General features: G+C 44.9%; 1 protein-coding gene across 4 annotated transcripts; it reads left to right on the top strand.

Annotated features, from left to right (window-relative positions):
• The first annotated feature begins 70,201 nt into the window (after window positions 1-70,201).
• LOC106610817 (runt-related transcription factor 3-like) lies at window positions 70,202-140,840 on the top strand. 4 transcript variants are annotated; one of them, XM_014210425.2, is made up of 8 exons: window positions 70,206-70,888; window positions 71,752-71,873; window positions 100,215-100,456; window positions 101,478-101,634; window positions 102,868-102,987; window positions 119,946-120,110; window positions 129,812-129,883; window positions 136,887-140,840. In XM_014210425.2, exons 2-8 carry the CDS (start codon window positions 71,816-71,818, stop codon window positions 137,390-137,392), a joined length of 1,320 nt encoding a protein of 439 aa, XP_014065900.1. In that variant the 5' UTR covers window positions 70,206-70,888; window positions 71,752-71,815; the 3' UTR covers window positions 137,393-140,840. The 4 variants fall into 4 exon arrangements, with proteins under 4 accessions (XP_014065904.1, XP_014065900.1, XP_045579388.1 ...); XM_014210427.2 differs by having other exon boundaries at window positions 70,210-70,888; window positions 102,868-102,972; XM_014210429.2 differs by lacking the exon at window positions 129,812-129,883 and having other exon boundaries at window positions 70,202-70,888.
• The last annotated feature ends 3,339 nt before the right edge of the window (window positions 140,841-144,179 follow it).

Here is a 144,179-nt window from a genome sequence, read left to right as displayed (position 1 = left end):
GACTTTAGGGTTTTGTGTGTAGGCCAGTGACACACAATCTCAATGTAATCAATTTTAAATGCAGGCTGTAACACAACAAAATGTAGAAAAACTCAAGTGGTGTGAAAACTTTCTGAAGGCACTGTATGTACATATAATTTAAAAGCTTTACTTTTTAGAAAACATCCTTTTGCAATCTTACGTGAAGTGTTTTTTTCTCCCTCTTTTTGCGCATGGCCTATTATGGCATTTCACTTTTAATAGAAAGTCATAGAGTGCAACATGTTCCCAATAGGCAGCTGCACGCTACAACTAACGTGTCAAAATCAGTTCCAGACCCCTCCGAGACGGATCAAGGGGAAGGGGAGAGAGGCACAGCGAGAGGAAACAAAAGCAAAATAAATTAATTGCAAATGTATCTGAAGGGGGGAGAGAGGGGGTGTCAGAGGCAGAGATGTAAGTAGGAGAGAAAGAGAGAAAGAGAGAAAGAGAGTAGGGCCATGTATGTGAGAGGGGTGAGATGCAGAGGTATCCAAGGGAGAGACAGTGGTATGAACCAAAGACAGCTTGTGTGAACACAGCGTAGGGTGGGTCTGTTCCTCCTTATGCGTGTTAGGCCTATGAAGCTGGAGGCAGGGGGGAGGCCACGGGTGGACCAGGCCATGACAATGATTAACGGTCTGGGGAAATAGGCTGTGGAGATCACTCAAACACCTGCCCTACTCTACTCTACCCTGCTCTGCCCAGCCCGGCGTTCTGCTCATCTCAAGCAAGATGAATGAGAAAGGAACCAATGGCTTCCATCTTAGCATTGCACTCGAATGGGTACAGGCTGGGCCAGCTCAGAAAAGAGGAGATCGTCCCATTACTGTACAGTATGTGTTTTACTGTTGTTCTAAGAGGCCGTGGATAGATGCATAGATTAGCAGCAGAAGACCGCCACACAGAGAGAACAGGATGTGCTGTAACTCAGAGTAAACAAACAAACTGATCAAACTACAGCTGCATAGCTAAAATAGAATACAGTGTGCACTGTAGCTGGCTGAGTATGTTAGCTCTATGGAACTGTACCACACTGTGCATTCTTATGGACATCACTCTCTGTGTTTTGTATTTTGTGTAGATGCTGTAGTTGATATTGTGAAGGGAGGCAGTACTGTATGTTCTGTATTAGTTCGTAAGTGAAGCGTGTACCAGTCGCTGGTCAGAATGGCCTGTGCAGCCCTCTCCACTCTTCCACTGCACTGACATAATCTGATAAACGTTGACAGCAAATATTTTTCTGTGTTAGAGAATGTTTTATAGAGTTGAAATTGAATCAAGCCCGAACCTGCCGCACAGTAGCCCTCTCATGGGAGGAGATGGAGAGGGGGAAAGTGAAAGAGGAAGAGAGACAGTGTGTGCAGTTCTGTCTGCTTAGAAATGCATTTTGCTCTGACATCAGGTTGTGGGTCAGACTAAACTTGGCCATCTCTATATTAAGATAAATAAATAGTAAATGTTACCACTCCTAATCCAAGCATAGTTTTACTGCATCTCTCTAAGCATCATCATTCCTCCTCATATTCCTTCCTTCATGCAACTCCACCTCTCCAACAACCCTCCTACTATACCTAGCAAAGTGGATTTACCTAGCAAAGTGGATTACAGGGTGATAAATGATACTTTACCAGAAAGGTCTGAACTGCTGAGAGAAGCTAAAGGTAATGTGATTTGTCAGTGAGTTTATAAGGCGTAAGTGCTGGGATGAAATGACTGGCCCCATTGGAGGAGATAAACACAGGGCAAATTATTTGTTATGCAGTTTAAATGTTGAAATGACCACTGGGAGAGAACAGGAGGAGAAGTGTTTAACACAGAGCCTGTTACTATGACGGCATGGTTATTACAGCTGTAGAGAACAGTGAGACCTGACTGTCTCAGACAGGAAGAACAAAAACAATCTGAACTGGCCAGTTAAAGGACAGTGGTGTGTCTGTGTCCATCTTGTAACGCTCAAAGTAACTCACTGTATGTTTTGTTTTGACTAAAGAGGACTTTTACACTGACAATGGTCTGATGTGATTCCGTTGCTTATGCATAAACATTATCTGGTAAATCTCACCGGCAACGTCCTCCGTTTTCATAAAGGGAGGTCTCTATCTAAGGAAACAGAATCATAAAAATACCTCACCAGTTCAACAAAAACACTCCCTCCCTTAACCACCCCTTTACCCATACCCCACCTCGGACCTACACCAGCTCCTGTCTGTTTGCTGCTGTAGCAGGCTGGGATGTGGATCACTGGGGGCTGCTGTGCTGTGCTATGTAGGCTGTGCTGTGGAGGGCTGGATGCTGAAGTGGCCTTTGTGGGTTCAGCTGAGCAGTTCGTCCACTCTGGCACAGCCTCAGAGCGCTGCCTCAGCCTGGGCATGGGTTGGCTGCTGGCCGGTCGCCCTCCGGAACCCTTGCCAATGTCCTGACGCCACCCTGGGTGGTCCCACCTCATGCGGTTCTGGCAGCTCTGCTCCAAACCCCCCCAGCCACCCCCACCCTTCCCCTTCTCGGGCCGGCCGCAAACAACCTTGCTGTGTTTCCAGCGTACAGCTCCACTCAGAATCAGCAATGTTGCATGTTTTATTTTGATCTTTGGGGAGGATGTGGATGTATCTTTGGGTTTTTATGGAAGTGAAAAGAGCATACTGGATGCAGGAGGATTGGGAGTATTTTTACATCATACAGTGGTTGGTCTGCTCTATGGGGCAAGGTGTTGATGATGGGTCTGGGACACACAATTCAGTGAACTGAGGTTGTCATCCTCGCAAGTCATTCAGCTCTACCGCCATCGAGTCTACATACCTCTCTCTCTCTCTCTCTCTCTCTCTCTCTCTCTCTCTCTCTCTCTCTCTCTCTCTCTCTCTCTCTCTCTCTCTCTCTCTCTCTCTCTCTCTCTCTCTCTCTCTCTCTCTCTCTCTCTCTCTCTCTCTCTCTGACAAAATCAGAGTGAATTACACTGGAAGATTTCAGACTCCCCTCTTACAGTTATCACAGTCAGCCAACAAATCAGCCCATCAACCCTGTAGGCCAGAGCAGCGCTCCTCTGAACTGTTCCTCTCTGCATGGCTTTGAGGAGGAGTCATGTTCCCTGGCTGAGAATGTAATTGTGCCAGGCTCCTATGGTATATGAACAGCCCACCGCCCGCTGCCCCCGTCAAGCCAAAGAAAACCCTGTCTCGCTCCCTTCGCCCAGAGACTCATGACTCCTCATCTGATTGCAGATGATTAACATCATTACAGGTCGTTAGCAGGAGTCACTAACTGCTGAGCTGGCCCTGGCCTGGAGGGTGGGGTCTGGGATGGGGAAAGGGGAGCGGGGTCAGAGTAGAGACAAGCACCACTCTCTCATCCCATCCCTGCTGCTTAAATGAAAGCATTATGATCTACGAACGGCCAATCCGCCCACCCACCCCCACACACCCCCACCCACCCACCCACCCACCCAAACACACACCCAAACATACAAACGCACACGGTTCGCTGTAGCTAGTTGATACCATCAGAGAAAGTCTCCAAAGCAAACCCTCAATGTGTGTATTAGCAGGGCCTATGATCACAGGGCCTTTGGGTACTGTAATGGATTAGCACACTAACACACTGAACTCTGAGCCAAGCTGGGCCCACTCTCAGAGAGAACCCCACAGTGAAATTATAACACACACAGTAGGAAAACAACTGATGATTTATATTTCAATAAATGATTCATTTTCTTTTACTGTGTTTAGAGTCCGTTGACTGGGACTGGCTAGGGTTGGGGTTAGGGTTAGGGTTAACCCTACCCTCAGTCAAACAGGTACGCATCATAAAGCCTCAACACACAGGTGCACTAACTCATGCATGAGCCTTTCCACCTGGGTTATGGCTGCCATGTGACAGCTGTAATGTCAGAGGATTTTCTCTCCAAGGCTCTGGACTGTGCTGAATAGCATGCTTTGACAGCCGCTGTAGCTGGTGCAGGAGAGCGGATCTCTTTGCTGTAAGCCATGAATAATAGATGCTGTTTATGAGTGTATGTTTTCAATCTGACCCCTGGGTCTACTGTGAAAACTGCAGCAGGCCTCTTAAGGGGGGCAGAGTGACGAATGACGTCCGCCCGGGGAGGTGACAGGTCGTTTGCTACCCAGGGACCCCCCCCCATCAGCCATCAGTGACATGTTCAATCACAGCTGCTAATGTTACACACATAAAAACACCCCGTGCTGCTGGTAGAGCATGCTCTTAGTGCTGCTTTTACACACACTGACAGACAGACAGACAGACAGACAGACAGACAGACAGACAGACAGACAGACTGACTGACTGACTGACTGACTGACTGACTGACTGACTGACTGACTGACTGACTGACTGACTGACTGACTGACTGACTGACTGACTGACTGACTGACTGACTGACTGACTGACTGACTGACTCACAACATACTGCTGATAGAAAATGCCATCAGGGCTGCTTTGACAGACCTACTGTAAAAACATGACACACACACTAAAACAAGCTCTGAATGCTGGTACTAAACCCTGATATTAGAACATGCTATCGATGGTGCTCTATATCACACAATCCAATTGAAACAACACTGCTGATGAGAGCGGTTGGTTTGGAGTGTATCGTGTCTATGGAAACCCAGGCAAAGTAAGAGAGAGAAGACCGGCGTCGTTGCCTCATAAACACAACGTCGCCATCATTAAAAGCCACAGTGGTCCCCTCCAGTGAGTATCCGGCTGCATTAAGGCCTGGGTGAGAGGCTGCTGCGGTCACTCTAATGATGTTCATAGTCCTGCTGCAGGTTCTGAGGCCCATGCCTGCCCGGTTAACCTGCCTTCCAGACAGAATTAGCCAGCACTGGTTAAGAGACTGCAGGCCCGCAGTACAGGCCCACAGCTAGCTGCATTCAGGGCTCTGGGTCTGGGCCTGGGCCTAGGGTTGGGTCTGGGCCTAGGGTTGGGTCTGGGCCTAGGGTTGGGGCTGGGGCTGGGGGAGGAGAGGCGCGGAGGATGCTTCGCACAGTGTTGTGTTTAATGAAAGCGCCAGAGTACTGTAGGAGTGCATGTGTTTTATGAGGGTGGTCACGGTCTTTGAATCCTGACAGGATTTTCAGATGCCGTTCTGGGGTTTGCGTTCGTGATCAGAGCAGAGTAAGGGATGGAAACAGAGGGGTCGTCATGGGCCTGGTTCACGGAGGAAAGAGGGTTTAACTCATGGTGCTCCACACCCTTATCATTTAGACTTCTATGTCACAACTGAATTCAAAATGTTAACCATTTTAAAAAATGAAGTCATTGTCTTGTCACTGAATGTGATTCTCTAGGTCAGACAATAGAACTAGATGCCAGCTGATAACAAAAGAAACAGCTCAAATACACCTAGAAGAGGTTCTCTTGTTGCTCTGTCTACCACCAGGTGGCGTGGTCACAGGGTAAAACACACACACGCACGCACACACGCACGCACGCACGCACACACGCACGCACACACGCACGCACACACGCACACACACGGTAAATCACTCAGTTGCAGTGAAGCATCAGAAGGCAACCACAGTAGAATGTTCCATATGAGATGCAGCATTTAGATGGATTATCTTCATACACACATACGCTCACTGAGTAAGCAATTCTGATATGATGGGTATTTTCCTGAACCATGACAAGATAAACAAAACTGATAAGCTTCTTTGAGTCAAACTCAGCACATGAACAAAAAGTCAAGGACATTATGTAAGTGCTTAGCCACATTTGATTGCAAAGCTCAGTAATGAAACATGAATTTCAGGGATTTTTTTCCACTTGTTTTGCGCAATCAACATAATTTGCCCATGTCATATAACGATATGAAAGGACGTGGCATATCCATGCAAAATCCCACTGTCAACAACTCTGGGCCAGTGGCATGTAAAGCTGGGCAGTTTGTCAGTGTGCTGTCTCAATGGTGTTTTTATCAGTGCCTTTTGAGAAGTGTAACTCAGTCAAAAAAATACGCTTGATTTCAACTCATTTTAACACTAGCAAAGATATAAATGATATAGCTGTCGGCTATATTAGCCACGCCTTCTAGTTCTTTGTGCAGCTTCAAATGTCGAACAAAGTTCGAAATTGTTGCGCCTCCGTCTGTAATTTTCTTCCCGCATGTTTTGCAAGTTGCAATCAGTTTTTTGTTGATACAGCGTAGTCTTTATATCCGTAAATAATAATTTGGGGTATCATCTTTCCAAGGGCTCCATCTGAATTCACCCGCCGACGTTCCTCTGCACTGCCACGCGCAACTTTTTCTCAGCTGGCACAATTTAATTGGCTGCTGTCCTATTCAAACTGTAATCTCTTAATTGAAGAGTTGATGCGCTGCACACTTTTTTAATAGCATCATTTTTAATATCTGGGCTTGGGGAGGGTATCAAGTCAGTTCGAGTCAAAAGGCTCAAGTCCAAGTTAAGTCACGAGTCATTGGTGTTAAAGTCAAAGTCGAGTTGCAAGTCATCATATTTGTGACTCGAGTCTGACTCACCGCAGCTGTTCACCCCATGTTAGTAGGCAAATGGGCGTCGTTAAATAAAAACCCAACCTTCAGTTAGCTATTGTGAAGCACGGACGTTCCAAACTCCGTTTAAGACGAGACTGACTTTATGACCAAAATTATCCTATGTACACTTTAGAGTCCATTTTGACACTAGAATAACTGTTTCTGACTCATATCGATGCAACATAGGCCGTTTTCAAAGGCATTTGTTGCTTTTTAAAGGCAGTCGCTCTTTAAAATGAGGGACAGACGTAAATGAATCACTTATATCATGAAATAAATGACATTTTGTGATTAAGTTGGTTAAAATCTGTCAAAATGCAGAATTTTGGCACTTCAGCAAGCCTTTATTCATATTAAAAACTCAGATTTATTGAATTCTCTATGTGGTTTATAATAAAGGGCACTTCATGTTCCAATGGTGGAACAAGCTCCCTCACGACCCCAGGACAGCGGAGTCAATCACCACCTTCCATAGACACCTGAAACCCCACCTCTTTAAGGAATACCTGGGATAGGATAAAGTAATCCTTCTAACCCCCCCCCAAAAAAAGATATAGATGTACTATTGTAAGTGGTTGTTCCACTGGATATCATAAGGTGAATGCACCAATTTGTAAGTCGCTCTGGATAAGAGCGTCTGCTAAATGACGTAAATGTAAATGTAAATGTAATATAACAGGCTTTTAAAATTCAATATTGGTGCACAATTTCTACTTAAAATGTCAAAGGGATGCAAAAGGCCCTCTTTTCGTGGAACGACCCAAATGGTATTGAGTGAGAGAAAAGGGCAAAGGTTAAAAGAGAAAGGGAAATTGAGCAGATAGAGAGAGGGGCCACTCAAAGGTCAAAGGCTAAAAGAGAAAGGGAGATTGAGCGTGATAGAGAGAGGGTCACTGAAAGGTCAGGCTCACAGTGTGTGGAGTGTGTGTGATCACAGTTTTAAGTTTGTGAATAATTCAGTGTGTTTTGGACGGTCCCCCTGTGCTAACAATAACACTAACACTAACGGAGAGGGCCATTAAAAATCCATGTGGAGATCATTACAGGCACCCCCGTGCCCCTCACCTCCCCGCTGAAAACTGCACTTCCCTGGGGCAACAGCAGCCCCCTCACCCCCTCTCGGAACACAGCAGGCCGCACCATGATCTCACTGCCACGGCCCATGCTCAGATTGGACTAAGGGTCAGAGGTTAGCCAAGCAAAGACTTGACCCACAGCACTAATGCACTTGTAACACTTTAAAACACATTGGAGAGAGTTAAACAGAACAAGCTCTCAAGGATTACACAGAGGGGCTGCCGTCTAGTTCTCTCTCCTTTTCTCTTCCCCTCTTCTGAACTGCTCCTCAGACCAAGGCCGTTTTATTTCAAATCAAATCAAACTGAAACTCACTTTCTCTCTCTTCAGCATGCCAAGACATAGTCAAATCCTCCCTCAATCTTTACTATAGATTATGGTCACTGTTTTTGATTGTTTGTGAACTGGTATGTACGGTATACTGTACACAATACTTTTCCCACTCAAATGCATGTTTACAGTAAATAACAGAACTGACCCAGTGAGCAACATTTCACATGTCCATTCCCTTCCCTGACCCTCATTCTATCTGAGGACCCCAAGTGTTTCCGTGTCATCTGAAACCACTGGAGTGGACCGGGGCTGGGGCGCCTAACACACTGCTAGTCAGCAATTACCTCACATTTAAGGTCCCCCTGAGCAGCAAATCGAATCACCTCAGGCTATCACTGGCTGTCTTGTCTCACTGCAGCATCGCTCAGTGGAGTAGTGTTCCACAGTTCCCCTTATAAAACACATCTACGACAGATCCAATTTAGATCAGCTGTAATCGGGTTGGGCTCAGAAACTCACTTTTCCATATATTTGTTTGGTAATACAGAGCTCTCTGCTCTCTTTAATGTGTATTGAGATGTGGAGCTGGAAGGAATAGGGAAGGAGAAAACAAAGGGTGTTTCTCAATGTGCATACTACTGTGCTCCACACTCCCATGCTCCAAGTGCATTCTCCGAGGACGTTTTCTTGAGTACGTTCTTGTGAGGATGAGAGCGTGGAGAACGCATAAAACATTACATTTGAGAAGCCCTCACACTCCCCCTACTGTATTACCTCACGCTGCATCTCCCCATTCACTGAACCGTATTCCAGCCACGACAATGGCAACAATAGAGACTAAACAAGATATACACAAAGCAAAAGTTTTACTTCATAACTATCAGCTAGCTACTGTATTTGTGAATAGTAATAATGCTAACCAGATAGTATAACAGGCAAAAATGACCTAAAACCAATGTTATCCAAGGTATACGTCCATTCTTCGTGGGTAGCTAACTAACAATTCTTTGTGGCAAAATGGCTAGCTAACAGTAGTAGCTAGCCAGTTAGCTCTATTGATTTACTATGGGCGTGCAATCTACGCACACTACCGTGGGAATTAAGGGCAGGTAACCATGCCAAAATTAACACAGCATGTATTTATTAACGTATCAGGTTAAAATGTTGTAGTTAGGCAACATATGAGAAGTGAATGGGCATCATTGAATTCATGATTGATACATCATTGAGTGTATTTTCTCTCGCTTCTGCTCAGCCATTGATTTCAAGAAAATGTGTGTAATTTTTGACGTGGCTGCGTCATATTTTTTTGCATACTTTACGTTGAAGCATGGTTCGATATATGCTTCAAATATGTACAAATGGGGACCGCATTCGAGAAGTGCCTTCCGTGCTCCGTTTCGCATACTTGCATAGATTTGGACTTATACTCAGACCCTCCCGTGCTCGGAGCATGGTAGTATGCATTTTAAGAAACACCCAAAGGATGGCCTTTGGTATTTAGACTAGAGTGCCATTGTGACTGACTATGTGAGCAATGTTTCCTTAAATGGCATTCAATGGCATTCTATATGAGTAGGTGCCCTTACAAAAAAACAACATGAAAAAAATCACGAACACTTGTGAACAATTCAAGTGAGGTGAAACATGTTATTCTCCTCACATGTGAAAAGGTGGTGTTAACATATGAACTGAAAATGTAATACATGAGAAAATATGATTTCACGTGAAATTTAAGCTCAACATGTGAAAATAGCTATTTCACATGTGAAACTGCAAATTTGCACATGTTTTTTTTGTAAGGGTGGATTGCAGTTCAGTGAGATATCGAATCAACTCCACAGTCAACGTATATTAGTAGTTCCGTCAACTTGGCCTGAATGCAAGATGATGAGTGGAAGATTGCTGTTCTCCCTGTTCCTCATGTGGAAGTCCTCCAATGGAGGTCAGCGACATTTCCTGTTGGAGATGGGGTTTGGGGTCAGTTCTAGAGTGGCAGCTGTCATCTACGCTGATGATTGATGTCCCTTTTACTATCTGAGTTGCCAGGACAACGGTCATATTTGTGTGTTGGGGGGTGCTGGTAGTGTGGAGTGTGTGGTTTGTGAAAAGGTCATTGGTGGAGTAGTGATCTGGAGCCAGCCACCACGGGGCTCTCAGCCTCATCTCAGCCTCCATGGACAGTCCAACAGCACTGATAGATAGTGGGCATTATAATATGTTAAGTGCCCCCTTTGCCTCTGGTCAGGAACACTTAACATGGCCTGTGGTCACTAAACGGCGGGTGTATTGCCGGTAGCAAGGTAAAATATTCATTGTTGAGGAGTGGTGGTTTTCCTCTGCAGTAACCCTAAAAGCCTGGCCTGGTTTTTGGTGTTTTTAATCAGGCCCTAAAACCAGACCGCATAGGGACTCCATTTTATTGGGCTGGACAGTAATGCATCTCTACAGTATGGGTTTAGTAACCTTATCACCATACCACTGGAACTCACTGACCATATCACCCACAATGCAGATGCAACTACCAAAGCACTAAGTGATAACAAATTCAACAGTATCTATTTATTTTATGTAATTTAATTGAGTATTTTACAGTATTTCACAACATATTTAGAGGAAGTATGTATTTTTATTTTAGAATATGGTCTAGGCAAACATTGTTGTTTATGACATACTTCATTGTGTCAAATTGGAATAGTAAGAAATAAAAGGTCCCAAACAGTCATTTTGATTCCCATGTAAAATAGCCTTTTGAGTGACTAAAACATCACCCATAATATTTTCCCAACATTATCTCGTATAAAACTAGCAGGAAGTCTGAAAAGGCAGGGAGCTCACCTTGATTGGCGGCTCTTTGAAAACACCTATTTCAAGCAACATGGACGCAGTGAGCAGTGTTGCAGTGAGATCACCTCAAGTAAATTTGCTGATCAACAAAGCAACTCAAACATTGAAATTGCATGCACAGGGGGACAAAGATCGTACTTTTTGGAGAAATGTCCTCTGTTCTGATGAAACAAAAATAGAACTGTTTGGCCATAATGACCATCGTTATGTTTGGAGGAAAAAGGGGGAGGCTTGCAAGCCGAAGAACACCATCCCAACCGTGAAACATGGGGGTGGCAGCATCATGTTGTGGGGGTGCTTTGCTGCAGGAGGGACTGATGTACTTCACAAAATAGATGGCATCATGAGGGAGGAAAATTATGTGGATATATTGAAGCAACATCTCAAGACATCAGTCAGGAAGTTAAAGCTTGGTCGCAAATGGGTCTTCCAAATGGAAAATGACCCCAAGCATACTTCCAATGTTGTGTAAAAATGGCTTAAGGACAACAAAGTCAAGGTATTGGAGTGGCCATCACAAAGCCCTGACCTCAATCCTATAGAAAATTTGTGGGCAGAACTGAAAAAGCGTGTGCGAGAAAGGAGGCCTACAAACCTGACTCTGTTACACCAGCTCTGTCAGGAGGAATGGGCCAAAATTCACCCAACTTATTGTGGGAAGCTACCCGAAACATTTGACCCAAGTTAAACAATTTAAAGACAATGCTACCAAATACTAATTGAGTGTATGTAAACTTCTGACCCACTGGATGAAAGAAATAAAAGGCTGAAATAAATAATTATCTCTACTATTATTCTGGCATTTCACATTCTTAAAATAAAATGGTGATCCTAACTGACCTAAGACAGGGAATTTTTACTAGGATTAAATGTCAGGAATTGTGAAACTGAGTTTAAATGTATTTGGCTAAGGTGTATGTAAACTTACGACTTCAACTGTATGTATATATATGTATATATATATATATATATATATATATATATATATATATATATATACATATATATATATATATATACACTACTGTTCAAAAGTTTGTGGTCACTTAGAAATGTCCTTGTTTTTGAAACTAAAGCAAATTTCTTGTCCATTAAAATAACAGCAAATTGATCAGAAATACAGTGTAGACATTGTTAATGTTGTAAATGAAATAAAAATAATCCGTTTCCAGCTAAAATAGTAATTTACAACATTAACAATGTCTACACTGTATTTCTGATCAATTTGATGTTATTTTAATTGACAAAAATGTGCTTTTCTTTCCACAACAAAGACATTTCTAAGTGACCCCACATTTTTTGAATGGTAGTGTTTATGATTACAGATTTGCACACTCTTGGCATTCTCTCAACCAGCTTCATGAGTTAGTCACTTGGAATACATTTTAATTAACAGGTGTGCCTTCTTAAAAGTTAATTTGTGGAATTTCTTTCCTTCTTAATGTGTTTGAGCCAATCAGTTGTGTTGTGACAAGTTAGGGTGGTATACAGAAGAAAGCCCTATTTGGTAAAAGACCAAGTCCATATTATGGCAAGAACAGCTCAAATAATTAAAGAGAAACGACAGTCCATCATTACTTTAAGACATGAAGGTCAGTCAATACGAAACATTTCAAGAACTTTGAAAGTTTCTTCAAGTGCAGTCGCAAAAACCATCAAGCACGTGGCGGTGCTTTGCTAGTGACACTGTCTGTGATTTATTTAGAATTCAAGGCACACTTAACCAGCATGGCTACCACAGCATTCTGCAGCGATATGCAATCCCATCTGGTTTGCGCTGCGATACGCCATCCCATCTGGTTTGCGCTTAGTGGGACTATAATTTGTTTTTCTATAGGACAACGACCCAACACACCTCCAAGCTGTATAAGGGCTATTTTACCAAGAAGGAGAGTGATGGAGTGCTGCATCAGATGATCTGGCCTCCACAATCCCCCAACCTCAACCAAATTGAGATGGTTTGGGATGAGTCGGACGGCAGAGGGAACGAAAAGCAGCCAACAAGTGCTCAGCGTATGTGGGAACTCCGTTAAGACTGTTGAAAAAGCATTCCAGATGAAGCTGGTTGAGAGAATGCCAAGAATGTGCAAAGCTCTCATCAAGGCAAAGGGTGGCTATTTGAAGAATCATAAATAAGTTTAGGAATAAAAATACGAGTCACATAATAAGTTACATGGACTCACTCTGTGCAATAATAGTGTTTAACATTATTTTTTAATGACTTCCTCATCTCTGTACCCAACATATACAATTATCTGTACTTTTGTTTATCCCACCGGTAACTCTGTGTTGTTGTTTTTTGTCGCACTGCTTTTCTTTATCTCGGCCAGGTTGCAGTTGTAAATGTTCTCAACTGGCATACCTGTTAAATAAAGGTAATTTGTTTTTTAAAAATATTTATTTTTTAAATTATAATAATAATACAAATCTGTAAGGTCCCTCAGTCGAGCAGTGAATGTCAAACATAGATTCAACCACAAAGACCAGCGAGGTGTTCCAATGCCTAGCAAAAAAGGGCACCTATTGGTAGATGGGTAAAAAAAGGAAGAATACTTTGAATATCCCTTTATTATTAATTACACATTGGATGGTGTATGGGGCGGCAGGTAGCCTAGTGGTTAGAGCGTTGGACTAGTAACTGAAAGATTGCAAGATCAAATCCCTGAGCTGACAAGGTAAAAATCTGTTGTTCTGCCCCTAAACAAGGCAGTTAACCCACTATTCCTAGGCTGTCATTGAAAATAAGAATTTGTTCTTAACTGACTTGCCTAATTAAATAAAGGTAAAATAAATTAAGAAATAATAAAATCAATACAGGCATCCTTCCTAACTCATTTCCTGGAGAGGAAGGAAATTGCTCAAGGATTTCACCATGAGGCCAATGGTGACTTTAAAACAGTTTGAGTTTAATGGCTGTGATAGGAGAAAACTGAGGATGAATCAACAATGTTGTAGTTACTCCACATTACCAACCTAAATGACAGAGTGAAAGAAGGAAGCCTGTACAGAATAACAATATTCTAAAACATGCATCCTGTTTGCACTAAAGGTAAAACTGCAAAATAATGTTGCAAAAAAATGAACTTTATGTCCTGAAACACAGCACATTATTGAGTACCACTCTTCATATTTCTAAGCATGTTGGTGGCTGCATCATGTTATGGGTATGCTTGTCATTGGCAAAGACTAGGGAGTGTTTTTTAAATAAAAATACATGGAATAGAGCTAAGCACAGGCAAAATCATAGAGGAAAACCTGGTTCAGTCTGTTTTCCAAAAGTCACTGGGATACAAATGTACCTTTCAGCATGACAGTAACCTAAAACGCAGGGCCAAAAATACACTGGAGTTGTTTACCAAGATGACATTTCATGTTCCTGAGTGGCCTCGTTACAGTTTTAACTTAAATCGGCTTGAAAATCTATAGTAAGACTTCAAAATGGCTATCTAGCAATGATCAACAACCAACTTGACAGAGCTTGAAGAATTTTTTAAAGAATAATTAGCAAATATTGTACAATCCAGCTGTGCAAAGCTCTTAGAGACTTACCCAGAAAGACCCACAGCTGAGAAAGACCCCTCACTGCCAAATGTGATTCTAACATGACTCAGGGGTGTGAATGCTTATTTAAATGAGATATTTCTGTATTTCATTTCCAATAAATTTGAGGATTTTTTTAAAAAACGTTTCCACTTTCACATTATGGGGTATCATGTATAGATAGATGGGTGAGAAAAAAATATATTTAATCCATTTTGAATTCAGGCAGTAACACAACAACATGTGGAATAAGTCAAGTCATATGAATACTTTCTGAAGGGACTGCAACTAGCCAGTTACCAGCTAACACCAGACACAGATGAAAGCGGAAACCTTTAAGTATGTCTGCCTTAGCTGAATAGAGGAACACTCAAACTATATTTGCTGACATGCTGCAGTCAAATTTTGGCACCACTTTGGTAGTTCTACTTTCATCTGTTTTCATTAAAATATCATCAAATTGAATGAAAAACATGATTGTGAATGTTCTGTTTTTTTCACTTTTCTAAAGAAGCCTACATTTGATCTAGAAATCTAGACAATCAGATTTACAAAATCAATTACTCGGAGGGTTGCATGACCATTTTGGGGGAAATTCCTTAGAGCAAGAAAAAAGTCCTGGGAAAACCACTGAATGACTCATCCTCACCTATGGTGCATTCAGTTTGGGAGATGTTGTGCTGCAACCAGTAACCTTTATGGTGATGGTCACATGACAATGGGGGGCTTTCCACAAGACTTAACACCAAACCTGTCACCAAACCACAGGACATCAAAATGAACCTGAATGCTCTGCATGATTTTCAAGCAGAATGCATAGTATTGTCCCGATTAGGGCAGTGAGTGTCTATCATTAAATTGCTGGGTTATGACTGAATCAAACTGGAGTCATACATCAATAATTCATTTCAGTTGTGCCAGAACATCCGGAGCTGTGGTTCCTCGCACTCAGTGTGTTAGCCAGAAGCCTTGCAGCTTCTGCCTAGCTTCTGTTGGAACTTTAAAGATCTATAAATGACAAAGAAATCAAACAAAGACTGGTCCTCCATTTTCTTTTTTATGGGGTCAACAGAGGAGCTCCCACCTGTGGTTAGTCTGGTATTTAGCACATAAACGAAGAGACCTTTTCTCTGTTTCCTCTCTCTCTTCTCTCTTTTGCAAGCACATGCACATACACACTTCTCGCTCTTTATAATCCTGTATTAATGTGTTTGTTTCTGCGTCACCCCTGTTTTGGCTTAATCCGAGAATGGCTGGGCTGTGGGTCTACACCCAGCTAGCACATAACATTCTGAGAACCGTATGTTTCTTAGAGCTTTTGGAGAGTGTGGTTGTCCTATGGTTATTTTGCATATGAATCTTCCCACAAGGTTCTGGGAATGGTCCAGGATACCCAGCTAGCACATAACGTTCTGAGGACCATATGTTTCTTAGGTGGGAATGTCAGTACTTAGCATAACGTTTCCTTATGGTTCTATTAAAAGGCATGTTCTCAGAACATTAAGAAAACCTTCCATGAAACCACAAGAAAACATTAGCACGAGTAAGAATGTTATTTAAAAACATATACATTCCGTTCTCAGCGTCAACAAAAGTCTCTCTATCCTCTATCTTGTTAAGTGTGTTCAGGTGTGTTGGCTGCGACCACTAATTGGCCACACCTGATCTTAATGAGTGCCTGTTTCCTTTGAAATGGGGTCTGTTTGAATAAACTAAAATGAACAGCTTTGTATGAGTTGAAAAAACATGGCATGCTAGCCCCATCCTGGTGGTGCAGTGGACTAATTCCATGGATAGAGAACACAAGATTATAGGTTTGAATCTCACTGATGCTGTACCACAATAAAAAATAAATGTGTTTGCATGATTAATTAATGCATAAATAAATGTCCATGTGTCCTATATGTGCTTGGAGTTCAAAACAGTTAACCTAAGCTAACAGTGTTATTAAAAGTATTTTGACGGGTAAATTCTATATATTAATAATGGCCCTTACAGCATGAGTTCTTTTTGCATGCGGTACCAGAATTCCATGCTGCTGTTCTAGAATTTGATTGTTGCATTTTGCAGCTATTCTCTGCATCAAGACCGCATTGTCTGCTAGGCTAGGCAGTAGGCGTGTATATGAGGTGATAATCTATGAGGTGATAACATTTTATTTGCTTTGTGAATTGTCAAAAACTGTAAACTACATTTTAAGTCATCTGCTCCGGTTCTTGTATACACAGTAACAAGCACATCGAAGATTTGTAATATGCTGAAAAGTGGCAAAACTAAGTTGATTTTATTTGGGCAATGGGCACAGCCATCTTTGACTTTGTTTATTTGCATTTTATAGTGAATGCCATTCTGGGATTAGGGAGTTTTTCCTTGTCAAACATAAACAAACATGGCTGCCATCATAAAGAATTTACCCGCTCATAACTTAGCTGACACGTATCTCTTTTCTGAACAATGTTACATTTCTCCCTTCTGCTCACCAGAGATGTGGTACGTTGTAAACAAGTCTAGCTGTTAGGTCGCTTATTTATGTTTCATTTTTTTGTCAGCGAAACCTGTTATTTGGACTGGTTTATGGAATGAGTTTGGCTGTGGATGTGTTCCATGTGATGCTCGGATGATGAAGTTCGCATTTATCTTTCACAATAAAAGGAGAAATTGAGGAATACAATTGTGATGACCTTATAGTCGTTTAGATGCTTTTCAGACAACACTGCTATTTAGATGCGTTTGTTGCGTCATATGTAGACGTTCTGTTTCTACCGTTCCAATCACCTCATTTTTGATGGTACGCTGCAGGGACCACTCAACAATGATCACAAATATGTGATCGTACATGTCAAAAGGTTAATAAAACCTACCAGGAAAACTTTCAGGGAACCATAGTTAAACATTCTCAGAACCTCCTTGCAACCTAAAGATGTATGTTCCCACAACGTCCAAGGAACTAAATGTGCTAGCTTGGCACCGTGTCAGAGGACCACAGAACCCTACGAGGCACAGAGTGGTTTCCCCCTCAGCTCCTCTTTTTGGTTGCCTTGTCGGGAGAGCTAGACTGGTTGGTGGCATGATAGATCAGCCTGGTCACAGTGATGGAGGAGATGGGTTGAGGGAAACTAAGCTCTAGCCATGCTGTGGCAGGTGTGGCTAAGGGAGATTCACCGCTCTGGAGACGACAGCCACCCCATGCTGCTATCACATGATGAGACAGTCTCTTACACACACATCCATTGTGAAAGTCATGTGCATCAAAATACAGCATAGCCAAAACAAGTTAACACAAATGTACAGCGAAGTTCAACACAATACGGTATATGTAACACATACTTCTTCAAGATTGACTACTAATACTTCTTTATAATACAAAAGCATGGCAATGGGGGCTGAGCTTATGGAATGAGTAGTAAAGCCTGATTCTCTTTTGGTGGATATGTGTTCTTGAGAGACAGTCAAGGACATCCAGTAGATATGTTACTCGCCTCAATCACGGTCTGACGAGGAGGAAGGATATAGAACACAGAGAGATGGATAGAAATTGAAAGCAGAAACAAGCTCTCGGTATACACTGAAAAAAAGGAGATGCAGAGAGTTGGGATGAAATTCCATCTGTGTTTTAAAAGATACTTTCCCTCCATGAAACCCGGCACTGACCCGACAACCGCGAGAACGCCAGGGTCAGCGAGCGACCGCCATGAGTTTGCAGTTACTTTGTGCTTATTTGCCGAATATTTGTTAATGATCAATTGTCATTAGCTTCTCTCTGCGATGCAGAAACCAAGACCAGACCATTAAAACCTCAGAGTCCATCTAACTGGGGGTCAGAACCTATTAAACCTCTATAACAGGCTGAATCCACAAAAACCTCTGAAGGAGGGAGGGAAGCCTGCCTGGGCTGCAGCCAGTAAAACCTCTATTGTTGTTGTCAGAATCCACCAAACCTGGCTGCTAGTACTGTAAGACTCCACTAAAGCCTCTCTGGTCAGATAACTTGTAAATGTCTGTTTGGAGCATGCCACCCTCTGAGAAGAGACAGAGTAAAAGTGAAGGGTGGAACGGTGGGCTGTCGTAGTCAGGTGAGACCTGCGCCACTGTTTCCATGGTAGCAGACGACAGTAACACAAGTCTCTGTGGTTCGCATATCTCTGGTTGGGTCCCTGCTATTGTTGTTGCTGATGTATGTATTTATGGCCCCAGACGCAGACAGAAAGATGTGACGCCTGTCCGTATCCCTAGCACTTACCACTGATGGCTGTAAGATATGGGGCTTTCACAGACTGGTGCACTGCAGTGTGTGTGATATATTTTGATTGCAGACGAAATCAACAGCAGAAACTGCATCTAAAATGTGATGAGGTCAATAAGGAAGTGAATGAGTCTTAGTGCTTGGATGTAGACATCAGCAGACTGGTCATCTGTGTTGATCGGTGTAATCAATGCTCTTTCCCACGCCTGCAGACCATGTCCCTCCACTGGTACGGAGTGACATGAAACCACGTTGATTGCCATCAAAAAACCAATGACTTCCTCAGTCGCCTGCTTGCTTCCACTTCTGCGCCTGTAACCTGCCGTCGCCATGGTTCCTGGCCAGCGTTCGCGTGAGAGCTTCTCAGACAGTCGTCTGGGTTCCGTGGTCACAGGAAAGCGTCGGTCGCACTTCTAAACCGTTTTTCACTTCTGCTTTCGAGATTGGGGAAGGCTGGTGAAACAAACACACAATGAGCCGTCTGTGGTTTTCAACTCCCCGAACTATATCGCTGTCTGAACAAAACAAATAATATTAATGCTGATATGTACAGTGTGAAGTCAAATGTGATGATTCATGTCTAAGAGTGCTGTCTGCTGCCACCAATTACAAAGTGAAAACTCTAGAACAACCCCCAAAAAGTACAAATGATATCTGTTCAATTTGAACTTCCCCATTTAAAAAGTTGCCGAAATTATTATTTTGAACTTTTTTTCCTTCTTAAGATTGACTGGCATGACTGCAGTTCAATTATATTCTGAAATCATTTCCAGTCTCATCAGCGCTCATCGTCAGCTCTGATTACGGAAAGATACGTGGATATTGGATATTCTTCTACCACAGAATGACTGTCTACAGAAGCTTGTCACTGAGTCAGTCTGGAGGGATCACATCATAGTGTTTGGAACAGGATCTGTTTTACTCATTAGCATAATGGAAACATGCACCTAAGGACTGAGACATTCAGAAGACCACAAGTGATGGATGGAGTGATTCATCACCGCTCTCTCTCTCTCATCTCGCTGTTGACCGTTTGGTCTTTCAACGGTTATGTAAACCATGAGTCATCCAGCTATACTTGTCAGACAGTGAATAAATCCAAAAGTCGTCAGAAGCTCAATGAATCGCCAATGTAGCTAAATGGCTTTATGACACAAGACATGTTGGTCCAGTAATGTTTTTCTGTAGTTTTCTCAGCTGAAGGGTAAAGACAGGCTAGGACACGGATTGTAATATGTCTGATTCCTGTGAAACGTTGACCTCATGTTCAAATGTTGGTCACCTACAGTATGTGGCTGAGTACCACTGGGAGAGAAATGGGTAGAATCCCTCTGATGACCGTCTTACTAAGGGAAGAGGTCAGTACTGCACGCTGTGGCGAAGAGATGATTGAGAGCACAGCGAGAGACGATTGTGTGTGTGTGTGTGTGCGTGCGTGCGTGCGTGCTTGCGTGTTTGTGTTTGTGTCTGTATGGACGAATCCAAGAGGATATTGTATGACTGAGTGCATAAGTAGTATATAGTGAAAGGTCCATGCAACCATAAAGTGGCCTCTGGTCTTCAGCTGGAGTGAGAAAATACACAGCATGTCTGTTGCATGGTTTTTTCCTTCACAGAGTGTGGTCAAAAAGCAAGAAAGGAACACCATCCACTCATACAGGAACCGGTCTGCGGCCGGGCCGGGGCAAAGCATTCTCATGCCAACCTCTGAATGCACAGATCAAACAAGCAGAAAGATGTATTCTCTATGAACCACAACGCAGAAGAGCGTACAGTAGAACACACAGCAGTAGACCCATGGTGACACATTATTATAACGCAATGGTACAGTAGTGTACTGCACTATAACAAATAATATTATGGCAGGATACTTCACTAATAATGATAACAATAACGTAGTCAACTATGTATTTGACTAGTTAGCGCTCACCTGGTCATGAGCACCATACTGTTTTGTGTCTGTTTTATACCAAGGTCAACTGTTTGACTGATCCCCAGTTTATTATGCAACAGGCTGTATCATTGTCATACCCACATGAATCACAGTGACTGATATATCTGTGGAAGTCTAATGATTTGATGTTGCAGTGGGTTGCACAGGTTATGCTGTGGAAAGTCAATGTGTGTGAACCAGAGTATGTGTGAGTCTCTATGAGTTTAAGCAGGCTGAAGTTCAGTGAGTCAGATCATGAGCAGTGGTTTGTGTGGGGGTGAATGCAGACCTTTTGATACGTCTACATGACTCATCTGAGCAGAACCTGGCCAGGACTTCTGGGTAAGAGGGTTTCTAACCAAACCTGTGTGAAACTCAGAATCTCCACTTCAGATACATGTTGCCGTTATGGCATCTCATTGCAATTCCAATTCATTCCGTTGTGACGCAAAAAATGGTCATCTTCATATCGTCATATTAGCCTGTAAACTACTGTAGTTTAATAGACCCACTATGGGGAATTCATGTCTTTAGATATTGTGCCTTGGTGTATGCCCACAAACCCTGCCTGGGCCCAGCACTCATTCATCTCTGGCATCTGTCGCCATCAGTGGTGGCTCCTCTACCAGAGCAAAGCCCACAGGAAAAACAGACAGGGGCCCTTTAAACCTCCTACTTGCACCAGTAGTTAGCTTTGTAGTGATTCTACAACAACAACAATGCAGCACCAATATTATTATAGTAGCAGATTACAATATGGTTCCAGTGTTCCAGTGTGGGTCCTCAGGACCCCTTGACAGTGTTTGGTCCTATATGTGAAATCAGTTTGTTTCTGTAATGTTTACATCGTCTTGTATCTGTAAAGCCGGTGGTAATACAATAGCTTCACTTCAGAATGGAATCCTGCATATTGAGGAGGCCTTCAGGACTGACATTTAGAAGCCAGTTTTAGAGCACTCTTGTTCTAATGTAGCTACATGCTTAACAGCACATACAAACACACACACACACACACACACACACAGACACACACACACACACACACACACACACACACACACACACACACACACACACACACACACACACACACACACACACACACACACACACACACACACACACACACACACACCATTGGCGGAAACTAAACCTCAGAGTCTTGTCACGAAAGCCTCTTGTCTGACAGGCAGGTGATGTGGAATGGTGCTTAGGGTACACTGCAAGCATTCTGTTACTGCCATACACACGCACCAAAAAAGGTTAAGCAGAAAAACAAAAAGAGACAGTTCCCTCTGGGTTGTCTACAGAGCAGTGAAGCCGAGCAGCCAGCAAGCCACTGACCGCAACCACAATCCCCAGTATGTCAGCAAGCACCTGGCTACAATCTCTCCCAGACAGACACACATGCGACATACTGCACGCAAGTTGCACAATTTGGCTCTTTCCTGAAATTATGAGGAAGAAGATGCACCAAGCACCTGCTGCCAGCAAGGCATGAGAATGAGGCATTTGAGAATGAAGTGCTGCATGGATTGTCGTGGCTGTGCTCCAATTTGTGTGTGTGCGTGTCAGCGAGTGTGTCAGTGGAACCCACCGGCTTGTAGGCCTATTTAAAGCAGTGAGCGTGGGAAACTACCCTAAACATGATGCTTGAAGTTAGAAGTGTTGTGAAGCACATTACCCTGCATGCGCTGTTGCTTAAATGTACATACAGTATATCTGTTCCTTATCAAAGTTTACATTAACAATTTAGGTGCTATTTTGATAAGCTGAATAGGTGCTTCACACACACACACACACACACACACACACACACACACACACACACACACACACACACACACACACACACACACACACACACACACACACACACACACACACACACACACCTAACTGTATAGCTAACCTTGTTGGGACACACAATTCAGTTCAATTCAAAATCATATTTTACCTAACCCCTAACTCTAACCCTTACCCTAACCCTTACCCTAACCTTAACCCTAACCTTAACCCCAAAACCTAACCTTAACCCTAAACCTAACCCAAGCTCCTAACCTAATTCTAACCCTAACTCTTACCTTAACCCTAAACCCCCTAGAAAAAACAGAATGTCCCCACAAGTATAGTTAAACACACACACACACACACACACACACACACACACACACACACACACACACACACACACACACACACACACACACACACACACACACACACACACACACACACACACACACACACAGAGAGAGAGAGAACTCTAAGGAAAGAGTTTGGGCAGACAGATAGGATTTGGGCAGAGATTCAGAGGAAGCGTTGTACTTTGGTAGCGTGGAGATAAGAAAGGACAGAGGCCCACACATCAATGCTAGGGACGGTAGACCCCTTCCTTATTGTTTATATCTAGATTTGGATATGTAGGTTTTCTGTTGTCCCATATGCCCTACAAACCATGAACCCCACCACCAATACCCACGTGATTTTGTCATCAGTTAAATGAAACAAACTCAGAAACCATTATCTTTGCTACTGCCCATGCAATAACTGTGTCTGATATTAATACTGTATAGTAAACAGTAGCAAACAGTCTCGAAGGTGTGAATTTCAGTCTTGGTCTGTACTGTACAACCCACTACAGCACTGAAGACCTAGGTGTTAAAACCACACTCACACTCAGTGCTCTGTAGCTGTCTCCTTTTCCTGTAAAGCAGTTGCAGTTAGACACACTGAAACACAAGGGACCTGTCAATCACTACAGTACTGTATGTCTCAAGGTCAATGGTAAACTGTTACCCCTTCTTCCCTTTTACATTGTGCTCCTATGTCCCGGCTAATCCCTTCTACCAGCCCCCAGCCCCCCACCAGCCCCTCGTTGACTGACAGATCATAGTCAGTCCAGTCCTCTCCCAGAGCCCCCTGACACCCAGAGAGCCCATCCACTTCAAACAGTCGTCTGAGGAGGAAAGGCATTAGGGGCCATCTCAAGGCGGTATTTGACACCCGGCAAAGTGTTTATGTCTCTAAGTTGAAAAAGAGAGGTGGAGGGAGGTGGTTTCTCTACACTGTTCCAACACCATGCGTACATGTATATATCTGAGCACCCCATCCGTCCAGGGGGGTTGGAACGCATTAGAGGCCAAGTGAAAACCTGCCCTGAGTGGTCTTCATTAGGGGCAGGCCCTGCCTCCCTCTACCTCCCTTCCTCCTCCAGGGTCACAAAGGCAGCGCTGTCTCCCATGCAGAATAAAAGACAGCCGAGGTCCATACATCAGCCGCACCGTCTGGAACTACAAGCAATGAAGGACCGTATGAGCCAGGGGATTCAGGATCGTACAAATCTGTATCAAGGTTGACAAAGAGCGATGAGCTCCAATATTACAGAGCAGAGGAATAGAGAAGAGAGAGAGAGAGAGAGAGAGAGAGAGAGAGAGAGAGAGAGAGAGAGAGAGAGAGAGAGAGAGAGAGAGAGAGAGAGAGAGAGAGAGAACCATACAGGGGGTATTAGAAATGGGAGTCTGGGGAGTTGAAAGGCCTCAAAGAGCCGTTAGGGGCCATAGAGCGCCCCGTGTCACCATCACCTCATAAAACATCCTAATGGACGCTGCTCTCATTTGTCAGAGAGAAATGAAAGAGAGAGAGAAAGAGAAAGAGTGTGAGGGGGTGAAAGTGAGAGCGACATTCAGAGAACAACCAGTCATATTGTTGGTTCTCAAATGGGTGCACGTCCCCTGATCTTAGGGTTCAATCACAAAAACACAAATGTGCATACGTACACACACACACACACACACACACACACACGCACACACACACACACACACGCACACACGCACGCACACACGCACGCACGCACACACACACACACAGTGCATTCGGAAATTATTCAGACCTCTTGACTATTTCCACATTTTGTTATGTTACAGCCTTATTCTAAAATGTATAATATAGTTTTTTCCCCCCATTCATCTACACACAATACCCCATAATGACAAAGCAAAAACTGTTTTTTAGAAATGTATCACATTTACATAAGTAGTCAGACCTTTTGCTCAGTACTTTGTTAAAGTACCTTTGCCAGCGATTACAGCCTCCAGTCTTCTTGGGTACGACGCTACAAGCTTGGCACACCTGTATTTGGGGAGTTTCTCTCATTCCTCTCTGCAGATCCTCTCAAGCTCTGTCAGGCTGGATGGGGAGCGTCGCAGCACAGCTATTTTCAGGACTCTCTAGAGTTGTTCGATTAGGTTCAAGACCAGGCTCTGGCTGGACCACTTAAGAACATTCAGAGGCTTGTACCAAAGCCAGTCCTGTGCTGTCTTGGCTGTGTGCTTAGGGTCATTGTCCTGTTGTAAGGTATATGTAAGCCCCAGTCTGAGGTCCTGGAGCTGGTTTTCATCAAGGATCTCTCTTTACTTAGCCCACTGTTCCCCGATAGGCTGTCATTTTAAATAATTATTTGTTCTTAACTGACTTGTCGAGTTAAGGGATGGAATAAGAATATGTACATATAAATATATGGATGAGTGATAACTGAGCGGCATAGGCAAGATGGTACAGAATACAGTATATGAGATGAGTAATGCAAGATATCTAAACATTATTAAAGTGACTAGTGATCCATTTATTAAAGTGATTTTGAGTCTGTATGTAGGCAGCAGCCTCTCTGTGTCAGTGATGGCTGTTTAACAGTTCTGATGGCCTTGAGATGGAAACTGTTTTTCAGTCTCTCGGTCCCAGCTTTGATGCACCTGTACTGACCTCACCTTCTGGATGATAGCGGGGTGAACAAGCAGTGGCTCGGGTGGTTGCTGTCCTTGATGATCTTTTTGGCCTTCCTGTGACATCGAGTGCTGTAGGTATCCTGGAGGGCAGGTAGTCTGCCTCCGGTGATGTGTTGTGCAGACTGCACCACCCTCTGGAGAGCCTTGCGGTTGTGGGAGGTGCAGTTGCCGTACCAGGCGGTGATACAGCCCGACAGGATGCTCTCAATTGTGCATCTGTAAAGATTTTTGAGGGTTTTAGGTGACAAGTCAAATTTATTCAGTCTCCTAAGGTTGAAGAGGCGCTGTTATGCCTTCTTCACCACACTGTCTGTGTGGGTGGACCATTTCAGTTTGTCCGTGATATATATGCCGAGGAACTTAAAACTTTCCACCTTCTCCACTGCTGTCCCTTCGATGTGGATAAGGGGGTGCTCCCTCTGCTGTTTCCTGAAGTCCACGATCATCTCCTTTGTTTTGTTGACGTTGAGTGAGAGGATGTTTTCCTGACACCACACTCCGAGTGCCCTCACCTCCTCCCTGTAGGCTGTCTCGTCGTTGTTGGTAATCAAGCCCACTACTGTCGTGTGGTCTGAAAACTTGATGATTGAGTTGGAGGCGTGTATGGCCACGCAGTCATGGGAGAACAGAGAGTACAGGAGGGGGCTGAGCACACACCCTTGTGGGGCCCCAGTGTTGAGGATCAGCGAAGTGGAGATGTTGTTTCCTACCCTCACCACCTGGGGGCGGCCCGTCAGAAAGTCCAGGACCCAACTGCACAGGGCGGGGTTGAGACCCAGGGACTCAAGCTTAATGACGAGCTTGGAGGGTACTATGGTGTTGAATGCTGCGCATTCTTACATATGTATTCCTCTTGTCTAGATGGGATAGGGCAGTGTGCAGTGTGATGGCGATTGCATTGTCTGTGGACCTATTGGGGCAGTATGCAAATTGAAGTGGGTCTATGGTGGCAGGTAAGGTGGAGGAGATATGATCCTTGACTTGTCTCTCAAAGCACTTCATGATGACAGAAGTGAGTGCTACGGGGCGAAAGTCATTTAGTTCAGTTATCTTTGCCTTCTTGGGTACAGGAACAATGGTGGCCATATTGAAACATGTGGGGACAGCAGACTGGGATAGGGAGAGATTGAATATGTCTGTTAACACACCAGCCAGCTGGTCTGCGCATGCTCTGAGGACACGGCTAGGGATGTTGTCTGGGACGGCAGCCTTGCGAGGGTTAACACGTTTAAATGTCTTACTCACATCGGCCACGGAGAAGGAGAGGGGGGGCCCGCAGTCCTTGGTAGCCATGTCGGTGGCACTGTATTATCCTCAAAGCGGGCAAAGAAGGTGTTCAGTTTGTCTGGAAGCAAGACGTCGGTGTCCGTTTTCTTTTTGTAGTCCATAATTGCCTGTAGACCCTGCCACATACGTCTCGTGTCCGAGCAGTTGAATTGTGACTCCCCTTTGTCCCTATACGGACATTTCGCTTGTTTGATTGCCTTGCGGAGGGAATAACTCCACTGTTTATATTCAGCCATACTCCCAGTTACCTTTCCATGGTTAAATGCAGTGGATCGCGCTTTCAGTTTTGTGCAAATACCGCCATCTATCCACAGTTTCTGGTTAGGGTAGGTTTTAATAGTCACAGTGGGTACAACATCTCCAATGCACTTCCTTATAAACTCACTCACGTAATCAGCGTATAAATCAATGTTATTTTCTGAGGCTGCCCGGAACATTTCCCAGTCCACTTGATCAAAACAATCTTCAATTCCGATTAGTCAGACCAGCGTTGAATAGTTCTAGTCACGGGTACATCCTGTTTGAGTTTCTGCCTATAGGACGGTAGGAGCAAAATGGAGTCATGGTTGGATTTCCCGAAGGGAGGGCAGGGTGGGCTTTGTATGCATCGTGGAAGTTAGAGTAGGAGTGATCTAGTGTATTCCCCACACAAGTGTTTGGCCGGCAGGGATGTCCTTGTCCCATCGTGCTCTAGGACTCCTGTGGCGGGCCGGGCGCATGCACACTGACACGGTCACCAGGTGTACGTTGTTTCCTCCGACACATTGGTGTGGCTGGCTTCCGGGTAAAGCAGGCATTGTGTCAAGAAGCAGTGTGGCTTGGTTGGGTCGTGTTTCGGAGGACGCAAGGCCCCCTTTAAGTCTATCAAAAGTGTGCAAGTTTGAACATGTGTCCATTAGGCCTATGGATGTTTTTGTTTTATCCGCATAAATTAGATTGAGCAATAAATGCCCCACTTTTATTCCATAGGCTGAGATCTGCACTGTGCAGCTGTTGCGAGAGCGCATTTTTCACTGGCTGTCCACTGGTTTCAAAAACATTGATTGATAGGCAGCTTAAACTTCTTGAATTCAACCATTATTGGGTTCAAATATATATTTAGATTTGTCAACAGCCATCCAGAACAACCACAATCCGTAAGGAGCAAATAGCTAAATGAGAGAGCAGCAGTGTGATTCACATCAATGCGTGATATCAATAATAAGTGATATCCGTATCGCCGTAGACTACACCGCTGATGTCATCCTTACCGCCAAGCGTTTATTCAAGTTGGATAATCTTTGGATACCGACAGCAGTCGCACTATTGGAAGACATAGTTTGGTCTGTAGCCTACAAAAGCCAATTCTTGCTCTTTTCCCGCGATTGATCAAACACATTTGGTGTGTCATCATAGTGGTCTCTGACTTGTGGTCAGACTCGTTCAGGTGGAACAAACTTAAACTTGCGCCTTTTTTCAATGCTCATTTGAATGTCATTGAGAAAACAGAGACGTGTCAAAAAAATGTTTTCGCAAACGTCCTTTCTGAATTTAAAAGTAATCCTCGAAGGAATCGTCACATTTTTCTGAAGTATATGTAATATGATTACAATATTTTAGCTGGTATTATAACGGATTACAGTCACCATTTTTTTCTAATCCCTTACAATGAAGGGGAGTCCTCATTTCTGTTGAAACCTCAAACGCCATTGTCATTCTGGGTTGTCACTTCCAAAGGTGTGCGTTTCGACATTGTATACTGTGGACTTTCTCACAACGCAAAATGCATCCCATTTAGACTATAGACTCAACATGTGCAGCTGTAGACCAGTCTATGAACACCGCTCCTGGACTAGAAGAATGTTTATCATTTCAAACCCTGCTGAATACTCATTTAAATAAGGTATCTGTTTTTATTTGCATTATGTCAGAAAATCTGTTTTTGCTTTGTTATTATGGGGTATTGTGTGTAGATTGATGAGCAAAATGTTTTATTTAATCTATTTTAGAATAAGGCTGTAACGCAACAAAATGTGGAAAAGGGGAAGGGATCTGAATACCTTACCGAATGCACAATACATCTGAGTCCCTCCACCAGTTGTAGGTCAGTAAAACCATCCTGAGTACAGAGATGAGTGTGGTGACACAGTTCTGACAGGTGGGGTGGGGGGGGGGGGCTGTCCTAAAAGTAGGTCGTGCCCACATACTCTACCACAGAACACACACTCTGCCATAGAACACACACTCTACCATAGAACACACACTCTACCATAGAACACACACTCTACCACAGAACACACACTCTACCATAGAACACACACTCTACCATAGAACACACACTCTGCCACAGAACACACACTCTACCATAGAACACACACTCTACCATAGAACACACACTACCACAGAACACACACTACCACAGAACACACAATCTACCATAGAACACACAATCTACCATATTACACACACTCTGCCACAAAACACACACTCTGCCATAGAACACACACTCTGCCATAGAACACACACTCTACCATAGAACACACACTCTGCCATAGAACACACACTCTGCCATAGAACACACACTCTGCCATAGAACACACACTCTACCATAGAACACACACTCTGCCATAGAACACACACTCTACCATAGAACACACACTCTGCCATAGAACACACACTCTGCCATAGAACACACACTCTACCACAAAACACACGCTCTACCACAGAACACACACTCTACCACAGAACATACACTCTATAGTGGAAAACAGATCCAGAGAAGTTTGACCATTGTGGTGACAACATGACTCACCTTTCTGAGAAACAAAAGAAAGTAGTACCAAAACACCTTTCCTCTGAACAGCTACTTTATCGAAAATGCTGCTTTTTCTTTTCATGTCAATGCATGTGGGTGCGACAACAATAACAAAAAAGATGCTAAACAATTTTTCTTTAGAATCAGAGAGTGATTGCAATATCTAAAATATTCTCAGGGTAGGCTATGCTAAATGCACACAGTGCCTGTGATTTTTAAACTGTTTCTACATAGCAAAACATGTATTTTTCTGTATGTCTGTTCTCCAAATCAAACCATGTGCAGTGCAGGGAGAGTTAGGGTGGCTCAGGGTAAGGCAGGGACAGGCCTGGTTTTAATAGTGAGAAAACATCAGTGGTCCTGTAACAGAGACCTACAGACGATTAAGCGTTATTGTGCTTTGAAATGATAAACATTCTGCTAGTCCAGGAGCGGTGTTCATAGACTGGTCTACAGCTGCACATGTTGAGTCTATAGTCTAAATGGGATGCATTTTGCTTTGTGAGAAAGTCCACTGTATACAATGTCGAAACGCACACCTTTGGAAGTGACAACCCAGAATGATAATTCTGTTTGAGGTTTCAACAGAAATGAGGACTCCCTGCAATAAAAGAGAAAAAGACAAAAGCCAACTGCCTCCACTTGAAACTGGGAGGAGAAACTGATTCTCTCTAAGAAGCACACACACACACACACACACACACACACACACACACACACACACACACACACACACACACACACACACACACACACACACACACGCGAGCTGTGTGTGCAGTGGCCCTTGGCACATAGCTACATGCAATGCCACTGCAACAGTTTCCTGGTGTTATCACCTCTCTATCTTTCTCACAGACGCTGGTACAATGATCCTCTCACACCAGCCTGTCTTCTTATCAGCCCTGCCTGAGTCTGAACCACTATCAGATCTCTGCTGAGAGATGGAGAAACTGCCAACCAACTGATTATGCTGTTTGTTTACACATGTTGTATAATCCACATCCACATCACATCTAATAAAGGGAATTAAGGCAGTGTAGTATTCCGGAGTGGGCTGCAAGTTTAAAGAACGACAGGTTATTCCCAGAGGATTTAGAATGATGGGTATTAGACTATATAAACTCAGCAAAAAAAAGAAACGCCCCTTTTTCAGGACCCTGTCTTTCAAAGATAATTCGTAAAAATCCAAATAACTTCACAGATCTTCATTGTAAAGGGTTTAAACACTGTTTCCCATGCTTGTTCAACGAACCATAAACAATTAATGAACATGCACCTGTGGAACGGTCGTTAAGACACTAACAGCTTACAGACGGTAGGCAATTAAGGTCACAGTTATGAAAACTTAGGACACTAAAGAAGCCTTTCTACTGACTCCGAAAAACACCAAAAGAAAGATACCCAGGGTCCCTGCTCATCTGCGTGAACGTGCCTTAGGCATGCTGCAAGGAGGCATGAGGACTACAGATGTGGCCTGGGCAATAAATTGCAATGTCCGTACTGTGAGACGCTTTACACAGCGCTACAGGGAGACAGGACAGACAGCTGATCGTCCAAACAGTGGCAGACTACATGTAACAACACCTGCACAGGATCGGTACATCTGAACATCACACCTGCGGGACAGGTACAGGATGGCAACAACAACTGCCCGAGTTACACCAGGAACGCACAATCCCTCCATCAGTGATCAGACTGTCCGCAATAGGCTGAGAGAGGCTGGACTGAGGGCTTGTAGGCCTGTTGTAAGGCAGGTCCTCACCAGACATCACTGGCAACAACGTTGCCTATGGGCACAAACCCACCGTCACTGGACTAGACAGGACTGGCAAAAAGTGCTCTTCACTGACGAATCGTGGTTTTGTCTCACCAGGGGTGATGGTCGGATTCGCGTTTATGGTCAAAGGAATGAGCGTTACACCGAGGCCTGTACTCTGGAGTGGGATCGATTTGGAGGTGGAGGATCCGTCATGGTCTGGGGCGGTATGTCACAGCATCATCGGACTGAGCTTGTTGTCATTGCAGGCAATCTCAATGCTGTGCGTTACAGGGAAGACATCCTCCTCCCTCATGTGGTACCCTTCCTGTAGGCTCATCCTAACATGACCCTCCAGCATGACAATGCCACCAGCCATACTGCTCGTTCTGTGCGTGATTTCCTGCAAGACAGGAATGTCAGTGTTCTGCCATGTCCAGCGAAGAGCCCGGATCTCAATCCCATTGAGCACATCTGGGAAATGTTGGATTGGAGGGTGAGGGCTAGGGCGATTCCCCCCAGAAATGTCCAGGAACTTGCAGGTGCCTTTGTGGAAGAGTGGGGTAACATCTCACAGCAAGAACTGGCTATTCTGGTGCAGACCATGAGGAGGAGATGCACTGCAGTACTTAATGCAGCTGGTGGCCACACCAGATACTGACTGTTACTTTTGATTTTGACCCCCCTTTGTTCAGGGACACATTATTCCATTTCTGTTAGTCACATGTCTGTGGAACTTGTTCAGTTTGTGTCTCAGTTGTTGAATCTTGTTATGGTCATTCAAATATTTACACATGTTAAGTTTGCTGAAAATAAACGCAGTTGACAGTGAGAAGACGTTTCTTTTTTTGCTGAGTTTAGTTATATGGGCGATTCCAGCGTTATGGACATTACATTCGCACGCAAATTCACAACTTTAATGTCTTACAGAATGGACCCTTTACTCAGTACTTTGTTGAAGCACCTTTGGCAGAGATTACAGCCTCCAGTCTTATTGGGTGTGACGCTACAAGCTTGGCACACATGAATTTGGGGAGTTTCTCCCATTCTTCTCTGCAGATCCTCTCAAGCTCTGTAAGGTTAGATGTGGAGCGCCGCTGCACAGCTATTTTCAGGACTCTCCGGGTTGTTAGATCGGGTTCAGGTCCGGGCTCTGGCTGGACCTCTTAAGGACATTCAGAGGCTTGTGCCGAAGCCGCTCCTGCGTTGTCTTGGCTGTGTACTTAGGGTCGTTGTCCTGTTGGAAGGTATGCCTTCGCCCCAGTCTGAGCGCTCTGGAGCAGGTTTTCATCAAGGATCTCTCTTTACTTTGCTCCGTTCACCTTTCCCTCGATCCTTGTCTCCCAGTCCCTGCTGCTGAAAAACATCCCCACAGCATGATGCTGCTACCACCATGCTTCACCGTAGGGATGGCTTCCAGGTTTCCTCCAGAAGTGATGCTTGGCATTCAGGCCAAAGAGTTCAATCTTGGTGTCATCAGACCAGAGAATCTTGTTTCACATGGTCTGAGAGTCTTTAAGTGTCTCTTGGCAAGCTCCAAGTGGGCTGTCATCTGCCTTTTACTGAGAAGTGTCTTCCGTCTGGCCACTCTACCATAAAGGCCTGATTGGTGGAGTGCTGCAAAGATGGTTGTCCTTCTGGAAGGTTCTCCCATCTCCACAGAGGAACTCTGGAGCTCTGTCAGAGTGACCATCGGGTTCTTGGTCACCTCCCTGACCAAGGCCCTTCTCCCCCGATTGGTCAGTTTTGCCGGGCGGCCAGCTATAAGAAGAGTCTTGGAGGTTCCAAACTTCTTTGATTTAAGAATGATGGAGGCCACTGTGTTCTTGGGAACCTTCAATGCTGCAGAAATTTTTTGGTACAGTCCTAGATCTGTGCCTCGACACAATCCTGTCTCGGATCTCTACGGACAATTCCTTCGACCTCATGGCTTATTTTAGGTCTGACATACACTGTCAAATGGGGAACCTTATATAAACAGGTGTGTGCCTTTCCAAATCATGTCCAATCAATTTAATTTACCACAGGTTGACTTCAATCAAGTTGTATAAACATCTTAAAGATGATCAATGGAAACAGGATGCACCTGAGCTCAATTTCGAGTCTCATAACATAGGGTCTGAATACCAGGGTTGGGTAGGTTACTTTCTAAATATAATCTGTTACAGTTACTAGTTACCTGTCCAAAATTGTAATCAGTAACGTAACTTTCGGATTACACAAACTCAGTAACGTAATCTGATTTCATTTAGTTACTTTAGATGACTTTCCCATTAAGAGGCATTAGAAAAAGACAAAAATGTATGTTACCAATTGAACGACATCTATTGCAGGATAAATCAATGTTAAAGTTTACATAGCTGGCCATATATGGATGTAACATTTTCCTTTATGGGTTGGTTATGTAGGCTTCTTCTAACCCATCGCTTTCTACTACATATAATAAGACGATTAAAGTATAGCTTTACATTAAAAACCAAAGTATATCAGAATTCCAATCAATGTTATACCCCTTGATCTTCAAGAATAGGACTTTGAAATATGGAAGTATAGATTAGCCAAATTGTGTTACCTGAGCATAACCCCAAAACTAAGGACTTATTAGCTAACCCTACTCTGTTGTTAATGGTTTGTTGTCATGGAGGACTGATTGGGTTCACTGATTTGAGTTGAAAAATAAATGCTGCGCTCATGGAATGACATGCTTTGAGCACTACCTAAAAGTGATATTTACATGTGAAAAATGAATGCCATAAACTGCATTTGCTAAAGGCCTATTGTTTACCTTTTGGTTGGTGACACTGATATCTTGATAATATGCAGCTGTTTAAAGAGCAAATCCACAAATGAAACAATAACTCAATCATCGCCCCGTCTCTGTTTGGCAAAAAGGTGAGGGATGGACATGGAGAAATGTAACCACTAAATGTAACCACTAACGGATTACAGTTACCATTTCTTTGTAATCCCTTACAATGAAGGGGAGTCCTCATTTCTGTTGAAACCTCAAACACCATTATCATTCTGGGTTGTCACTTCCAAAGGTGTGAGTTTCGACATTGTATACAGGAGCTTTCCATCACACATAAACAAACCATTAGCTCATTTACAGTGGACTTTCTCACAAAACAAAATGCATCCCATTTAGACTATAGACTCAACATGTGCAGCTGTAGACCAGTCTATGAACACCGCTCCTGGACTAGAAGAATGTTTATCATTTCAAAGCACAATAACGCAATAATACTCCTCAACCCTGCTGAATACTCATTTAAAAAAGGTATCTGTTTTTATTTACATAAATGTCAAAAAATATGTTTTTGCTTTGTTATTATGGGATATTGTGTGTAGATTGATGAGCTAAAAGTTTTATTTAATCTATTTTAGAATAAGGCTGTAACGCAACAAAATGTGGAAAAGGGAAGGGGTCTGAATACCTTACCGAATGCACAATACATCTGAGTCCCTCCACCAGTTGTAGGTCAGTAAAACCATCCTAAAAGCAGGTCGTGACCACACACTCTACCATAGAACACACACTCTAACATAGAACACACACTCTACCATAGAACACACACTCTACCATAGAACACACACTCTACCATAGAACACACACTCTACCATAAAACACACACTCTGCCATAGAACACACACTCTAACATAGAACACACACTCTACCATAGAACACACACTCCACCATAGAACACACACTCTACCATAGAACACACACTCTACCATAAAACACACACTCTACCATAGAACACACACTCTGCCATAGAACACACACTCTACCATAGAACACACACTCTGCCACAAAACACACACTCTGCCATAGAACACACACTCTGCCATAGAACACACACTCTACCATAGAACACACACTCTGCCATAAAACACACACTCTGCCATAGAACACACACTCTGCCATAGAACACACACTCTACCACAAAACACACACTCTACCATAGAACACACACTCTACCATAGAACACACACTCTGCCATAGAACACACACTCTACCATAGAACACACACTCTACCACAAAACACACGCTCTACCACAGAACACACACTCTACCACAGAACATACACTCTATAGTGGAAAACAGATCCAGAGAAGTTTGACCATTGTGGTGACAACATGACTCACCTTTCTGAGAAACAAAAGAAAGAAGTACCAAAACACCTTTCCTCTGAACAGCTACTTTATCGAAAATGCTGCTTTTTCTTTTCATGTCAATGCATGTGGGTGCGACAACAATAACAAAAAAGATGCTAAACAATTTTTCTTTAGAATCAGAGAGTGATTGCAATATCTAAAATATTCTCAGGGTAGGCTATGCTAAATGCACACAGTGCCTGTGATTTTTAAACTGTTTCTACATAGCAAAACATGTATTTTTCTGTATGTCTGTTCTCCAAATCAAACCATGTGCAGTGCAGGGAGAGTTAGGGTGGCTCAGGGTAAGGCAGGGACAGGCCTGGTTTTAATAGTGAGAAAACATCAGTGGTCCTGTAACAGAGACCTACAGACGATTAAGCGTTATTGTGCTTTGAAATGATAAACATTCTGCTAGTCCAGGAGCGGTGTTCATAGACTGGTCTACAGCTGCACATGTTGAGTCTATAGTCTAAATGGGATGCATTTTGCTTTGTGAGAAAGTCCACTGTATACAATGTCGAAACGCACACCTTTGGAAGTGACAACCCAGAATGATAATTCTGTTTGAGGTTTCAACAGAAATGAGGACTCCCTGCAATAAAAGAGAAAAAGACAAAAGCCAACTGCCTCCACTTGAAACTGGGAGGAGAAACTGATTCTCTCTAAGACACACACACACACACACACACACACACACACACACACACACACACACACACACACACACACACACACACACACACACACACACACACACACACACACACACACACACACACACACACACACCTTTCAACACCCCTCATTATCACATGTATACACGTGACCACTCACACTACAGACTACTGAATAAACACACACCATTGTTAATTGTATTTACTTTACATCAGTTAATAAGTATGTTTTGTTATTCTTTATCTCCACGTTGTCTCCCTTTTTGTTACGGGCTTCGAGCCGGTTCATGACATTGGGGTCATTGTCCAATTTGAAGACCCATTTGCGACCAAGCTTTAACTTCCTGACTGATGTCTTGAGATGTTGCTTCAATTTATCCACATAATTTTCCTATCTCATGATGCCATCTATTTTGTGAAGTACACCAGTCCCTCCTGCAGCAAAGCACCCCCACAACATGATGCTGCCACCCCCGTGGTGTTCTTCGGCTTGCAAGCCTCCCCCTTTTTCCTCCAAACATAACGATGGTCATTATGTCCAAACAGTTCTATTTTTGTTTCATCAGACCAGAGGACAATTCTCCAAAAAGTACGATCTTTGTCCCCATGAGCAGTTGCGAACCGTAGTCTGGCTTTTTTATGGCGGTTTTGGAGCAGTGGCTTCTTCCTTGCTGATTATATCGATATAGGACTCGTTTTACTGTGGATATAGATACTTTTGGACCCGTTTCCTCCAGCATCTTCACAAGGTCCTTTGCTGTTGTTCTGGGATTGATTTGAACTTTTCGCACCAAAATACATTAATCTCTAGGAGACAGAACGCGTCTCCTTCCTGAGCGGTATGACGGCTGCGTGTTTATACTTGCATACAATTTTTTGTACACATGAACGTGGTACCTTCAGGCGTTTGGAAATTTTTCCCAAGGATGAACCAGACTTGTGGAGATCTACCATTTTTTTTCTGATGTCTTGGCTGATTTCTTTTGATTTCCCCATGATGTCAAGCAAAGAGGCACTGAGTTTGAAGGTAGGCCTTGAAATACATCCAGAGGTACACCTCCAATTGACTCAAATGATGTCAATTAGCCTATCAGAAGCTTCTAAAGCCATGAGATCATTTTCTGGAATTGTCCAAGCTGTTTAAAGGCACAGTCAACTTAGTGTATGTAAACTTCTGACCCACTGGATTTGTGATACAGTGAATTATGAGTGAAATAATCTCTGTTAACAATTGTTGGAAAAATTACTTGTGTCATGCACAAAGTAGATGTCCTAACCGACTGGGCAAAACTATAGTTTGTTAACAAGAAATTTGTGGAGTGGTTGAAAAGTTTTAATGACTCCAACATAACTGTATGTAAACTTCCGACTTCAACTGTAGGTATATGGGCGATTCCAGCGTTATGGACATTACATTCGCATGCAAATTCACAACTTTAATTTCTTACAGAATGGTCAAACAAAATAGAAATGATACTTTGGATGTGTGTGTGTCTATAGTACCCTTGGGGGGGTAAATTCAAGAAATCGGACTTCAAAATATTGGCATGTAGGAGAGAACGCAAATAAGAAGAGTGATGTATGGTAGATGAACTGGACAATCTTTGTGGTGAGATTGATTTAAAGGTCAGCAGAAGGCTGAATAGTATAGAAGGCACGTGTAATGAGTGCGCTGAGAGTCGGGAAGCAAGTTCAGGGAGTGAGTGTTTTAATAAATAAAAGAAACAATGAACATGAAACACAAACAACGCACCGACATGAAACACAGTCAATAACACCTGAGGAAAGAACCAAGGGGAGTGACAGATATAGGGAAGATAATCAAGGAGGTGATGGAGTCCAGGTGAGTGTCATGAGGTGCAGGTGCGCGAGACGATGTGACAGGTGTGCGGGATAATCAGCAGCCTGATGACCTAGAGGCCGGAGAGGGAGTATACGTGACAGCAAGGCACCGCACCCTAAACATTATTTTTTTTTCACTTTATGTATCAAAATTAACATTTACCAGTTGAATGTAGACACAAATAAAAGAGTTTTTTGTAATACAATTTTTCGGAAATATTGTAACAAAATTTCGCAAATGATACAATGTGCCTATATTGCCAATCCACTTGTCTGGACACTGGATGAAGTTGGTATACAGTGCAATCTGAAAGTTTTCAGACACCTTCCTGTTTTACACATTTTGTTACGTTACAGCCGTGTTCAAAAAAATGTATTAAAACTAAAAGAATCCTCATCAATCTACGCCATAATGACAAAGCGAAACATTTGTCAGCGACAGGGACTGGGAGACTAGTCAGGATTGAGGGAAAGATGAACGGAGCAAAGTACAGAGAGATCCTTGATGAAAACCTGCTCCAGAGCACTCAGGACCTCAGACTGGGGCGAAGGTTCACCTTCCAACAGGACAACAACCCTAAGCACACAGCCATGATAACGCAGGAGTGGCTTCGGGACAAGTCTCTGAATGTCATTGAGTTGCCCAGCCAGAGCCCGGACTTGAACTTGATCTAACATCTCTGGAGAGACCTGAAAATAGCTGTGCAGCGGCGCTCCCCATCCAACCTGACAGAGCTTGAGAGGATCTGCAGAGAAGAATGGGAGAAACTCCACAAATACAGGTGTGCCAAGCTTGTAGCGTCATACCCAAGAAGACTCAAGGCTGTGATCGCTGCCAAAGGTGCTTCTACGAAGTACTGAGTAAAGTGTCTGAATACTTATGTAAATGTGATATTTCAGAGTTTAATATGTTATGAATTATCAAACATTTCTAAAAAGGAAATAAAACAATTTAATCAATTTTAAAATAATGCTGTAACCTAACAAAATGTGGAAAAGTTGAGGGGTCTGAATACTTTCCGAATGTACTGTATATCCTAATCTGTCTTTGGTTCAGGTCACGTTGTTCTTCACAATAACTGTCTCTGGTGAACACACACTATATCAAATAAAATCTATGTTTATTTGTCACATGCACAGGATACAGAAGGTGTAAATGGTACAGTGAAATGGATACTTGCATAGTAGCAATATCAAAAAAAGAAAATGTCCAGATAAAAATATTTTATAATTATTAGATCACGTTTACCCAGACACACTTGTCTAAATTGATGGGTCATGTGAAGGAAATGCTATAACCCCCGGGAACATCTAACTGAGTGGCTGGGTCACTATTTTCTAGACATATTCATGAACTACAATAGATGGGCGTAATCACCCCCAGACACACCTGGCTAACTTGATGGGTCATGTAATCATCTGGCAAGGTGGATTCTTTTGTTTAGACATGTAGCTAGCTAAACAATGAACCAGCATAATCCCAACTCACACTAATACCAATACAAACATTGTCATAGCTGTAGTATAAATCTGCAGTTAGCTAAAGCTAACCAACTAGGTTCAATGTTAGCTAGCTAACATTAGGCTATAACTAGCAAATGCAAATTGATTTCTGATTCAAATAATAGTACTACACAGATCATACACGTAATGTTAGCTAGCGAGCCAGCGAGCTAACGTTCGTTAGCTAGCGAACAATACACTTTAACTTGCATTGAAAACGACTTTCTGACAAAATTAGAAATGTATAATATCTGAACATTTAGCTAGACTCTTACCTGTATATATGGATGAACGCTTCACGGCAGACTGGAACAATTTAACTCCGTTTTGTTTCTAGCTACATCTTGTTTGGCTAGCATTGTGTCAAGTCACTCCGGTTCACACTGACCGTTGCGTGTGCAGAAAGTAGCCCATTACAACTTTTTCCAACTGATCTGTCGATAGCACCTGCTAAATTCGGGGCATCAATGTTGTTGAGAAAAGTAGCAAAACTTTTGTAGTTCTCGATGGCTAATGTTATATCTTTCAAAAATGCCAAGGTAGAAAGGACACATGCTGAGCAGCTCACGTTATAGACAGAAGCATACTACATGGCAGACCAATCCAAACTCATCGACCGGCATGTCCAGCCCATCCATTAACTCAGCCAATCATGGCTAGAGGTAAGGTTCCTGCTTTTTTCCGTGACTAAACCAACTAGGCACGTCATTTAACAATTTTATTTGTATATACAGATGTAATACAAGTTTGTTATTAAGGCACATGAAAGTTTACATGTTCCAGAAGGCATTTCTGCCAAAAAACACATTTAAAAAAGAAGAAAAAAGATGCTCAAATGACGTGCGACATATGCCTAGCTTCCTGAAACGGGTCACATATGGTCATAATTTGAACTGGCTAGTCAGATAGCTAGCTAGCGAACGTTAAGTTAACAAGCTAGAAACGAACCAAAACATTGTTTAGAAAGTTGCTTTTAGTTGCCTAGTTTGCAAGATTGACACATACTAAATTAATTTTTAAACGGATGGGTTTATTTTGGACCATCAGGCTACTGATGTCATGCAGCCTGTAGATTTTGTGTTTATTCTTTTTCATAAGGACAATGATAAGTTTGATCATGACGTCCCTGTGACAACTGTCTACAGACATGTCGATAGACCTAGTTTAAACCAGCCTTTAGTGTTGAAATCTTTGGTTGTTTAGTACACTACCATACTCACTCTGTTTAGCACATGGCCTCACATGTGAATCCTTAAAGAAATGGGTGGGGCTAAGACAAGAGGGTGTGAACGATGCTGAATGGGTGTAGACAAAGAAGAGCTCTGCAGTAGGTGTTCCAAAACAGGGACATTTTCTCAAGATTGGGGTTAAAGGTTTATCAACTTTCAAAGCAGAATGACTTTCCCATTGTTCCTCAGCTGTAGTGTATGATATACCATTCTCTAACTTTGAGTCTCTACTTTTATCGAACGTAAAAAACATAATTTCAGATTTTGCTACATAAGACCGAATCGAGCCGGTTGGTCACATATGATTGACTGAAAAGCCATTTTTGAGACTTGGCCTCCTACTCTGAAATGGCCAAAATTCATGCAATTTCCTCCTTAAACTTTTCATATAAAGCATGAACTCCAGCATATAGACCTTAAGGATAAATGTAAACATGGTTACATTTTGGAAATGACCAATTACTAAATGACTTTATTTGGGCATGCTCAGGTTGACCTTCCCACAGAAAATCCCACATCTGATCATGACAGTTTTCTGTAACTGCAACTGAAAGTGACACCTGAAGTTTATTCTGTTTTACACATCACCGTTGTTTGTGTGAATGGCACCAGGCTCTGCCATACATGCAGAGCTTGACTTGGGCAGGAGCTCACCGGAGCTGAGTACCGGCACCTCAAATGTTCTACTGCTCGGGCTCCTGTTCCTCTTACAGAATATTAGAGCAAAAGTATTGTGGAGCTCCTGCACCTGAATATAAACAGTACCAGCACCCAAAATGAGTACCAGAACCTATTTCAGTCCAAGTCAAGCACTGTATACATATGAAAGAGTACAGGCAGTACGTGCACACACACGCACGTACACACACACGCACGCACACACACACACGCACGCACGCACACACACACGCACAGACACAGAAAGTAAGTCACCGTGCAGCTGTCTGTGCACTAATAGAGTAGCTAGCGTGGAGCAGCATCCTGCCTCCACAGACAGACGAGCGTGTGAGCAGACCAGTCTATCACATCCAAACCTCTGTCTGAACCACAGGAAACACACACACACACAGAAACACACACAGGTAATAAAACATGGTCGGCCTAAATGACTTAGTAACTGTGTAAAACAAACGCTCTGCCAAAACCTCCCTGCAAACAGACATACAGTGTGCAATTGACATGAGTTACATGCAGCTGGAAAGACAGAAACAACAATCATGTAGAAGAAGTGTTTTGATGCAAGTGCGCAACGTCGCAGCAATGTTTCCTCTGTGTTTCCTGGCAGCATTGTGAGGTTGGTGGGAGAGCAGCTGGGTTGATGGTAGACCGTAGTCTGGTCTGGGTTAGGTCTGATCTGGGCTGGGCCTGGCCTGGCCTGGTTTGGTTTAGGGAATGTGTGCTTGGTGTTTAGGGTGTTTGAGGTCTTGGGGTTGCTGGTGATTTTTGAGAGGCTCCGGTGCTTATCGACTGTAAGAGATGGAAACCTCACAGAAGGCAGCTCCACCCCCTCAGCGCCCATCAATCAATGTTGCCGCCAGTGAAGAGAAACCGACGCTGACACACACACAGCCATTTTCTGTCCCACGTACAGCTGCAGTATCACCGTGGCACCCATAGTATGGTACCCCACGGTGTCGTTACCATCACACTGATGGTTAAACCAAAACAAATCAAAACTCTTTCCAAATACACGTGCGATAGCACAACTTCATACAATGACACCCGTTTTATATTTTTTAAGTCACAATCCAAAGTGTATGCATACTGTGAATGCTTTGGCGGCTCGTGAGAAGCAGAGAGTTTAGTGTCTCGGTTGGCACGTTGTGTCTGAAAAACAGGAAGAGTTAGGGTAAAGCAAGCGAGGAGGGGGGGTGCACCACAGAACCAGAAAATAGTAAAGAAAAGAGATTGTAACACAACTAATCTTCAAAACTCTGTTTTATAATTCCACCATCAGTATTGTACTTTATCATACCTATTTTCAACACAAACTATATCAGAGTGTATTAGTTTGGATCCTCTAAAGTTCCCCTCTGCTAAGTCCTACTGCTCCACCACAACATAAAAACCTGGCTTGTCTTTAAAGAGTTTCTCCTTCTATCCCTACAGTATGTTCCCCTGACAGTGGTCTCCCAGAGTTCCGGCCCTGCCTGCAGGGTCTGCTGTGCAGGCCTGGCTGCCACAGGGCAGAGCTCCCCTACGGTGTGCAATAGAGTGTAGCGACACGACGGCCTGCTCTGCTCTCTGTGGGCTCACCACAGTCTCTATGTCTGCTAGAGCCAATAAATAAATAATGGGCAGAGTGATCACTTCCAACCATGATACTGAATTCTCAACCACTGCACTGCATCTGGGAGTGCCTTGCTTTAGCAAAAACACACTAGGCCTGGTGGCCTAGGGCTTCTGCTCAGTTTGGGATGGTATAACTGCAGTCACAGTGCTTCACAAGGCTCTCAATGAGTTCAGGAAATGACTGGGTCTGACAGTTTGGCTGTGTTTTTAACAGTATGTTATTTTCGAATTTTCACACGTTATCATTCTTTTACACATGGTGGCACACCAACTTCCACCAACTTCCTCCTGGTGAGGGTTCTGGAGGTGCCACAACTGGGAAAAATAGAGAGAGGGAGAGAAAGTTTAGAATTTCCAAGAAAGTGTCTGCTTTACAAAAGGTCAAAATAACTGATTCCAAATGGTATTTTGGATTGTACATCATTTGCAGTGTTAAAATGTGTCCCAGATCAATCCTTAATAACAACCTGTGTACAAACTTTATATGCACAGAAACATATAAAAGTAACATGCACTCACATCTATTTTCTACAATTCCAAATGGGCAGTATTGGTATAGCAAGAGAAGACAAGGTGGTTGTGAACAGTAAGGATACTAAGGCTGACTATTGTCCAAATCCAATCCAAGCCCAGGACCAGTGGACAAAAGGGCGGCCCATATCCCCGCCGGCGTTTGATGCAATGACGGCCACTTCATTATAAAAGCCTCCTCAAGTCCCACACTGCATTCCACGTTTATGGGGAACATATGGGGAAGCCTGCAATTTTTAGACCACAAAATAAGACCCTTTGCAGCTGGACGCACGACCGCACTCGGCCCTTTTTGCCTCCCGAGCCACACCCGAAAGGCGTAGGACCACTGACAGTGATTAAACCACCACAGTTTTCTCAGCAAAACAGGAGTTATATTGAGCTTAAATACAGGGGCTTGATAAACAAGGCATGGGCAGCAGAAAAAATGATCCAAAAGACCACAATGATCTTCTGACCATTTCTCTCACGGTCATGGGCAGTGCAGCCGGGATGCATTTCAAAACATGAAACAGATGTTTACCTAGACAAAGAGCAAATACAGAGAGAAGAGAGGACAAAGACAAAGCCTTGAATCCACTCAGTTGAATTCCTGATTTAGCTGGGGCAACTAGATGGACAGAGCCAATGATATTTATTGCTCAGCAACAATAATGGTCACATGTTGTATAACTACTGTAAGAAAAAGGCTGGGGATGATTTTCTATGTCCCCCCACGGAAAATCCAGATGCAATTTCTTCACACACAGCAACAGCAGAAAAGGAAACTGTTGATTGTCTGAAGCGCTTTTCTTCTTGTAAACTTCCAAAATACCAAAATATATTTGAAAAGGAATCAATTAAATGTGAATAAGTAATATATCATTGACATGCCACCAACAACAATATTTCAGTTATGCATAGAAACCACATACACTGTTGTTCCGATGGAAAGCTTCAACATTGTACACCACTTCTGCTACACCCAACCGTATTGCCACAGACCTAGCCGGCAAAGCCCCTGCTGTCAGACCAATGATCCTGTTACGATTCTCCACTACTGATCTCTGGTCTCCCCCACCATAAACACATACAGATGAAAAAAAACAGGAAGCCACAGAGGCCCTCCATTCCAACACCTCAGGAAAAGAGGAGAGTAGTAGAGGAGAGTAGTAGAGGAGAGTAGTGGAGGAGAGTAGTGGAGGAGAGTAGTGGAGGAGAGTAGTGGAGGAGAGAAGTAGTGGAGAGTAGTGGAGGAGAGTAGTGGAGGAGAGTAGTAGAGGAGAGTAGGTGAGGAGAGTAGTGGAGGAGAGTAGTGGAGGAGAGTAGTGGAGGAGAGTAGTGGAGGAGAGTAGTGGAGGAGAGTAGTAGAGGAGAGTAGTAGAGGAGGGTAGTGGAGGAGAGTAGTGGAGGAGAGCAGTGGAGGAGAGCAGTGGAGGAGAGCAGTGGAGGAGAGCAGTAGAGGAGAGCAGTAGAGGAGAGCAGTGGAGGAGACTAGTGGAGGAGAGTAGTGGATGAAAGAAGTGGAGGAGAGTAGTGGAGGAGAGTAGTAGAGGAGAGTAGTAGAGGAGAGTAGTGAAGAGTAGTAGAGGAGAGTAGTAGTGGAGAGTAGTAGTGGAGAGTAGTAGTGGAGAGTAGTGGAGGAGAGTAGTGGAGGAGAGTAGTGGAGGAGAGTAGTGGAGGAGAGTAGTAGAGGAGAGTAGTAGTGGAGAGTAGTGGAGGAGAGTAGTGGAGGAGAGTAGTGGAGGAGAGTAGTGGAGGAGAGTAGTGGAGGAGAGTAGTAGAGGAGAGTAGTAGAGGAGAGTAGTGGTGGAGAGTAGTGGAGGAGAGTAGTGGAGGAGAGTAGTGGAGGAGAGTAGTAGAGGAGAGTAGTGGAGGAGAGTAGTGGAGGAGAGTAGTGGAGGAGAGTAGTGGAGGAGAGTAGTGGAGGAGAGTAGTGGAGGAGAGTAGTGGAGGAGAGTAGTAGAGGAGAGTAGTAGAGGAGAGTAGTGGAGGAGAGTAGTGGAGGAGAGTAGTGGAGGAGAGTAGTGGAGGAGAGTAGTGGAGGGAGTAGTGGAGGACGGGTAGAGGAGAGTAGTGGAGGAGAGTAGTGGAGGGAGAGTAGTGGAGGAGAGTAGTAGAGGAGAGTAGTAGAGGAGAGTAGTGGAGGAGAGTAGTGGAGGAGAGTAGTGGAGGAGAGTAGTGGAGGAGAGTAGTGGAGGAGAGTAGTGGAGGAGAGTAGTGGAGGAGGTAGTGGGAGTGGAGGAGAGCAGTGGAGGAGAGTAGTGGAGAGTAGTGGAGGAGAGTAGTGGAGGAGAGTAGTGGAGGAGAGTAGTGGAGGAGAGTAGTGGAGGAGAGTAGTGGAGGAGAGTAGTGGAGGAGAGTAGTGGAGGAGGTAGTGGAGGAGAGTAGTGGAGGAGGTAGTAGAGGAAGTAGTGGAGAGTAGTGGAGGAGAGTAGTGGAGGAGAGTAGTGGAGGAGAGTAGTGGAGGAGAGTAGTGGAGGAGAGTAGTGGAGGAGAGTAGTGGGGAGAGTAGTGGAGGAGAGTAGTGGAGGAGAGTAGTGGAGGAGAGTAGTGGAGGAGAGTAGTGGAGAGAGTAGTGGAGGAGGTGTGGAGGAGAGTAGTAGAGGAGGTAGTAGAGGAGAGTAGTGGAGGAGGTAGTGGAGGAGAGTAGTGGAGGAGAGTGGTGGAGGAGAGTAGTGGGGAGAGTGTGGGGGGTGTGGGGAGGTGTGGAGGAGAGTAGTGAGGAGAGTAGTGGGGGAGTAGTGGGGAGTTGGAGGGAGTAGTGGAGGAGAGTAGTGGAGGAGAGTAGTGGAGGAGAGTAGTGGAGGAGAGTAGTGGAGGAGAGTAGTGGAGGAGAGTAGTGGAGGAGAGTAGTGGAGGTAGTGGAGGAGAGTAGTGGAGGAGAGTAGTGGAGGAGGTAGTGGAGGGAGAGTAGTGGAGGGGTAGTGGAGGAGAGTAGTGGAGGAGAGTAGTAGAGGGAGAGTAGTGGAGGAGAGTAGTGGAGGAGAGTAGTGGAGGAGAGTAGTGGAGGAGAGTAGTGGAGGAGAGTAGTAGAGGAGAGAGTGGGAGGAGTGGAGGTGGAGGAAGAAGTAGAGGAGAGTAGTGGAGGAGAGTAGTAGAGGGAGTAGTGGTGGAGAGTAGTGGAGGAGAGTAGTGTAGGAGAGTAGTGGAGGAGAGTAGTAGAGGGAGAGTAGTAGAGGAGAGTAGTGGAGGAGAGTATTGGAGGAGAGAAGTGGAGGAGAGTAGTAGAGGAGAGTAGTAGAGAGTAGTGGAGGAGAGTAGTGGAGGAGAGCAGTGGAGGAGAGCAGTGGAGGAGAGCAGTGGTGGAGAGTAGTAGAGGAGAGTAGTGGAGGAGAGTAGTGGAGGAGAGTAGTGGAGGAGAGTAGTAGAGGAGAGTAGTGGAGGAGAGTAGTGGAGGAGAGTAGTGGAGGAGAGTAGTGGAGGAGAGTAGTGGAGGAGAGTAGTGGAGGAGAGTAGTATAGGAGAGTAGTGGAGGAGAGAACTGGAGGAGAGTAGTGGAGGAGAGTAGTGGAGGAGAGTAGTGGAGAGTAGTGGAGGAGAGTACTGGAGGAGAGTAGTGGAGGAGAGTAGTGGAGGAGAGTAGTAGGAGAGTAGTGGAGGAGAGTAGTGGAGGAGAGTAGTGGAGGAGAGTAGTGAGAGGAGAGTAGTGGAGGAGAGTAGTGGAGGAGAGTAGTGGAGGAGAGTAGTGGAGGAGAGTAGTGGAGGAGAGACTGGAGAGAGTAGTGGAGGAGAGTAGTGGAGGAGAGTAGTGGAGAGTAGTGGAGGAGAGTAGTGGAGGAGAGTAGTGGAGGAGAGTAGTAGAGGAGAGTAGTGGAGGAGAGTAGTGGAGGAGAGTAGTGGAGGAGAGTAGTGGAGGAGAGAAGTGGAGGAGAGTAGTGGAGGAGAGTAGTAGAGGAGAGTAGTGGAGGAGAGTAGTGGAGGGAGTAGTGGAGGAGAGTAGTGGAGAGTAGGGGGTGAGTGGAGGAGAGTAGTAGAGGAGAGTAGTGGAGGAGAGTAGTGGAGGAGAGTAGTGGAGGAGAGTAGTGGAGGAGAGTAGTGGAGGAGGTGGAGAGTAGTGGAGGAGAGTAGTGGAGGAGAGTAGTGGAGGAGTAGTGGAGGAGAGTAGTGGAGGAGAGTAGTAGAGGAGAGTAGTGGAGGGAGTAGTAGAGGAGAGTAGTGGAGGAGAGTAGTGGAGGAGAGTAGTGGAGGAGAGTGGTAGAGGAGAGTAGTGGAGGAGAGTAGTGGAGGAGAGTAGTAGAGGAGAGAAGTAGAGGAGAGTAGTGGAGGTGAGTAGTGGAGGAGAGTAGTGGAGGAGAGTAGTAGAGGAGAGTAGATAGTGGAGAGTAGTGGAGGAAAGAAGTAGAGGAGGTAGTGGAGGAGAGTAGTAGAGGAGAGTAGTGGAGGAGAGTAGTGGGGAGGTAGTGGAGGAGAGTAGTAGAGGAGAGTAGTGGAGAGAGTAGTGGAGGAGAGTAGTGGAGGAGTAGTGGAGAGAGTATTGGAGGAGAAGTGGAGGAGAGTAGTGGAGGAGAGTAGTAGAGAGTAGTGGAGGAGAGTAGTGGAGGGAGTGCAGTGGAGGAGAGTAGTGGAGGAGAGTAGTGGAGGAGAGTAGTGGAGGAGAGTAGTGGAGGAGAGTAGTGTAGGGAGAGTAGTGGAGGAGAGTAGTGGAGGAGAGTAGTAGAGGAGAGTAGTAGAGAGTAGTGGAGGAGAGCAGTGGTGGAGAGTAGTGAGGAGAGTAGTGGGGAGAGTAGTGGAGGAGAGTAGTGGAGGAGAGTAGTGAGGAGAGTAGTAGAGAGAGTAGTGGAGGCGAGTAGTGGAGGAGAGTAGTGGAGGAGAGTAGTAGAGGAGAGTAGTGGAGGAGAGTAGTGGAGGAGAGTAGTGGAGGAGGTAGTGGAGGAGAGTAGTATGGAGGAGAGTAGTGGAGGAGAGTACTGGAGGAGAGTAGTGGAGGAGAGTAGTGGAGGAGAGTAGTGGAGAGTAGTGGAGGAGAGTAGTGGAGGAGAGTAGTGGAGGAGGAGTAGAGGAGGTAGTGGAGGAGAGTAGTGGAGGAGAGTAGTGGAGGAGAGTAGTGGAGGAGAGAAGTAGGGAGAGTAGTGGAGGAGAGTAGTAGAGGAGAGTAGTGGAGAGAGATAGTGGAGGAGAGTAGTGGAGGAGAGTAGTAGAGGAGAGTAGTGGAGGAGAGTAGTGGAGGAGAGTAGTAGAGGAGAGTAGTAGGGGAGTAGTGGAGGAGAGTAGTAGAGGAGAGTAGTGGAGGAGAGTAGTGGAGGAGAGTACTGGAGAGTAGTGGAGGAGAGTAGTAGAGGAGAGTAGTGGAGGAGAGTAGTGAAGGAGAGTAGTGGAGGAGAGTAGTAGAGGAGAGTAGTGGAGGAGAGTAGTAGAGGAGAGTAGTGGAGGAGAGTAGTGGAGGAGAGTAGTGGAGGAGAGTAGTAGAGGAGAGTAGTGGAGGAGAGTAGTAGAGGAGAGAAGTAGAGGAGAGTAGTGGAGGTGAGTAGTGGAGGAGAGTAGTAGAGGAGAGTAGTGGAGGAGAGTAGTGGAGGAGAGTACTGGAGGAGTAGTGGAGGAGAGTAGTAGAGGAGGTGTGGAGGGAGTAGTGGAGGAGAGTAGTGGAGGGAGTAGTGGAGAGTAGTGGAGGAGAGCAGTGGGGGAGAGCAGTGGAGGAGAGTACTGGAGGAGAGTAGTGGAGGAGAGTAGTGGAGGAGAGTAGTAGAGGAGAGTAGTAGAGGAGAGTAGTAGTGGAGAGTAGTGGAGGAGAGTAGTGGAGGAGAGTAGTAGAGGAGAGAGTGGAGGAGTGTAGTGGAGAGTAGTGGGGAGAGTAGTGGAGGAGAGTAGTAGAGGAGAGTAGTAGAGGAGAGTAGTAGAGGCGAGTGGTGGAGGAGAGTAGTGGAGAGAGTAGTGGAGGAGAGTAGTGGAGGAGAGTAGTAGAGAGAGTAGTAGAGGAGAGTAGTGGATGAAAGTAGTGGAGGAGAGTAGTGGAGGGAGTAGTGGAGGAGAGTAGTAGAGGAGAGTAGTGAGAGAGTAGTAGAGGAGGTAGTAGAGGAGAGTAGTAGTGGAGAGTAGTGGAGAGTAGTGGAGGAGAGTAGTGGAGGAGAGTAGTGGAGGAGAGTAGTGGGAGGAGAGTAGTAGTGTGGAGGAGCGTAGTGGAGGGAGTAGTGGAGGAGTAGTAGGGGGGTAGTAGTGGAGGTAGTGGAGGAGAGTAGTAGGGGAGAGTAGTAGAGGAGAGTAGTGAGGGTAGTAGTGGAGAGTAGTGGAGGAGAGTAGTGGAGGGAGTAGTGGAGGCGAGTAGTGGAGGAGAGTAGTGAAGAGAGTAGTGGAGGGAGTAGTGGGGAGAGTAGTGGGGAGAGTAGTGGAGGAGGTTGGAGGAGGTAGTGGAGGAGAGTAGTAGAGGAGAGTGTGGAGGGGTAGTGGGGAGGTGTGGAGGAGAGTAGTGGGGGGTAGTGGAGGAGAGTAGTAGAGGAGAGTAGTGGAGGAGAGTAGTGGAGGAGAGTAGTGGAGGAGAGTATTGGAGGAGATAAGTGGAGGAGAGTAGTAGAGGAGAGTAGTAGAGGAGAGTAGTAGAGAGTAGTGGAGGAGAGTAGTGGAGGAGAGTAGTGGAGGAGAGCAGTGGAGGAGAGCAGTGGAGGAGAGCAGTGGAGGAGAGCAGTGGAGGAGAGCAGTGGAGGAGAGCAGTGGAGGAGAGTAGTGGAGGAGAGTAGTGGAGGAGAGTAGTGGAGGAGAGTAGTGGAGGAGAGTAGTAGAGGAGAGTAGTGGAGGAGAGTAGTGGAGGAGAGTAGTGGAGGAGGTGAGTAGGAGGTAGTGGAGGGGTGGTGGAGGGGTATGGGGAGTAGTAGAGGAGAGTAGTAGAGTAGGTGGTGGAGGAGGTAGTGAGGGGTAGTAGAGGAGTAGTGGAGGAGAGTAGTGGAGGAGAGTAGTGGAGGAGAGTAGTGGAGGAGAGTAGTGGAGGAGAGTAGTGGAGGAGAGTAGTTGAGGAGAGTAGTGGAGGAGAGTAGTGGAGGAGAGTAGTGGAGGAGAGTAGTGGAGGAGAGTAGTGGAGGAGAATAGTAGAGGAGAATAGTAGAGGAGAGTAGTAGAGGGTAGTGGTGAGAGTAGTGGAGGAGAGTAGTGGGGAGTTAGTAGAGGAGAGTAGTGGAGGAGGGTGGTGGAGGAGAGTAGTGGAGGAGAGTATTGGAGGGGAGTGGAGGAAGTAGTAGAGGGAGTGTAGAGGAGAGTATAGGAGTAGTGGAGGAGAGTAGTGGAGGAGAGCAGTGGAGAGAGCGGTGGGGAGAGCAGTGGAGGAGAGCAGTGGAGGAGAGTGAGTGGAGGAGAGTATGGAGGGAGTAGTGGAGGGAGTAGTGGAGGAGAGTAGTGGAGGAGAGTAGTGGAGGAGAGTAGTGGAGGAGAGGTGGAGGAGGTTGGAGGAGAGTAGTGGAGGAGAGTAGTAGGAGGAGAGTAGTGGAGGTGAGTAGTGGGGTAGTGGGGTGTGGAGGAGTGGTGGAGGGAGTACTGGAGAGTAGTGGAGGAGGTAGTAGAGGAGAGTAGTGGAGGGAGTAGTGGAGGGAGAGTAGTGGAGGAGAGAGTGGAGAGTAGTGGGGGAGGTGGAGGAGGTGGAGGAGAGTATGGGGATAGTGGAGGAGAGTAGTGGAGGAGAGTAGTAGAGGTAGTAGGGAGAGTAGTAGTGGAGAGTAGTGGAGGAGAGTATGGAGGAGAGTAGTGGAGGGAGTAGTAGAGGAGAGTAGTGGAGGTGTAGTGGGGTAGTGGAGGAGAGTAGTGGAGGAGAGTAGTGAGGGAGAGTAGTAGGGAGAGTAGTAGAGGGAGTGGTGGAGGGTAGTGGAGGAGAGTAGTGGAGGGGTAGTAGGAGGAGAGTAGTAGAAGAGAGTAGTGGGGAGAGTAGTGGATGAAAGTAGTGGAGGAGAGTAGTGGAGGAGGTAGTAGGGGGGTATAGGGGTAGTGAAGAGTAGTAGAGGGAGAGTGTGGAGGGGTAGTAGTGGAGGTAGTGGAGGGAGTAGTGGAGGGGGTAGTGGAGGAGGTAGTAGGGGAGAGTAGTAGAGGAGGTAGTAGGGGAAGAAGTAGAGGAGAGTAGTGAGGAGAGTAGAGGAGAGTAGTAGTGGGAGTAGTGGAGGAGGTAGTGGAGGAGAGTAGTGAGGCGAGTGGTGGAATATGGGAGGTAGTAGGGGGTGGTGGAGGAGAGTAGTGGAGGTGTGTTGGAGATAGTGGGTGTGGAGGATATGAGGGGTAGTGGAGAGATATGGGGAGATATGGGGGTTGGGATACTATGGAGATTGTGGAGGAGAGTGGTGGAGGAGAGTAGTGGAGGCGAGTAGTGGAGGAGAGTAGTGGAGGAGAGTAGTGGAGGAGAGTAGTGGAGGAGAGTGGTGGGGAGGTAGTGGTGGAGTAGTGGAGGTAGTGGAGGAGTAGTGGGGAGTAGTAGAGGAGAGTAGTAGAGGAGAGTAGTGGAGGAGAGTAGTGGAGGAGAGTAGTGGAGGAGAGTATTGGAGGAGGAGAAGTGGAGGAGAGTAGTGGAGGAGAGTAGTAGGGGGAGTAGTAGAGAGTAGTGGAGGAGAGTAGTGGAGGAGAGTAGTGGAGGAGGCAGTGGAGGAGAGCAGTGGAGGAGAGCAGTGGAGGAGAGCAGTGGAGGAGAGCAGTGGAGGATAGCAGTGGAGGAGAGCAGTAGAGGAGAGTAGTGGAGGAGAGTAGTGGAGGAGAGTAGTGGAGGAGAGTAGTAGAGGAGGGAGTAGGGGGTGTGGGGGAGTAGTGGAGGAGAGTAGTGGGGGGAGTAGAGTAGGAGAGTGGTGGAGGAGAGTAGTGGAGGAGAGTAGTGGAGGAGAGTAGTAGAGGAGGTAGTGGAGTAGAGTAGTGGAGGAGAGTAGTGGGGAGGAGTGGAGGAGAGGTGGAGGAGAGTAGTGGAGGAGAGTAGTGCAGGAGAGTAGTGGAGGAGAGTAGTGGAGGAGAGTAGTGGGGAAGTAGTGGAGGAGAGTAGTGGAGGAGAGTAGTGGGGAGAGTAGTGGAGGAGAGTAGTGGAGGAGAGAGTGGAGGAGATAGTGGGGAATAGTGGAGGAGAGTGTGAGGGGGTAGTGGTGGAGAGTAGTGGGGGAGTGTGGAGGAGATTAGTAGAGGAGAGTAGTGGAGGAGGGTAGTGGAGGAGAGTAGTGGAGGAGAGTATTGGAGGAGAGAAGTGGAGGAGAGTAGTAGAGGAGTAGTGAGGAGGTGAGAGTAGTGGAGGAGTAGTGGAGGAGAGCAGTGGAGGAGAGCGGTGGAGAGAGCAGTGGGGAGAGCAGTGGAGGAGGTAGTGGAGGAGATAGTAGGGGTAGTGGGGGGTAGTGGAGGAGAGTAGTGGGGAGTAGTGGAGGAGTGTGGGGGAGTGTAGAGGAGAGTAGTGGAGGAGAGTAGTAGAGGAGAGTAGTAGAGGAGAGTAGTGGTGGAGAGTAGTGGAGGAGAGTAGTAGAGGGGTAGTGGTGAGGAGGTAGTAGAGGAGAGTAGTAGAGGGAGAGTAGTAGAGAGAGGTAGTAGAGGAGAGTAGTGGAGGAGGGTAGTGGAGGAGATTGTGAGAGGAGAGTAGTGGAGGAGAGTGGTGGAGAGGTAGTGGAGGAGTAGTGGAGGAGTAGTGGGGAGAGTAGTAGAGAGGTAGAGAGGAGTAGTGGGGGGTATGGAGGGAGTAGTAAGGAAGTAGAGATATGGGGGAGAGTAGTGGGGAGTAGTAGGGGAGTGTGGAGGAGTAGTGGAGGAGAGTAGTGAGGAGATAGTAGAGGGAGAGTAGTGGAGGAGAGTAGTGGAGGGGTAGTAGAGGAGAGTAGTGGGAGAGTGGGGGGGTTGTGGAGGAGAGTAGTAGAGGAGAGTAGTAGAGGAGAGTGTATAGGAGAGTAGTGGAGAGTAGTGGAGGGAGCGTGGAGAGAGCAGTGGAGGAGAGAAGTGAGGAGGTGTGGGGAGATAGTGGAGGAGAGTAGTGGAGGAGAGTGTGAGAGAGTAGTGGGGGTAGTGGAGGAGAGTAGTAGAGGAGAGTAGTGGAGGAGAGTGGTGGAGGAGAGTAGTGGAGGAGAGCAGTGGAGGGAGAGCAGTAGAAGGGAGTAGTGGAGGAGAGAAGAGGGGATAGTGGAGGAGTGGAGGAGAGTAGTAGGGAGGTAGTAGAGAGTAGTGGAGGAGGTAGTAGAGGAGGTAGTAGAGGAGGTAGTGGAGGAGAGTGTGGGGGATAGTGGAGGAGAGTAGTGGGGGAGTTGTGGAGGAGAGTAGTAGAGGAGAGTAGTAGAGGAGAGTAGTATAGGGGTGATGGAGGGTGTGGAGGAGAGTAGTGGGGAGAGTAGTAGAGGAGAGTAGTAGGGGTAGTGGAGGAGTAGTGGGAGAGTAGTGGGGGAGTAGTGGAGGAGTAGTGGGGAGAGTGTGGAGGGAGTAGTAGAGGAGGAAGTTAAGGAGAGTAGTGGAGGGAGTAGTGGAGGAGGGTGTGGAGGTAGTGGAGGAGGGTGGGGAGAGTAGTGGGGAGAGTAGTGGAGGAGAGTAGTGGGGGGTAGTGGGGTGTGGGGAGAGTAGTGGAGGAGAGTGTGGGGAGATAGTGAGGAGGTAGTTAAGGAGTAGTGGAGGAGATGGTGGAGGAGAGTAGTGGAGGGGTGTGGAGGAGGTAGTGGGGGAGTAGTAGAGGAGTAGTGGTGGAGTAGTGGGGGGAAGTGAGGAGAGTAGTGGAGAGAGTAGTGGAGGAGAGTGTGGGAGAGAGTGGGGGGTGTGGGGAGGAGGGGGGGTAGTAGGGAGAGTAGTGGGGGTAGTGGAGGAGAGTAGTGGGGGAGTAGTAGGAAGTGTGGAGAGAGTAGTGGAGGAGATGTGGAGGAGATGTGGGGAGTAGTGGAGGAGGTAGTGGGGGGTAGTGGAGGAGAGTAGTGGAGAGAGTAGTGGAGGAGGTAGTGAGGAGAGTAGTGGAGAGTAGTGGAGGAGAGTAGTAGAGGAGGTAGTAGAGGTAGGGGAGGTGTGGGGGTGTGGGTGAGTGTGGAGGAGATGTGGAGGAGAGTAGTGGAGGAAGTAGTGGAGAGAGTGTGGAGGAGAGTAGGGGAGGAGTAGTGGAGGAGAGTAGTGGAGGAGAGTAGTGGAGGAGAGTAGTAGAGAGGTAGTGAGGAGGTAGTGGAGGAGAGTGTAGAGGGAGTAGGGGAGAGTAGTGAGGGGTGTAGGTAGTGAGGAGAGAGTGATGTTGGGGTGTGGGGTGTGGAGTGTGGAGAGTTGGATTGGTAGTGGGTGTGGATTGAGGATATGGGGTGAGGTGGTGGGGAGTGTGGGGGGGGTGGTGGGAGGGTGTGGTTTTTTTTTGTGGTGGGGTTTTGGGTTTGTGTTTGTGATGTGGTTAGTGTGAAGGTTGGGTGATGTGGGGGTTGTGTGGAGATTGGGTTTTAATTAGGTTGGTGTTGTTTTGTTGTGTGTGTGGAGAGTGTGGGAATGGTAGTGGGGGAGTGTGGAGTAGTAGGAGGTGTGGGAGTAGTGGGTTGGAGGAGGTAAAGGGGGGGTGTGATGTTGGATAGTAGTGTTTGGGATTGTTGTGTGTTGGGGTATGTTGAGTTTGTGGGGGGGGTGTTTGGGTGTGTGTGGAGTAGTGAGGTGGGGTGTGGGTGAGGAGGTAGTGGAAGTTTGGGTGGATGTGGGAGTATGGTAGTTGTGGAGGATGTGGTAGTGTTTTGTGTGAGGAGAGTGGTGTGTTGTTGGGAGAGTGTTGTGAGGAGATGTGGTTTGGTTGGTTTTTAGTTTTTGTGTGGAGGAGTGGTGGAGGTAGTGATGGGTTGGAGTGAGTGGTGTAGGAGTGTGGTTGTGTTTTTGTGGTGTGTGGGTGTGGAGGGAGTAGTGGGGGTGGAGGTTGTAGGTGTGGGTAGTGTTTATGGGGTGTGAGGGATGTGGATTAGTTGGAGTTGTTTTGGGTGGAGGGTGTGAGGGGTAGTTTTTTTGTGAGAGTAGTTTGGGGTAGGGATGTGTGTTGTGTTTGGAGTGTTAGTGGAGGAGAGTTGGGTAGAGATTGGTGGTTGTGTAGGTATGGGAGAATTGGTAATTGGAGTGTGAGTTAGAGAGTGATGTAGGGTGTGGGTTGTGGGGGTGGTTTGGATAGTGGAGAGTGGTTGATGTGGAGAGTGTTTTGATTGTGTGTGTTTATTGAGGAAGTGGTGGAGCTGTGGTTAGTGGTAGTGGTGGTGAGTAGTGAGAATTGGTTGTGAGGATTTGTTGTTAGTGATGGAGGAGGTGTGGAAATAGTAGGGGGGAGAGTAGTGGATTGGGAGAGTGTGGAGATTGGGGGGTTTGTTTGGATGTAGTGGAGGAGTTAGGGATAGTGATAGTATGTAGGAGAGTAGTGGAGTAAGAGGAAGTAGTGGAGGAGGAGGTTTGTAGTGATGTGAGGAGATGTTTGGTGGTATTTTATTAGAGTAATGTTGTGGAGGAGTTGATATTGGAGATGTGTGTGGGGATGTGAGTTGAGGTTGGAGTTGGTGTTGTGGTAGTGTTAATTTGGGGATATTTGTGTTTGTGTAGTGGAATGTAGAGTAGTGATAAATTGTGGAGTAGTGGAGTATTAGGATGATTGAGGATTTTGTGTGGGGATAGTGGAGGATAGTATTGGGGTTGAGGTGTGTGGTGTGTGGTTGGGGTTTGGGGGTGTCGGGGGTAGTGAGTGATGGTTATGTGTGTGTTGTGTGGATGGGGTAGTGGAGAGTGTGAGGGGTAGGGGGATGTGGGGAGTGGAGTGTTTGTTAATGTATGGGAGTAGTAGGTAGTGGTTGTAGTAGTGGAATTTGAAGGAAGTAGTGGAAGGATAGTGAGGAGGTAGTGGAGGAAGTAGTGGAGGAGAGTAGTGGGTGTGGAGGTAGTAGAGTTGAGGGGTGAGGGGGTGTGGAGATTGAGTCGTGGAGGAAATATGATGGAGAAACAGTGAGAGTTTTTTTATTGTTTTGGGTGTGAGAATGTGAAGTAGTGAGTGAGGTGAGTAGTGGAGGAGTGTGGAGGGGAGTTGGTGTTGGTTTTGTTGTGGTGTGTTAAAGTGGAGGAAGTAGTGGAATGGGGTGTGATAGTGAGGTTGATAGTAATAGTGATGGGGAGTAAAGTTGGGAGAGTAGTGGAGGAGAGTAGTGGAGGAGGGAATGTGAGGTAATTAAGTGGATTGTGATATTTAGTTTATGATTGGAGTGAGGGTGAATGTATAGTTTGTGGGATATGGAGGGATATAATATAGGTGAGGGTAGTGGGGATAGAGTAGTGGTTAAAATAGTGGAGGTTAGTAGTAATAGTAGAGTAGTGGAGGAGGTTGGATGATTGTGGTTTTTGTTTTGAATGAGATAGTAAGTATTTGTTTGTTGTGGGTAGAGGTAGTAGGAGGTGTATTGGTGTGGGATTGGTGTGGGTTTTGTAGGGGTGTGGTTTTGTGAGAGTAGTGGAGAGTAGTAGAGTGTGAGGGTAGTTTGGGGTGTGATGTGTGTGTGTTGGAGGAGATTGTGGAGCGTTGGAGGAGAGTAGTGAGAAGTAGTAGGGTGTGGAGGAGAGTAGTGAGGAAGTGGTGATGTGGAGGAGAAGTTTGGAGGAAGTGTGAGAGTAGTAAATAGTGAGATGGTTGTGTGGAGGAGTTTTGGAGGAGAGTAGTGGAGGAGGAGTGTGGAGAGGTGTAGGGGTGTGGGAGTTGGGAGATTGGAGGAGTGTGAATTAATTGAGTTGTTTTTGTATGTGGGTGTGGTGGTGGGTTTTGTGGGGTAGTGGAATTGGGTAGGTTGGGTGGAGTATGGGTTTTTTGGATTGGTGGGGTTGATTGAGGGTGGTGTGTTGTGTTGGTGTTTTTGTGGTGTTGTGGAGTAGTTGTTGTGTAATTGTTGGAGAGTGTGATTTATATGATATGTGGAGATTTTATGTGGAGGAAGTAGTGATAGTGGGTTGTGTGTGGTGGGTTGGTGTGGTGTGGGGGTTTGGGGTGAGGAGTAGTAGGTGGAGGAGAGTTGTATTGGAGGAGTGGGGAGTGTTTGTTTGGAGAGTGTGGAGGAGGAAGCGTAGTTGTGGAGAGGTTGAGGAGAGTAGTGGAGGAGGTGTGGAGGGTTGGTTGGGTTGTGTGGAGGGATGGAGTAGTGAGAGATAGTGAGAGTAGTGAGGTGTGTAAGTTGTAGTGAGGGATTGGAAGGTAGTGGGTTTTTTGTGATGTTTGTTGGTTGATGTGTTGTGATGTGGAGGTTGGATAAGGATTGGGGGGTATGGGGTGTGAGGGTGTGGAGGAGAGTAGTGGGTGTGGGGGGTGTGGTTTGGTTGGGAAGTGTGGGGGTTGAGTGTGTGGTAGTGGAGGAGTGTGGAGGAGATGGTGATAGGGGGATGTGGAGGGAGTAGTGGAGGAGAGTAGTGGGTTAGTGTGGGAGGTGTATGTGAGGAGATGTGGGGGGTTGATTGGTGGGGTGTGGAGGTAGTGGATTTGTGTTTGAGGATGTGGAGGAATGTGGGGTATGTGAGGAGTGTGTGAGGTTGGGTTTTGAGTGTAATTAAGTGTGGAGAGGAGGAGTAGTGGAGGGAGTGGTGGAGGAGAAGTAGTGAGGAGAAGGTGGGGGGGTGTGATTATGGAGTTTTTTGGGTTTGTGGATGCTGGAGGAGTTAATGTGGTTATGTGTGGGGTATGGGAATATGATTGTAGTGGTGAAGGTTGAAGGGAGATGTGTTGGGATTAGAGTAGTGGAGGAGTAGTGAGGTTTGGGTGATTGTGTTGAGTGTGAGTAGTGAGGAGTGTGGGTTTTTTTTTTGGTTTTTAGGGTGTAGTTAGTGGTTGATGGTAGGAGATTATATGCTGGGTGTGAGGGTGTGGATGGAAGTTGTGGTGAGGGTGTGGGGGTGAGGGATTAGGAGTTGGATTAGGAGTGTGGAGGAAGTGTGAGGATGTGGGAGAAGTTAATTATTGTGAGTTGTGTGGAGGTTGTGGGTTGGTTGAGGAGTGTGGGGGTGGAGGGGAGTAGTGGAGGAGCGTAGTATTTTTTTTTGTTTTTTTGTGTGTGGAGATAGTGGTTGGTTGGTTGTGTGGAGGTTGTTGTATGGGATGTGTGTTGAGGGTGGTATAGTATAGTGGTGTGTTTTGTTTTTGTGTGGAGTTGGAGGAGGTTAGGGGTGGTGTAGGGGTGTGGAGGAGGTAGTGGAGGGTGTTTGTGTGTGTTGGTTGTGAGAGTGTTGGTGTTAGTATGTAGATGTGAGGGTTGGGTATGGGAGAGTGGTTTTGTGGAATGTGGAGGGGGCGTGGGGAGTGGAAGCAGTGAGGATCAGTGGAGGGTTGGAGGAGACAGTGGGGATTGGGGGGAGTAGTGGGGATGGTAGTGGAGGTAGGTGGAGGAGTAGTGTGGAGTAGTGAGATTTGTGTGTGGTAGTGGTTTGGTATGAGAGTTGGAGAGGAGTATTGGAGGAATGGTGGGGTTGTTAGAGATGTTGTGGAAGTGAGAGCAGTGACGTGTGGGGAATGTTGGTTAGTGTTTTGGTATGTGGAGGTAGTGAGGTGTCTGAGTAGTGAGGATAGTGGAGGATTGGGGTGTGTGGATGTGGAGGAGAGTGTGGGTTGTGGTGTTAAGTTGAGGGAGTTAAGGAGAGTGGTGGAGTGTGGTGTTGGTTGGGTTGGTGTAGGTGGATGTGGAGGAGGTGTGGAGTTGTTGTGGGATGTGGGGTGTTGTTAGAGAGGGTGTGCTTGGGCGTTGTTGTGATTTGTGGGGGTTTGATTTAGGGTAGTGGGGCATGGAGGAGAGTAGTGGAGGGGGTAGTGGAGGGGGTAGTGGGGGGGGAGGTGGTGGGGGAGAGTAGTGGGTGGTTTTGGGGATGTGGAATTGTTGGTTTTTTTTTGTGATTTGGGAAGTAGTGGTTGGTTTTATTGGTAGTATTTGGGTTGGTGGTGGAGGAAGTGTGGGAGTAGTGGAGGAGAGTAGTGGAGGGGAGATTGGAGGGTAGTAGTGGTGGAGGAGAGTTAGGGGAGCAGTGGGTTGATAGTGGAAGTTAGAGTTGGTTAGTTGGTGTTAGTTGGTTGGATGGTTGGGGTTGTTGGTGTTGGGGTTAGTGGGGGTGTGGGGGGGGGTTAGGTGTGGTTGATGATTGGGGAGCAGTGGATTATTTTGTTTTTGTAGTGTTTGTGGAGGAGGTGTGGAGGAGTAGAGGAGTTGGTTTGTGGATTGGGTGTTGTGATTGGGTGTGGGTTGGTAGTGGGAGTGTTAGAAGGGTTGGGTGTGGTTGGGATTGTTTAGGTGGTGTGTTTTGGTTGTGTGTGGAGTTAGTGGGGGTGGTTGTAAGTGTGGGAGGGTGGTTGTTGTTTGTTGGGTTTGGGTTGGGTTTAGTATTGTTTTTGTGGTTGTTGGGGTGAGGTGGAGGTGTGGGGGTTTGGGGATAGTGGAGGGAGTAGTGGGGTTGAGGAGGTGTTTGGGGGGTTGTTTTGTAGTGGGAGTTAGGGTGGTGGGGAGTGTGGAGGAGTTGGGTGTGGGTGTGTTTGTTAGATTGAGGGTGTTTGTTGGGGGGATGTGGAGGGAGTTTGGGGAAAGTAAGAGTGTAGGGTTTGTTGTGGAGTGAAGTGTGTTGAGTGTGTAATTGAGTATGTGGTTGGGAGGTAGATATTGTGAGTGAGGGTAGTGAAGTGTGGGGGTAGTGGGGGTGTGGGATAGTGGGGTTGGTGTGAGTTGTGGAGGGGTAGTGAGGGTGTGGTTGATTGTTTTGTTTGAGGTGTGGGTGTGAGTGTGTTGATAGTGTTTGGTGTTGGGGAGTAGTGAGTGTGGGGTGTGAGGTTGGGTTGTGTAGGTTGGTTGGGGTAGGAGGTAGTGGGGTGTGGGGGAGTAGTGGAGAAGTAGTGGAGGGGTAGTTTGAGTGTGGAGGGGTGTGGGTTTGGAGGGTGTGGGGGTAGTATTGGTTGTTGGTGGGGGTGTGATATTGGGATGGGGGTGTTGTAGTTTGTGGTGTGGAGGATGATGGAGAGTTAGGGCAGTGGGGGTAGTGGTTATGGAGGAGAGTGAGTGTTTGATTTGTGGGGAGTTGGAGGGATGAGGGTGTGGAGGAGATGGTGGGAGTGTGGGATAGTGGGGGGTAGTGGGTGAGGAAGTTGAGGTGGGTGGTTATTATATGTTGGGGGTATTTTGTTTGATGTTAATGAGGAGTTTGGATGTGGAGGAGGTAGTGGAGGAGAGTATTGGAGGAGGGTAGTGGAGGTAGTAGTGGAGGTAGTGGAGGGGGTAGTGGGAGTAGTAGAGGAGATGGGTGGTGTGGGGGAGTGGGGTGTGAGGGTAGGGTTGGGGGGTGTGGGTGTGTGGTTTTGTTGGTGTGTGGGGAGGTAGTGGAGGAGGTGATAGTGGAGGTGGTGTGGAGTTGTATTGCGTTGAATATGGTGTGGGTGTGAGGAGGTAGTGGAGGGTTGTGGGTTGGGTGTGGAATAGGGGTTGTTTGTATTGATTAGTGGTTAGTGGGAGTTGGGAGTAGTGGAGTTGTAGTGGAGATTTTGTTGTAGGATGAGATGTAGTAGTTGAGTTTGAAGTGGTGTGAGGGTGGTGGGGAGGTGGAGTGGAGTGTGTTTTTGTTGTTGTATGTGATGTGGAGTTGGGGTGTTTGGGTGGTTGTGTTAGTGGAGGAGAGTAGTGTGTGGGAGTAGTGGTGGGGGAGTAGTGGGGAGAGTAGTGGTGTAGGGAGTGTGAGGGGGTGTAGTGTGATGTTTTTGTGGGTGTGGTGTGTGGTAGTGTGGTGTAGTGGGGGGGAGTGTGGAGGAGAGTAGTGGGGAGTTGGTGGGTGTGGGGTAGTGGAAGTTGGGGGAGTAGTGGGGGAGTGTGGAGGAGTTTGGGGTGGTGTGTTGGGATTAATGTGGAGGAGGGTAGTGGGGACGTCGTGGGGGAGAGCTGGAGGAGAGCGGTGGGGGTGAACTTGGTTGTTGGGTTGGGGAGTGTGGAGGAGAGTTAAGTTAGTGGTGGTGGAGGTGTGGATGTGGGTGGGGTGTAGTTTGGTTGTGGGTTGAGTTTGGGGATTGGGGTTTGTGTTAGGTGGTGTGGAGGGTTATGTTGTGGTGTGGAGGAGGATGTGGTTGGGTGTGGTGGTGTGTGTGTGGGAGGTGTGGAGGAGGTATGGGTGTGGAGGAGGTAGTGGGGGATTTGGGGGGTAGTGGAGTATTGGGGTGTGGTGGGTGGGGGTGTAGGAGGCAGTGGAGGGGCAGTGGGGGGAGTGTGGAGGAGAGTGGGGGAGCGTGGAGGGGGTGAGGAGAGTAGTGGAGTAGAGTGTGGGGGGTGTGGAGGGAGTTGAGGGAGTGTGAGGGTGTGGTGTGGGGTGTGGGATTGAGTGGGTGGTTTGTTGGGTGGAGGTGTGGGGTTGGTGTGTGAGGTGTGTTGGGGTGTTTTTTGGTTAGTGGTTGTGGTAGTGGGGAGTGTGGGGGGTAGTGGGTAGTGGAGGGTAGTGGAGGATGTGGGGAGGTGGTGGAGGTTGTTGGTGTGTGGAGTGTAGTTTAGTGGAGTTGGGTTGTTTGGGTGTGGTTGGAGGAGGTTGGGGGGAGGTGTGGGAGTTGGGAGTGTGGAGGAGTGTGGGGGTGTGGGGGAGTTGGGTTGAATTGGTAGTGGGTAGTGGGGGAGTGGGGTGGTGGGTGGGGGAGTTTGGGTGGTGTGGGTGTTATGGTAGGTGTGTGATGTGTGGAGGAGGTAGTGGAGGGGTGTGGAGGTGGGGGTGGTGGAGGGAGGGTGTTTGTATGTTTAGTGGAGGAGTGTGGGGATGTGGGAGTTGTGGGGTGGAGGGTGGGGTGGGTGAGTTGGGGTGTGGTTGTTGGGTTGGTGTGGGTGTGGAGGTGTGGAGGGTGTGTGGGGGAGTAGTGGGAGAGTTGGAGGGTGGTGGGGTAGTGGAGGAGAGTAGTGGAGGAGGAGTGGTGGGGGGGAGTAGTGGAGGGTGGGGGATGAGGAGGTGAGTGAGTGGGTTGGTGGGTGGGTGGTGGAGGAGGTTGGAGGTAGTGGGTAGAGTGGTGGGGAGCGGTGAAGGTGTGGGGAGGTGTGGGATAGTGGAGATAGTGGGGAGAGTGTGGAGGGGGGGGGAGGTGTGGAGGTTTGGGGAGTGTGGAACGTTGGTGGGGAGGTAGTGGAGGAGATGTGGGGGAGTTGTGTGGGAGTGTGGGTGAGTGTGGGGGGTTGGGGTTTTGGAGAGTGGTGGAGGGTGTGGGGTAGTGAGTTGGGAGTTGAGTTGGGTGTGGGGTGGATGTGGAGGAAGGTGGAGGAGAGTAGTGGGGAGGTTGAGAGTGTGGAGGAGGTGTGGGTGGTGGTTGGGGTTGTTGGTTGGGGGTGGGTGTGGATGTGGGTAGTGGGAGGTTGGGGGGAGAGTGTGGAGTGTGGTGTTAGAGGGGGGAGTTGGGTGAGTGTGGGGTGGTGTGGGTTGGTAGGAGATGTGGGTGGGTATGGTGTGGGGTGGTGGAGAGTTGTGGTGTGGGGAGTTGTGGTTGGGGGTAGTGGAGGGTGTGTGTGGGTGTGGTTGATGGTTAAGTGTGGGGGGTTGGGAGAGTAGTGGGGGATGTGGAGGAGAGTGTGAGGAGAGTAGTGGAGAGAGTAGTAGAGGAGAGTAGTAGAGGAGAGTAGTGGGGAGGTAGTGGAGGAGAGTAGTGGAGGAGAGTAGTGGAGGAGAGTAGTGGAGGAGAGTAGTAGAGGAGAGTAGTAGAGGAGAGTAGTAGAGGAGAGTAGTGGAGAGTAGTGGAGGAGAGTAGTGGAGGAGGGTAGTGGAGGAGAGTAGTGGAGGAGAGTAGTAGAGGAGAGTAGTATAGGAGAGTAGTGGAGAGTAGTGGAGGAGAGTAGTAGAGGAGAGTAGTGGAGGAGAGTAGTGGAGGAGAGTAGTGGAGGAGAGTAGTGGAGGAGAGTAGTGGAGGAGAGTAGTGGAGGAGAGTAGTAGAGGAGAGTAGTGGAGGAGAGTAGTGGAGGAGAGTAGTAGAGGAGAGTAGTGGAGGAGAGTAGTGGAGGAGAGTAGTGGAGGAGAGTAGTGGAGGAGAGTAGTGGAGGAGAGTAGTGGAGGAGAGTAGTGGAGGAGAGTAGTGGAGGAGAGTAGTAGGAGAGTAGTGGAGGAGAGTAGTGGAGGAGAGTAGTGGGAGTAGTGGAGGAGAGTAGTGAGGAGAGAGTAGTGGAGGAGAGTAGTGGAGGAGAGTAGTGGAGGAGAGTAGTGGAGGAGAGAGTAGTAGAGGAGAGTAGTGGAGGAGAGTAGTGGAGGAGAGTAGTGGAGGAGAGTAGTGGAGGAGTAGTAGAGGAGAGTGAGGAGTAGTGGAGGAGAGTAGTGGAGGAGAGTAGTGGAGGAGAGTAGTGGAGGAGAGTAGTGGAGGAGAGTAGTAGAGGAGAGTAGTAGAGGAGAGTAGTAGAGAGTAGTGGAGGAGAGTAGTGGAGGAGAGTAGTGGAGGAGAGTAGTGGAGGAGAGTAGTGGAGGAGAGTAGTGGAGGAGAGTAGTGGAGGAGAGTAGTGGAGGAGAGTAGTGGAGGAGAGTAGTAGAGGAGAGTAGTAGGAGAGTAGTGGAGGAGAGTAGTAGAGGAGAGTAGTAGAGGAGAGTAGTGGAGGAGAGTAGTGGAGGAGAGTAGTGGAGGAGAGTAGTGGAGGAGAGTAGTGGAGGAGAGTAGTGGAGGAGAGTAGTGGAGGAGAGTAGTGGAGGAGAGTAGTAGAGGAGAGTAGTGGAGAGTAGTGGAGGAGAGTAGTAGAGGAGAGTAGTGGAGGAGAGTAGTGGAGAGTAGTAGTGGAGAGTAGTAGTGGAGAGTAGTAGAGGAGAGTAGTGGAGGAGAGTAGTGGAGGAGAGTAGTGGAGGAGAGTAGTAGAGGAGAGTAGTGGAGGAGAGTAGTGGAGGAGAGTAGTGGAGGAGAGTAGTAGAGGAGAGTAGTAGAGGAGAGTAGTGGAGGAGAGTAGTGGAGGAGAGTAGTGGAGGAGAGTAGTGGAGGAGAGTAGTGGAGGAGAGTAGTGGAGGAGAGTGGAGGAGGAGTAGAGTAGTGGAGGAGAGTAGTGGAGGAGAGTAGTGGAGGAGAGTAGTAGAGGAGAGTAGTGGAGGAGAGTAGTGGAGGAGAGTAGTGGAGGAGAGTAGTAGGAGGAGAGTAGTGGAGGAGAGTAGTGGAGGAGAGTAGTGGAGGAGAGTAGTGGAGGAGAGTAGTGGAGGAGAGTAGTAGAGGAGAGTAGTGGAGGAGAGTAGTGGAGGAGAGTAGTGGAGGAGAGAGAAGAGTAGTGGAGGAGAGTAGTGGAGGAGAGTAGTAGAGGAGAGTAGTGGAGGAGAGTAGTAGAGGAGAGTAGTGGAGGAGAGTAGTGGAGGAGAGTGAGTGGAGGAGAGGTAGTGGAGGTGAGGAGAGTAGTGGAGGAGAGTAGTGGAGGAGAGTAGTGGAGGAGAGTAGTGGAGGAGAGTAGTAGAGGAGAGTAGTGGAGGAGAGTAGTAGAGGAGAGTAGTGGAGGAGAGTAGTGGAGGAGAGTAGTAGAGGAGAGTAGTAGAGGAGAGTAGTGGAGGAGAGTAGTGGAGGAGAGTAGTGGAGGAGAGTAGTAGAGGAGAGTAGTGGAGGAGAGTAGTGGAGGAGAGTAGTGGAGGAGAGTAGTAGAGGAGAGTAGTGGAGGAGAGTAGTGGAGGAGAGTAGTGGAGGAGAGTAGTGGAGGAGAGTAGTGGAGGAGAGTAGTAGAGGAGAGTAGTGGAGGAGAGTAGTAGAGGAGAGTAGTGGAGGAGAGTAGTGGAGGAGAGTAGTGGAGGAGAGTAGTGGAGGAGAGTAGTAGAGGAGAGTAGTGGAGGAGAGTAGTGGAGGAGAGTAGTGGAGGAGAGTAGTAGGAGAGTAGTGGAGGAGAGTAGTGGAGGAGAGTAGTAGTGGAGAGTAGTGGAGGAGAGTAGTGGAGGAGAGTAGTAGAGGAGAGTAGTGGAGGAGAGTAGTGGAGGAGAGTAGTGGAGGAGAGTAGTGGAGGAGAGTAGTAGAGGAGAGTAGTGGAGGAGAGTAGTAGAGGAGAGTAGTGGAGGAGAGTAGTGGAGGAGAGTAGTGGAGGAGAGTAGTGGAGGAGAGTAGTGGAGGAGAGTAGTGGAGGAGAGTAGTGGAGGAGAGTAGTGGAGGAGAGAGTAGTGGAGGAGAGTAGTGGAGGAGAGTAGTGGAGGAGAGTAGTAGAGGAGAGTAGTGGAGGAGAGTAGTGGAGGAGAGTAGTGGAGGAGAGTAGTGGAGGAGAGTAGTAGAGGAGAGTAGTGGAGGAGAGTAGTGGAGGAGAGTAGTGGAGGAGAGTAGTGGAGGAGAGTAGTGGAGGAGAGTAGTGGAGGAGAGTAGTAGAGGAGAGTAGTGGAGGAGAGTAGTGGAGGAGAGTAGTGGAGGAGAGTAGTGGAGGAGAGTAGTAGAGGAGAGTAGTAGAGGAGAGTAGTGGAGAGTAGTGGAGGAGAGTAGTGGAGGAGAGTAGTGGAGGAGAGTAGTGGAGGAGAGTAGTGGAGGAGAGTAGTAGAGGAGAGTAGTGGAGGAGAGTAGTGGAGGAGAGTAGTGGAGGAGAGTAGTAGAGGAGAGTAGTAGAGGAGAGTAGTGGAGGAGAGTAGTGGAGGAGAGTAGTAGAGGAGAGTAGTGGAGGAGAGTAGTAGGAGGAGAGTAGTGGAGGAGAGTAGTGGAGGAGAGTAGTGGAGGAGAGTAGTGGAGGAGAGTAGTAGAGGAGAGTAGTGGAGGAGAGTAGTGGAGGAGAGTAGTAGAGGAGAGTAGTGGAGGAGAGTAGTAGAGGAGAGTAGTAGAGGAGAGTAGTAGAGGAGATTAGTGGAGGAGAGTAGTGGAGGAGAGTAGTACAGGAGAGTAGTGGAGAGTAGTAGAGGAGAGTAGTGGATGAAAGTAGTAGTGGAGAGTTGTGGAGGCGAGTAGTAGAGGAGAGTAGTAGAGGAGAGTAGTGGAGGAGAGTAGTAGAGGAGAGTAGTGGAGGAGAGTAGTGGAGGAGAGTAGTACAGGAGAGTAGTGGAGAGTAGTAGAGGAGAGTAGTGGATGAGAGTAGTGGAGGAGAGTAGTGGAGGAGAGTAGTGGAGAGTAGTAGAGGAGAGTAGTAGAGGAGAGTAGTAGAGGAGAGTAGTAGAGGAGAGTAGTGGAGAGTAGTATTTGGTATTGTATTAGGATCCCCTTTAGCTGTTGCAAAAGCAGCAGCTACTCTTCCTGGGGTCCACACAGAACATTAAATATAATACAGAACATCAATAGACAAAAACAGCTCAAGGACTGAACTACATACATTTTTTTTAAAGGCATACGTAGCCTACATATCAATGTTCACACGCAAACTATCTATGTCAAATAGGGGGAGAGACGTTGTGCTGCGAGGTGTTGCTTTATCTGTTTTTTTAAACCAGGTTTGCTGTTTAAATGAGCAATATGAGATGGAAGGAAGTTCCATGCAATAATTGCTCTATATAATACTGGACACTTTCTTGAATTTGTTCTGTTTTTGGGGACTATGAAAAGACCCCTGGTGGCATGTCTGGTGGGATAAGTGTGTGTGTCACAGCTGTGTGTAAATTGACCTATGCAAACAATTTGGGATTTTCAACACATTCATGTTTCTTCTAAAAAGAAGAAGAAGTGATGCAGTCAGTCACTCCTCAGAGTGGATCAGGCCTGACTGAACACCTCTGTGTTGAGGGCTGTGTGTACAACACAGAAAGGGTCTTCCCTAGAGTTGGAATCCATATAGCATACAACCTCTTCACATAACATGTCAAATATGTCAAACTCCTACCCAGGATGTCTTACCCAGGATGTCTTACCCAGGATGTCTTGCCCAGGATGTCTTACCCAGGATGTCTTACCCAGGTTGTCTTACCCAGGATGTCTTGCCCAGGATGTCTTACCCAGGATGTCTTACCCAGGATGTCTTACCCAGGATGTCTTACCCAGGATGTCTTACCCAGGTTGTCTTACCCAGGATGTCTTACCCAGGATGTCTTGCCCAGGATGTCTTACCCAGGATGTCTTACCCAGGATGTCTTACCCAGGTTGTCTTACCCAGGATGTCTTACCCAGGTTGTCTTACCCAGGATGTCTTACCCAGGATGTCTTACCCAGGTTGTCTTACCCAGGATGTCTTACCCAGGATGTCTTACCCAGGATGTCTTACCCAGGATGTCTTACCCAGGATGTCTTGCCCAGGATGTCTTACCCAGGTTGTCTTACCCAGGATGTCTTACCCAGGATGTCTTACCCAGGATGTCTTACCCAGGATGTATTACCCAGATTGTCTTACCCAGGATGTCTTACCCAGGTTGTCTTACCCAGGATGTCTTGCCCAGGATGTCTTACCCAGGATGTCTTACCCAGGATGTCTTACCCAGGATGTCTTGCCCAGGATGTCTTACCCAGGATGTCTTGCCCAGGATGTCTTACCCAGGTTGTCTTACCCAGGATGTCTTGCCCAGGATGTCTTACCCAGGATGTCTTACCCAGGTTGTCTTACCCAGGATGTCTTACCCAGGTTGTCTTACCCAGGATGTCTTACCCAGGATGTCTTACCCAGGATGTCTTACCCAGGATGTCTTACCCAGGTTGTCTTACCCAGGATGTCTTACCCAGGTTGTCTTACCCAGGCTCTCTGGTCCAGTACATAACAGTTCCACCGGGCTGTAATCCCCTGGTGGCCTGGCACAGCGCGGGCTGCAGAGGTGTGAGAAGGGGAGCCTGTGCTGTGGGTGTGAGGTTTTGTCGGAGGCCTGTAGTGGCCCGAGGAGAAGTACTGAATAAAGCCCTGGAGCCGTGCTGTGACCTCAGCCTTCGGCCACAGTCCCCGACGCCGTGTCATTTTCCCGTCCCCGCGTTGCCGCCTAACCAACGACAACTGCTCATTTACAGGGCAGTGTGGGCTCTGAGGCGCACAGACACACTAACACACAGACCAGAGCATGGAGCGTTACAGCCCTGTCCAGCAATTAGCACATGAGCACGTGCAGGTCACGAGTCATACATCACACATAAACAAACATGGCTATGAGTCAGACACCCAAAATGTTGCAAATCATAAAATGATATACAACAATACTCACATACGCATACAAACTCACAAGTACCATATATAGATACATGTGCGGACACACACAAACAAACACTGGTTGCCCAGGGTAACCGTAGGTCACATGACTGTCCAGACAGTGGTTGTGGGTCCTGTTGTCCAGACATGGTTAGCGTGACTGAGAGAGAGAGAGAGCGAGAGAGAGCGAGAGAGAGAGAGAGAGAGAGAGAGAGAGAGAGAGAGAGAGAGAGAGAGAAAGAGAGCGAGAGAGAGAGAGAGAGAGCGAGAGAAAGAGAGCGAGAGAGAGAGAGCGAGAGAGAGCGAGAGAAAGAGAGAGAGAGAGGCGAGAGAGAGAGAGAGAGAGAGAGAGAGAGAGAGAGAGAGAGAGAGAGAGAGAGAGAGGAAGTTTGGGCAGCTTGGCTAGCTAAGGCACACCCAATTACAGTATGACTCGCACATGCAGTGTCTAGTACTTCAGAGGACACTGTCTGTCTGTCTGTCTGTCTGTCTGTCTGTCTGTCTGTCTGTCTGTCTGTCTGTCTGTCTGTCTGTCTGTCTGTCTGTCTGTCTGTCTGTCTGTCTGTCTGTCTGTCTGTCTGTCTGTCTGTCTGTCTGTCTGTCTGGTTTGCATCTTGTATTCCTCCATTTTAGATTATAAATGATAAATTAACATACACTGAGTGTACAAAATATTAAGAACACCTTCCTAATATTGAGTTGCACCCCTTTTGCCCTCAGAACAGTCTCAATTTGTCAGGGCATGGACTCGCGTTCCACAGGGATGCTGGCCCATGTTGACTCCAATGCTTCCCACATTTGTGTCAAGACGGCTGGATGTCCTTTGGGTGGTGGACCATTCATGATACATATACACTGTTGATGGAGAAAAACTCAGCAGCATTGCAGTTCTTGACACAAACCGGTGCGCCTGGCACCTACTATCATACTCCGTTCAAAGACACTTCAATATTTCATCTTGCCCATTCACCCTCTGAATGGCACACATACACAATCCATGTCTCAATTGTCTCAAGGCTTAAAAATCCTTCTTTAACCTGTCTCCTCTTCATCTACACTGATTGAAGTGGATTTAACAAGTGACATCAATAAGGGATCATAGCTTTCACCTGGAAGTAAGCATTTCATGGTAAGGTTGTATTCGGCGCAGGTGACATAAAATTTGATTTGATATGATTCACCTGGTCAGTCTACGTCATGGAAAGAGCAGGTGTTCTTAATGTTTTTTATTTTTATATTTTTTAAAACCTTTATTTAACTAGGCAAGTCAGTTAAGAACAAATTCTTATTTACAATGACGGCCTACCAAAAGGCAAAAGGCCTCCTGCAGGGACGGGGGCCTGGGATTAAAAATAAAACAATATATAAAATATAAATATAGGACAAAACACACATCACAACAAGACAGACAACACAACACTACATAAAGAGAGGCCTAAGACAACAACATAGCAAGGCAGCAACACATGTTTCGTACACTTGTGTAGTTATGCAATATATCAAATGTAGGGCTCTACAGGCTTCTCTTTTTAGAGCCCTGACCAGATTGTGTTTTCTGAAAGTGTCAAAACCACAATCAGGTTAAATCCGGTTGAGATATTTGATGGGGGGAAACTCTGACATACCCACAACACACTGGAAAATATGCAATTCACTGTCAGGCTGTGCTTAAAGCCAAAATGCTTTTTAGTTATGTAGTAGTGGATCTAGGTTTATATACTGTATTTTCTACATATTTCATCAACTTTTGTGTATTGCTCATTTGTCCCGTATTACAGGTGTGAAATAAATATTCCCAAATAATTGTATTGTGTGATAGGAAAGAATAGACTTGGTGAGAAGCAGAGTGAAAGGGACAGTGTGTGAGAGAGAGGTAGTAAGAATAGAGGGGACAGCAGAGCAGAGCAGAGCAGCACTGCAACTAAGATTACGATACTATCAAGCGGTAAGTGAGGGTGGAGGGTTGGTTTTCCAGGCCCAAAACCACCAGCTCTTACAAACACAGATGCGCAGTGAGTCAGACATACACACACAAACACATACATACACACAGTCTCTCTCTGAAAGCGCTCAGAGACAGAACTCTCTCTACTCTGCTCTGCTCCTTTCCACTCTCTGTGCGGCGGCAAGCCCCCGTCTCCACAGTCAACTCTCTCTCTCTCTCTCTCTCTCGGTCTCTCTCTCTCTCTCTCTCTCTCACTCTTCCTTCTCTCATTTCTATTTCTCTTAATGCGTGTTCAATTCTTTTCTGGTTGTTCGCATTGGGTTTCGGCGCCCTCTGAAAGCCTCACAGACTTTGAATGGCGTAGGCCACTGCCTGGTTTGAACTTAAAGAAAACAGAACATTTCCAAAACTTGGCCGACCAATCAAAAGAGAGAGAGAAAAGAGAGAGGGAAGCAGAGCTGAAAAAGTAAAAGCAAAGAGGAAAAAACAAGCTACACCGAGTAAGAGCGAAAAGAGAGAGGGGAGGGGAGGAGAGGCCCTGTGACCTCATGTGACATGTGACGTGGTCTCCTCCACTCACGGAGGGGAGTTGGAGGATGGCGAGGACGCAAAGAGAGCTGTGGCTTTAGCCGGCGCTAGCTAACACTGACGCTCCATTCAGGCCACCACCGTGGGACACCACGTCTCCTGACAGAGAGAGAGAGAACCTGGCTAATCTCAGAGCCCCTGCCCACTGACGGACCGGACCAGCACCACACCTCCCTGCCACCCCACCCTGGCCTGCTGACAAGACGTCCAGACCCGATACAACAACGGTGAGTCCATTGGAAGGCCAGAGTCCTGGAGAGGGATGGTACCACTGCATCTCAGTGTAGCCACACTCTCCCTCTCCCTCCCAACCTGCCATTCTCTCTCCCTCTCCCTCACCCTCCCAGCCTACCATTCTCTCTCCCTCTCCCTCACCCTCCCAGCCTACCATTCTCTCTCCCTCTCCCTCACCCTCCCAGCCTGCCATTCTCTCTCCCTCTCCCTCCCAGCCTGCCATTCTCTCTCCCTCTCCCTCACCCTCTCAGCCTGCCATTCTCTCTCCCTCTCCCTCTCCCTCTCCCTCTCCCTCCCAGCCTGCCATTCTCTCTCCCTCTCCCTCACCCTCCCAGCCTACCATTCCCTCTCCCTCTCCCTCACCCTCCCAGCCTACCATTCTCTCTCCCTCTCCCTCACTCTCCCAGCCCACCATTCCCTCTCCCTCTCCCTCACCCTCCCAGCCTACCATTCTCTCTCCCTCTCCCTCACTCTCCCAGCCCACCATTCTCTCTCCCTCTCCCTCACCCTCCCAGCCCACCATTCTCTCTCCCTCTCCCTCACCCTCCCAGCCTTTCCATTCTCTCTGCCTCTCCCTCTCCCTCACCCTCCCAGCCTACCATTCCCTCTCCCTCTCTTTCACTCCCTCTCCCCTATCATTCCCTCTTCCTCTCTTTCTTTCTGAATGTCTCATACCCCTGGTGCTGCATACTTATTCTGCTCTCTTTGCAGGCTTGTGGCAAGGGATTCCTGCGGTAGTTACAAACCCCAAATTCTTGGTTGCAAATGGGCTCCGAGTTCCAGGATCTATCCTTCTCCCTCGCTCTCCTCTCTCTCACTCTTTCGTTCTCTATTTCAACCACCGTTTCTCTCCAAGGTTGGTCGTTATCGACTGTAGAGAGGGCTGACGACGGCTCTGGCACCACTTCAGCCACGAGGACATGGCTTCCAACAGCATCTTTGACTGCTTCGGAAACTACGGCCCCACTCTACTGAGAGGTAAGCACTCTCTCCTCCCCTCTATACTCTCTCTCTCTCTCCCTCTCTCTCCTCTGTCATGTCTGTGGCTCGAGGCGTCAGAGAGAGAATGATATTGGCGGCTCTGGCGGTCCACTCGCTCCCAGTTGTTTAAAATGTGTGGCCTCGTCTGTTTGGCAACACGAAGGAGTGTGAGGGTGTGTGCGTGTTCCAAAACAGCAGGGACAGCAACACTTCTAAAAGAGAGACTTTGTTTTGGTGTTTGAGTAGACCCTCTCTGAAAGGATCGTACCACACACGCTGAATGCCCTAATGTTCCTATTAAATGGGTAAAAGGAGGCATGGGTCCATACAGTAGCCGAGGCCGTTAGTGACAGGGCCCTTACAGCTGTGGGCCTCAGGGCTGCATCTGATGTAGTCTTGATGGAGCACACCCATAATGGGCTTCTCACCACAGCCATCAAGAGGGAGTTTTTCTAGCTCTCTGGGAGAATAGAAGGAAGGAAGGCTCCATCGGACCGGCCTTTACTGGAACACAGTGATACGATAAAACAAAAAGAGAAAAAACATTGGTCTGTCTCCTTCACTACTTACAGGAGGTACTCTTGGCCTGTGTGGTGAGGTGAGTGCATTACACTCAGGCTAAAGACTGCTCTTAATGAAGGAGCCATTTTCTTCCATGGTTACCTCAATCCTGCAGTACTTGGATTAAAGCCTAGATTGAATTCAAGTTTAGAGAGAATTTTCCCGCTGATATAATAAAACAATAAATTATAAGATTATGAAATAACAATGTACTAAATTAGATTACATAAAGTGATAGAAGCTTCAATTGTGTTCAATTTAGATTAATAGCAAAATGATACAAACAAATTTTCAAGCAGCTAGAAAGTGAAGAAACCATGTAAAACTTCTGTTCTGTTTGTCACAGCGGAATATCAGACTTCCACTCTAAATCTAACTGTTGAAAACTCTGAATGAACTGTATAAACTGTTGGCTAAGTTTAGAGAGAATTTTCCCGCTGATATAATGAAACAATAAATTATAAGATTATGAAATAACAATGTACTAAATTAGATTACATATAGTGATAGAAGCTTCAATTGTGTTCAATTGCAAAAGGCCTTAGCCAACAGTTTATACAGTTCATTCAGAGTTTTCAACAATTAGATTTAGAGTGGAAGTCAGATATTCTGCTGTGACAAACAGAACAGAAGTTTTACATGGTTTCTTCACTTTCTAGCTGTTTGAAAATGTGTTTGTATCATTTTGCTACTAATCTAAAAAGTCCCCAACATGTCATTTTATCGAGAGCATGTTGCTGTGAGAGTATTAATCTGAGGAGGTCTGGGAGATTGGTTCCCTACTACATAAAAAAAAAACGGCACAGAAAATCTACCCTCGATTACGGCCTGGTTGCTGTGGTAATTAGAGAGCCACAGGATAAGCACTACCAGCTCCTAATTGTCTGCAGAATAAATCTTAAAATCTCTGGAGCCCAGTTTCCCCCTCTATAAACATGCGCCCACACACATCTGCCGCTCATATGAGAACACGACTCTGATATCCCTACGGGAACCACAGTGAGCAGAGTGACAGAGGACGGTGTTTCAGTGTTCTCACAGCTCAGACAGATACTCAGTCATTTAGAGTTTCCTCTCGACAAAGCCGCATCTCTGCACTATATCTTTCTCTCACTCTCATTCTTACGCATCACTAAATGCTTCTCTCCCGCTCTCTTATTCATCCTTCGTTGGTTATTATCATTCAGACTGGAGCACGAGGTCTGGCTGCTGGTTGATTATTCTCCTTTAAAGCACTACGGCCTTATTTAGTGTGCAACCCTCTAATGTCTGACTAAGAACTGAGTTGGGATCAGATCTTACACTTTGCGGGCCTCTTATGTAAAGCGCTTCGGATGCTTGAATTTGTATTTTGACTGTTGCGAGAAGGGAAAACCAACGTGCATGCCAAAAAAATAGGATGGAAAAATAGAAGAGTGTTTAAAGCTGTAATCGCCATTGGAAATCATTAATGAATATGCAATATCCTTTTACAATTTATTCAGTCGAGAAAATGAATGCAAACTGCAACAGAACAAAGGCCAAAAGTAATTCAATCCTCCAGTTCAATTTGAAAGCATTTCAAATAGACTACCTCACGTGAGTGAAATACTCTGGCCGTTAGTTTAACAACTTGCATTACACAGGCAAAGCAGTTTGGAAAAGAGAAGAAAAAAAATGTGACCGAAATTAAGAGGTACGGGTCGAAAGAAAATCAAAGAGGCCGTTTAATGTTTGTGGATATTGTATGTTTCCAATTCCTGAATTTAATGCTATGGAAATGTGGATGTATAAATGTCATAGTGTTACAGTTAAACTCTGCCTACAGATTGTGCTTCTAAAGTACATTTACATTTTATTTAGCTGGTAAAAAAAAAAGTTAAATCCCAAACATCTATATCTAATGATTAGCAACTCAAGAGAGATAGGCTACCCATAGATGAATATGCATTCAGACACAATCATCTGAATACATAAATACAAGTAGACAGGAGCCCTGTCCATTAGCAAGTATAGAATGATATTCTTAGCTCCATCACATTAAGCAGCAGTATATCTCATGCTGAGATGTGAACACACGCGTGCACGTGATGTGCAACACCTGACACGCTTTCTGTGAGAAAAGAATGTGCTTCGCCTCAAAAACCTCACTCCTGTAGCACAGAGAAGAGGAGAGAGAAAAGAGAGAAGAGAGAAGAGAAGCGAGAGAGGGACACTGAAGCTCTCACGCTATTTGTAATGAGAAAGAGAGCACCTCCAAAAACAGTTGCGAGGCCCTGACAGTTAGCACACTAGGGCAGGCCGTATGTGAGATGGAGATGCTCTCTAAAGGCGCTAATCTGATGCAGACTAAGAGAGCTCCTGCCTTTCCCCGATAACCACAATGAGGTTACACCTGCTCCTCTCTCACAACAGACCAATTATCCAGACACACACACACACACACACACACACACATCTGAGGTACGCTAAATACTCACAGAACTAACATTAGCAGCTTGGTATCCCAAATTCTTGATACGAGTGAAATACCAGGTGATACGAGTGAAAATAGCAACTATTTCACTCTGTGGAGAAAAATGTCTAAACTTTTATTGGGTTACAAACCTGCCACTTTTGCTGTCTTCAGCGTTAGAGTCAGGTGAGGATCCTGGTTTACAGTGAGTCTGATTGGGCATGGGTACTGGGTCATATCCTTGGCTTGGTTCCCTGACCGCTTTTCCTCATAGCTGGGGGGGGGGCATTTTAGAGTGTAACGCTCATGGGAGCCAGTTCCCTTTGTGGCAGAAAAAAGGCCCCACTTTATTAGGGTGGGAATGGTTTTATATGTTTGGCTTGTTGCACTGTATGAATGAAAGTTAGGGTTTCTGTGTGAGAAACACGCCATGCTTCGCCACAGTAGTAGTGAGTTTATTTTTGGTGGATTCTGGGAGGTGGTCTGGTTAGTTCTACAACTCGGAAATAAAAAGCTAAAAGACTCACAACTGTTAGAATTGTATGAGAAAAATAAACTTTGGGTAAAACCCTCAAATGAATTCTCTCACATTACAGATAAGCCTCAAGATGAATTTAACAAAAGGATCAGATCTTTGATGTTAAAACATATATTACAACAAAGTTGTTGTCACAAAGTCAAGTTAATATACAGTAGCTTGTGATCAAAAGTTTTGAAATTCACCCAAAAATTCACCCTCCTAAATTAATCAAATACTTAATTGGAAGCCAGTCAAAGCCCTTCTGCTCAGCCTTAGGCCTCCGATGCCAAACCATGGAGATTGGCTGAAATCTGTAACCAGATATTGAGTTTCGATATTCAAAAAGAAAGGGAAATAATACAAAACTCATGACAGCCACGGAGTAGCGGAATCCTGTCTCCAATTTAGCAGAGTATAATATCTATTTATAAAACTCTGAGGGCACATTGGATGGTAGCAACGCTCTGGACTTTATTAGCATTGTAAACGTTTGAGGTACTTATTTGGTCCGCCTCGTCGTTTTCACCGTCTGTCAACACCTGTTGATGGGTAACACCTTCAGGGGTCGCCAACAAGATGGCTTCCAGGTAGAGGAAGGGAGGTGGCATATGCTGATTATGTGGTCAACCAATTTCCAAACCCCGTCTCCCATAAATCGTTTGGCTGAGCACGCTAAACTCTATGAAACGTTGGTCAAGGTTAAAGTTGTGCTAAGTGTTGTAGTAAATAAAATGTTCTGGTGGTCGACCGGCAACCACAAGAGCCAGATTCTCTGGAGCTGGTCTCCAATCTGATAATGTGGGTATTTCCTGTATTGGTCCCTTGGTACAAATTTAGTTTGGACAAGTAATTGTTTCGGAAGGGCGGACAACTTTCTATCGACAAACAGCACTGGACAGGTGATCAACATATGTTTCTGAAATTCATCTTGAAAACAAACTAAAGGTAGACTTTGCGTAGTATGGCATGGCTGGTGTGTATAGTGAATATGATCTGATGCTGGTTCTGAGGCAGTAGGCATTGTGCCAGACTGGATGAAGCATTAAGAAAGCTCTGTGTGGTGTCTCAGCCCCTCTAGCACAGTTCATCAAGAGTTAGACTTCACATTAAGAGCAGCTCTCTGATTGCCTATGGCAGTTCTGAGGGGACTGAACTCTGTGAATTTATGGTAAATACAGTACCACTGTCACGCCCTGACCATGGAGAGCCCTTGGGGTTCTCTATGGTGCAATAGGTCAGAGCGTGAATAGGGGGTGTTCTAGTCTAGAATTTCTATGTTGGTGTGAGTATGGTTCCCAATTGGACCAGCTGATGATTGTTGCCTCTAATTGGGGATCATACTTAATGTGGTCCTTTTCCCACCTGCATTTGTGGGATATTGTTTCGCTTTGGTTTAGTGCTATGTGCGCTACGAACTTCACGTTAGTTTATTCTTTGTTGTTTTTTGAAGGTTCACTTTAATAAATATGTGGAACTCTACTCACGATGCGCCTTAGTCCGCTCATTATGTATACGACGAACGTGACAACCACACCTTCCTCAGACAAGCAAAAAGGAGAAAATACATATTATGCCCTTACTTAATAATTACGGAGTGGCAGAATGAAATAATTGGTATGGTGAGAGACACAAATCCAAGTTTGTCATGATACAATGCACTGGGATGTCAGCGGAATTCATAACGTCTAGACAAGCTATTTTAACTGGGACCCTCCGATGTGGAAAATAAATATCGGAACAGGAACGCTAGCATGCAGGCAGGAAAGTACTCAGACGACAAAAGTATTTGGATAACTGGACAAGGAGATGGAAATGATCACAATATAATTTTTTTTTTTTTTTTTAACGTCTTACATCTACTGTTTATAGTTACAATATTCCGATGAGTCATTTCTTTACGCTTAATTACGTTCTCTTATGAGATGATCATATTTCATTAGGCCCTTACTGTGGTATTGATTAAATCACTGCTATCATGCTTTTAATAACCTCATCCCTTTTGTCTGAGAGAATTGAATTATGAACAAACCCAGGCTTGTAATGTTTTCAATCACTTATCATGCAGTTGTATAACAGCTGCCCCTGAACCACAGCTAGTTTCATACACTGAGGCAGCTGACAATTAGGGACAAGCAACAGTCTAATACCACCAGTGATTATGCATGGTGACCTAAGTTTGGCAATAATTAAGTTACAGGAAGCTTATATAAGTGTTATTAAGTAATTTTGCCATGCCATAAAGTGTTAATTACCATGTGATTAATTAACTAAATGAGACTCTAGTTGTACTAATGAAGGAGATAATAGATCAGATTACAACCAACAACGAATTTACGGGAAATTAAAGAATGAAAATGAAGATCCTTCTTGAAAAGAAATGAATTATATATTCTTTTTTTTAACTATCTTGTCTATCAAAAGAAGCCAACACTAGACAAACAGAGTCCATTTGAAGTGAATTTGAAACTTCGACAGAATGTTGTTGTTTTTCATAAGGCATGACCCCTCCCTGCTTAGTAATACCGTTAAACAGATGTTTCGAACAACATCCGATCTGTAGACACAACATAAAGAAGAATCATCCCATTTTTAGCATAGCGTATGAAAACTATTTCAGCATAGTTTTATTTTCACATGCAGCTAATTTCAGTTGCCTATATACAGTATGGCACATCTGGTTTTCAACGTGGAGACATCGAACAATTCAACAGCAAAACAGCTCAACAAGCCAGAATGTGAAACTGAACTAAAGACTGAAGCCTCTTCTTCCTTCATTACGATAAATCTTTAATCATGCTCAAAACGTCCATAGCCCATCCCTCTTCCCAAAAGCAATAAAGAAAAAAGTTAATTACGGTGGAGGAAAAATGCAGATAATGATAGGATATATAAGCTGCAGGCTATGAAATTGTTTTTGATACTAATTTTTCTCAGTTTTTCCCCGAAAAATCTCAAGTTGTTTGCATTAGTTAATTATCTTTGGTGCAATAAAACACGTTTTAGGGACGTGACAACCTTCCCAAAAAGTAGAAAAAGTTATTTCAAGAGATGATCATTTCAGAAATGGGAAATGACTACTTGACTTTTTTTACAACTTGACTTTTTGGACATAGGCAATTTTATGAGATCACGTTTTCGAAAAACATTTTAAAAATCTGCTCCAAATTATGATTGAAAGATGTCTGCAGAAAGAATAAGGTGTCAGCTATGACATGACACCCTGGGTTTACCCTGGGTTTATTATTTTGGTTATTGAACTACAGTAAGTGAAGTGGATTAACACCTGGATTACGGTAAAGGAATTTCATCATGGGTCCCTTATCTGTGCTACTCAGAAATGCATAGTTATGGAGATGAATGCCATTCTCTTCATGGTCTTTTTGTTGTATGTGTGATGTAAGTGCCTTAATGTGTTTGGACCCCAGGAAGAGTAGTTGCTGCCTTGGCAGGAACTAACGGGGATCCCTAATAGATACAAATGGGGATGTATCCTAAATAGGTACACAAATATAGAAATATGCAATATCCTCCTTTGCATACTTGGGTATTATTCTACACACTGGCTATTATTTTAATGAGCTCTTCCCCCAAACAAGACCACATTTGGTTGGTCCGGACCAAATCTGAACGAATCATAGACATATCTATGTTTCACAGATTTGGACATCAAAGTACAGCACAGTAGAGTACATTATAGTAAAGTAGATTATAGTTCAGTACAGTACAATACAGTACATTACAGTAAAGTAGTTTATAGTTCAGTACAGTACATTACAGTAAAGTAGATTATAGTTCAGTACAATACAGTCAATTACAGTAAAGTAGATTAAAGTTCAGTACAGTACAATACAGTACATTACAGTAAAGTAGATTATAGTTCAGTACAGTACAATACTGTACATTACAGTAAAGTAGATTATAGTTCAGTACAATACAGTCAATTACAGTAAAGTAGATTATAGTTCAGTACAGTACAATACAGTACATTACAGTAAAGTAGATTATAGTTCAGTACAGTACAATACAGTACATTACAGTAAAGTAGATGCTTTTTTCAATCTTTACTAACAACATGCCACTGGCTTTGAGTAAGGCCAGTGTGTCTATGTATGCAGATGACTCAACACTATACACGTCAGCTACTACAGCGACTGAAATGACTGCAACACTTAACAAAGAGCTGCAGTTAGTTTCAGAATGGGTGAAAAGGAATAAGTTAGTCCTAAATATTTCTAAAACTAAAAGCATTGTATTTGGGACAAATCATTCACTAAACCCTAAACCTCAACTACATCTCGTCATGAATGATGTGTAAATTGAGCAAGTTGAGGTGACTAAACTGCTTGTAGTAACCCTTGATTGTAAACTGTCATGGTCAAAACATGTTGATACAACAGTAGCTAAAATGGGGAGAAGTCTGTCCATAATAATGCACTGATCTGCCTTCTTAACAGCACTATCAACAAGGCAGGTCCTACAGGCCCCGGTTTTGTCGCACCTGGACTACTGTTCAGTAGTGTGGTCAGGTGCCACAAAGAGGGACTTGGGAAAATTGCAGCTGGCTCAGAACAGGGCAGCATGGCTGGCCCTTAAAAGTACACGGAGAGCTAACATTAATGACATGCATGTCAATCTCTCCATGGCTCAAAGTGGAAGAGAGATTGACTTCATCATTACTTGTTTATGTAAGAGGTATTGACAAGCTGAATGTACCGAGCTGTGTGTACTACACACAGCTCGGACACCCATGCATACCCCACAAGACATGCCACCAGAGATCTCTTCACAGTCCCCAAGTCCAGAACAGACTATGGGAGGCACACAGTACTACATAGAGCCATGACTACATGGAACTCTATTCCACATCAGGTAACTGATGCAAGCAGTAGAATCAGATTTAAAAAGCAGGTAAAAATACACCTTATGGAACAACGGGGACTGTGAAGAGACACACACACAAAGGTACAGACACATGCATATACACACATTGTGATATTGTTGTATGGTGGTATTGAACATTTTGTGTTGTGGATATGTGGTGGTGTAGGGATGTTACAGTTGAAGTCGGAAGTTTACATACACTTAGGTTGGAGTCATTAAAACTCGTTTTTCAACCACTCCACAAATTTCTTGTTAACAAATTATAGTTTTGGCAAGTCGGTTAGGACATCTACTTTGTGCATGACACAAGTCATTTTTCCATCAATTGTTTACAGACAGATTATTTCACTGTATCACAATTCCAGTGGGTCAGAAGTTTACATCCACTAAGTTGACTGTGACTTTAAACAGCTTGGAAAATTCCAGAAAAGGATGTCATGGCTTTAGAAGCTTCTGATAGGCTAATTGACATAATTTGAGCCAATTGGAGGTGTACCTGTGGATGTATTTCAAGGCCTACCTTCAAACTCAGTGCCTCTTTACTTGACATCATGGGAAAATCAAAAAGAAATCAGCCAGCTTTACCAGCCACAGGATTTTAGAAATTTTTACATGCATAGTATGTATACTGAACAAAAATATAAATGCAACATGTAAAGTGTTGGTCCCATGTTTAATGAGCTGAAATAAAAGATCCCAGAAATGTTCCATACGCACGAAAAGCTTACATCCCTGTTAGTGAGAATTTATCCTTAACCAAGATAATTATTTCACCTGACAGGTGTGGCATATCAAGAAGCTGATTAAACAGCATGATCATTACACAGATTTGTCATACAACACAATGCCACAGATGTCTCAAGTTTTGAGGGAGCGTGCAGTTGGCATGCTGACCAGAGCTGTTGCCAGATAATTGAATGTTAATTTCTCTACCATAAGCCACCTCCAACACGTCCAACCAGCCTCACAACCGCAGACCATGTGTAACCCGCCAGCCCAGGACCTCCACATCCGGCTTCTTCACCTGCGGGATCATCCAGGATGAAACTGTGGGTTTGCACAACCGAAGAATTTCTGCACAAACTGTCAGAAACCGTCTCAGGGAAGCTCATCTGTGTGCTAGTCATCCTCACCGGGGTCTTGACCTGACTGCATTTTGGCGTCGTAACCGACTTCAGTGGGCAAATGCTCACCTTTGATGGCCACTGGCACGCTAGAGAAGATTCACGGGTGTATCAGCGTGTATGGCGTCGTGTGGGGGCAAGCAGTTTGCTGATGTCAATGTTGTGAACAGATTGCCCCATGGTTGCGGTGGGGTTATGGTACGGGCAGGCATAAGCTATGGACAACGAACACAATTGCATTTTATCCATGGCAATTTGAATGCAATTTGAAAACACAGAGATACCGTGACGAGATCCTGATGCCCATTGTCATGCCATTCATCCACCGCCATCACCTCACGTTTCAGCATGTCGCAAGGATCTGTACACAATTCCTGGAAGCTGAAAATGTCCCAGTTCTTCCATGGCCTACATACTCACCAGACATGTGACCCATTGAACATGTTTGAGATGCTCTGGATCGATGTGCACAACAGCATGTTCCAGTTCCCTCCAATATCCAGCAACTTCGCACAGCCATTGAAGAGGAGTGGGACAACATTCCACAGGCCACAATTAATAGCCCAATCAACTCCATGCGAAGGAGATGTGTCACACTGCTTGAAGAAAATGGTGGTCACACCAAATACTGACGGGTTTTCTGATCCACGCCCCTACTTTTTAAATTATTTATACTTTACCTCCTTTTTTCCCCAATTTCGTGATATCCAATTGTTAGTTACGATCTTGTCTCATCGCTGCAACTACCCTACAGACTCGGGAGAGGCGAAGGTGGAGAGTCATCCAAAACACGACCCTGCCAAGCCGCACAGCTTCTTGACACACTGCTCGCTTAACCTCGAAGCCAGCCGCAACAATGTGTCGGAGGAAACACCGTACACCTGGCGACCGAAGTCATTTGTATTTGTGACCAACAGATGCATATCTGTATTGCCGGTCATGTGGAATCCATAGATAAGGGCCTAATGAATTTATTTCATTTGTCTGATTTCCTTAGATGACCTGTAACTCACTAAAATCTTTGAAATTGTTGCATGTTGCGTTATATTTTTGTTCAGTGTAGTTACCATGGCAAGGCACAGTTTTTGTTAAAAGGGTAGTTAAAAATGAACAACAATGCTTGCATACTGAAACATAATACTGAAATGCCCATTGACAGTAAACATGACAAGATTACTACGAATGACAAGAATTCTAAAAAACAATGTAATATGAGTTGTGCAGAATGAAATATATGAATACATTTCCCCCCCTAAAAGACTGACCTAAGGTAACCTTAGTGTGGATCTGTTGCTGTACTTTCTCTCCAGCTGCTCAGTTCTGTAAAAACTCAGCAGAAAGCCCTACACGAGGGAATCCCCTCTCGGCTATGGAGCAGAAGTGGTCTCTCTATCCCTTCCCATTCTCTCTCCCTTCTCTGTCTGGTTCTAGGTCACTCCGTCTGGCTCTGAAAGTCTTCTCACGGACACACACACACACACACACACACACACACACACACACACACACACACACACACACACACACACACACACACACACACACACACACACACACACACACACACACACACACACACACACACACACACACACACATACATACACAACATACAGACACACACACATACAGACTGTGAGTCAGAGAGGAGTGCTGTACAGTGTGTCAACGTGATGACCATATCATTCTCTCTCTCTCTCAATCCCGTCTGACCTCAGTGTAATAGTCTGTAAGAGATCACAGATGGCCTCCTGCTGCTTTTATCACAGTCAAGGACAACCAACAATTGGAGTAAACGCAGACTTGAAATGACTAATACTGGTGTAGTAAATTTACAAACAGAATTTTTTAAAACCTTAATTATAACAGAGACTTGATTGTACATGCATATTTATTTCGTTTTGTTTGCATTGGAAAAATACAGGTTGTATTAATGTGATGGAAACCGTCCTCCCTGGCAGTGGTGAGAAATCAGGTACCTCTTATATGCTGTCATACACAAACCAGACCATCACCAGAGAGTTAAACCACTGAGATGTAAAGCCTCACAAACCAGACCATCACCAGAGAGTTAAACCACTGAGACGTAAAGCCTCACAAACCAGACCATCACCAGAGAGTTAAACCACTGAGATGTAAAGCCTCACAAACCAGACCATCACCAGAGAGTTAAACCACTGAGACGTAAAGCCTCACAAACCAGACCATCACCAGAGAGTTAAACCACTGAGACGTAAAGCCTCACAAACCAGACCATCACCAGAGAGTTAAACCACTGAGATGTACAGCCTCACAAACCAGACCATCACCAAAGAGTTAAACCACTGAGACGTAAAGCCTCACAAACCAGACCATCACCAGAGAGTTAAACCACTGAGATGTAAAGCCTCACAAACCAGACCATCACCAGAGAGTTAAACCACTGAGACGTAAAGCCTCACAAACCAGACCATCACCAGAGAGTTAAACCACTGAGATGTAAAGCCTCACAAACCAGACTCCTCTTTTTGCGACCACACAACCTACACTGAACCTTAATTTCACCATCAACACAAAACCTCTTATCTTCACACCATCTCATCCACCATCCCCTTGGCTTTCACGCACGATAAAGACTACTGCAGGGTTACCTCTGCTAACTTAACCAACCCAGCAGAAAGACGTGTGTTACATGTAGCTAGGGACCGACCGAGGCTCCTTTAATCAGCATAATGACACAGCGAACAATCAACCAGTCAGTCAGCGGACTAGAAGGCTGTTAGCGAGCGTTTGATCAGGCTAATCACCACACGACAAGCCAGACTCTAGCCTCCTGATTTGGTTTATAAACGCTCCTTGTCGTCGTCGTTAGCCTGTCGTTAGCCTGGCCCGCCCTGGCGCTGAGGAGCCCGAGGGGCCAAACACAGCAATCAGAGGATTAGTGAGCAGTTAGGGCTCCTCAGAGGCTCTGAGTCACAGAGAGAGTGAGGAAAGTACGCTACATTGCACTGCATGGGGCAGGGTGCTAACCACTCATGGGCAACATCACTAGTGATTAGTCACAAAGATTATGAGAGGAAACATTCAGCCACATGGACACATGGAACTCATAGAGAGACAGAGAGAGCTGCATGCAATGGAGAGAGATAGTGTCCGTCTGTCCGGACACAGTAAAAGTTCAGAGAAGAGACGAGAGTTCAAGTAAAATCACAGTGATGACAGCTGGTCTCGTCTCTTCTCATGATTTCCTTCAAACTCAATTGGGCTCAATTTGATGATTGACAGTAATGATTTTGTGTTCAAAAGAGTGGTTTTATTGCAGGTGATGAAAATAATTTCTGTCTGTGAGACTCTTTAAACTCTCTGACTGAGAGGAGCCACGCCCTTCCTGCATCGGAATGAAAGCCTTCAGGCGCAGTGCAGTCGCTCGCTGCTTTCAGAGTTGTCTCACGTCTGCAGTGGAAAGTACCATGGACAGTTGTCTGGAAACAGGCGCTGGGTCACTGTTTTATTCTAGTCTCGCTCTCCAGTGAGCCAGACAGGGCCGAGGAGATTGAACTCCAGTGAAGAGAAATACATGCGACTTCAATATCTAGAAATGCTTTGAGGCGTCTTTACACTTGAATGTGTGACAGAACCTGGGATGACCGCCGTTAAAAACCCAAACAAGGATGAAGGAGTTTAACAGGGCAGGGTAGCTGCATAGACAACGAACGAGCGAGCGAGCGTGCGTGCGTGCGTATGCGCGTGCGTGCGTGTGCGTGTGTGTGTAGACAGTACAGTCAGTGGTGGAAAAAGTACCCAATTGTCATACTTGAGTAAAAGTAAAGATACTTGACTCTAGTGAAATTGAAAGTCACCTAGTAAAATACTACTTGATTAAGAGTCTAAAAGTATTTGGTTTTAAATATATTTAAGTATTAAAAATAAATATCATTGCTTCAAATATAAAAAAAACCTTATATTAGGCAAACCAGAATGCATTTTTATTTGTTTATTTGCAGATAGCCAAGGGCACATTCCAACACTCAGACATAATTTACATTACTTAAGTTATACTTTTAAGTATTTTTACTTAAGTATTTTACAGTAGGCAACAATGCGTGAGTGTGTTCTGAAGGCAAAGGGGGGGGTGGCCAGTTTATGGTCCAAAATGTATTTAACAACGTGAACCAAAGATGATCATATTGGCACAGTCAGGATTGTTTGGTGAATTCCTCACCAGATAGCCTTTTTCTTCTTAGCAGTCATACCACTCATACGTGACATACCTTGTCTTGTTCCTTCATATTTCCATGGGGACAGCCTATACGCTACAAAAAAATAAAAACATGTGGCTTTTGTTGCAGGAAGGAATGAACAACAGCATTCCGTGAGTAACCACATGAAAGGTTCCTCTGGCCATGAAGGCAGGCTCCCCTGCCTCCTGCTGACACGACTGTGACTAATTAACTAGAGAACAGAACTGACACTCCACTCTATACATCCTCTTTCCTCTCCACCTCTCCTCCCCTTTCTTCTGCTCTCCTCTCCCCAATCTCCATCTTTCTTCTCATCTCCTCTCCTCTGCTCCCCTCTCCTCATCCACACTGTTTAATTGTACAGGGCTCCTCTCTGGGTTCCGGCAGAGGGGACAGCCACACACGAGCACAAAGGGGCATTGTCTGCTGGTGAAAATGTGGTTAACAGGCCCAGCTATAATGGCTTGGCGGCTGTTGGCAGCCATGCACACTTCCTAATATTCGGTTCACATGCGATTTCATTTGGGAAAACACTGAGTTATGGGGCTTTGCCTTTGTGCGAGAGGGACGCCTCAACTTATTTTCAGAGCCGGCGGGCTAGGGTTCACCCCTTGCTGGGTCTCTCATTGCGCTTCTATATTTGTGTGCGATGTCGAGCTACAGGATCACAGACAGACTCCCATTTTGGCAGGGGGAAGGGAAAAAATGTCTCTGTTTGCCAGTCAAACGTGTTTGGCTGTCAGACTGAAAGGCTTCCAGAGCTCCGAGCTGTCTCCTCTTCTCGTCAGGGTGACACGTTTGATCTCTCAGAGACCATTTAATACACAGAGGGAAGTTCAACTGCTGGGTGGTTTGATAGGCAGTGCTGTGCAGCAGGGCACCAGGCAGCAGTTCAGAGAGGAAAGGGTTGCTCACCTCACTGTGGATAGTCTGGATGTAATCACAGTGTCTGTACACTGAATCTATAAATGTCTCATGGCATTACTTTTGTCCCTGCCCACCATAGGTGTGTGGTTACCCAGTGTGGAGTGTGAGGAAGTGCAGCATCAGTGAGCTAACATGTCTTGGGGCTGTGTTGGGTACAGGGGTGGTGATGCAGTGCGTAATGACTTCGCAAACATGGGCCACAGTCGAGCCACAGTTACACATCGAGAAGCTGTTTGTTGGATTGGTGAAATGGTGGCCAATCACACATAGCAAACCAGCGTGGTGGAGTGTCAGAGTGGTGGAGTGTTAGAGTGGTGGAGTGTTAGAGTGGTGGAGTGTTATTGTGGTGGAGTGTTAGAGTGGTGGAGATTTTGAGTGGTGGAGTGTTCGAATGTTAGTGGTGGAGTGTTATTGTGGTGGAGTGTTAGAGTGGTGGAGTGTTAGAGTGGTGGAATGTTAGAGTGGTGGAGTGTCAGTGGTGGAGTGTCAGAGTGGTGGAGTTTTAGAGTGGTGGAGTTTTAGAGTGGTGGAGTGTTAGAATGGTGGAGTGTTAGAGTGGTGGAGTGTCAGAGTGGTGGAGATTTAAAGTGGTGGAGTGTCAGAGGGGTGGAGTGTCCGAGTGGTGGAGTTTTAGAGTGGTGGAGTGTTAGAGTGGTGGAGTGTCAGAGTGGTGGAGTTTTAGAGTGGTGGAGTGGTAGTGGTGGAGTGTTAGAGTGGTGGAGTGTTAGAGTGGTGGAGTGCTAGTGGTGGAGTGTTAAGAGTGGTGGAGTTTTAGAGTGGTGGAGTTTTAGAGTGGTGGAGTGTTAGAGTGGTGGAGTGTTTGTGGTGGAGTGTTTGTGGTGGAGTTTTAGAGTGGTGGAGTGTTAGAGTGGTGGAGTGTTAGAGTGGTGGAGTGTTAGAGTGGTGGAGTGTTAAGAGTGGTGGAGTGTTAAGAGTGGTGGAGTTTTAGAGTGGTGGAGTTTTAGAGTGGTGGAGTTTTAGAATGGTGGAGTGTTAGAATGTTAGTGGTGGAGTGTTAGAGTGGTGGAGTGTTAGAATGTTAGTGGTGGAGTGTTAGAGTGGTGGAGTGTTAGAATGTTAGTGGTGGAGTGTTAGACTGGTGGTGTGTTAGAATGTTAGTGGTGGAGTGTTAGAGTGGAGTAGTGTTAGAATGTTAGTGGTGGAGTGTTAGAGTGGTGGAGTGTTAGAGTGATGGAGTGATAGAGTGGTGGAGTGTTTGTGGTGGAGTGTTAGAGTGGTGGAGTTTTAGAGTGGTGGAGTGTTAGTGGTGGAGTGTTAAGAGTGGTGGAGTTTTAGAGTGGTGGAGTTTTAGAATGGTGGAGTGTTAGAATGTTAGTGGTGGAGTTTTAGAGTGGTGGAGTGTTAGAATGTTAGTGGTGGAGTGTTAGAGTGGTAGAGTGTTAGAATGTTAGTGGTGGAGTGTTAGACTGGTGGTGTGTTAGAATGTTAGTGGTGGAGTGTTAGAGTGGTGGAGTGTTAGAATGTTAGTGGTGACGTGTTAGAGTGGTGGAGTGTCAGAGTGGTGGAGTGTCAGAGTGGTGGAGTGTCAGAGTGGTGGAGTGTTAGTGGTGGAGTGTTAGTGGTGGAGTGTTAGAGTGGTGGAGTGTTAGTGTTGGAGTTTTAGAGTGGTAGAGTGGTGGAGTGTTGGAGTTTTAGAGTGGTAGAGTGGTGGAGTGTTGGAGTTTTAGAGTGGTAGAGTGTTGGAGTGTTAGAGTGTTGGAGTGTTAGTGGTGGAGTGTTGGAGTTTTAGAGTGTTGGATTGTTAGTGGTGGAGTGTTGGAGTTTTAGAGTGGTAGTGTTGTGGAGTGTTGGAGTGTTAGAGTGTTGGATTGTTAGTGGTGGAGTGTTGGAGTTTTAGAGTGGTAGTGTGGTGGAGTGTTGGAGTGTTAGAGTGTTGGAGTGTTAGTTGTGGAGTGTTGGAGTTTTAGAGTGGTAGTGTTGTGGAGTGTTGGAGTTTTAGAGTGTTGGATTGTTAGTGGTGGAGTGTTGGAGTGTTAGAGTGTTGGATTGTTAGTGGTGGAGTGTTAGAGTGTTGGATTGTTAGTGGTGGAGTGTTGGAGTTTTAGAGTGGTAGTGTTGTGGAGTGTTGGAGTGTTAGAGTGTTGGATTGTTAGTGGTGGAGTGTTGGAGTTTTAGAGTGGTAGTGTTGTGGAGTGTTGGAGTTTTAGAGTGTTGGATTGTTAGTGGTGGAGTGTTGGAGTTTTAGAGTGGTAGTGTTGTGGAGTGTTGGAGTGTTAGAGTGTTGGATTGTTAGTGGTGGAGTGTTGGAGTTTTAGAGTGGTAGTGTTGTGGAGTGTTGGAGTTTTAGAGTGTTGGATTGTTAGTGGTGGAGTGTTGGAGTTTTAGAGTGGTAGTGTGGTGGAGTGGTGGACGATGGCTTGATAAACATGCATCAACAGCCCAGCCACATCCCGAAGCAGCAGACATATCTACCTTTATCTGACCTTAGCTCGATTCACAGAATTCCTCACCAGTGGCTCAATTATGCCTATTAACAATAATTAAGCAAAGCAAATTTTAAGGAAAATAACAAAAGGGAATCCGTTCGCAAGAATAACTATCAAAGAAACAGAAAATCGGTATGTTCATAATATCCTTTTAGCCTATTTGTGCGATGCGCAACAAAACACATTCTGAATACTCTACCACACAGACATAGAATTGGAGCTGCCTCCCTGTCCCTGGCCTCAGCCTGCGTGTGGTAGCTGAGGCTAGCTAGAGCTGTGATCTGGCTCTGGCAGGGCTCTGGCAGTGGTGTGGTATGGCAGTTAAACTGTCACTGGGAGGAACTATAAATCTGCTGCTGAAGGTGAATGTAGCGTGATGCTGCTGCTGCTGCCACAGGTGTGCTGCCTGCCAGTTAGTTCCTCTGTATTCTACAGCCGTCTGTCTACCGTATCTCCCCCATCCAGAGGAGGCTGGGATCACGGCTCCTGTAGCCGGACACAGTTGGCTGAGGCTAGCCGGAGTGAGTCAGCCAGTCGGGTGTGTGGGTGTGTGTGTGTGTGTGTGTGTGTGTGTGTGTGTGTGTGTGTGTGTGTGTGTGTGTGTGTGTGTGTGTGTGTGTGTGTGTTCTGTGTGTTGGGGGTGGGGGTGGGGGTGGGGCTGCTGTCATTTTGGCAATGCCGAGGCACATATTGCAGCGATTACCACAGCGGAAAAATGTTTTTCTGCAACATGCAATTACTACAGATTACAGATTGCCTTCCTTGCATCAGAAGAACTCACCAGAGAGAGGAAGAAACACTGGGATGGGGTGCCTGCACAGACAGACAAACTTATAGACAGACAAAGAGACAAAGAAAGAAGAGAAATGATTACACGTCATACTAAAAACCTCAGAGGCGGATGAGTTGGTGCATTCATGAGACACATTTAGAGACTAAGGTCATGGACAGTTAGGGCCAAGTAAGGATCACTCTAAATACAATCAGCTACTTCACCATGAAGCAAAATATTCCTATTGGAGGATAAACAAGTCTCTTCAAGTTTGCAGAGTGCACAAGTTGAAGTGTATGATTTACCAATTACAAAATGACGTCAATGTATACCAAACATGGTTCAAAGCCTAATCAGACGTGGCAGCATAAGGGAGTTGATGAGGCAACCTTCAGGTCAGGTCAACAGTCTACTGCCCTCAACAATACATCATACTGGATCCGCTCGCTCGGCAAGAAAGGGCCCACAACTCACACGCAACCAACTAGAACAAAACTCAACCAAACATGCTCCTAAAATAACACAGCTCTTTTTGTGACTTTCTCATCCAATGGTACTCTTAGTGGCTTTCCAATGAATAAACACCACGCATAACCACATCACAGCCTTCTAACTGTCATCGTGGAGCGAGTGTACCCGACAGATGATGTGTGAGGGCGGACCAATGGTGACATGAGAGTTCACAGAGAGAGTCCTCAGGGCAGGCCTGGAGGTGTCCCCTTGAACTGCTACTAAGGACAGGGGTGACAGGGGTGACAGGGGTGACAGGGGTGGGGTCTAACCACGGAGTAAACCCTACACCCTCATCTAAACCTTTAAATCAAACACGCACGACTTGAAACTATTTCTTACACATCATCTTTGATCTGCTATTGATAAAGCATGTCAATGTGAGGTCACACTACCAACAAATCAATTGATCTTTGTATACCTATAAATTTCATGCTACCTAATTGAATTATTATGCAATAGTTATGGTGTGGTACTTTTTTGTCTGGTTTAGTGCAGCCTTTAGAAGAATTGGACACATACTAGGGCATATCAGAAGGAGAGTATATGAGTACTACTACAGGAGAACATACAGTACAGTCACCTCACCCCGAGTCACGTCTGCAGCAGCCCCCTCTAGAGGAGAGGCTCTCTCTCTCCCTCTCAATTCAATTTAAGGGCTTTATTGACATGGGAAACATATGTTAACATTGTCAAAGCAAGTGAACTAGATAATAAACAAAAGTGAAATAAACAATACAAATTCATAGTAAACATAACACTCACAAAAGTTCCAAAAGAATAAAGACATTACAAATGTCATATTATGTGCAAATAGTTAAAGTACAAAAGGCCAAATAAATAAACATAAATATGGGTTGTATTTACAATGGAGTTTGTTCTTCACTGGTTGCCCTTTTCTTGTGGCAACAGGTCACAAATATTGCTGCTATGATGGCACACTGTGGTATTTCACTCCCATAAATATGTGAGTTTATCCAAATTTGTTTTGTTTTTATAATTCTTTGTGGATCTGTGTAATCTGAGGGAAATATGTGTCTATAATATTGTCATACATTTGGCAAGAGGTTAGGAAGTGCAGCTCAGATTCCACCTCATTTTGTGGGCAGTGTGCATATAGCCTGTCTTATCTTGAGAGCCAGGTCTGCCTACAGCGGTCTTTCTTAATAGCAAGGCTATGCTCACTGAGTCTGTACATAGTCCAAACTTTCCTTAAGTTTGGGTCAGTCACAGTGGTCAGGTATTCTGCCACTGTGTACTCTCTGATTAGGGCCAAATAGCATTCTAGTTTGCTCTGTTTTTTGTTAATTCTTGCTAATGTATCAAGTAATTATCTTTTTGTTTTTCACATGATTTGGTTGGGTCTAATTGTGTTGCTGTCCTGGGGCTCTGTGGAGTCTGTTTGTGTTTGTGAACAAAGCCCCAGGACCAGCTTGCTTAGGGGACTCTTCTCCAGGTTAATCTCTCTGTAGATGATGGCTTTGTTATGAAAGGTTTGGGAATCATTTCCTTTTAAGTGGTTGCAGAATTTAACGTCTCTTTTCTGTATTTTGATAATTAGTAGGTATCGGCCTAATTCTGCTCTGCATGCATTATTTGGTGTTTTACGTTGTACACCGAGGATATTTTTTCAGAATTCTACATGCAGAGTCTCAATTTGGTGTTTGTCCTATTTCTCTCTCAAGTGCTGAAAGTTAAATGTCAAATGTCTCAGAGAATGTTGATAACAGTGATCTGATTGGCCTCTTCATTGCGACCAATGTCTTCACTCAGTTACTGTAGCTAGCTGTAGCGCCCAGAGACAAGACAGAGACAACCCCAACCGCCATTATTTGACTTTAATAAGCCCTTGGCTACACTCCGCACCTTTTAAAACATGTAGGCTGTGGATTAAAGATGCATGAGCTGAATGTGCTGGTTGTCTACCTCTGTGACTGCACTATTTCAGCTCGTCATGGTTACATAGTAATTAGCTGCTGGTTTTGGAGATGTTACAGACTCATTCATCATTTTATGGGATATATATTCTGACTGCCTAAACGAATCCCCAATAAGACCGTGACTTTCTCATGCATCACATGCATATACTCAAGTGAAGGCCTACAGTATTCAATTTGTGATTTACCCCAAATTAGTTTAAAGTCACTAGCAAAGAAAGATTGTGTAATCTCAATAAAGGAGTTGTGGTGCTCGTATCTGAAGCAGCTAAATGGAACATCATATGATGAAGGAGTAATTGGCTAACACTTTAGATCTGAGAAGGTATGATAAAAAACTAGAAACGTGGCTCCTATTTGCTGGTCTACATCATAATGGACAACAATGACCACCAACTGCAATGTGCTGACACATTATTTAATCATCATTTGAGAAAACATCAGCAATCGGAGCTCAGAATCCCCATACAAAATGAAACAATCCTTACCCAGTTTCTCTGTGAAGGATTACTTCTAAAAGTCTCTCTATAGTCTGTGTGTAAACATCCAAATGCTACAATATGATTTGGCTTTGGGACGAGGGACAGAATGCTTTGATGACTTACGTCATGCTTGGAAAACTAATCCCTGACGCTCTTGTCATATCAAGCAGCAGAAGTCCATTTCATAGCAAACTGCGTTTCAAAAACGACAGCTCTGGCATTTCAAGTATACCACAGAATTCATTATTGGTCCCAAAAAATACCCTGATCCCAAATGTAGAGCTCATTTAATCCGAGAGGAATAAATCGCCATTTCATAGGAGTCGTCCATTCAGAACACTCATATTTCCACTGAGCAGAAAACCCCCGGCTGAAATTCGAGCAGTCACTTTTCGGAAGGAATGCATTCGGTGGGTTGAGGGCCAGACTCGCCCTGTAATTTGTGAATGTACAGAAATGTGCGACCGCCACAGCCGCTAAAGATAGAAATCTTTGTCTTATGTCATCATTTAACCTCAAACTATTTCTAATTGCCCCATAGCCCACTTTTTCAAAAGAAAAGATCCCCTCCAATGGCACATGTGCACACGCCTGAAAATAGCTCATGTGTTTATGTGGTTATTCATATACATATTTAGAATGAACATTTCACTTTTGTATCTCCTCACATATCTGAAAGTGTCTCCCCATCAAAGCCTCTTTAAAGTGACATCAGCCATGGGAGATATGGCTGGGTGGCGGGCATGATAGCATCGGGTATAGGTTTACACCTCAAAGGCTTGTATGGGTTTCTCAGCTAATGGGGATGATATTCAAACTATTAGCTTTTACATTCTGTCTCATTATTAGCCAAACCATATGAAAATGGAGAGGAAGAAAACTTTGCCACTCCCCTTGATCTTCCATGGTTTCGGGGTGTTGGTTGGCGACTGCAGGGCAAGGCAGGCCTGAGTACGCTCGTTTGAAACCATGCCTCAAGTGGGAATGAAAGGGCTGAAAGTGTGTGATGCTTTCAAAGGCTTGTGCTTTCTCTTTTGAAAACCTTGAAGGTAATTTGGTCCTAAGTTCTTGAAAACAAAGGGGGACAGAAGGGCTGGAGGTTTATATGCCAGTGCACAGTAAGAGTTAATATGATTTAAAGGAGGAAACTTAAATAGGAATCTATTCATTTTGGTTGGAGCTCTCGCTAACCTTTCTTACTCTAACCCCCAAAACTCTTTCCAAACTGGAGGCATGTAGTGTTTTGACTGGGCCTATAGAGGCTAGTGCTGAAAACTCTGGGTTTTAAAAGTAGAGGGTAAAAACGAGTCTATCTTCTGTGTGAGGTGGGTCTGGGGTTAGACATCCTCCAGGAGTTCTGCGTTCGGTTGAGCTGAACCCACTTAAAACTATAGAAACTGAGTGTTGCAATGCAGGAGTATAAATATGACGGGAACCCGAAGCGCATGTTACCACTGCGCAGGGTAGCTGGTCGTGTGGTCATATATTAATAATAAACAGAGGCAGGAGGACGACTGAAATGACGCCAATGTCATTGTCCCACTTTAGTTCTTTCATTGGCTCAAAATAGCGGACAATGATAGGCAGACATGAGGTCCTGAAATATGCACCCTGCAGCTTCAGCTAATAGCATTTAGCCTACATTGTAAGATCATATAGCATTTACATTTTAAGATCATATTATTATAGTTATTATTATATTCAACAGTTGGTTGAATAGTTACTTTCTAATTACTCAGATATAAACTCAGAAGATATTAGGCATATGACTTTAGAATTAGAAGAAAGACCTGTTTTAGACTAAATGTCCCTTGTTCTCCAAAAGCCACACGCCTTGATCTTTGAGGTCATTTAGCGTGGTTGTGGCAATTAAGACTTTTCTCTCTTCGTAAAGAAACAGGTTTGCTGACAGCTCACCCCGTTGAGGTCTCACATCACTATGCAGTCTGCACTCTAGACAACCGCCTAGCAGAAGTGCCTTCAGAAAGTATTCAAACCCCATTTTGTTGTGTTACAAAGTGGGATTCAAATGGATTTAATTGTCATTCTAACATTTGTAAAAAAAATATATATGAAAAATAAAACACTAATATATCTTGATTAGACAAGTATTCAACCCACTGAGTCAATACATGTTAGAATCAGTCTTGCTGGGCAAGTCTCGAAGAGATGTACAATGTACAATATTTGCACATTATTCTTACAAAAATTCTTCAAGCTCTGTCAAGTTAGTTGTTTATCATAGCTAGACAGCCATTTTCAAGTCTTGCCATAGATTTTCAAGACAATTTTTTTTTTTAAACGAGTCCACTCAGGAACATTCAATGTCATCTTGGTAATCAATTCTATTATATATTTGGCCTTGTGTTTTAGGTTATTGTCCTGCTGAAAGAGGAATTTGTCTCCCAGTGTCTGTTAGAAAGCAGACTGAACCAGGTTTTCCTCTAGGATTTTGCCTGTGATTAGTTCTATACCGTACATTTTTATCCTAAAAAAACTCCCTAGTCCTTGCAAATGACAAGCAGACCTATAACATGATGCATACACCACCATATTTGAAAACATGAGCAGTGGTACTTAGTTATGTGTTGTATTTGCCACAAACATAATGCTTTGTATTCAGGACATAAAGTAAACTTATTTGACACATTTTTTTGCAGTTTTACCTTAGTGCATGTTTTGAATATTTTTATTCTGTACGCAACGTTTCCCAAACTCGCTCCTGGGGACTCCAAAGGGTGCACGTTTTGGTTTTTGCCCTAGTATTACACAGCTGATTCAAATAATCAAAGCTTGATGATGAGTTCATTATTTGAATCAGCTGTGTAGTGATAGGGAAAAAAACTATACGTGCACCCCTTGGGGTCCTGAGGACCGAGTTTGGGAAACACTGCTGTCCAGGCTTCCTTCTTTTCACTGTCATTTAGGTTAGTATTGTGGAGTAACTACAATGTTGTTGATCCATCCTCAGTTTTCTCCTTTCACAGCCATTAAACTGTATCTGTTTTAAAGTCACCATTGGCCTCATGGTGAAATCCCTGAGCTGTTTCCTTCCTCTCTGGCAACTGAGTTAGGAAGGACACCTGTATCTTTGTAGTGACTGGGTGTATTGATACACCAGCCAACGTGTAATTAATAACTTCACCATGCTCAAAGGGATATTCAATGTCTGCTTTATTTTTTACCCATTACCAATAGGTGGCCTTCTTTGCAAGGCATTGGAAAACCACCCTGGAATTTGTGGTTGAATCTGTGTTTGAAATTCACTGCTTGACTGAGGGACCTTACAGTTAATTGTATGTGTGGGGTACAGAGTAGCAGAGATGAGGTAGTCATTTAAAATATCATGTTAAACACTATTATTGCACACTGAGTGAGTCCAAACAACTTACTATGTGACTTGTTAAGCACATTTTTACTCCTGAACTTATTCAGGCTTGCCATAACAAAGGGGTTGAATACTTATTGACTCAAGACATTTCAGCTTTTCATTTTATATTAATTTGTACAATTTTCGAAAAACATAATTACATTTTGACATTATGGGGTATTGTGTGTAGGCCAGTGATAAAAAAAATCTAAATGCAATCCATTTTAAATTCAGGCAGTATGTAACACAACGAAATGTGGAAAAATTCAAGGGGTGTGAATACTTTCTGAAGGCACTGTATAGACAGGCTATGGCTGTGTGATAATTGTTATCAATGTGTTTGACGCCAATTCGTGTTGTTAAAATATGATTTAAATGGCTTCCCTCCTAACGGTCTCGGCCTTGGCAGGCGTGAAGAGTGTATAATTTTCTCATCCCATCTCCCTCGCCACTCTACCCGCAATACTTTGGCTTCGTATCTGTCTGACTGACATCAGTATAATGAAGAAAATGAAGGGTACATCTAAACCCACTCCCATCCCTTCCTTACCACAATTTCCTTACTATCTAAAATAAACAACAACAGAAGAAACGTACACGCGCGCGCGCACACACACACACTTAGTATATTGAACATAAGTGTGAAAAATACATTTAAATGTATATTTAAATAGTGTAATTATGAGTAGTCAAATTATTGTCATGCATAATTATATATCAAACACTATTAACCTACATTAGTAATCGCATTGGGAATTAACTTCAATAACGCAATAATATATAGCCTACTGCCTGCAACTAAACAGTATTTGAAAAAATTGAAGGCGAATAAATTGACCTTAGATCCCCACTTTGATAGGTAAATTGACCTTAGATCCCCACTTTGATAGGTAAATTGACCTTAGATCCCCACTTTGATAGGTAAATTGACCTTAGATCCCCACTTTGGTAGGTAAATTGACCTTAGATCCCCACTTTGGTAGGTAAATTGACCTTAGATCCACACTTTGGTAGATAAATTGTAACAGCCTGCATCAATGAATCGTTGCAAAGCATTATTCCATCCCTGGATGTGTTTTGTGTTATTCATTTCTGACATAATTCTGATGGGAGCGGTTTTTAATATCTTTGTGGTTGGTGTGCATCTATGGATCATTTAACACCACAAAGTAGCCCCAACAATCAAATACCTCTTGATTTAATAAACAAGTTATCCACAAATATTTGACATTTAATTTTAATTTTGGATTTGGATTAATATGTACTCTAGGGCTATATCGAATGTAATTGTAGGTAATCGCCATAATGTTTTTTGCTTACTTTTGTATGCTTACTAAATAACTGTTATTTGATATGTGGGCTATACAGTCATATCTTTGTTTATTCCACCATTTATTGTGCGTTGGACAAAATGGTAAATATCCCTCCATACACCTGCGGTGGAAAAAAAGTCAAATTTCTAAAACAAAATCCACGTCCTTAATCGAAATGATAGGCTATGGGAGTAAAACAACACATTTATTCATAACTTGATTAGAAAGAATAAGATGACATTAAACGAATAAAGCTTGAGTGATTTTTACTTCCCCCTAGAAGCCTATAATTCAATTCAGAAAATAATGTAAATATCATTATTTGGGATCCCGAGTACAATTTCTGATGAATTTTCAACAACTAAAAAAAGTTCGACACAGGTGATAATAGGTCGTCTATGACTCACATTTTCTCGTCTCGGTGCAGGTATATAGTATATATGTTGTTATTTCTAATTTCTCTGATGGTATAAATGCCGTTTCTCTCTCCAGACCCCCTCTGTACTGAAGGCAGGTCCACTTGACAAAGACAAATTGCGCCAACTAGCGCCTGAGAGCCATCATTGCCTGAGAAGGAGAGAACAGGGTGTCGTTTCTTGTGCAGTACATAGTAACCTTGATGGAATTCCAATTAACAATTGCCTGTGGTTACTGTACTTGGCACAATTGTAGTTGTTATGTAAGCCTATAAGTTTCAATTTGGCGTGATCGAATGAAAGTGATAAGACAATGATATATAATTATATAGGCTATATTTACAAAGATCCACCTACTATGCATATTGTGTAAAATGGAGGCCAATATTATTTATTTATAGTACTCATCATTAGCCTAATTCAGCCCATTTCCTTGGATATGGTAGTAACAAATAATATTTTAAAAGGAAAAGAACGAGAACAAAAAGTATATTGCTAATTCCACATATTATGTCAATAGGTCTCTAACCCTAGCAGCACTACGGTTCATTTAATCTAGCCCAAGTCTATTACTTTATATTACATAATACTAAACAAAAAACATTTATCCATAGAACACTTTGATGTTCTCTGAAAAAGCAGGAGTGAATTGCAGGGACAAGGATGGGAAAATCATATCAAATTCACAATTCATATTGATCAATAAACCATATGTCATTTGAAAGGTGCATGAACTCCTGACATGATAAATAGCACATTGCAGTTGATTGACAATTCTGCATTCAGAAGTAGCAGCCTATTCATTTTATTAAAACCACATTTTGCTAATAGTGAGTATAGGCCCATAAAAATACCATAAGTAGGCCTACGCTACATTATATGACTGGCCTACTTCTCATGAAATATTAATGGTATATGTTTCCCTAAATGTCTCTTCTGCAGTCACCAAATAAATGCGCCAGATTGAATTATTGTTTTCTTTTCACACTGTATGTAAACACACTGCGGTGATGTGCTAATATAATCATAATGCATTATGTGATTCTATTTCTTCGAAGGTAGTAGCTTATGTCATTTTGCATGTGTCATATATATATAGGCATAAAGAAGGAAGACTGATCAATCATAACACGACGTGTTTAAATCTTCAATTAACAAACAGGCCTAACTTTTATTTAGCATTATAACTTCACCATTCAGCCGCGATGCCGGATGTAATTCCAGCACTCTAATGAATGCATGAGAAGAGTTGCTGTAATTTTAAGTATACATGTAGCCTAACTAAGCACAAGATACGTAGCCTGTCAACAACATCGTGTGCGTATGACAGAGTAAGGAGAGAGCGCTTTCACTTCGCTTATATTCCGGAGACGTTGATTGGTCTAATGAAAGAAAGCCCAACCCAGGCGACTCATTGGTCGAAGTCATCCGCACACTCCAACCACTAAACAGTAAAATGACTTGAGTAAATAATACCACGGCAGTCTTCACTCTCGCACCACCACTCAGTCAAGCGCCTATTTCAACCTAGAGAGAGAATAGTTCACAAGAAAATAGTTTTGGGATCTCGACTTACTTTTTTAGCTTCATTAAGGATAATATGTGGCAAGTGGCAGGACATTTGATACCGAGGAACAAAAATCATTGAATATAAAGTCAGTTCTTCACTTGACGTCCGCGTGTAACCATCGGACTTCTGCGTCGAGAACTCTGCGTCGAGAACTGTGAATTACTGAGTACACTGTAGCCTACTTTGGCGAGACTCGGTGAGCATAATTCAATTGAAGGAGCTCATTCAGTCACCGAGGGTGAAACAAGATTGAGAAAATTCTGCTGTGAAGTTGAAGCGCAAACAAGCAGCACTCGAATCGTCAGCTTCCGTGAATATTGCAAAAACGACTGGATTTTATAGTTTGCCTTAGACCTTTATTTTCTAATATGCGGCCAAAGTTGTAGTGTGGAGGGGCGTCGCATCAAGTGCTGAATAGTGCAGAATAGAAAGTGAGCCATAGCATAGGCAACCAGAACAGAGCACAGTGAGAAAGAGGTTAGAATCGGAGTTTGCGGTTTCTTTTTTTTTTTTTGTAGTCCGTGAGAAACAGAAACCAACTTGATGTTTGTCAGGTAGCTACATCCTGAGCAGATGATATAACACGCAACCATTAAACTTTATCGTCTCTGCAAGGTACATCTTCTATACACACTGGACAGTCCAGGACTCATCGTGATAGATTAACCGGGGGCTGCGTACACTCAGCTCCATCATCGCGTAAACCGCTGGACTTCGCCGAGAGCAAAGGAGCAAGTGTCAGAGAACGAGAAAATACACATATTCTTTAAAAAAAAAAAAAGAGCCCCGAACACTCGTCAAAACCCATTGAGAAGTGGCCGTGACCCAAGCTGTTGTGATGCATATTCCCGTAGACCCTACCACCACCAGACGGTTCACACCGCCCTCCACGTCGTTCCCCTGCAGCAAGATTGGAGACGGCAGCGGGACCATGGGCACCCCTGGACCACTGAGGACACGACCCGAGGCCAGGAATGTGGTGGACGTCCTGTCAGACCACGCTGGCGAACTGGTCCGGACGGACAGCCCAAACTTCCTCTGCTCTGTCCTGCCCTCACACTGGAGATGCAACAAGACACTCCCTGTGGCTTTCAAGGTAAGGCAAATTACTAATTACACATGGGCACTTATAAAATAATGAACGACCTAATGATGTATTACTGTAGGCTACCGCAGAATAATTTGGGCTCAAGTGTCAAATGCCATTTTTAAGCTTTCTTGAGCTTCATGTAGCCAACAGGGCATAAACTGGTATTAGTATCACAACGTTTACGCAGAGCCATGTTATGTAATATAAATAATTTCATTAAATCAAGTTGTCAAAATCCTAGTGGCCTACCGAAGTGATATTTTTTTTTGTTTGTTTTTTGTTGTTGTTGCATTTGACCCAATTGAATATGACATTTACATAGCCTAGTGTTTGGATTTGCACGAACTGCAAATAGGCCTGCATACAATGAAGGAACAATTAGCATACAACATAATACAAATAATTATAATTTAGTAATAATAATGATAATAATACAATTAATTAATTATAGTTGGTAAGCTAGTTATTATTAAATTGCTATTTTGAAAGGCCTTTCAGTGCAGAATAAAATCTGCATATTTCGAAGCAATGAAACGATGCTTCACTGCACGTTATCAATTATATTTATACACCAGTAAGTGATAGAATTCGTGGGCTAAAAGTGTAATGTTTTGTAAAATAGCCTAAATATATTTTATTGTATCACATCCAAATGTAAAAAAGCTTGTTGAGATCGTATTCTTATTTATTAAAATGTGCTAACATTCTTTTTGAAAGCGATTTGGATATAGGCCGATCAAATGTAAAAGTAATTTCCATAGCTTCAAATATTAAGTGTTTCAATTGCAAGCTTGCTTCAAGGAAGCATCTTACCATGTAATTTAACCCCCCTATAGCACAATAGGCCTTTGTATTTGGACCCAAATATTTTCTAACTAAATATAAAATTCATTTTTTAATGGATTGGAAATCAGGTCTAATATTTTAGTTTTATGGTTCGTTTTCTTTTCTTCCACCGGATGTGGTTTGGTGTAGTCTGTGTTTGTTCAGCATGGTGATCCAGGTTGACCGCGTTGTGTTCTCACAGGTTGTCGCACTCGGTGATGTGCCCGACGGGACATTGGTCACAGTGATGGCGGGGAACGACGAGAACTACTCAGCGGAGCTTAGAAACGCGTCTGCGGTGATGAAGAACCAGGTCGCCCGCTTTAACGACCTGCGGTTCGTGGGCAGGAGCGGACGAGGTGAGCGGAAGGAGACACGCACCTCTATCTTACATCATTAATAATGAAGAGTTTACTTCACATACAAAACACCTCCCTGCATGCGTCATTGCACTGACTTGCAAAACTATAGCCTGAGTACACCTCATTTTGGTAATCGATTTTAAACAAAGAAAGTGATCAAATAAATTAATGGATAAAATAAAAAGGTCAGGGGACGTGAGAATCAGATGAAAACCAAGTCGAAATTCATCTCCTGGTGTAATAGCTTTAAAGAGCGCACCACCATTACCAGTGTTTATTGGAAGAGAGGAAATCCAGAGCACAATATAATTATTCCAAATGTTAATATTTCGTTTGATAATGCTTAATGGACAAAGAGCGAAGTCCAATTTCAAACTACAGCCTAATGCTGAGGCATTACCACAGTTCTTTCTATAATTGACCATCACGCACGTCCCTCTCAATAGATGATCTGGTTGGTAGCCGCAGCCTGTATATTATATGAACATTTTACCATTGTCTTTACATGTCCAAATCACTAAAATGCCTGGACCAGAATATTCAATTCAAGGCTTGGGACTTGCTTGTTTACACACCTTTAAAAACTAGCGCTCACATAACTGACATTCCACCAGAACCGTCTCTCTTCCCTCTCCTTCCTCCTGGCCCGCGCATTCCCACTTTAAAAGGTTGCCGACTGATGAATGCAAAACGCTCTAGTAGTTTCTTTCATTTTTGTAGTCAATTATCCCACCCCAGGATTCCTTTTTCCCCAACAGTCTCTTTAACAAGATAGGCCATGCCTTGTTTTTATTAAAGCGCCGCTTCATAGCCTGAGATGAAAAACGGACCGTTGCATGATCCAGCGCTCTCCCCACGCCTTTCATGCAGATGGAGAGCTCAAGGATGCTCGTGCAACAATCGGCCTCGTTGAACAATAAACTGTTGCTGTAAGCCTTTCGGAGAATCTGGAACACATTCTCTCAATAATTCAAATCATGCCAACATTTCAGCTCATCAAAGAGGTGGTCCCTTTAATTCACAAACTTAAAAGGGAGGCATATCAGAAGGCAATTTTAATTCAGCAAGTTGACTGTGGTGGTTATTACCAAAGTGTTTGTTCCACAAAAATCTGTTTATTTCCACAATGAATTAACCAAGCCTATAAACCCTCACACGATGTTCCTCCTGAATCTATGTCCTACTGATGCATTTCACTTACCAAGTCCCTCTCTATTCTGTCTAACCCAGGAAAGAGCTTCACTCTGACCATCACCGTCTTCACCGGTCCCCCTCAGGTGGCCACCTACCACCGTGCCATTAAAGTGACTGTGGATGGGCCCAGGGAACCCAGACGTGAGTACTTACAGGGTACATGAGAATATTTGTCTTGTCAGAAGTCTAATGTACTGCTATATCAGGAGCTGTGTGTAGAGGGATTCACAGAGAGAGAGAGAGAGGCTATTCTTGGTGTAGGGGATGAGAGAACAGGGTGCCATCATTGGAGACTAAAAGAGATACATGAGTCATATGCAGATGATACAAGAAAATATAGCCGTGTGAGTGCGTGTCCATGAGTGTGTGTGTGTGTGTGTGTGTGTACGGTCAGTGTGTGGGAGGATCAACAACAGACGACCAGCAATTGCAGTCAATGGGAGACAACGCTGTGTGTTGGATGGTGCAGCAGTGTTCGTGTCTGTGTGGTATTAGGGTGTGGGGAGTGGCACTGTCAGAGGAAACAGTAAAGTGTATTAGTGCGTAATCAGAGACCGCTAAGAAGAGCTGTGTGTAAACGCTTATGGCCTCACCCTGCTGCCTCTGGTCAGATGGTCATACCTGGGTGACCACATAAGTGGCTCCTTGACTTAATACTCTTAAAGAGATGGTTTATGCTAACAGATTTAGCCCAATATGCTAAAGCCGTTAGAGCCATCATTCTGTAGTGATGCATATCAAAGTGGTTTAATGTGTGATCATGTGAAAGACTGGAGGATTGTGTTACAAGGATGAGTCAACCGCTAAAGCCTGCTGGTGTGTGTGTGTGTGACCATGCATGGCTGACACCAGTCAGATCAGATGGGTATAGGGTTTAATGACCCTTCCTGTTGAGAAATCGTGTTTATTATGGTTCTACTGTACAGGTTTTTCGTGGCTGCCCCGGATGGGTGAATTTGCTACGCTTATTTGGGATAGGGTGGATTCAGCCCAGTCAAAACCGACCAGCTGGCCAATGCAGGGAGCCAGGAGGTTCTGTATGCCACATAGAGGGGACATGGGGATCCTAGCAAGGGGCGAGGGGGTGAAGGGCGAGGGGTGGCGCATCGCCTGCCAGGCTGGAGGCTATTTGAGGAGGCGTTGAAAATGGAGGAGAACAGTGTGGAGAAAGGGAAGGGGGAGGAATAGATAATAATATCCTTTGTGTTTGTGTGAAATGTGATAGAGTTGCTGGCTATGTCTGTATGTAGTAAATTATATGTACTGCATTTTGTTTGTGTCTGCGTGCATGCACTGCTGAAGAAAAACAGGCTGTGTGTTGGCTTCCTGTAGTTAGAAACAAGCGTGCACATACGATAAAGCAGTCTCCTCTCTGTCTACATGTCATGTCTGCACTCAAGGCATCAGAGTGGACTTTTTATTCACTATACACCCTGGTGGCCAGGCCCCATCCTGCTATACAGTGACATGGTTTAATTTAGGGAAGGGGAATTTTGTGTTAAGGTTTAAAAGGATGATATGAGTGGACTCAAATAGAGAATGGCACCACCCCATTTGTCCTTTATAATGACAATCCTTACAGTATTCCTTCCTAAATATTTCAGTGTAAAAAAAAAAATACATCAAAAATTCTAAACACACACAGACTTTATGATATCCTCAGTTAACCAGCTGTCTGCATATGAGTTTAAGTATACTATCACAGCAGATGACCATCCCTCTATCCCATTGTGTGATGAATGAGAGCCTGTACCCTGGTTGGTTGGCTGGCTAGCAGAGTAGAGCGGGTCGGGCTTCTCAGGGCTTTACTGTGTGTTTCTGTAGGGCCTGCATTTCCATGGCTGCCAGCAAAGAGGCTGGTACAGGGGGAGGGAGGCGTTTTATTAACGTTTACAGATCCAGCTAGGAAACCTGACGGACAGGAAGGAAGCTCCCCTGCGGCAATGATCTGCCAAACACACAACGCTCACCTCACACAGCATGATCCAAAACCCATACACACAAACACACACACACAAATGCTTTGCAGGCACACATCATTTTTTCCAACTAATGTTGAAAGTATTAGACGTTTTCCTCCCTTCTCCCCTTCCCCTCAAATACACTATGTTGCTTTTGTGTCACTTCGTCCCAAAATCTCTTCACTTGTTGTACAGTAGGCCTATGAGCAACATTTTACTAAGTGAACCGTACAGCACAGTCTCTTTCATTAGAGCCACCCTGTGCTTTCTGAGAAGCAGCTTTGTGTACGTCAATGTTCTGCTGATGATCAGAGAGAGAGAAGGAAGACGTGCGATAGGAAGAGAGATATGACTGAAGTGTTGAGACCCTCCCTGTCGCTGCTCGCATGCAGTTGCCCCCCCACCCACCTTTCCCTCCCCCCCTTTCCTCTCTCTCTCCCCTCTCCTCCCCACCGAGTTCAGCTGAATTAATCCCCTAACCGTATTTAGCCTCCGTCTTCTCTCTCTGTGTGATGACATCACCCGTCACATATCCTCAGAGGGGAAGGGCTGTTAGTACTTTATGTATCTCACCCAGAGTTAATCAGTTCCTGAGAAAGAGGAACTCACCAGAGACGAGGGACGCAGGGCTGGGCTGAGAACATACATGACTATGAGAAAAACAGAGGAAGAGGACCATTTGTTTTTCGTAGCTCAACCCTAGGTGAGAGGCAACAGAGGCAGCCATGGTGCACTACACTGTGTGTACAGTTCATCAACTTGCATACATGCAAACAGAGACATGTGTATGCACATGCATGCATTCAGTCATAGCAGGCCCTTTACTGCTCTCTATCCTGATACTACCACACTCTTTCCCACACACAGCATTGTACTTCTACAGAATTCACTTGATCATTGCTGTGTTTTGTTGCCAATATTTATTCTGTTGGGTGTGTTCACACAGCTTCAGAAGGTTGAGGAGAGTATGGGGAGGGTGGGCAGGTAGATTCTATTTGCATTTGGCACACAGACTGTACAAAGAATGCAAATGGACAAAGACATTTGCGTTGCTATTTTTCTTGACAGTGCAGTCTCTCTTCATAGTAAACAAAGAGAGGCGAGTGGTAATGTGTTCATGTGCACACAGCTGTGTGTGTGTGTGTGTGTGTGTGTGTGTGTGTGTGTGTGTGTGCACCTGCCAGGTGTGTCCATACCCTAAGTCAGCAGCTCGGCCACGCCTATGCTCCACAAATCACATGAAAGGTTCGCCCTCGGTGCCAATTGCTATCTCAAAGGCCACTTTGATGTTGAAATGGAGATGGGTGTTTTTGAAAAAGCCTACAGGTGTATCAGTGCCAGGAGAGAAAAAAGTGTCACGTCTGTCTGACATTGGGTGCTTTCCTGCCTAACTACCTCGCCAGCCCAGCCATCCTCACTAAAACTCCCAGATGCACAACCTGCAGACACAGTGACATAGCAGCAGCACTTATGTCAAAGAGGAAAAACACCTCATTTAAGAGGCCCGTGATGTCATCTGATGTGGAATTGGACATGGGCTGCTAAAGACATAAAAGACATAAAGGACACACATTTCTAAGGCCAGTCAAGCCGGAGGTATGGAGAGAGTCTGTTGTTTGGAATGACGTGAGGCGATGGCGAGCGCTCTCTCTGGGCTCAGTCTCTTCATCACACTTGGCTTCTGCGATTAGAAACAGAGCAAATATTGACTGACTGACTGATAAATCCGCTGGAATGCAGTCTGTAAATTGAATATGTTCGATTGGTTTCAGAAGAAACCTATGTTCTGGGACAAACATTCACATCATTCACTCTGACTAGGTACAGGAGTGGGGCAAGAGGGAGCTGGCATATGCCATGTATACAGTGACTCTGCTATAATACTTCCATCTGCTAGTGTCCTCAGCCATCCAGTTAGAGGCCCGAGGTGAGGCCTGTAGAGCCATGGCTTGATTAAGTTCCTTCATTAGTGGAGAGCTACGGCTGACAGGGTAGAGGTGATGCTTCTTTGACCCTGGCTGATGCGACCTATACACCCATCAGCATCGAGTACAACCTCCTAAAGGGAAACACTCGGCCTCAGCTACCCCCAAACCTCTCAGCTACCCCCAAACCTCTCAGCTACCCCCAAACCCTCCATACACACAAACACACACTAAGAGAGAAAAACAGGCAGACAAAACAGACACGCACACCACTGTAGATAATTCTACTAAAGCTCCCTTGTGAAAGCACTGCAAATGAGCCTAAATACCTCAGCCTGGTCCAGACGGAGAGAAAGAGCCAATCACAGGCTCTTTTTCCTCCGTTCTCCCCATCTGTGTTTCTCTGTTTGCTTTTCTGAAAGTCGTTGTGACATGACTGCAGGAGTTTCTATCATGGAGGAAAAAAGGACGAACATAGCATTGTCTGCTGCTTTGTTATGCCCCCTTTCTACTCCTCAGGTTAGTTATATAGGCTCAAGTCTGCTCCTGTCTGGGTGGACACACACCTCGCGATGTGCACACACATGCCCCGGGGGGGGGTTTCCTCCAACAACATTTTCACTTTGTATTCGCTGACGTCATACGCAGCAAGTGGACACGCAAAGAATTACAGAATTATTTACAGAGGCCTCTGCCCGTACTTTTAATTCTGCCTGATGGTGCAAGTGAGGCAACCTAGGCGCTTTTTCTCAGAAACACAGAGAAGCACGGCAAATTGCATACCCAAACTCAGCCCCCTTTCATCCCCAAACGTCTTTCCTGTTTACCTACCAATGGAGGGAAGTATAAGCCCACTCTGTTTACCGCTTCTTCCTTATTTACACTCACCCATACAGGAGGGAGTCATTACGACCTTTTAGACCTAATTTAATAAAAGTTCAGATCTCGATTTAGACAAATAAATAGCCCATGATTTGGAATGTTTTTCCCCTTACTGCATTATGACAAACAGTTTTTCTACAGAGAGGGGAGGGGGTGAATAGTGTGAAGGAGTACCTGTGGCTTACTGGAAAACGCTGTGGATGACTGCGGTTGACATATTTATTTTTCTGGGACTTAATGGTAAGGAACAGTCAGCAAATAATAGGTGTTTGGAGATGTTGGTTCCAGAGCTGGAGGAGTCAGTAATCCCTTGGGTAAACATGGGGGAGAGAAGCCTTGGCTCTTCAGCCTGTGGTTCAAACATCACTTTAACAAAGGCAGCAAATACTAACCACTGGCCAGCCTGTTATAGCATATTAATGTCTGATCTGGACTATGGGCCCGATTCAGACTTAGGAAATCTATTCCTTTTTTACGCGTTTTGATTTAAGCACTTCTCAGTAGTTGGTATTCAGACTTAACATATACAAATGCGTAATGGGCTTTGCAGGCATGATTCCCTTGCGCACGCTGAATACATTTAATTAAACAGCTGAAAACCCTCCCACTTGCTGGCCAACAGATTTTCTTGTGGAGTTTTCATTCAATAGTGTGTTCAGTATGTACATTTATCTAAAGCCATCCTCTTTAAATATGGTGCGCCTTTAAAAATACATTTTTCGATAGACAGGTTCAGAATAGGGATCAATGACAGAAAGCCATCTAAATACACGCATATTCATCTCCTTTCAGCACCAATCGGTAGATTAAAAAAATACTCTGATCTTGTACATTATTTCGGAAAATATTTATGAATCATACATAAACAGGGTTGGAGAGCCTTCATGGACAAAATACATTGTTGAATAAAAAATACAGGGGTTTGATTCATCCTGAAATTTGCCATATTCAATTGTTCAATCCATGAAATATTGGAATAGAAAAGTGTACAACAGGGGTTGAACAACAGTCTACCCTAATCCTCATTAATCACGGAACTGTGAGACTCCAGGTTTAAACTGCTAGGTATGGTCTGTGTTCCATAATTATTCAAATAGGCTACACGCCCTTAATTATTGCACATCATGTAATACGCCATAAGGCACAACCACACAGACGTGACGGAGGAAAGAAAGGTCAATGGAATGGAATGATGCAAAAAGTAGGCTACAAATTGAAGAAAACTAACAGTCATTGCACACTGTATGTGGGTATACTGACGGTGGCTACCGATAGTGTTTCATTATTCATATGATAGAAATGGTCATTAAAAAAAAGTCTGGGCATATAATGAAAACATTCTACATTGCATAAATCAACTCTGTAGGTTCAACGCTACTGTCAGTGTGAACATGTTTCCATAGGCTACAGCCTGGGCTTGGGTCTCCAAATTTCATCCCCCAAAAATGATGAAGCCATAGGCCTGCAATTCAAATTCTGAATAAATACAGCTATTTATACTTTCCTGTGGAAAAGAGGCCGAAATTCACTTTCAGTGATCATAAGGTAAAATAGATATGAAATAATTGTAATTTATATTTCCAATCCCCTTATCCAAACGGATTACTCATTTACCCAGGTCTTATCAATACAGTAGCTCTTATCAATGTATAAATTACAGTGCATAGAGATTGGTGTTATTTCTATCGTAAAAAAAAAAGTTTGCGTTTTTCCACAACCTACAGGTTGCTCGACCTTATTCATGGTGTCCTCTCACGTAAAGGTGGTGGAATTATGAGGGCATTAAGTCAAGATCAGAATACGGCATATCTGTAGACACACCTCTGCCAAACCTTCAATTCTTAGATCTTCAACCCAAACGAATAGCGGGTGAATAGCATGCTTTTCTCATGCTTAAGTTCGAGGTCAGAATATGTGTAGAGAGAAAAGGGCATAAAAAAGGAATTACGTTCCATTTACGCACGCTTAACTTGGGTTGGAATTTCCCCCTATGAGAATGTGGACAGGGCTTTTTCCTGTGGCACTCTGCTGACTTTGATCGGAGTCAAGATTAAAGTGTAGAACAACATGATATTGCAACAATAAAACAAACTCGTGCTTGTAAACATTCATATGCACTTACACACACGCAAATACACAAGAAAATTCACACCTCCCATTTGACACATCTGGAGTCTACTTTCCTGTCATTTGTCACTGAGCAGTGTGTGTGCGACCCATGCGCGCATGTGTGCAGACGGGCCTTGTGTGTGTGCAGACGGGCCTTGTGTGTGTGCAGACGGGTCTTGTGTGTGCTCGTAGCTAAGTTCATGCGCACCGAGGTGTGAATAAGAAACCGTTTGACACATCTGCTAGCATTGCGTTGACGCATGTGACAACGATGGTTGCTTTCCTTTCACACAGATCTGCGAGGACACCTTCCCTCCCTCCTACCAACACCTCACTGCTTAGCAAGCCCTGGCTACCCCTGCACACACATCCCTGCAACCCCTACAGCCTCGCACCTCCAGAGCTAAAACAACACTCTCAGTGCAGCTTATTTCTTTAATAGGATCTGTCACCTGGGCAAAAAAGTGCCCTCTCTGTTCTGCAGCAGAAGTGCTGAAAAACAACCCCCCTCATCTACCTTTACTGCCTCCGCCCTACTGACACACATCACCCCTCCCCAGAGGAGAGACACACATACAGTAGTGTAGTGGGACAAAAGAGGGCTGATTGCTCAGTGCTACAGGCCTCTCTTTATTGTTAGTGGATCCGGCTGTATGGGGCCTAGCCTACACCCCTCCACTCATACTGCCTGCCCTGACCTGCGCCACTGTAGGGCTGTCCCTGTGTGGCATAGCCCCTATTCCTCACTAATCACACACACACACACACACACACACACACACACACACACACACACACACACACACACACACACACACACACACACACACACACACACACACACACACACACACACACACACACACACACACACACACACACACACACACACACACACACACACACACTTCTAACTACACTTCTAACTACACTACCAACACACTCACAGCCTTATCCCTTCATCAAGACGGGAAGACTCGATCACGGTCTCACATTCTCTCTTATGCAGTGAGTGTGTTTTCAGCCCTGCTTTAGACGGGAGGATTTCAGGCTGAGGATGGTCCCCAGGGGAAGCATAGCTAGCATCTGCTCGGAGACAGACAGACAGACAGACAGCAGTAACAGGCTGGGAAGAGAGCCAGGCTTAGCTAAGCTTCCCCTGATAGATTGGTGTAGGCTGTGGAAATCCCACCAGTACACAGACCTCAGTGTGCAACATGGCCAGAGTGACATTCGACTAGTCACAGCCACGTAAGTATCATGGAATCCCATGGTGGAATTTACTACTTGCTAAAGGCCCTCCGTCTCATGGTGATAGTTTACAGTCTGAAATAATGCATCCATTCAGTTCATGACGTGGACACCAGACGTCAATATATATAACAAGAGACATTAAAAGAGTTCATTGTGTGTGTGTGTGTGTGTTTACGTGTCTCTGTGTGTGTCTGTAAAACTCATTTAGCCAGACTAGACAGCCACAAACACTACTAAGAAATAAACCTCACATCCTTCTGGGTCAGCCTCAAACTGATCTATGATTGGACAGCCTCTAAAACCCAACTCTGTCATTGATTTGAGTTGTAGGGACAGTGTGATCGCTAAAGCCTCAGGCGTCTCGATGGCACCAGTAATAGAGTGAAAGGGGAAGTCAGAGGGGGTAGGGAAAGGCGGGAGGCAAAATAGTCAAGAGAGGAGGAAGAGGAAGACAGGTGCGCAATGCTTCGCTCAACAGATGTTGAAACGTCTTCGAGCTCCAACACAAAGCGGAAGTTTGCTAGCGGCCCGACTGACGCCACTTCAACACCCTCTCAACTGTCATTCTGAGGCAGGTTGACGTTTCTGACTGACGAAGAAACCGTTTGAGAGAGTTTATAGTTCAGGATAGAAAGTACAAGGCCTGCTGCCTTGAAAGGTTCCTCCCTAATACACGCATATTCAGACACATCACTGAACACAGTCAACAGCAGCATGTTAGTTGTATGTGTTGTTTTTGTGACTCTATGAATCATCTCAGCAGCTGTATCCACACACTACAGACAGGGAGAGGCTGACCTCAACATGTCAGAACAATAGAGCGACAAACACAAAACTCTGCTCTACAGCTATTGGTACAGTGCCAACATATAATGTACCTAACTTACTATGAACACCTATACTGTATAAAGGCAGAGCTCTGGTCCTTCTGTGGACGCTAATATCAAGGCCAGGGTGGAATGACTAAATTTCAACGTCCGGTGTCGGTCGGTGCCCAGTGGGTGAGGATGCTGTTTATAGTAAATGGAAAGAGAGGGGGCTCATGGGTAGGTGTCAGTAAGAGATGGGGGAGGTGACAGAGTGAGAGAGAGAGAGGCAGAGAGAGAGGCAGAGAGAGAGAGAGAGGGAGAGAGAGAGAGAGAGGGAGAGAGAGAGAGAGGTTGTCCAGACTCAGACTTTTAACTCTTGGTTTGACAGAAAGAGAAATAAAACAGCTATTAGCTGAACATGCCAGTGGAAGGACAGATAGTAGCAGGTGACCTAACTGTGGTTTGTGGCTATCATGACTTCCCATTGTAGCCAATTCAGTTGCAGTAATTCTATTACAGATTATTTGGTAATTCCGTTACCAATTTGGTAATGGAATTACGAGTTTTAATCACTTAATAATTCATAAACAAAATGTATATCAGTAAAACACTATAACCAATTAATAGGCCTACCTTTACTTGTTACTTCTGTGAACTTTTATTATCCTCCCTCATGAGGGACAGAAATTAGAAAATATGTTGGTTTATGGTAAGACCCCTTTTCAATCTGTTTATCCAGAAATCAAAGCCTTTACTTATGCATATGTTTTTTCTAAATGTAACTATGCCTTACTTTCCCCAAAATATAGACTCTTAGCTTTCATTTGACACCCAATTTTATATGCTCCTATGAACTTGGGTCCATTTACATGGAAATGCCCATAGTCCTTATAGAGGTGCACTAAACGTTTTCAATCTGATATAGGCACTCAACCAATTCTAGTCTGTTATCAAGTGCCTTTCAAGTCCATTTATATGACGAATACAAATATTTACACTTCAAATATATTCAGCACAGCCCTGGGTCCAGGCCAAGGCACGTATTGCCCTTTGCAGTCCAGATAGAGTTTCACTTTGCCCCTGAAAACTTGCCCAGCCCTTTACTAAAAAAAGCTTGTGTTTAATGTGTCTCTCTTTGGAAGGGAACATATGTTTCTTTCTTTCAATGTTAGAAAAAAAGCTGTATCGGGTGATCATTCAGCTGGACCCGGCCGTGTTTATGAGCTGTCATTAGCACTCTCTGAGCAAACACTGTCTATGTGTTCCACTGATATGGGCTTTAGAGGGTTAGGGCGGGACTTGCTGAGATTGGCTCGTCTGAAGGGGTTGTGAGCTCTGAGTAAGAGTTGCATAGGCACAGCTCTAGAATTCCCAAATACTAACCTTAATCATCCTGCTCCTTGTGGCTCAATGCAATTTGTAGGCGATCAGGGTTGATCATTTTGCTCTTCAGTGTTTCAATTCAAAAGGACCAGTCACAGGGTCAGTTTCCCACACTGATGTATCTTATCTGTTATACTTGAACCTATCAACATGTTCTGAAGAACACTAAAAACATTGGGGACATCAAGGCCCTATGCCTTTAGTTAATCTGCTGATAAAATGGTATTGTATTGGGCCCAACAACCAAAAAAACACAAACGCTGGGTGGGAAGGGCACAGCCATTATTTCTAAAGAGATTTTCAGTGAAATGGATTTTCAGTACATCATTAATACCAGACATTTTATATCAACCTTTTTATGTGTTCCTCACAGTCCTCATAATGCTGTAAGATGATGCAACAGCCATCTAGAGAGGAAGCTAGTAAATCTACAGCTTCTGGCATCCATTTTACTTCTTCCATGTATTGAGCGCTGGTGTGTGAACCACATCATCCCTGCCTCCTCGTTGTTCTCCATCTCCCAGCTCTATCTTGTGGTTATGATATCATAGAGAAAAAAACGGTGCATTCTCTCCTAAGTGCACCCTGACACATAAAATATTCATCCACCACAGAATCCCCTCCGAAACGGGTCTGTGGTACACAGAGACCCATGGTCAAGACCCTGCAAAGTGGGAGTCAACTTCTGGCAATCTACCAGACACACTCATGGAAAAGCTGGGGTCAGACCTGAAAAGAGGTTTAAACACTGCGTTGAACAGCAAGCAGGCCATGGGCTCTGTCGGTCTCTTAACCAAGGCCAAGACAGGGACTAGAAAAGCCAATCATCCATTCTCCCTCCATCGCACCAATCCATTTCCTCTCTCTGAGGCGTATAGTGGTGATGATATCTAACAGAAGAAAACAGGAGGAAGGTTGTGTATACTGTATAAACTGTGTTAGCTTCCAGATGGGAAACTGCTGAAGTTTTCTCTTCTATAAAAAAAATGTAAATGAGAGGGAGAGAGAGAGAAAAGGAGAAAGAGGGGACAGACATAGAGGAAGTTGGGACTGAAGAGGGGGAAGAGAGGAGAGCTAGAGTCGACCATGTGAGTTGATTAGTGGTGTTAACAGTAACTGTGGGGTTTGGGGTAATGAGCACCAGGCATGGTCCTAATGAAGCCTCAGCTCTGCTCCTATAGTTCTCTCTCATGGCTGGCCAAACCCTCTACTGGAAGTACAGTACAGTGTGTCGCCACACACTCCCTGCCAGCTGGACCTGAGCCACTAGATCCACTGCTGTGTGTGTGTGTGTGTGTGTGTGTGTGTGTGTGTGTGTGTGTGTGTGTGTGTGTGTGTGTGTGTGTGTGTGTGTGTGTGTGTGTGTGTGTGTGTGTGTGTGTGTGTGTGTGTGTGTGTGTGTGTGTGTGTGTGTGTGTGTGTGTGTGTGTGATCATGCGGTACAATCACTTTCATCCCCAAAGCGCCAACCAATTCATCCCAGACCACCACAGGCCACAGAAAAAGTGACCAATTCTACATTTTTCCCCCTGGTTGTTTTTTTCTTATTCCACAGAGCTGGATGTATCATTTCCCTGACCTCAGCCGTTTGAGGTGGTGTAAATCTCTTAATAACTGCACTAACTGCACTGTACATGGGTCTATATTTGGAGGGCCGTTTCTCCTGGCCTCCCCTGCTCTGGGGCGGAGCAGACAGTAGCCACAGTGTCTGTGTGGGAGATGGAGCCAGCTAGGCTCTGTAGCTGCCTGTGTGTGTCCCATTTTCCCTCTCGATGGTGTGGGGACTGGGAGGGGGACTGGGTTCAGAAATGTGGGAATAACAAGATACTAGTTGTAAAAGTGTGTGAGTATAAGTGTGTTTAAGCGGGTGTGTCTCGAGTAGACTGTGTCCGGAGTAGACTGTGTCCCTGTGTCATAGTGAGATGGTGGGTGTATAGGTGGGGGTCACTCACTTTTACTGCATCCTTCTACATGTCTGACTACATGTCTGACTTCCAACACAGGGATCGCAAACTGCTGGAGATGTCCAACAGCCCTGGTCTCCGCATTCTCACACATTTCTCATCCATATACACACACACACACACACACACACACACACACACACACACACACACACACACACAGTTGGGTAGGTTACTTTTTTAATTTAATCCGTTACAGTTACCTGTCCAAAATTGTAATCAGTAATGTAACTTTTGGATTGCCCAAACTCAGTAATCTGATTAGTTTCCGTTACTTTTAGATTACTTTCCCCCGAAAGAGGCATTAGAAGACAAACATTTATATTACCAATTGAAAGACATCTATTGCAGGATAAATCAATATTAGAGTTCACATAGCTGGGCATAAATAGGTGTTGCATTTTACCTTATGGGTTGGTTATGCAGGCTTCTTCTAACCCATTGCTTTCTCCGAATACCTGGGACAGGATAAAGTAATCCTTCTAACACCCCCCCCCCCACACACAAAAAAAAAGATATAGATATACTATTGTAAAGTGGTTGTTCCACTGGATATCATAAGGTGAATGCACCAATTTGTAAGTCGCTCTGGATAAGAGCGTCTGCTAAATGACGTAAATGTAAATGTACATATAATAATAATAATAATAATAATAATAAAAATAATAATGCAATTGTATATTTACATTAAATTCCAAAGTCTGTCAGATTTCCAGTCATTCCAATTAATGTAATACCCCTTCCAAAATAGGACTTGGGAATATAGATTAGCCAAATTGTGTTACCTGAGCATGACCCCAAAACTAACGACGTATTAGACAGCCCTACTCTGTTGTTAATGGTTTGTTGTCATGGAGGACTGATTGGGCTCATTGCCTCGAGTTGAAAAATAAATGCTGCTCTCATGGAATGGCTTGCTTTGAGCACTACCTAAAAGTGATATGTGAATGTGAAAAATGAATGCCATATACTGCATTTGCTAAAGGCCTATTGTTTACCTTTTTGTTGGTGACACTTTGATATCTTGATAATATATGCAGATATTTAAGTCTATCAAAAGGGTGCAAGTTTGAGCATTTGTCCGTTAGGCCTATGTGTTTTTTATCAGCACACATTAGATTTAACAATAAACGCCCCACTAGTCTTCTGAAATGAAACTAGTAGTTGACGGTATGGAACACAATACCTCAGAGGGCTTTAGAAGGAGGAAGCCCATCAAACCTTTATTTCATAGGCTTGGATCCACACTGGTTGCAAAAACAGTGATGTATAGGCAGTTTAAACGTCATCAATTCAACCATTATTGGGTTCAAATACACATTTAGATTTGTGAACAGCCATCCAGAACAACCACAATCCGTAAGGAGCAAATAGGTAAATGAGAGAGCAGCAGTGTGAATCACATCAATGGGCTATGTAGATACCAATAATAAGTGATATCCGTATCGCCATAGACTCCACCACTACTGTCATCCTTACCTCTTACCTTTATTCAAGTTGGATAATCATTGGTCGCATCATTGGAAGACATAGCTTGGACTGTAGCCTACTAAAGCCTATGCTTTTTTCCTGTGATCCATCAAACACATGTGGTGTGTCATCATAGTGGTCTCTGACTTGTGGTCAGACTCGCTCAGGCGGAAACAAACGTGCGTCTTTTTTCAATGCTCATTTGAATGTCATTGAGAAAACAGAAAGGTGTCAAATAAACATCCTTTCTGAATTTAAAAGTAATCCTAGAAGTAATCATCTAGTTTTTCAAAAGTATCTGTAATCGGATTAAAATATTTTAGCTGGTAACGGAATGGATTAGTTCGTTTTTGGTCATCCTTTACATGTAACGGATTACACACACACACACACACACACACACACGCACGCACGCACACGCACACACACGGGGGAGGGTGTTGATCCCAGTGTGAGTATGTGAGTAAACATGTGTGGGTGTTTTTTTTTTACTGGCAAGAGAAAATGTGTTGGTGTGTGTGATGGGGAGGTGATTGTGCGGGTTCTGGGTATTTATCTATGTTTTGTTATGTGCATGCATGTGAGTGTTGATTTGAATGTGTCTGCATCTAGTCATTGGAAGCATTGTATACTGTTCTATGCTATTTGGGAGTCAAGCTCAGTCCACATCATTGGTGTGTGTATGTCTGTGTGTGTGGGAAGGGGGGCAGCGGCGAGATAGAGAATTCTATATTGTATGAAAAGAGAAGAGGGAGTGGTAAACGGGAGGATACATTACCCATGGGTCAAGTCGCAGGGAGGGAGGATATATTACCCATGGGTCAAGTCGCAGGGTGGGAAGATATATTACCCATGGGTCAAGTTGCAAGGAGGGAGGATATATTACCCATGGGTCAAGTCGCAGGGAGGGAGGATATATTACCCATGGGTCAAGTCGCAGGGAGGGAATATATATTACCCTTGGGTCAAGTCGCAGGGAGGGAATATATATATTACCCTTGGGTAAAGTCGCAGGGAGGAAGGATATATTACCCATGGGTCAAGTCGCAGGGAGGGAATATATATTACCCATGGGTCAAGTTGCAGGGAGGGAGGATATATTACCCATGGGTCAAGTTGCAGGGTGGGAGGATATATTACCCATGGGTCAAGTCGCAGGGAGGGAGGATATATTACCCATGGGTCAAGTCGCAGGGAGGGAGGATATATTACCCATGGGTCAAGTTGCAGGGAGGGAGGATATATTACCCATGGGTCAAGTTGCAGGGAGGGAGGATATATTACCCATGGGTCAAGTCGCAGGGAGGGAGGATATATTACCCATGGGTCAAGTCGCAGGGAGGGAGGATATATTACCCATGGGTCAAGTCGCAGGGGAGGGAGGATATATTACCCATGGGTCAAGTCGCAGGGGAGGGAGGATATATTACCCATGGGTCAAGTCGCAGGGGAGGGGAGGATATATTACCCATGGGTCAAGTCGCAGGGTGGGAAGATATATTACCCATGGGTCAAGTTGCAAGGAGGGGAGGATATATTACCCATGGGTCAAGTCGCAGGGAGGGAGGATATATTACCCATGGGTCAAGTCGCAGGGAGGGAATATATATTACCCTTGGGTCAAGTCGCAGGGGAGGGAATATATATATTACCCTTGGGTAAAGTCGCAGGGAGGAAGGATATATTACCCATGGGTCAAGTCGCAGGGAGGGAGGATATATTACCCATGGGTCAAGTTGCAGGGAGGGAGGATATATTACCCATGGGTCAAGTTGCAGGGAGGGAGGATATATTACCCATGGGTCAAGTTGCAGGGAGGGAGGATATATTACCCATGGGTCAAGTCGCAGGGAGGGAGGATATATTACCCATGGGTCAAGTCGCAGGGAGGGAGGATATATTACCCATGGGTCAAGTCGCAGGGAGGGAGGATATATTACCCATGGGTCAAGTCGCAGGGAGGGAATATATATTACCCATGGGTCAAGTCGCAGGGAGGGAGGATATATTACCCATGGGTCAAGTCGCAGGGAGGGAGGATATATTACCCATGGGTCAAGTCGCAGGGAGGGAGGATATATTACCCATGGGTCAAGTCGCAGGGAGGGAGGATATATTACCCATGTGTCAAGTCGCAGGGAGGGAGGATAATACCCTTGGGTCAAGTCGCAGGGAGGGAGGATATATTACCCATGTGTCAAGTCGCAGGGAGGGAGGATATTACCCATGGGTCAAGTCGCAGGGAGGGAGGATATATTACCCATGGATCAAGTCTGGAGAGAGGAAGGGTAAAATCCATATCAGTCTGTCTGCTGGCCCCCTTTATATAGTGATAAAATATAAAATCCAGCCATTACTTCACATTACAGATGCCAGGGTTTGAGTGTAGTGTTTTGTCTTTCCAAGTCTTGTTCAGATCAAATGTATTCGAGGTGCCAAATATGCTTTTTCTCGTACATTCCCACCTCTCTCGTCACACACACACACATGCACATACGCGTAACCGTCCACACAGTGTGTTCCATTCTGATGAGTAATATAGTCTAGGAGCAATTCCTGGGTGTTTCCCTCACTGAGTAACTGCTTGGTCAGACCTGAGTCGCTGTATGACGTATAGTCACTATTTCGCCAAGCAGACCCAGTCTGGGGTTGTACTGGGGTTGTACTGGGGTTGTACTGGGGTTGTACTTCTGAGTGGACAAGTAGGGGATAAGGGGATTGATTAGCAGAATTGTAGGAATTTTAAGTTAAACAATTTCATACTATTATTATCATACTATAATTATATTATTTTGCTAGTACTATTGTTATTCACCGGAGTATTAGTGCTATTCCTATATGAATGTGCTATTAGGAGCATGCAGCCATTTATCTGATTTTAACGCAAAGGCAAGTGCAAGTTTAGCTCAACCAACAGTCCAGTGCCTGTCAACATTCTATGAATAATGTTATATTTCTAAGAAAGCTTTTATATAATCTGACTGAATCAGATTAGTTGGTGGAGGACAGTGGCCTTTATTCATGTATATAATTCTGTCACTTTACTATTTGTTTTCACACTAATTATGTCTTAGAATAGAATGGGATGCCATTGCCAATATAACCATTCCACTTCTAAACAAACCCTCACAAAACCTAATAAGCTGTAAACTGTTGGTGCCCATGGACAGACCTGAGGAAATAAAACTCAAATATTACAGCAGACCTAACATTTGGATGTGTTATTGCTTTTACTATTTTTGACCATTTGGTACTGCTGGGAAAAAATAATAAAGAGCCATGATTTCCCGGCTGTGTAGGTGGTAACTTGGCTCTCCTTTCTCTCTCTTTTTCTCTCCCTCTCTCGCTCTCTTTCAGGACACAGGGTGAAGATGGAGGACCCCCAGAAGATGCAGTTCTCTGATAGGCTGACAGAGATTGAGCGCTACCAGCGGGCCAGCCTGAGGATGGGGCCTGGTAACCCTCAGCCCCGGCCCATGCACCAGAGCCACCTGGGGCCCTCCACCCAGTCCCAGATACAAGGTAGGGCCGCTGACCAGACAGGAACAACTATCACACTGACTCACTCACACTGTCTGTCCCAAATCAGTGTTGCTCACTCATCACAAAACACTCTACCTTCTGCTACAGTACTGTATATAGGGGTTAGCGGTACAAATGCTTCTTTCTCCCTGCCTACAGCGAGAGATGACTTTGCTATTAGTTTCAAGTTTTATTAGTCATATGTACAGGATACACATAGTATACACTGCAAGTAAATGCTTACTTGCAGCTTCCTTCTGGACAATGAAACAACATTAAGAAATAATAAAAGATAAGAATAGGAACATAAAGTAAATGGCTCAGTAGAATAAACATTTTGGAATAAGTATAATACAGGAGTAGCCTGTATGTGTCAGGCTGAAGCCCCAGGTTGAGTACAACCCTTCCTACTGATATGAGAGCCCAGACCTGGGGGAGGGTCCAGTACATTTACTGGCAGGGGCCGCTCACTCATGCCAGCTCTGTCCCCGGATGCCCTGCATCGGTCACAGGGTCCAGTCTGGGACCAGGTGGCAAACTGATCACTGCCAAACAGCCTGGCCAAGGCACTGGGGCTGAAGCTGGTTCACCACACCACTCTACAGCCTCAGGAATCTCACAGCCGCCCGCTTCCTCCGCAATCACGTCAGTCTCAGACTGACTGGCACAACAGGGCAGATCTGCAATGGAGACAGGGGGAAGGAGGTGTGTGTGTCTTAGGGGAGAGGGGGTACGTGGGTGGAAGTTCGCTCTCAGACATACAGTACCTGTCAAAAGTTTGGACACACCTACTCATTCAAGGGTTTCTTTATTTGTACTATTTTCTACATTGTAGAATAATAGTGAAGACATCAAAACTTTGAATTAACACATATGGAATCATGTAGTAACCAAATATTTTTAAACAAATTAAAATATATTTAATATTTTAGATTCTTCAAAGTAGCCACCCTTTGCCTTGATGACAGCTTTGCACACTCTTAGCATGCTCTCAACCAGCTTCACCTGGAATGCTTTTCCAACAGCCTTGAAGGAGTTCCCACATATGCTGAGCACTTGTTGGCTGTTTTTCCTTCACTCTGTGGTCCAACTCATCCCAAACCATCTCAATCGGGTTGAGGTCGGGTGATTGTGGAAGCCAGGTCATCTGATGCAGCACTCCATCACTCTCCTTGGTCAAATAGCCCTTACATAGCCTGGAGGTGTGTTTTGGGTCATTGTCCTGTTGAAAAACAAATGATAGCGCAAACCAAATGGGATGGCGTATCGCTGCAGAATGCTGTGGTAACCATGCTGGTTAAGTGTGCCTTGAATTCTAAATAAATCACTGACAGTGTCACCATCAAAGCAGCCCCACACTATCCCACCTCCTCCTCCATGCTTCATGGTGGGAACCACACATGCGGAGATCATCTGTTCACCTACTCTACGTCTCACCAAGAAACGGCGGTTGGAACCAAAAATCTCACATTTTGACTCATCAGACCAAAGGACAGATTTCCACCGGTCTAATGTCCATTGCTCGTGTTTCTTGGCCCAAGAAAGTCTCTTCTTATTGGTGTCCTTTAGTAGTGGTTTCTTTGCAGCAATTTGACCATTAAGGCCTGATTCACGCAGTCTCCTCTGAACAGTTGATGTTGAGATATGTCTGATACTTGAACTCTGAAGCATTTATTTGGGCTGCAATCTGAGGTGCAGTTAACTCTAATGAACTTATCCTCTGCAGCAGAGGTAACTCTGGGTCTTCCTTTCCTGTGGCAGTCCTCATGAGAGCCAGTTTCATAATAGCGCTTAATGGTTTTTGCGACTGCACTTGAGGAAACTTTCAAAGTTCTTGAACTTTTCCATATTGAATGACCTTCATGTCTTAAAGTAATGATGGACTGTCATTTCTCTTTGCTTATTTGAGCTGTTCTTGCCATAAATAGGGCTATCTTCTGTATACCACCCCTACCTTGTTACAACACAACTGATTGGCCCAAACACATTGAGGAAAGAAATTCCTCAAATTAACTTTAAACAAGGCACACTTGTTAATTGAAATGCATTCCAGGTGACTACGTCATGAAGCTGGTTGAGAGAATGCCAACATTGTGCAAAGCTGTCATCAAGGCAAAGGGTGACTACTTTGAAGAATCTCAAATATAAAATATATTTTGATTTGTTTATCACTTTTTTGGTTACTACATGATTTCATATGTGTTATTTCATCGTTTTGATGTCTTCACTTTACAATGTAGAAAATAGTAAAAATAAAGAACCCCTGGAATGAGTAGGTGTGTTAACTTTTGACTGGTACTGTGTGTCAGAGCTTCTTAACGTGATGGCATGTCTGGATGTGTGCAGACAAAACACGAACAGACACAAACACACACGAGGCACACACACACGCTGTCCTTTCCCACCCACTCCCTAGTTCTCAAGCAGGGGGTTAGGGCTGACAGACAGAGTAAGTAAGGCTCCTTCCCAGTTAATGAGTCTCTATCAGTGTGTTTAGGAGTGTTTTGCTATCTGTGGGTGGAAGTGTATCTCTCATGGGGTTTAGCCTTGTGCTCCTGACTCACCACTGTGGACCTACCTATCGTACAGCTCAGCTTACACAACTGTGGTTATCAGCACCAGCTTTGACTTAGTTTAACTGATGTTGTTGTTCCTCCATAAGTACCATGTAATGTACTGAACATGGCCAAGGAAAATCATCTGCCAGTGCTGTGGACCAGTAGGACCAGGATTAGTTGGCATTTAGACAGAGATACAATATACATTTCATGGTTTAAAGTTTGGGTTCTGTCCTTTACTGCGTGTTGTCTGCCAATGTAAAGGCCAAGGCAGGTAAGCTTATCCAGAGGGACTTATCCATATCCTTAATATCTCCAAACTGCGCCCGTCTAGCAGGAGAGGTGTACAGACAATGCTGGGATGGCATGTGAAGAAAGGCTCTGTACTTGTCTGCATAGCTGCAGGAGGATTAGGGCAGGAATTACCTCTTCATAGGCCTGTCAGATCTCAAAGACCTGCACCAGTAGAACACACACACACACACACACGGCACGCTCACAAACACGTGGGGCGCATATATATGCACAACCCCCACACACAAAAACACATGCACACACACCTCCAGCATAGACACAACACATTAATGTGGCTCAGAGCCGCCAGGGATGAGAGGTATAAAGCTCCAAACTGATTCCACACAACACCCGCAGGTGCTAGGGGCCCTCTCTGAAGAGTGTGTGTCTGTCTGTCTCTGTGTGTGTGTGTGTGTGTGTGTGTGTGTGTGTGTGTGTGTGTGTGTGTGTGAGGAGGACTGTAAAACCACACACCTTAATCTCTGATATTACCATCATGACTTTGTAGCTCAGGGCTAGTGCTAAAATAATTCAATAACAATGAAGATACATTCGCCCTCTTCTCAGCTACCCAGTGACATATATCACTGGGCATCTCCATGCATATATGGCAGCTTAGACAACACGCAACTACAAACCCAGCTCAAACTAAAATAGTACCTTTTGTAAAAAATACATTTGGAAACAGGGATATATTTACTTATAAACATGACACACGCCTCTGCTTTTGGCAGCCGTCCCAGGCAGAGTTGTATTTTGCGGAGGATCACAGGGTAATAGATGAGCCATCAACACTTTATAATTAAATTGATTCTCATCTTGCTATTGCAAAAACAAAATGTTTTCCATTATCCACACATAAACCTGGACTTTCCAGCTGACGACAACGTGAGAAAGTACAATATCATCGCCTAATGAAGCCCTTTGCTTCATATTGTTGTCTGAGCCATGAAACAGAGACAGAGTTTTGTCGTCAACACAACGCTTTTGACACGTCTGCTAAACGCTGCCCGGGATTCTCAGACGTACACACACACACACACACACACACACACACACACACACACACACACACACACACACACACACACACACACACACACACACACACACACACACACACACACACACACACACACACACACACACACACACACACACACACACACACACACACACACACAGTATGTGCTAACAAACACACACCACACACAGTTACGTGCCGATGTTGCAAGCTCTGCTAGCGCTCTAGACAGCCAGGATAATTAAGAGCTCATTACAGAGCATGCAGTGACAGGATTCAAGCCCTGGCAGACACTGCGCTTGCTCGGTTAGCCGCTTGTTTTTGTTCAGCCGTGACCACAGGTGAGGCTGCCGTGAGGAATGATCCTACGGGAGGGGCGTGTGGGGAGCTGTGTGTGTGGCTCTGCCAGGGCAGTCAAGCAAATCTCACACTCAGACAATCGACTACAAAATTGTTATTCTGGTTTACTAAATGTCAGGTGTGTGGTGTGTGTATGTGTGTTTTAATGATTTTCAGAGAATCCCGTCCATCTCCTTAATGCACCCTGGGTATAAAGTCTACAGCTCATACCAGTCTTACCAGCCAGACAAAGATGTTAAGATGAAATGGAAAAAATATTTGATCTCAACGGGACACTACAGAAATAATCCTGATTTCAGTTTTCCTCTTTCCCTTTTCAAAAGGAGACTAAACAAGTTAGCCAGAACAAAGCTGCTCTTTTAACTTAAATATGTTTTAAGAAAAAAAAGACAGCAGCAATTGAATCATCCAAAAGAAAGTATTTTGCCTTTTGAGGTGGGATCATTTAACATGCTATTTGTTCCAACACCTGTGTTTTTCTGACGAGATGAACATCAGATACTAGCATACCTTTCGGCCATCTAGTCAAGTGCTCCACTGCTTTGATGAGGGCCCAAAAAACCTGTGGTGTGGAGGAATGTGTGTGTGTGTGTGTGTGTGTGTGTGTGTGTGTGTGTGTGTGTGTGTGTGTGTGTGTGTGTGTGTGTGTGTGTGTGTGTGTGTGTGTGTGTGTGTGTGTGTGTGTGTGTGTGTTGGCTGTGAGTGAGAAAACACACTCTAGTTGTATTAATGATATAATACTGTTCACAAGGTCGCATGCTAAGCCGTGGCACCTGTATGGTATAGGTTACAAAATAGCAGGGGTCAAAATAAAACAATTTACTGGTGGTTACCGTAGATACTCCACCAATAAACCACAACTCTTCCAATGGCATACATCTGCAGCAGTTCTGCTGTGCTGAAAGGTCAAACAGGTGACTCTATCCTGGATTCTCTCTGGTTGTGAAAGTCCTGCTAGCTAGAGGGAGGTCCTACCCCTCCTCTCCTGTCCACAGTGACCACACTGTTTACTCCACATAAACAAGCCGGCTGGCCCCCCAAGCGAATGCCTGCTCCAGTCTACCACTAACAGCCCTGATCAGACCCAGAGCCCCTAACCGCTAGTCCAGGGTCAGATATTATTTAATCCTCCTAATGGTAAATGTTAGGATGTGGAGTTGGGTAATCTGATCCTGGATCTGTGTCTACCTCAAACCTCAAACCCACTCTAACACCCAGTAGGACATTATCAACCAATTATAACCAACAAAGAGTCACTGTAAGACACAAGTATGCCAGTCCCTGGAACATGCAGCCGGGCACATAGCACATGCTTATAGAGGGAAAGGTCAAAGCATCGTGCCTCCATGTCTCTGTTCAGTACCAGATGTGCTTACTAGGTTATTGTGTTGGTTTGTGGGTCATTGACTGTCTGTCAGGACAAGACCAGAGAGAGGTGGCCATGCTGTAAGCCTGGTAGAGATGCTGTTGGCTCCAAGCTCCATTTGGGCAGCAATGCATGCTGGTCCGTGCCAAACCCATACAGGAAAGGAGCTCTCAGGCCAAATGCAACCAAAACTAGCGGGAATCCAGACCAGTGACGAGGGATTCTGTTTTACTTCTCCAGCGCTGTATTTACATAATATATCAATGGTCGCCATGGGGTTTATTTGTTATGGTGCCTAAGAGCTGCACTTGTGGTTACTCTCTTTTTGTGACCTTAGTTAGATCTGAATTATTCAAACTGAAAATGTTTTTGTTCTCCAATAAAAAAAAAATCTCTTTTGAAGCCATCTCTAAACAGTAAGCTGGAAAAAGAGAAAAAGAGAGCTTTTTTTTTCCAGACCTAACTGTTTATGTTAGTTATAACTTAACATCAGAGCCGGGTCGAGCTTTACATTTCAGCAATTACAGAAACTACATGTGCGCAATGAACAGTCTCTATTGAGTCTGAGGAGAGGGGAAAGGGAGGCAGGGCAGGGGGCTCTCAAATAGAACATAGGATTTTTCAGTCGATGTGTTTGTTTTTACTCATGTTTAAGTGAGGGCTCAAAAGACATATCAAATGTCCCACATAGCTAAGCCAAGGCCATGTTCCACCCCTCTCACTCGCTCTCTAACACGCTCTCTCCCTCTCCCTTCCTCGCTGGCGTCTTTCTCTCTCTCTCTCTCTCTCTCTCTCTCTCTCTCTCTCTCTCTCTCTCTCTCTCTCTCTCTCTCGCTCTCTCTCTCTCTCTCCGTGGTGACGCCTAGGGCCTAAGCGAAACAGGAAGCCAGCACAAGGCCCAGCATTCACTGTGTCTCAATGACACGCTTCATTACGACAGGCGCATTACATGTCTCTGAGGCGCTGCCGAATCCGGAGTCACGAGGACAGACGCCATCTTGGCCCTTTCATCTCCAACTGCACTTCAAAAGCAGAGCATGTGTTTATTTGTGTCCTCCTAGCCATCACTGACGCCACCCCAAAAACGTTCATATTTGTGACGCAGCCGTTGTCTTCTACCCCTAATGCACCTACCCCCTTCCCCCAATCTCTAGCCCCGCCCAGGGGGCTGAGACTCATATTAACAGGGGTAATCTGTGCCGCTGGTATTGACGTTGTCCACCAGCCAATCAAAATATTTGAAGGAAATGTTTATTTTCTTGAGCGGATCGCACCAGCTGCTTCGAAACCTTTCTGAATAACCCCATTTATGTGTAAGAATTTCCCATTGTGGGGCGAAGCGCGGGACCTCTCAGAGGCTAAGTGCTGATCCGGGCCTTTGGAGAGGAAGTAGAGTAGCTCCGGGGGTGAGAGAGCTTTTACACACCCCAACCCCAGCCAGACTGGGCCCAGTGTGGGCATAGGTGAACGTCCCCCTCCACCTCCTCCCCCCTGTTCCTGGCCCCTCTCAAGGTCAGGATCACTACTGCTAATATAGCGGTTAGGATGTTGTTCCTCAGCTCATACTATAGTGTACTGTTATTGTAGCCTGGCTAGGGACAGGGCCATGACCCGGGACTCTCCAGGCCTTAGTTACTGTATGTTCATGTCAAAACTGCAATATAAATATACTGAACAAAAATATAAATGCAACATGCAATAATTTCAACGATTTTACTGAGTTACAGTTAATATAAGGAAATCAGTCAATTGGAATAAATAGATATGCATCTGCATCTGTTGGTCACAGATACAGTACTTTTAGAAAAAGGTTTGGGCATGGATCAGAAAACCAGTCAGTATCTGGTGTGACCACCATTTGCTTAATGCAGCGCGACACATCTCCTTCTCATAGAGTTGATCAGGCTGTTGATTGTGGCCTGTGGAATGTTGTCCCACTCCTCTTCAATGGCTGTGCAAAGTTGCTGGATATTGGCGGGAACTGTAACACGCTGTTGTACAAGTCGATCCAGAGCATCCCAAACATGCTCAATGGGTGACATGTCTGGTGAGTATGCAGGCCATGGAAGAGCTGGGACATTTTTCAGCTCACAGGAATTGTGTAAATATTCTTGCGACATAAGGCCGTGCATTATCATGCTGAAACATGAAGTGATGGCAGCAGATGAATAGCATGACAATGGGCCTCAGCATCTGATCACGGTATCTCTGTGTATTCAAATTGCCATAGATAAAATGCAATTGTGTTTGTTGTCCATAGCTTATGCCTGCACATACCATAACACCACTGCCACCATAGGGCACTCTGTTCACAACATTGACATCCCCAAACCGGTCGCCCACATGACGCCATACACGTGGTCTGGTTGGATGTACTGCCAAATTCTCTAAAACAACGTTGGAGGCAGCTTATGGTAGAGAAATTAACATTCAGTTATCTGGCAACAGCTCTGGGGGACATTCCTGCAGTCGGCATGACAATTGCACGCTCTCTCAAAACTTGAGACATCTGTGGCATTGTGTTATGTGAAAAAACTGCACATTTTAGAGTGGCAGTGTATATACTGAACAAAAATACAAGCGCAACATATAAAGTGTTGGTCCCATGTTTCATGAGCTGAAATAAAAGATCCCAGAAATTGTCCATACGCACAACAAGCTTATTTCTCTCACATTCTGTGCACAAATGTTACATCCCTGTTAGTGAGCATTTCTCTTTTGCCAAGATAATCCATCCTCCTTACAGGTGTGGCATATCAAGTAGCTGACTAAACAGTATGATCCTTACACAGGTGCACCTTGTGCTGGGGACAATAAAAGGCCACTTTAAAATGTGCAGTTTTGTCACAGATGTCTCAAATTTTGAGGGAGCGGCAATTGGCATGCTGACTGCAGGAATGTCCACCAGAGATGTTGCCAGAGAATTATATGTCCATTTCTCTACCATAAGCCGCCTCCAACGTTGCTTTAGAGAATTTGGCAGTACGTCCAACCGGCCTCACAACCGCAGACCGCGTGTCACCACGCCAGCCTAGGACCTCCACATCCGGCTTCTTCACTTGCGGGATCGTCTGAGACCAGCCACCCGGACAGCTGATGAAACTGACGAGTATTTCAGTCTGTAATTCTGATTGGCTGAGCCTGGCTCCCCAGTGGGTGTGCCTGGCTCCCAAGTGGGTGGGCCTGCTCAGTCATGTGAAATCAATAGATTAGGACCTAATTCATTTATTTCAATTGACTGATTTCCTCATATGAACTGTAACTCAGTAAAATCGGTGAAATTGTTGCATGTTGCATTTATATTTTTGTTCATAACAGGAGATACAGTATATGACTGCCAACATTCTACAGTTTCTCTGCTATCAGTATGTCTGAATCTGTATATGAACTAGTGGTTTTTTGAGAATGTGTGGGCATGTGTGTGCGTGTACAGGTAAAAGCATGTGTGTTTGAGGTCCACGGTTCATTCGTGCAGTTTGGCTTGTAACAACTGCCCTGTCTCAGTCCGAGGGCAAACTAACACTCTTTGCATGTCAAATTGTCAGCTTCCTGCGGTGTGGCCATTGAGTGTGAACCAGGGTCTCACGCGCTGCGCTTGTAAGGATTCTTCTCTCCCTGACAGGCTGACTGGACAGGCCAACAAAGGCCTCACACCTCCTCCTCCCAGCCCCCTGAGAAACCAAAATATCTCTGTTAGCTCCATCAGCCCCTCAGCCCTGTTTTCCCAAGCCCTCTCTCTAGTCGCACTCCAGTGAGAGCTCCTCCTCTGCCCTCCTCTCTGCTCAGTCAGCACAGGCAGGCCTGTCACAGGTAGACAGCCAAACCACCACACTCAGATAGCTTTGACATGTTGCTGGCTTTTTTTAGGGCATTGAAGAGATCTGCACTCCCCTCACTTGAACACAGTACATGCACAGAACCTACAGAATCATAACCGGAAACAATTCTCTCTAATCATCTGGCACTTCTACTGTGCTTCAGAACTAGAAACACTCATGTAATGAGGTCGTTGTCATACCTGCCCAGACTACAGTAGTGTCAGGCTAGTGTCATGTCTAAATTCTCCTTAATTAACACATACTATCTATGTCCATTGCAGCCCTGTGGTCTGACCAGATTGACCCACCAACTCTGAAGACATGCAAGGTGGAGGACGACCTCAGATGGTCAAGTAAGAGAGATATTATATCTACTCTACCTGGGGCCCCTATCCCAAACTGCTCTACGTCGCCTTACTTCTCACTTGTGCTTTCTCTCTATTGTTGTCGCTCGTTATTTTTTTTTTCTCTCTTTCTTTCGGCCTCTCTCATTCACACACCCTCGCACAGCAGTAGGAAGTGAACAAGTATCCTGCTCTGCTTATATGACCCCGGTTTTAGGTGCATTTCTGCGTGAGTCATATCTCTGTTTGTGTGTGCAGGCCTATATGGGAAAGATGTTTGCTTGTGTTGTTTGTTTGTTTCTGAGGCTTAATCATAACATGCAAGGCCCAATCACTGAGCAGTACGAGAGGCGTGGTGAGCAATAAGAGATGGCCATAATTACTAGTCTGACAAAACAGGCATGAAATGTACAGAGAGGGGATGATTGAGGAGGCTTGGACTCCATACACAACATCACCCTAGCCAATTCACACTATCCAACATCTTCAAGAGTAGCTGAGAACAACAATTAAGACACTCTGCTTCATATCAATAGTCAGTCAATCATCTCTTTGACAAGGTGGAATGAATATAGAGATAGTGGAAGAGCTGGAACTAAGGGTATGCAATGGGCGTTCCACTCGTTGTGACATTTTGGGGAATGCGTTTTGGTTTGCCTTCAGAGCTCTGGATCCCAGAACATTCCAAAACACCCCCTTCCTCCCTCCCTCCCTTCCTCCCTCCCTCCCTCCCTCCCTGGTGTTTTGGCACTCTTCTTCGCCTGCCCCACAGCCACTCAGCCACCCACCCGTTCTCTTCCCAGAAACCACCGAAGCACACTGCACTAGACCTGCTGAGTCATCTGCTTACACACCATTCAATGTTACTCCTCGATGATCCTCATACTAAGCCCCTTCTGTATGACTCATCAATTAGGCTTGTTGGAAATTCATGGTTTTCAAAAGGTTTGATAAGGGAAAGGCCCCCGTTGTAAAACAGACTTTAGATGTGACTGTCAGTGGTTTCCATACACAATGCAGCAGTTTCATTATTTTTCAATGACTAGAAGATGGAATGTACGCAGAGCTGGAATGCATAGATTGACATATTTACTTTTGACACTACGCGAGAACAAAATACTCACTAGGGTGTGAAATGTTGAATTGGCGTTTGTTGGGGACTAACGGTAGTGGGGAGAAGTCCTAATGTCTAATCATGAAATTCCTATCCAATTCCAGAGAGACAGAGATTATTAAACTATTACGATCAATAATAATATCGAAGAGTGCACATGTCACCTGGTCAGAACTCATTGGCCAGCAGCATACCACTCTGCATTCCACTGCTGGCTTGCTTCTGAAGCTAAGCAGGTTTGGTCCTGAATGGGAGACCAGATGCTGCTGGAAGTGGTTTTGGAGGGCCTGTAGGAGGCACCCTTTCCTCTTGTCTTAAAAAATGCCCCAGGGTGTTGATTGGGGACATTGCCCTGTGGTAGGGTGCTGTCTTTCAGATGGGATGTTAAATGGGTGTCCTGACTCTCTGTGGTCACTAAAGATCCCAAGGCACTTATTGTAAGAGTAGGGGTGGTAACTCTGGTGTCCTGGCTAAATTCCCAATCTGACCATCATGGTCACCTAATCATCCCCAGCTTACAATTGGCTCATTCCTCTCCACTGTAACTATTCCCCAGGTTGTTGCTGTAAATGAGAATGTGTTCTCAGTCAATTTACCTGGTAAAATAATAATAAGTCATAGTAGGAAACAACAGTTGATTTAGTTAACAAATCCAAACTCATAAATCACATCTGGTTCATTGATACATTAGGAAAATCTTGGTGTTTTATCATCACAAACTCCCTAATGCCTGAATTGTGTTGCTAGTGATAGGTAGAGCCATGCAAAACCTGCTGGGCTCACATGCTACAGTGGCTGCAATGGAGAGGGCTTTGGGGTTGTTGACCGTGTTGTTCTAGTTCAGAAGAGCCACGGTAAGAGGTGAAGGCTATTTGCATCAGATGCGAAGCTCCAACCCCAAGGCCTAAGCGCTTAAACAAACATCTAAGGATCATTTGTGTCTCCTATTCTTTGGCTTGTGGACCAACGTTATTTCCCTGGCAATGTATTTCTTGGCTGAACTTTGACTATTCTTGCGGCGTTTGGTCAAGATCTCACTCAGCATTCGTAACATAACTTTTCATTCTCACAACTCATCACAAAAAAATCTAATCTACTCTCAAATCAGTGATGGTCTGGGAAGCATGGGACAGTCATTCCTCTCTGGCTGCGGTCTGAGGGAAGGAGATGAAAGGAGAAGAGATCTCTCTCTCCATCTCTCTGGGCCAGCCTGGTCTGAGGTTTTCTCCCTCTTTCCCACCCCTCCACTTATTTGCCTGAGACACCATTCCCTGGGCGCTGCTCGTCACAGTTTGCATTCAGCCTGAGTAAACATTTCACAGGTGAGGGCCTGGATTTGCATCCCTCACCCCCCCAACCCTCCACATACACACACCTCGCTGGCGACCTCAGCTCGCCCTTATGTTAACAACCAAAATCAGTTTCTCCCGTAAGCAAATGAGGCAAACCTCCCTCCATATCTGGGTTACACGCTTGACTGTGGACTAGTGGACCTCAGAGAGCAAGCGAGAGAGACAGAGAGAAAGAGATTTCCCCCGCTCCTGCGGTGTGGCAGAACTCAATATGGGAACGCGCACACAAGCAAGGGAGCGAGGGACAGAGAGGAGAGTGAAGGGAAAAAAAGGAGCGCGCTAGAACAATGTGTTCTCTATTAAAAAAAAACTTGATTCCCAGCCGCCACCCCTTTTAGAGTGGGAACATCACAGACGGCGGGCCGCACCAACTAGCCCTCTGGGGTCCATCCCCTCTCCTGTCCCTGCAATTTAGTCAACACGTTTCAGCTGAGCCTAATGGAGATCATGTGTTGGGTGGGCCGCGGCTACCAGCTAGGCCGCATCAGGACCAAAGATCCAACACTCCTCCTCCCCTGTACCCACAGCCCCGCTGTTACCACAGCCCCGGATCCGCAGAGCCTCAGCCTATAATTAGCTGGCAGACAGATGAGGAGGGGGCTATGTGTGGATCAGGGTAGCTAACAGAAGATTGCAAAACTGTGGTTCTGTGTGTGAGTAGAGAGTTGCTGATCTACCCATCTCCTCTAGAGGGAGCAGCTGAGCTGCTGAGAGGTGAACAGTGGTGGTGACTCTGGCTGGCCCACCGCCAAGGTTGTGACGGGACACAACCCCATTAAGGTGTTGTGATAAGTGTCCAGTTGAGTTTCCCCTGACAAAATACAGGAGCCTCTCCCCGCCGCAATTTAGTCAACACGTTTCCACTGGCGACAATTAAATAGAGATCATGTGTGGGGTGGGCCAAAGCCGCCAGAGCCATCAAGTCCCCGTGCCACAGATACAGGCTCCACCCTGAAGCCTATATTTATCAGGGAGACAGAGACGGGGGGAGAGAGAGAGAAAGGGAGCTTTTTGGGAGTCCGGTAGGAATTAGTGGCCGACTCCACTTATACTGAATCAACAGCAGCTGAAGGTTTGGATTTTCTTTGCGTGAAATCAGATACGGGGCCCGACTCTGGTGCCTGGTAGACTCTGGAAAAAGAAACAACACCCCCAACCCTCCTCACTAACCCCCCTTCATCCGAAAAGGAAGAGATTTTCAACTGCAGAAAATAAATGTGTTCTTGAGAAAAGAAAGCAGGAGCCGTGGAAATTGCAAAGGAACATATTTTTTTGTTGCTGAAAATGGACCCAATTCTCCAGACGTAGGGGAAAGACATTTCAACAAGACTATGGCACGCAAGTTCAGCATCTTCCACCCTCGGGGCTGTGGCGTGCAAGCGCTTGCTGTTTCACAAATACAGCCTGTCTTTTCTCTGCCATCCAAATCCACATTTTATACTAGAGTCATGTGAGAACACTGAGCCCATCAAAACCAAATCCAGTGGAATCAGACAAACAAATTAGTAGGTTCAGACAGGGGTGTGTGTGTGTGTGTGTGTGTGTGTGTGTGTGTGTGTGTGTGTGTGTGTGTGCGCATTGCAGGTGCAAGGAACCACGTCACACCTGTTGGCATTCACAATGCAGGTTGAGCTCTCCCAAGCCACAGCAAAGGACAAGGAAGTCAATCAAATTCCAGAGCGTACATGTATACCTGCATGCCCACCTTACCCAATAATGAACTATTCATCAGTACACATATGCCATTCTTTCCTATGTACTAGAAAATGACCCATGCTACAGGCCACAAAACGTTCTGCTGACAAGATCAGCATCCAGCCCATTACCCTATGTACATCTACATTAAAACACACCGATTCTACAATACATCAGGAACACCTTTTGCCCTCAGAACAGCCTCAATTCGTCGGGGGCATGGACTCTACAAGGTGTTGAAAGCGTTCCACAGGGATGCTGGCCCATGTTGTCTCCAATGCTTCCCACAGTTGTGTCAAGTTGGCTGGATGTCCTTTGGGTGGTGGGACCATTCTTGATACACACGGGAAACTGTTGAGCGTGAAAAACCCAGCAGCGTTGCAGTTCTCGACACACTTAAACCGGTGCTTAAATCTTAAAAGGCACTTAAATCTTTTGTCTTGCCCCTTCACCCTCTGAATGGCCCACACACACACAATCCATGTCTCAATTGCCTCAAGACTTAAAAGTCCTTATTTAACCTGTCTCCTCTTCATCTACACTGATTGAAGTGGATTTAACAAGTGACATCAATAAGGGATCATGGATTCACCTGGTCAGTCTATGTCATGGAAATAGCAGGTGTTCTTAATGTTTTATACACCCACTGTATATAGTATGTCAATACACTGGGCAACAGCATATAGGGAAGGAATGGGATGATTTACATAGCAGTAGGATAGCAAGAGGGGGAGACTTACCAATGATGGCACAGGTGAGCATGGGAAGGGTAGTGGCAAAACCAAAATCCATAACAAAGTCTAAATGACAATGCCATAATAAAAGTCTCAGATATAGGCCTATGCTACATATTTAATATCATAAAACATATATTTCTCATTCCAAAAACCATGGCTACAGTAAGAAGAAAACCGTGAGACATGACCTAAGAGATGAGTGACAGTTGTCAGGTGTTCCATAGCTCCCGTTGGCCTACTTTCTCAGAGGTGATTGACTGCCGCACCCTGAGCAAACCTTCATTCCTGATTGGCTGCCAAAAAGAAGTGAAACTGATCGAGTCGAGAGTTAAGGTTTAATGTCACGTGCACAAGTACAGTGAAATGCCTTTCTTGAAAACTCAATGTAGTATTAAAAATAACCTAAACGTAGAACAGAAACCACACAATAAATACACATTGAAGAACAGGGGAGAGTAAAAAGCTATATACAGGATAAACGGATTAGTAGCAGCGTAAACGAAGGTTGAATGTGACTGTGTGTAGAGTCAGTATAAATGTGTGTGCATGTCTTGTGTGTGTTGGAGTGTCAGTGTGCGTGAGTGGGTCGAGTCCTGAGAGTGTGCATACAGACAGTCAAAAACCAACTAAAACACAAGGGTAGTCCGTTTAACAGAGGTATTAAACGTCAGTTTATTGGTTTACAGAAGCCTACATCACACGGAACCATTGTCAATATTGGTAATTGTAAGTGGAGCCTTTATGGGTTCTTTACCTGACTGTTCCAACAGGTAGGCTAGCTGAAGGCCTAGGTGCATACATTCAATGTATGGTATCTGTCCCTGTATGTACCTATCAAACCCAGATACTACAGTACAGTAGGTGGCAGCATGCTGTAGCCAAAACAGCCAGCTACCAGATCAATGAGAAGCCTGAGAGAGAGAGAGAGAGAGAGAGAGAGAGAGAGAGAGAGAGAGAGAGAGAGAGAGAGAGAGAGAGAGAGAGAGAGAGAGAGAGAGAGAGAGAGAGAGAGAGAGAGAGAGAGAGAGAGAGAGAGAGAGAGAGAGAGAGAGAGAGAGAGAGAGAGAGAGAGACACACTGGCTGACCCTGTATATAGTATGCTTACTTACTTTCTCGTGTTCTTATTTGTATTTCTTGTGTGTTTTTGTTCTACCTTGTTATTTTTAGTATTACATTCTTATTGATTACTGCATTGTTGGGGTCAGAGCTGGCCAGAAAGGCATTTCACTGTACGTGACATTAAAACTTGAAACACACACATTTGGAAAGAACTGCCAAATCAGCCTAACCCTGCAGTCATGTATGGGTTTGTTTGGGACAGTATGGTTTTGTGTTTAAGGAAATATGCTGGTGACAGGAGCTGCCCCAAATCCCAGCGAGGAAAAACTGCAGAGTCAAACCCTTGAGCAAGATCAGTTGAATAAATCAGGGAATGTTTGGCTGTGAAATTTAAGTCAAAACAGCTGGCTTTTGTGTGCTGCGTTACCTATGTGACTACACTTCAGGATAGTTTAGCACTGACAAGAATGTGACATTGATACGGCTTGCGTTACTTTTACAAAATACACAAATACATAGAACTCCCTCCCTCTGTTTCTCTGAATGTGATGGTTACCTCTTTAGTTTCCTGTTCTCTCTCATCAGTTTGATGTACGGTATGTAGAGTTACACAACAGCACACGCTGCACAACAAGCTGTCAGTGTTTACTCAAAGCACCACCACTCTGACAATACCTCTTTTCATTCCTCCAAACAACAGAGAACGCTTTCCCTGTACATGACTCTAGTTCAGCTGCTAGGGTTCTGTAGGAGGGCTATGCTGAGGCTGAGAGGGAGGGCACTCATAACTTCATCTGGTTCACAGAGCAGTGTGGTGATGTGCTGTCTCAGCTTGATGTCTCAGTTTATTACTTGTAGCTAATGTTTGCAGGGTTGTAGCCTGGAGGCCCCACACTGTCAGTTGGGGATGTGGTACTTTACTACAGCTTCCTGTCAAAGGAAGGAACTCTGACTCTCCCTATCTCACTTTGACTCTGAAACATTTCCATGAGTTTGGTCTACGTGCGCCAGGAGTCTCTTAACAAAATCTGTTGTTTCTCTCTCCCTCGCTCAGGTCCCACCGCTGACCTCTTCCCCCAGAGGACCTCCTTCCCTTCTCTGTCCCCGCTGACCGACCCCCGTTTCTCAGACCCACGTATGCACTACCCAGGGGCCTTCACCTACTCAGCCAACCCCTCCAGCACGGGCATCGGAGGCCTCAGTGTGACGGGCATGTCCGCCTCCTCCCGCTACACCTACCTGCCCCCGCCCTACCCTGGAAACCAGAACCAGGGCAGCCACTTCCAGTCCAACTCCTCCCCCTACCACCTGTACTACGGCACCGGGTCCGGCTCCTACCAGTTCTCCATGGTGGGCCCGGCCGGGACCGGGGGTGAGCGTTCCCCCACCCGCCTGCTGCCTTGCTCTGGAGTCTCAGCCTCTGGAGGGGGCAACAGCCTGATGAACCAGGGCCTGAACAACCAGAGCGAGGGGGTGGAGGCAGACGGCAGCCACAGCAACTCCCCTACGGCCATGAGCGGCTCTGGACGCATGGACGAGTCTGTCTGGAGGCCTTATTGACTGTCAGACTGCTAGAGGAAGCGCAGGAGAGAGAAGAGAGGAAGAGCAAAAGTAAAGAAGATGAACGAACAAAAAAAAGATGAATTCTCCCCCCAAAATAAATGCTGCATGTTTGTATTTTATTTCTCGCGCACTCGCTTCGTACCCTATTCCTAGTTGACCAAAGACATTCACTGTCTGTCAGGATGCCATGGCCAGAAATTGCCTTTATGCAAACCATGGGTATATCCTGCACTGTGACAGGGGCTACTCTCTGAGGCTCTGAAACCATACAAATCTCATGCTTTTCAATTGATGAGTAAGAACTGCAAAATAACTGTAAATAGATGTTATGGTGTTACAACAAAAAAACCATAGTAATATATCAGGATCTTTTGAAAAACAGGTACATGCATACCAAAGACTATGAATGGCAAAACCTTCATAGCCATTCACTCTATGCAGCTGATGAACTGAAAAAATGCTAGTGCTATTGTGGCTAACTAGCCAACACGACCAAAATGATCCTTTTCCCTCAGATGACAGTACCTTTCTTGGCATTACAAGCTAAGCATCCAGACCAGTGACTGTACTGCCTCAACGGCCTTTCACTGTCAGGTGATAACAGAGGTCAAATATGATGTTTGCTTCACGAGTGTCTCAGAACCTGCCCTAGATGGCTTGTGGCTGTATTGCTAATGTAACATAACAGTTGATTCTGAAGCTTTTATTTGGTGTGAGGTTTGGAGATTCAGCCCTTCAGTCCATGAAAACATCATTAAAAACAATACATGGTCTCAAAGTAATTCTGCATTGCTTGACAATTTAATGTACTATCTGTACTGATGTCTGAGTGAAGCTCCCCTGTAAAGTTGTTAATGTATTGATAAGCTATGCAGTAGAATAGCTGATATTTTGAAGACTGTCCAGGACATTAGCAGATTTAAAAAACAAAAATTTAAGCAGGAATTTTATGGATTCCTGTTGTTTTAGTTTCTTGGGCTGTTTTCTTTATTTTTACTTATGATATATACACTGAGTGTACAAAACATTAAGAACACCTGCTCTTTCCATGACAGACTGACCAGCTGAATCCAGGTGAAAGCTATGATCCCTTATTGATGTCACTTGTTAAATCCACTTCAATCAGTGTAGATGAAGGGGAGGAGGCAGGTTAAAGAAGGATTTTTAAGCCTTGAGACAATTGAGACATGGATTGTGTATGTGTGCCATTCAGAGGGTGAAAGGGCAAGACAAAAGATTAAAGTGCCTTTGAAAGGGGTATGGTAGTAGGCTCATCGGTTTGTGTCAAGAACTGCAACATTGCTGGGTTTTTCACGCTCAACAGTTTCCCGTGTGTATCAAGAATGGTCCACCACCCAACGGACATCCAGCCAACTTCACAAAACTGTGGGAAGCATTGGTGCCAACATGGGTCCAGAATCCCTGTGGAACGCTTTCAACACCTTGTAGAGTCCATGCCCCCGACGAATTGAGGCTGTTCTGAGGGCAAAAGGGGGGGGGGGGTGCAACTCAATATTAGGAAGGTGTTGTTAATGTTTTGTACACTCATTGTATTTTTATGCAAACTGTTTTAGTATAGTATGTTTGAACTGGATAATACAGTTTACTTTTTTATATTTATTTGAGCCAAATTTAAGGAAATGTTCACTTATGCCCAAAATCATTTAGCATTCTCTCCAACTTCTCTTTTTATATAACTTTTGCTCATTTGTTGTTTAATATAAAAATTTGAATCTGTGTAATATATTGCTCCTAAATTATGAAAAAATACACGTCTAATGTTATTATTTTGTATTCCAATGTAGCGTAGATGCACTAAAAACTTTCATGATATTCCACCATTAGAACCACAGATCTCAGAATTCATGTCACCAATCACATTACTTATAAAGATTAAAGATCGCCCCAGCCTCCTTGACGTCCCAAAGGCATCGCAAAAACTTTTTTTTTGCACTGTTCTAAACATTCAATTATCATAATAAACTTTTATGTACACAGATTTTCCTTTCAGAGAGAGAGAAAAAAGTATTAAATACCTAAGGCACAAAGTTGTCAATCCAACCCACATTATGTGGCTATGCAGATCTTGTTTCTTTGTATATCAGACAAAGATACTAACCTGTACGAAGAACGACTGAAACCTCAGACTTTAATTGGCTTCATCTCAAACCATATTGGCATGTCTGAATAAACCGACTAACAAAACATTGGAGACGAAGTGAGCTCATTTTCAAACACACATACACACGCTGCTCATATGAGAACAAGCCTCTGATATCCTTACTGGAACCACAGTAGTGACAGAGGTAAAGGTACAGGTCTGCACATTCTCATAGTCTCAAGGGCCTTTCCCATGCTGTCACAGCCATGATCCCTGTACCCCAGGGGGACACCTAGAGTAGGGATGAAGATAGTAGAGGGAAGGGAGGTCAGTGGGGGATCCTCTTACCAACAACATGGGCAATCCTAACAAAAAAACAAGCCCCTTTGTTCTTCATGAGCTGTGAGTCCTTTGAAGCCTTTATGAACGGGATTTCTCTCCATCCTATTGTGATTTACTGACCATTAGTGCCAGCAGCTCAGGGCTCTGCCCAGGATTAAGATGTTGTCAGGACAGAGCATCTTTGTATGAGCTGTGTTAAAGCCACTTAATTAAGTCATGGTGTCAGGTGTCTCATGTTACAAACTGGCAGAGGTTTTTTGGGGTGAAAAGCAGGAGAATGAGACTTGTCGGGGCTTCTTGGGAGCCCATGTTCTACCATTTAGGGATGGTTAATTGCATACAGTATCGACTTCCCTATGCCTTATTCTTGTTCAAGACCATCAATAATATCAATATTCATTCCTATCTCCTGGTGAGTGGAGGGAAAACATTGGATGTCCTAGACTGTGTTCCTACTCATCCCTTTGGGTTTGAAGGTCTAACTTTAGATTGGGCAAAATTCATGCAGCTATGAGAAACCAAAGATGTACCTGATATCATGTGGCTATATCAAAACCAAAGAAATGCCTGTAATATTGTTCCATTGCAAGTTTGGATTTGTTGTTTTACACAAATTGTTTGTGGTAACTTTTGTAAAGCCTTGGTAGGTTTCCAAGATCTGTAGACAAAATGTCCACAACTCTTATGAAAGAGGTTGTGTGTATATCATATGACATTTGCAAAACAGGGAGGCCAAATGATACAATTTAATTGTATTTTATTTTCTGTTGGATCTTTTGATGTTTATTTTAAAGAAGCTCCTCTTCATTTTGTTATACCATAATGTTAATTCATTTTGCTCTCTTTACTTTTTCTTAATGCTCAAAGCATGTACGTCTGAAGCTGATATGTTAATTTAATTTTCATCCATGTAATATCCTTAAAGACTGTATTAAGTGCTTGTAAAGTGTGCGGATAATGTAGTTTTTAAAAATTTTCATTAAAAAAAACCCAGCGATATCAGCTTTTTCTCACGATCGTTGTTTTTATTCTAATTATAATATGACAAAATGATACATGTATTTCAGTTACCCCTAATGAGGAGAAAAGCTATGTCAACACTAGTTATAACATTATAGCACAATAGAACCATTGAGTAATACTGGAGGGGTCTCAAATATTTAAGACCAAATTCTTCAACATGATTAGCTTCACTGCAAAGACATTCCACTGGATAATACTTCTTCAATTCTAACATTCAATATTGAAAAGTCTGGATTGTAAATACCTCTATGGTTAGTAAAGGGAAGGTGCTGAAAGTGAACAGGGTAACACGTAGGCAAAGGTTATAATTCAACCCCTAGAAATACAAACAGGATCACCTCAGCAGACTAACGGGTACAGTATAATGGGAACAAAGCGGAAAAACATCTCAAAACTCAATGCATTCTAATTCATTACTTTCAGGCAAATTCTGTTCTCATCCAATGCCCTCTTAGGCTTAGACCCAGAAATACAAATGATACCGTGTTCCTCAAAACCCTTCTCTCTGTGTTGTCATCTCATCATCTCAATGGTGGTGCATTACCCAAGCCTTCCCTCTTAATTATCCCCCAGCCTACCATCAGTACGCCTCTCACTGGCAAATTACCCACACTCCTCAGTGCCTCACAAACGCCACAGCTGTCAACACGGCAGTACCCAGGGCGTAAATAAAGCACGTCCCAGGAATCCGACACCACCCTGGCAATCTCAGCACAGTGCACCTTGGCAAGTTGTCACTTGTTAAAAAACAAAAGAGTCAAAGTTAGGAATGTCGGCGTTCTTTTCCACTGTAAGGTTGGGTGTTAATTTATGCAGTGCTGATGGCATCTATTTGGCCTATTTGAAGTCTGCCCACAGGATTAAACAGAATCTCTCATAGGGTGGTCTGATATCAGTTCTGTGGTTAACCTGAAATACAATACGCACAATCCCTAACTCTTAAACTAGTTTTACCTTTTGAGATGCCATGAAAAGGTCCGCTGCTTCCTTCACTCCCTTGTTTCATTCTCCCTCCCTGGTATGCTACTTTCTCTCTCTTCCTTTTTACCTTTAAACTCTTTCTTCTCCTCCCAAGCTACTCTTTTCTCTCATCTCTTTTATTCTCTCCTTTCTTTTCACCGTACAGATGTAGGATCTTCATTTGATCACCATGTTGAGGGAGAACTTTCCTGATATGCGGGAAATTAAAAACTTTGTGTATTTGAGGTTTAAAAAGTGTTCTGAAGTTTATAATTTCCAATTTGAAATTTCAGACTTGATTTTCCCTTACAAAAAAATTATCAAACCCTACAAAAATATCCATTACTTACTCCCCATAATAATTCATATTTCCTGTTGCTGCAGGATAATTTTCCTGCTGTAGCAAACTGGCTCAAATTAAGATCCTACATCTGTATGGGTTTAGCTCTGTCAGGCCTTCTGTGGGCAACAAAGCCTCAGGATGCGCACACACAGGCTCCGACACCACTGCATTCAATTAACATTTACACACACACACACACACACACACACACACACACACACACACACACACACACACACACACACACACACACACACACACACACACACACACACACACACACACACACACACACACACACAGAGAGAGAGAGAGAGTATCCCCGCTGACAGATCTCACACCGGTTAGATTCTCACACAGAAAGAGTGGCGCTCCACTTCACAGTGTATGACAAATCTGTGCTGTCTTAAACACTCCCATCCATTTCCTTTAGTCTCATCACAGAGCCAGTGTCCCTCCACGCCGCTCCCCCACGGCTCAGGAAATACAAAGAGAAGACGGTAAGCTTTCAATTAGCTAGAGCTCTGGGGAATTTTACAGCTGTTTTCACACACTCTGTGAGCATGTGCTTCACATGTGAGGGCCAGAAGAACTCCCATCTGGCTTTGGCTTTGTCATAGACATACGACGAGAAGAGTTCAGTGTTTTTAATGTTCCCTCTGTTCCCTCGTTGTTGTCCTTTTCCTAAAACTGTAGCTCTCCATGAAGACGGGAAACACACTCAAAGTTGAATGGATGTGATAGAAGTCAGACGGCTTGATGAATGGTCTTACAATATGAGGAGATTGGGAGATTTATTCTTCAGTGAGCAATCCCACAGACACATGGCAATCAAACATACCGGTACACAAACACCAAAATGCATGTGAGCAAACACACATCTCATCAGCTAGATGACAGTAATACAACATAAAACTTTGGATTACGGTATGTAACCCCGGTTCTCTGAAGGAGACATCTCACCATTGGACACGCCCTCTTTTGCGGGTCATTGGTTGAAGCCTTATTCAATCACGCCTAACAGGCCAATCAGGCCCCGCATGTCTATATAACACCCTGCACTGCTCTAGTTTCCTCATTCTAAGAACTACCTCTTAAACGAGTTGTGCAAGAGGGGCAATCTTGTGAGATGTCTCGCTCATCTCCTTCACAGAACCAGGGTTAAATACCGTAACCCAAAGTTCTCTTTCAGTCGACTAAGTTCGACATCTCACTATGAGACACTTGCAAAACGTCCCGATTGCCAATAGCCCATTTCCTGAAAAGCCTGTTGTGGTACATCATAATGTACTTAATCCATCCTACTCAGCTCCAGCGCCAAGGACTGTGTGTACCAGGGAGGGCGCAGTAACGTCCAGGCGAAAGAACCTCACAAAAGTGTGAGGGGAAGCCCAACTAGCCGCAGCACATATCTCCAAGACAGAGATGCCTCTGAACAGTGCCCTTGACATGGCAATTCCTCTAGTGGAATGTGCCTGGACAACCAGGGGAGACTGCAATCCCCAACAACTGTACGCCTTGGCGATAGCCTCCACTACCCAATGGGACTCCAGAATGGCCTAGTCCTGTCCATGTAGACGTGGAGGGCGAGTACCGGACACAACGTGTTAATGCGTCGCTGCTCTGGAGAAGGGAACGGTCGAAGAGAAAGAGGTCAGTGGCTTGACTACTATAAGTCATGGGAATGACCTTAGGAATGAACGCAGCGTTAGGACAAATCATAACCTTGGAGTAGTCAGGGGCAAACTGAGTGCATGAAGGATGAACCGAGAGCGCATGAAGGTCGCTAACGCACTTGGCCGTAGCCAAGGCGAGCAACAGGGCTGTCTTATAAGACAGAGTCTTAAGATCCACTGTCTCCAGGGGTTCAAAGTGATCGCCTGTAAGTGCATCCTGAACCAGTCCCAAGTCCCATGAAGGGACAAGTGGCTTGGAGACTGGACGGAGACGGCACGCTCCCTTCATAAAATGCCAAACCAGGGGGTGTGCCCCAATCGTCGTCTCAGCTAGTCCTA

Source organism: Salmo salar, chromosome ssa09 (assembly GCF_905237065.1).
Source record: "Salmo salar chromosome ssa09, Ssal_v3.1, whole genome shotgun sequence".
Taxonomy (NCBI): Eukaryota; Metazoa; Chordata; class Actinopteri; order Salmoniformes; family Salmonidae; genus Salmo; species Salmo salar.
Note: the sequence above shows the minus strand (reverse complement) of the source record. Positions and strands in the feature narration are given on the sequence as shown.

What these genes read in the sequence shown, in the direction of transcription:
- LOC106610817 (XM_014210425.2), top strand. Translation starts at nt 71,816, where the DNA reads ATGGCTTCCAACAGCATCTTTGACTGCTTCGGAAACTACGGCCCCACT. An exon ending in CGGCCCCACTCTACTGAGAG is followed by an intron (nt 71,874 to 100,214) that starts GTAAGCACTCTC and finishes ATATTCCCGTAG; the next exon opens with ACCCTACCACCACCAGACGG. An exon ending in CAGACGTGAGTACTTACAGG is followed by an intron (nt 102,988 to 119,945) that starts GTACATGAGAAT and finishes GCTCTCTTTCAG; the next exon opens with GACACAGGGTGAAGATGGAG.